Source organism: Parasteatoda tepidariorum, chromosome 5, assembly GCF_982258835.1.
Source record: "Parasteatoda tepidariorum strain Cologne lab strain chromosome 5, Ptep-v5.0, whole genome shotgun sequence".
In the NCBI taxonomy this organism is placed as follows: domain Eukaryota; kingdom Metazoa; phylum Arthropoda; class Arachnida; order Araneae; family Theridiidae; genus Parasteatoda; species Parasteatoda tepidariorum.
Window position 1 is genome coordinate 112,971,009 of NC_141759.1, and position 144,179 is coordinate 113,115,187.

Below are 144,179 nucleotides of genomic sequence, written 5' to 3' on the forward strand. Positions count from 1 at the left end.
AAAATGCTTTCCATCTCTTAATTTTGTCCACCAGAGTAGTTCATGTTATTAAGGCCAATTACATTCGATGGCTGGGACACCTAGGCAAAACCCCCTCAAAAAAGTACCTTTTTTCAAACCAGAAGGTACAAGAAAAAGCGGTCGTCCACCGACTAGGTGGCTGAACGAAGTTAAGAGGGATCTAAACATAAATACTGAATTCGATAGCCGTTTAGCAATGGCAAAAGAGTGCTACTTTGGTTTAAAAAGTAATGTCTTAAACAAAAGACAAAAATTAACATTTACAAAACACTCCTACGACCTGTGATCCTAAATGGTATTGAGTGATGAACTCTTTAATAAAAAAGAGGCGAACAAATTGCTGATTTTTGGGAGGGGGATGCTTAGAAGAATTTTTGGAGCAGTGAGAATTCTATGAGAATAGCAAATGGCGCATCTTTATCAATCATGGGTTATATGAAAAATATAAACAACCAGACATAATTCATATTATTAAGGTCAACCGCATTCCATGACAGGGACAACTTTGTCGATCTGAAGACCAAAACCCTGCAAGAAAGCAATTTTTTAAAGCCAGATGGTACAAGAAAAAGCGGTCGTCCACCGACTAGGTGACTGGATGCAGTTGAGATGGATCGAAAGGTAATAGAAATAACTAACTAGAAGACCATCGGCGCAGAATAGATCAAGATTTCAAAAACTTGTTGGGACGGCCTTGGCCGTTCATAGGCTGTCGTGCCCAAGAAGAAGAATTTATATTTTGTAATATCAATATTCTCTATTGTGGCGACATTTATTGAATTACAAATGAAGCAACATATCAAGAAAAAAATATTTATTATTTATATTTTGGAATATTAATATTTGCTATTGTGCCGACATCTATTGAATAACAAATGAAGCAAATTATCAAAAAAATATTTATTATTTATATTCTGGAATATTAATATTTTCTATTGTGGCGATATTTATTCAATAACAAATGAAGTAAAATAACAGGAAAATATATTTATTATTTATATTTTGTATATATTTTGTATAGTATTAAGACTTTCCATTTTTTTTATTGAGATTAAGGCAGCGTACGGCAGTATCAAGAGACATTAGTTGTATGAAGCAATGGAGAAATTTGGTATTCCCCTGAAGCTTATATATTAACTTGGCAAAGGCAACACTCTGAAGAGTCAAGTGCAGAGATACCGAGTAGGTGGCTGGACGCAGACGAGACGTACCTCAAGATAATAGGAATGACTAACTGAAATGCCACTGCACAGAGTAGAACAAGAAGGCAAAAACTTATTGGGATTTCATTGGCCCGTCAAAGGCTGTAGTGCCCAAGAAGAATTTATATTTTGTTATCTAAATATTTTCTATTGTGGCGACATCTATTGAATAACAAATGAAGCAAAATATCAAGAAAAAAATATAAAAAAAGCTAACTAAAAAGTAAATTTCTTAAACTAAAGACGGAAATTAACGCATACAAAACACTCCTACAGCCTATGATCTTATATGGTAGTGTGTGCTGGACTCATAAAAACAAAGAGGAGAACAAATTGCTGATTTTTGAGAGAGGGATACTTAGAAGAATTTTTTAAGCAGTGAGAAATCTATTAAAATAACAAATGGCGCACTTTTTTCAATCATGGGTTATATGAAAAATATAAAAAACCAGACATAATTCACGTTATTAAGGCCAATCGCATTCCATGACAGGGACAACTTTGTAGATCTGAAGATCAAAACCCCGCAAGAAAGCTACTTTTTTTAAACAAGAAGGTACAAGAAAAAGCGGTCGTCGACAGCAACTAGGTGGTTGGACGCAGTTGAGATGGATCTAAAGATAATAGAAATAACTAACTAGAAGGCCATAGCACAGAATAGATCAAGATTTCAAAAACTTGTTCGGACGGCCTCGGCCTGTCATAGGCTGTTGTGCCTAACAAGAAGCATTTACATTTTCTAATATCAATATTTTCTATTGTGGCGACATCTATTGAATTACAAGTTAAGCGAAATATCAACTGAAAAAATTTTTTTAATCATATTTTATAATATTAATATTTTCTATTGTGGCGGCATCTACTGAATAACAAATGAAGCAAAATATCAAGAAAAAATATTTATTATTTATATTTTGTATATATTTTGTTATATCTTGTATAGTATAAGACTTTCCATCTTTTTATTGAGATTGAGGCAGCATACGACAGTATCAAGAGAAATAAGTTGTATGAAGCAATGGTGGAATTTTGGTATTCCCCTGAAGCTTATTAACTAGATAAAGGCAACACTCAGAAGAGTCAAGTTCTTAGTTAAGTTGCATATCGGACTCTCCGAGCCCTTCTACACTGATAGAGGTCGGAGGCAGGGAGAAGCGCTTACCTGACTTTTATTTGATATCGCACTTGAAAAAGTAATCAGAGCACCTTGAATCAAAGTATGAGGCAGTATTTTCAAAGATCTTTTAGTGTTTGGTAGTGTTTAGAAGATACCAGAACTTTTTATAACTATAACTTTGTTTATTTCCTTCATAAACAACTAAAATTCTAAAAAGCGTTTTACAACATAAAGTCCATCATCAAAGTAAGTAGAAAGACATCAGTACTTCGGGACTCGGCGGCTTATGTCCAACACACATCTGCGAGTGAGAGCTGAAGTAGAAGTGGCATACTGATCGACGGTGAGCTGCTTTTTGTCCTCCTTGAGTGTAGGCGTGCAGTTCGGAAAAGCTGATTTGCATCTTGATAGATCGGCTTTTTCCAGCTGCGTTGCATTTGATTGAAGTTGACGTTCTGTGTGACGTTCTATGTGACGAGTCTTTGATTGCGCCTCAATCTTCTCAAATTCTTGCTTATGCAGACGATATTAATATTATAGGAAGATCTAGACAATCAGTAGTGGAGATCTTCAAAACTCTTGAAGTAGCAGCTAGTGTAATGGAACTAACCATTAAGAGTAGGAATCTGAGTAACTGTCTTACCTGACGTTATGGGGTGATTCATGCCATCTCAGATTTTCTCCAAAAAAATTACTAAATGTTGCGCATGTTGTCAAAAGACAAAATCTTAAATTTTTTGCTCCAAAGTTGAGTTGTTCATTTTTTATGGCCCCGGATGTTCAGAGAGTTGCAGGAAAATTTCAGCACTTTTGCACTACATGTGTGTGGAAATTACCATGACCCACAGCTCTTAGCTCAAACAAAGTGCCTTCAAGTAATTTAAAAAATCTGAAAAGTAAGGATGTTGAACTTTAGCAATGGAAAATGGGTGAAAAGTTTGTGGTAAGTTGTTGCCACAAGGTCACTGAGGGTCGTAAAATGAAGCGTTTTTGCTGTTTTTTTTGTTGTTGTTGCTATTTTCAGCGATAAGTATAGCTTGAGCCTTCCAATAATGTGTCATTTGAAAGATATTCAAAAACACTTTCAGAAATTATTTATATAATTAAGGCTTATTTAATGCACTCTTAGTTATATGAAGTTGATATTTTTAAACTTTTACTAATATTTTAACTGTCATAACTTTTTGCGGCATAAATATATTGAAATATTTTTTTTACCTTTATTTTACTCCATTATTAGTCTATCCAAAAAAGTAAAATTTATTGAGGCATGTAGCTTTAAAAAAAAAATTAAAACATTTTTTTAACATATCATGTTTCGGTATTTTCTTTCTCGAACTCTTTACTTTCTGTGTATATTTCACCATAAAAACTGATGTTTTTATCATCTTATTGCATATAATCTTGTTGGTTATCCATTAAAAATAATATTTTATTATCACTGACATTTACAATTTGTATAAAACAGAAATACATAAAGGTAATACTGTAAAATATTTGTTTTGTGGCTACAAAATGCGTGTGAATTATTTATTTTATAGTTTCTTGTATAACAGTTGAATGCTTTTAAAGCTTGGGACAGTAAGAGGATCCACGCCGGATAATTGTATATATATTCATGCCTTACTTATGTAGTTTCGTCAATTTCTCTTCTTAATTAAACAGAGCTGAATTACTATATATTTTTCATATATCTGTTAATAAAAATTTATATTTTTAATAAACTTTGATTAGTATGAATTATAAAAGTAATCACTATACTACAGTCCAGTATTTATCCCACACAAAAGATTGAAGTTTCAAACTTGAAAGACGCCAGCATTCTCACCATAGAGCCCGTCAGCTTGGATGATGCTGGAAATTATTCTTGCATTGCTTAAAACTCATTTGGAAATGATTCGGCTACATCAACTCTGGTTGTCGAAGGTATTGTATTATTTATAATATTTTTTTATATTGCCTATGAGCGTAAATTTGTAAAATGCTTCTCATTTTGTTTTAAAATTTTTCGTGGGAAAATACTTTAGAAAGGGTAGGAGCACTATATGATTCATCCTTTTAACGAACTTATAGATATAATTTTAAAAGTACCGCATGATGAAAATGAGTTCATAAAGTTTGAAGATTTAAATGAAGTTTTGTTGTTCAATTAAACTTTTTTTTAAGATTCATATTTTTAGGCAGCAAAATTATTGAGTTAGGTGGGTATTTTACCTACGTCACGCTAGAACTGCACAATGGGCTATTGGAACGAGTCTGGGAGACATCCTTAATCGAGACACGATTCGAGGACATGCCATCACAATTTTAATCCTTTGCAGACTCCTCCGCTTTGGTAGCTCGGTGACCTGCGAGCGAAGTCAAGTACTTTCAGTTTAACGAGGACCGATGCCGCACACCCTCGGTCCCTACGTAAGCTGTTAAAAGTAGTCCCTCTTACTAACCGCTGTCAGTTTTGCTTGACTTCGATGGGAACCGTGTCCTTAGGATCAGTCCACTGCAAGACCAATATTATTGCGAAATGAAATTTTATAAAATGAAAAGCAATAGATGGACATTAAAATTTGCATTCAGCAAGTTGTATAATTTAAACGTTATTACTTAGTTTAAAAATAGACATCATTTATGCCGTTTTTATAATTAAATCAAAATTGTAACTAAATCAATATTCCAAAACGTTTTTCAACGTGTATCTCCATTTTTAAAAACTGGGGCTACACATTTATAAAAAAAAATTACATAACTGCCGATTTTCAAGAGAAATGTTTGCAATGTTAGCAAAACAACAATTTAATTGACGACTATATACAGGAATACTATAAAATTAACTAACCTCTTAAAATATGCGCGTTTAAAATAATTCTATGTAATGTGATATAAAAATAGTGTAGAAAGAATATGGTCATATGATTATTAAATCTCGGACCAAAAATGAATTTTGCTATTATTTTAATAATAAAAATAGAACATTCCAGAAAATCCGAAACAGTTGGAATCTACGGAATAATGATTCTTTAATTTCTATTACATTACAATTATTTTTTTATAACAAAAATATTATTGTCTTGTTAGACAAACATGTCTCTATCATGTAATAACACTTAATTCCGATACAAATCAATATAGATATTTTTGTTTACGTAATTAAATTTTAAAATATTCTTTTCTTTATTGCTTGGTGTTCTTCTTTTTAAATCAAATCTCGTTTAGTTATATTGCATGTAAAGTTTTAGTCGCATTTTTACCTCCAAAATATAAGCAATGATACTTCAAATATACTTGACTATTAAATAATGAGTAGTAAAATATTTAAATTTTTGATTTTGTAAAAACGTTGCAGGCATTAATGAATGTATTTTTATCTAATCCAAGATAGTATGATTTTATGTATTTAATCACTTACTTATATTTACAGTTATATAAATAGAATTATGCTTTTCTTTACAATGCGTCAATCTATTATAATTCTGAACGAGAGTTTATATCGCACAAAACCCGATAAAGACTGTTTTCAAAGATAATGAAAATAAGCTTTCCAAAAGCATGCGATTTGAAATTTTTTCAAAATGATTATTTTTTTAAGAACGGTAAGCGTATTGACAAAACATACCGTAGATTGTAAACGTGGCGATTGCAGGTGGAATTGGCGACGGATTACACGTAAATGTGGTGGGAGAACGAAATTACATTAACCTAAGCAGTGTAATTCGATATTATTTTTCTCCTCCTGGACTAGCCATGATGAATAAAAATAACTCATTAATTCTTTTTAGAAGAGAATTAAAAAAGATAATGACCTTTTTACTGTCAGGATCACTTTACAAATACATTGTATTCATATTTTATTAAACGCTCTAATTTATATTTAATAAAACGATCGAGTTCTTTGATATAACAGATTCAATTTTTAAATTTTTTTTAGAAGAATTGTTTTGGCAATTCGCAAGAATTGTGTTTGCGAAGAAATAAAAATAATTTATTAATGAACTTATCACAAAAAATAACGTAACATTTTAATACTATGTTTTATTGAAACGCTATTTTGAAGAATTAATTCTATTTAGCTTTTATTGTATGAAAACATAACCTGTTTTATTTTAGTGATATTCTCTATTAAATCAATATTCTCTATAAAAGAAGCTTTTTATAAAGATTTTAAGAAAAAGATTTAAAAAAGTAAGCTTTTTTATAAAGATTATTTTTTTTAGAAATTAACAGAGACATATTATTTACTAGAAAAAAAAAAGAGTATTCAAAAATGTTATCACGCATTAAAGTAATAATTTCTTATAAACGAAATAATCAATATTTTTAAAATAAAGTTTGAAAGCGTTTGTTTCATTACTAGAAGTATTCATTATAAAAAAAATATATTAAACTACTTTGTTTGCATAATTTTATTAAATAACTTTTTTTTGCAATGCGATGAGATCTTAAACTTTGTGAAAAATTGATTCAATTCCTTAATATATATAAAAGTCGGTAAATACTTCATTCATTATGGAGGTCATAGATAACTTGATACTCTTTCAATATAAGAATAATAAATGCAAATAATAGAAAATGCACAATTTTAAAAATATATTTTATTTACATATATTGTGTACAGGTTATTCTGCAAAGATCATACGTAACATAAATTTATAGATTCCTAAATACTGTTATATGAGTTTGGTAATTAAAAATATAATTTAAAAATAACATAATTAAAAAATAACATAATTAAAAAAATAACATAATTAAAAAATAACATAATTAAAAAAATAACATAATTAAAAAAAATGTCAACATTCTATTAAAAATTTCCTGTTGTCAAATATTAATAATAATTATAATTTTTAACAACTCTTTGGGGCACAAATTTTTAATTCTCGAACTTAATACTACTATCCTTCATATGAAAATATCAGAAAATTTATAAAAGAAAAACTATATTTTAAAATTGAGACATTGGCGACAACAAAGGTTAGATGTATGTGCTGAGTTTAAATAAATTATATGTTATAAAACTCACATTTCACATGTTATAAAACTCACTTAGATCAATTTATTATCAGGTCATAAGAGTGTTTTTTAATAAATAAATGTAGTGATTGTTTGATTTACAATTGTAAGTCCTGGGTGTTTAATGTTAAGTTATACATTTCTTTAGAAATAATATTTGAAATATGAAAAGCAGGGCGGCATTCATTTCAACTTAAAAATCATCAACTTTAAATAAAAAACAAAAGTTTGATAAAAACTTTAAATGAAATACTTTTAGAAAAATTTTTTCTAAATAATATTTAAATAAAACACAATCTCTTCACCTGAGTGATTTTGTAAGGAATTCTAAATTTTATAATTTTACAAGTTAGGTGAAAAGTAAATATCTTACAATAGTAGTAGGGAATTAAGGAAATTCTAAATCTAAAGTTTGAGTCCTAGAACGTAAACATCTGATCATTAGATCAAAAGTTGGTTTTAGATTTTTCGTTTACTGCTCACTGTACAAAAAAACGTGATTTTTTTTTTCTTTTGAAATTTTGATTTTAATGCCCTCACTTCAACCTCCTTCGAGTAATGCTTACTTTATAAATTTAATCTCAACTTTATTTTTCTCTTCGCTTTCAAACTGTAAAAGACTTTTTCTCTATTTGTAAATTATGAAAAAAGTTATTAATCTGATTGTGTAAACAGTTAATTTATTAAAATTGGATATTCTCAATTATTTCCTTTTAATAGTCATTTATATTATTAATAATAATTATTTGCACAAAATTATAATAAAGGAAAGTTTGATTAGAAATTTAAAAGTTCTTGCTGCAATAATTAGGGAATTTGTATTGACAAATTCAAGTAATTTTTTTCCGGAGCAAAATGCATTTCTATTTAAAATGGAACAGTACTGACTGAATATTTATACGATAAAACACTCTCTAATCGCTAAAACCGATGACAGGAAAAAAATTTCTATTTTTTCTTTTCTTTTCCACAAAAAGTTTAAAACTTAAAATGTTGTTCTTTCATTATAAAGCAATCGCATAATATTCTCGTATCATGTAAAACTTTATGACGAAGTTACTTATCTACCGTTTTACAATTATAAAATGAAATAATTATTGAATTCTACTTGCATTTTAAAATGTAATACTCAATCGTTCAATGAATTTTACGCTTATTTTTATAAATCTGTGTATAATGAACATTTCAACTAAAATAATTAGTACAAAATAGCTGCTAAAAATTCTCTTAAACATTTATAAATATTATACATTTATAAATTTCAGCTTTTTGCATTATTGCTAAATAATCTCTACGTCGAAAAATATTTAAGGAATTCCATAATAACTCAAAATTAAATAAAATTTAAAAAAAAAATTGTAAATGGTTATCGAGCAGAACCATTAAGTTTAATTAATGAATATAGAATTAGTAACAAAGTCTCTGCTGAACAATAATTTTTTTTTAATCTTTTAAGTAAACAAACTTTATTGTAATAATCATTTCATTATTAAGGATTAGAGGTTATTGTGAAATTATTAAATTTAATTAGTGGATGAGTAGGTAAAGAAGTTCACTACTCGAAATATATTTAATGAAAGTTATGAAAATACAGAATTATGGAGGTAATAATATATAATTTTTTTATCTTAGGTTTATTACGACCTTCTAAAAAACGCTAATAAACACAATTATGTCAACAGATACAACCGATTATGTCGGAGCTATAACAAAAAAATACGCTTTATATTTCATTTAATGCAAAAGAATCTAATGAAGATCAGCTTATTTGAAACTCTGAAATGTCATACCCATATGTAACTTGGTGAATGATAGATACGTGATACCAAAAAACGAAGCAAAAACATAAGCACACAGCTGTTTGGCGATTTGCGAGAACGTTCGTTTAACGCCAATTGAAAGTTTCGCCAACCCGTTTACAATCTACGGTATGTTTTGTCAATACGCGAACGGTAAGTTTTGTTTAAAAATTTACATCTTACCTAACTATTTTTTTAATGAATTGTCAAAGAAATTTCCTTCGATAGAAAAAATGGATATTATTTATTAAAAAAATAAATTTAATTGCGATCATGTAAGCGCAGTGCAATGATCAAATTACAGTATATTTCCTTAAAGTGTTCTAAACTTTTGCTTAACCCTGTAATAAATGTGCAATTTGGAAAAATAAGAAAAATATTTTGAACTGCTTAATTGTGACTCTTTCACGTTTAAAATAATACAGACTTCTCTCAAAGTTAGGAAATCTTGCTCTCATACAATTAAAATCCTTTTATTCTTTATTTTGTTTCCAATGCCTACCTGTGTTAACCTTTTGTCAATTGAGGCATTTATGGGACAGATTTGTTGGCCACTCTTTCAAGGGCACCCTATTGGGTGGGTAAACGTTGCTCCCTCAGTAAAGAGAGATAGTACAAAGAATGAAACAACATCGCTGCCCTGCTCGGGATTCGAACAAAGAACCTTTGCCATGCAAGGCCAGTTCTCTGACCCCTACTTAGTTCGGTCGGTAGAATGTTGACCAACGTATTCTTTCATCATACCGTACTTTACTGCTTACTTAAATTTTAGTTAAGCTTCTTTTTTTTAAAAATTTAGATTAAGATTTTTATTATCTATTTTCAGCTCCCCTACAATGGTTAAAAGAACCATTCGATGTTGAAGTTATTGAGGGCTCTGAGGCACATTTAGTTTGTGTCGCGAGTGCATCGCCTCAACCTCACTACACATGGACAAAAATAGAAGGTATGTGCCACCTCTTATATAGCAGTAGTAGCAGTTTATTTACGTCGCACTAGAGCTGCACAATGGGCTATTGGCGACGGTCAGTGAAACATCCCTGAGGACGATCCGAAAACATACCATCAAAATTTTGATTTTCTGGAGAGGGGATGACACCCCCGCTTTGGTACCACAACGACCTACACGCGAAGTCGAGCACTTTACGGTAAAACAGTTTAACGAGGACCAATACAGCACACCCTCGGTCCCTTTTATATAGCATTACACAATTTATATTTTAATTTTATAACCATCGTTAAACTGCCGACCCACTTTTTTGGGATTACGACTCCTAATGTTTAACTCGAAAACACAAGGGAACTCCTGCATCAAGTAATGGGAGAAATTTGGCTTCATGGTGGACTTTTTGCTGAAACTAACCAGCATTTGCGTTACATGGAAAGGGAAAACACGAAAACCTCTCACGGTTTACCTGACGGCAAAAAGACTCTAACCCATGACCTGTCTACCACTGAGGATATTTCACGTCAGCACTGTGGTGGGTGCAAGCCGGATGCTGAATTCGTATAGGCCAGCCATCATTGAGATTCGAACCCGGTTCACAGCATTAAAAGGCGAACGCTCTATCCTCTGAACCATCGAGGCTCACATTTTTTAAAATAAAAAATTTAATTTAAATATCAAAGAAAATTCTCGAATTCTCATTCATCAAATTGATTCATTCGTGGTTCATCTTAAGATTTTTTGATAATTACCTTAAGTAGAACAAAAAAGCTCTTAGTGTATCTATACGTTCTTACTATTTACTAATTTTTAGAATATACTTTCTTTTTCCAGATAATAATCACGAGAAGAGGATTATAATCAACTCATTGGAGGGTCATCTCACTTTTAAAGAGACGAAAATAAGTGATGCCGGTACTTATACCTGCAGAGAACAGAACGGTGTCGGCGAACATCTCGAAAAATCGGCAAAAGTTGTTGTCCACGGTAAGATGAAGCAAAAGATACAATGTTCTTAAATCAGCGACGTTATTTACATTTTGTTTGCTGTAGATATTTATAATTTTTACGTAAACAACCATTCTTTTTATGATATGTAGCGCTATTTCATGATTTAAGAAAAATACTCACAACGCATTATTTTAAACAGTTGTACACTTATTTTCATAATTGATTTTGTATATATAAATATTGTATGAGAGCTTATTTTGTTTCATTGACATCGATGTATTACTTTATTCAGAGTATGAAACGTGGTAACAAAACAGATAAAATTCATTCTTTAAATGTTGTTCAATACAAATGAATACCTGTGTATAATTTTTTACACAAAACTTAATTATGCTGAACTTTAGCAACTTAAATTATTTTGTTTCACTCTCACGTATTGTTGATTAGTGAATTGTTATATTTAGTTTATTTATTATCCGTTATGTGGCGCTAGCTATCTGCTTTGCTGTCACATCAAGCAATTTTGATTTGCACGAAAGTGCATTAATAATATGTTTCGGGATTAAGATGTATTCATAGCAGCTATCTCAAAATTTCAGTTCTAGATGGATTTCAATGTATGAATGTGGTATGATTGAACCTTTATGATGAAGCAGAAATATTTGTGCTGTGTGTGTTTTTTCTTCATTCTCGCTTACACAGAAACAAATTGCAAAGGTAAGCCTACATTTTTCTTATGTATATGTGAGCGTGACTTCATTTTTAAATCAAAATAAATGTAAACCGCTTTAACAGTTTTTAAAGCAACCTTTTGAAAAAAGATGCTATGGAGGTTTGTTAACGTTAATCTTAATTTTTCGAAAGTTGCATTGTTTAATTTATGGATTGCAATTGAATCGGGTGTATTCTTAAAATAGCAATATAACTCTAATTATACTACATTATTTGAATTTTCATTATTTTACCAAATAATTCTCTAGATTTTATTTAATCTTATATCATTTATTAAATATTTTATGTATACAATATATGTATTTCTCCTAACATATATCTAATAGAAAAAAGAGCTTTATGACTAATATAAAAATACATTTTATTTCATAAGAATTTAAAAGCAATTGTGAAATATAATGAATTTGTATTAAAATTTACTCAAAGAATAAAAATTCCTGTTCATTAATTATTTTTTATAAATCATTTATTTTAGAACCACCAAGAATAATTCCAATGAATTTTGCCTCAAAGATATATGTTAGCGGCAAAGCATCTGTTGGCTGCGTAAGTGGCGGTACAACTCCCATAAAGTTTTCATGGTTTAAAAATCGCAAAAAAATTATTTCTGATTTTTCCAACTTTAAAGTTTCAAGCTTGAATGATGCCAGCATTCTCACCATAGAGCCAGTCAGCTTGGATGATGCTGGAAATTACTCTTGCATTGCTAAAAACGCATTTGGAAATGACACTGCATCAGCAACTCTTGTTGTTGAAGGTATTATATTCTTTTTACAACATTTTAATAGATAATTTTTTTCTTTGGCCTTTAGTTGATAGCTATTCGTTTCGGATGTTTATTTTTTAAACAGTTTTTCGCGTGAGAAAAACTTTATAATCAGTAAATAACACTATGTAATGTCCTTTTAGTAAACTCATAAAAACGTAAGAAAAAAATTTAATTTGAATCTAAATCAATGTTTAATGAGTCCTTCTATTTTCTCTGAAAAGGAACATATTATGAAAAGCAATATATCTCCCAACTATCAAGTAAAACGTTTGTGGAGTAAGTAACACAGATTATTTAATGATTATATAAATAAATGTTTTGAAATTCAATAACTTTTTAAGAGAATAATTAATAAATACCGGTACTTTCAAGTGTATAAAAATACTTATATACAATAGATTTAAATAACATTCTAACAAAAATTATTAAATGGATATTAGAAATTAAAGGAATTTCACTCTTAGTTGAATAATAAAAATTTTCAGAATTTCGGAAATGTTTGGAAGCTATGGATTTAGGAATATTCAAAGTATTTATTATTTTTTCACTTGATTTATTTTCTTAAACAAATATTTTTCAAAATCAAAATATTTTTGTTTTGTTTGACAAATAAATCTTCATCCTCAATTGCGATACAAATTATAGATATTTTGTTTCCATATCAGTAAAATTTAAAACCTTTCTTTCCTTTAATTTCTAGTTTTTTTTCCATTTAAAATAAATCATAGGACTCTTGAAATTTTATTTGAGGTTTTTAGAGAAAAATGCACCCAGTTATTACTTAACAATCAACTTATGAATGTTTGAATATTTGAAATTTCGATTTTGAAAAAGGGATGCAGATATAATGAATTTATTTCTTTATCTGTGGAAATATTATTTAAAGTCTTACTTACATTTAAAAATTGTTTTAAATGTGAGTATGCATCACTATTTTGCCACTATGAAAACAGTCTGTTTTCAATTTATAAAATCAGAAATACAATTCCAGCAGAAAACAACAAAACTTTTAAGATATAAGTAGTACAGCACTAAGTGGGAAAGCACTTCACTACCCCTGATGAAGTAGTGTCCTACTAACACACATATTTTAAAATTTCTGCTGTTTTCTGCTGGAATTGTATTTTTGATTTTATAAATTATAATAAAACAAATTTGGAATCAGCTGCTTTAAGCGCTTTTATATTCTGATTTATTATTTTCAATATTACTTACTTATTTTGTCTTTTATGAAATTGTAAATTAATTTCCTTTTTTGATTAAACAGTTTGTTTTCTTTACTTCACAAACGTTAAAAACACTGTTTAAAAAGATAATGATTATAAAGCTTTCAAAATTCATGCACTACAATTTCGTTCCAAATCATTTCAATTTAGTTCTTTTCTTTTTGGAAAGCAGTTTTTTTTATAGAAAAACTAACACCTTATTTAATTATCTTGTTAAAAAAAATTTAAAATTATTTTTTATAAATAGAGTGAAATTTTCCTCAATGGTAAAAATGAGTTTTGCTTTAAAAATTTTAGTCATGTAAATTTTTCTAGAATTTTCAAACTAGCTTATTTGAAAAATAAGGAATGTATTATGCTTTTACATCGCTTTGCTTAACATTCTTAACATAAAGTTTGTATAGTTTAAAGAATTATTTATTTTAATAAGCTTAATTGTGACTTTTCGTGTTTTTTAATTCCATTTTCAGCACCCCTGCGTTGGTTAAAAGAACCATTCGATGTTGAAGTTACTGAAGGCTCCGAAGTTCACGTAATTTGTGTTGCCAGTGGATCTCCTCAACCTCACTACACATGGACAAAGATTGTAGGTATGTGGCCACCCCTCACATAGCATTGTTTATTAATATACCTACATACCATTACTTATATACTGTAACTTTCTGGTCGATATAAATTTCGCAAATGGCTCGCACCGACCAGTGCTGACGAAAAACTCTCATGGTTAGAGTGACGTCTAGAGGACTCTATGATCCATCTACCACAGAAAATATTTTACGTCAGCGCTGCGGTTGGTGTAAGACGGGTGCGGCATTCGAGATAACCAGACATTGCCGGATTTTGACCCAGTTCAAATCATTGGGAGGTAAGCACTCCATTCCCTGAACCACCACGTCTCTGAAGAATATTCTTCAATCGGGGCTTTTAAATTACTCCCGACTTCACGTATGTTAATAAAATATTCTGAAAATGATTCCTGTTGATTTCTTTACGTCTATTTAATTGCCGATGAATTTCTGCCGAATTTATTTGGCGACTAAATTCACTTATTAAACATTCTTTAAAAGTAAACCGCGATCCCAAATTATGTGACTTAAGCTAAATGTTTCGTTTCTTTTTCTAATAATGATTTGCAAAGTGCCGCTAAGGGGATAGAGAGTTCGCCTTACAATGCAGCGAATTGGGTTCTAATCCCAGTCGATACAGATTCCGCATCTGGCTTGCACCGAACACTGACATGAAATATCCTCAGAGGTAGATGGATCATGGGTTCGAGTCCCCTTGCCATTAGGCTAACCGTGAGAGGTTTTTGTAGTTTTCCTCTCCATGTAACGCAAATACGGGCTAGTCCATCAGAAAGTCCTCAACGAAATCAAATTTCCCCTATAATACTTGATTCAGGAGCTCCTCTTGTCTTCTGGATTAGGTTCAAAATTACAAGGCTACAAGCCAAAACAATTGGGTCGGCTGTTCAGCGACGGTTGTAAAAATAAAATTAAATACCGTTACCTTTTCATGTCGAGCTTAACTAAAAGAACAATGGAAATCATGATTCAATTGTAGGAATAATTCGTGCAGAGAAATGTTCGTGCAGTTGATTTACGCGGTGAAGGAAGTCTTGTAAACAGATCACTGTTCTTAGTGTTGAGATTAAAACAGGACAGAAACGTAGTAGCAATAGCTTAGGAATTAAAGTTTTTTTTTGTTGCTCAACATTACAAAAAATGTAAGCGCCGCCGCTGTTTTGAGATTTCAACTTTACGTTACATTTTGCTTTGCTGCACTAAAACTATCAAACTTCGAAACTTGAATTCTGAAAGTGTGTAGAAAACTGTAAAGAGTGCGATGGAATGGATTATCAGTTCGAGAATTATCTATTGTTAAATTTGTGTTCGAAAATACTATGCATGTCGCAGAAATACCTTGACAGTCCAAAAAAAGTAGCCATAGTGTTAAAATTTGACAATATAAAAGAGTCAGTTTTGCTTATGAATTTATTTTGATATTTTTCTTTATTAAACTCTACTTTGGTTCAAAGTTATCACAAAAGTTATCAAATTTTTTTTTTCTCTTCTTGATGTTTTCTTTTCAAATTTTCGAATTTTTTTTCTATTTTCTTTCTCGTTATATTTCATTTTAAACACAAAAACTACAAAATTTAGAAACTTGAAATTGAGAGGGTGCGTAGAAAAATGAACAGACTGTATGAGAAATGTATGAAAAAAGGAAGAGTTCAGGAATTATCAAGCGTTAAACTTCTAAGAAGAGCCCGATTTACAGCCCGTTAAATGCAATTATGAAGTTGAATCTTCACGTTCTGAAAGAACCAATTTTACTTATGAAATTTAATCAATTGTTTTTTCTTCAAAATTTTACTTTGTTTGAAGGTTATTGCAGTTTGAAGTGGCTCTTCTGGTATTTTGTAGAGATTTTTTCTGCTTAAAAAATTATTATTTGAATTGGTGATAGGGTCTCATTATTTTGGACTGTAGAGTAGACGAAACCCCTTAATATTAATTTTACTTTCTTTTGTATTTCATCATAACTAGACAACTTTTTGAACTAATGGAAAATTTCTTGTACACAATTATAAATAATTCATTCACAAAAAGATAATTCCATTTAAGGAATGTTTTAATAATTATTTATTATTTTTAATGGTGAAAAAATTAAGTTGCAATATAAATTTCATAACGGAAAATATATAATTGGTTGAAATTGGTCAAATAGTTCCTGAAAAAAGGAATTTTAATGAAGTTGTACATTTATAATTCGATTTCTTTGGAGCTATTCGACCGATTTTGTTTACATTCTGTTTGTTACCTTATAAAATTACATTCATTAAAATGTTGTAAAAATTTATGTACCTAACAATTCGACTATTATTAAATAAAATCATAGAAAATTTTTGCAAGGAATTATCAGTGTATTGACGATTTATGTGATTTTTAACTTAAACGATCTCAAGCTAATACGAAATACATAAAAAGAAATCCAGCTTCCGAAATCTCTCTGAACAAACTATTGAGACCATATTTTCGGAGCTATATTTTGAGGTTCAACAAAGATAAATCCTTGAAAAAAAATCATCTTTATTAAAAGAGTTTCTGTGTCTGATTTTATAAAATCTTTCACATAATTGAGGTCACCCCCTTGAACCATTAGTCCTAGAACAAACAAATCTGATAAAAATTATTCGGAGTGTTTCGTTCTTTTTTGGAGCACTGTATATATCTTTACTATTTACACAGATGCACATTTTATAAATTTATTTTTAATTAAAATTATGATTGTAAAATAATATTTCAGTTATTCTAATATTTAATGCAACTTTGCAATGGCCTAAATAAAACTAATAATTTTATATTACACTTGAGAATATTTTAATTCTAAACATGATTACAAATTTAATTGTCCAAAAAAATACCTAATATCAGTTGTAAAAATGTCATTAAAAGACAAAATCCATCTTTGTTTTATTTGCATATTGTATTGTTCATACTTGACATGAAATGATAAAATAACGACAAATTTATTAGGAATTATGTAAAACTTAGAGCCTATTTATTAAGAAGTTAATTTCAATAAGTTCAGTTCAAACGCAAGTAAAGCGTTACATTTCGAAGTACATCAAATTGAATTCTCAAAAAAATTAAATGTTTAGCAGCTGAGCATTTATCACAGAAAGTGTCAATTTAATAGTCTAATTTACACATTTTAAAAAAAATTTATAGGAGAAAGATAATGGTGCATTTCAACTTAAAATTGGATGTTAATACAAGAAAACAACAGGGGTAAGGTGAAGAAAGTCATGTACCCCCTCCCTAGGGGGGTCACTTTTTAAGCTGTTACAGTTCTGATGCTTTGCGTTACGGATCTGATGTTGATACATCAGTATTCATTAGAAGTGATATTAAAACTTTTTTATATGTATAAAATGATTTTTATATGTAAAATATTTTTTAAAAAATCAAATTGAATTTTAAAAAATACATTTCTTAAAAAAAAGAAGAAAAAGATTGAGTCATAAAAAAAACATGATTGTAAAAACAAAGCAAAATAAACACATTTACTTTATTTCATGATCAATGACTTTTACATTATGAATTTAAAATGTTAATCAATATGTCATCATATTTTTTTTTATTTTGAATAATGAAATGGCGTCTAGAGATCGGTTGTGGTGCATCAGATATTATACACATAATTTCATTTTCAGGAACTGTAAATTTTTCCTCGGGTGATGGCCAATGAAATTTATCTCCAGAACAATGCATAAATGACAGCACAAAACCATCTTCTTGAATTTCTTCTACTGAACCTAGACAAAAGATTTACATATTCATTAATTTAATTAAAGAGCTTTGAATAATTTCACTTAGTTAAAACTTCAATTGAAACTTACCAGGATACCAAAAATTGTCATAAATAACAGCTAGCCAATCACCTACAGCTATATTTGTAGATTTCTTTTCAATTTTTTGGTGAAGAACATTTTCTTCAGGAAATGTAAATGTGGCAGGACTAGGTGCAAAATGCTTACAAATTTCATCTCCCATGCAGCTGAAGCAACTGAGTAATCTTAGGGATAAGTCTTTAGGTTTCGTGTGACTCCAAGTAACTTGATGTAATTTCATTGTGTTTGGAATTGGTTTCAATAAAATGTTGACAAAGCTATCTATTTTTTTAATATCTTCCTCTGTAATTTCGAAGATCTTAACTTTCAATTCTTTTTCTCTCAAGACCTTAAGCAGTTCACTGGAGTTTGGTATATCAGATCCACAAGCTACAACATGATCAGCAATATTTTTAATTGATCCACCAACACCATCTGCTGCACCCTTCCCATGCCCAGCTGCCGAGAAATTCCATGTGACCTCCTTAAAAGCAAATGCTGAGGCAAAATAAGTTGGAAGAAAAAAGTTGCATTTGTTTCTGTATTGTGGAGTTGGTCCATCACTTTGAAAGTGTATAGTATCCACACTAGGCAGATATTCATTTATTAACTTTAATACAGGTTGGAGGTGGGCCCAAATTGCACTTGGATCATGACGGAGGGAGGGTGAAACTGAACAGAAAGATATAACCTGCTCAAGCTTGGATGGATCATAATGACAGTGTTGTACATCATTGTGATACAAAACACCTGTGTGTAATGTAACCTGAGGCTTATTAGAACCAAAGTGCATGGTCTGAATCTCCGATTCAAATTTACAAGCATAATTTTGAGAAAAGTCAATTAAAACGATTACTTCATTTGCATTGAGAGAACCTTTTATTTTTTTGACAGCATTAAACTGATGTCTCATGATAAACACGTGCTTCAAAAAAGGTTCAATTTGAATATTTGCTTTACTGATTAACTCTCCAACTGTGCAGACAATTTTATCTTTAATTGTAATTGTAATTACTTTGTCCTTCCCATTCTTATCTTTTATCTTCTTTCTTTTTTTAACCCACTGGTAATAAAATGTCTCATCTTCCTTCTTTAATGAAGTTCCGATTAAGGTTACCGGGAGAGTCTTGTTTTTACACCTACTACAGTTTCTCTCCATACAGTCCTTGTTTTTTTCATCGCAGCAAACTTTGGTGCATAATTCTTCCGCTTGTCTTTCTTTTATAAGTTGGTGGTAATTTAGTTTCATCGAAAGAAATTCAAAATTTGCATGCTTTGTGCATAAACAAGTATCCCGACTGGTTACCTTTGGTTTGAGTATCCAAAAGGGTTTTAATCTGCAAAAAGTTGAATAGCTAATCTTTGTATTATTTCTTTCCAGAAACATTTTACGCAAATTCTGCATTGTGTTTCTTAGGTATCTCTTTTGGTGTTTTACTTTGTTTCTTGTAATGCAGTCTTTTGCACCAGGTGCCATGCAACTATTTATATCCTCCTCCAAAAACTTGTGCACTGATTGTTGCAGTTTAAGTCGTTCTTTTTGATTTCTGTTGGATCGTTTGAAGTAGACGTTTTTCATTTTTAAACCTTTTCTGAACTCTTGGTAAGATATAATATTTTTCAGATGGCCAATCATTCTATATTTCTTAATAATTTTAAGGGAAATTATATGATTGAACATTCGTCTCTCCTTCTCATTTTGACAGGTTTTTTTCTTTTTATCTGACAGGCCTGACATAAGAGCATAACTTAGAAGTAAATTTTTCCTAATAGCAGGTGAAACTTTCTTTCTACCTACAATCTTCTTCACTTGCTTACGAGGGGAAAGGTCCACATTTTTTTTGTTTTAGAGGCGATAAACTTGTTTCCTTAAAGTTTCAATCTTTTTATCTTTTTTGTTTACTTTAGTTTTCATTGATTGAATATCTCTTCTCATTTTCATATAAGTACGTTTGGCCACTTTTCTCCCAGCTGGTACCTTTGGGGATCCTTTTCTTCCAAGTGTTGTTGATTCTTTTACTATTTCTTCTTTCTTCATAATTTGTTTTCTTCTGTAGTTGCGAGAGTCTTTTTTCCACTGTCTCCGCTTCTGTCTATTTGATAATTCATTTATATTTTTGATAACTCCAGCCTCTTTCATTTTTTGTTTGTATTCTCGATCCTTTGCTTTTTTTTTCAGCTTTCTTTTCTTCTGTCATTTTTGCTCTGTGTTTTCTAACACGTTCACGACATTTTTTACGTTTTTCATCCATTTCTTTTTCACTAAGCTTCTTTTTTGAGATTTTCTTAGACATCTCCACGACAAAGAGTAAGTTTAAACTTCTCTTGACACTGTAAATAGGAAAATATGTATTTCACACAGCTGCTTAACTGTGACATTAAGTCACAGCCTAATTTCTAAATATCCCGTTTTGTTAATCAAAATACTTATTTTTTCGGCTTAATTTTTAATTTTATGATACAATTTTTATTGTCTTCATCCTTTTCTTCTCGCCCCTTAACGCGTTAGCGCAATGAGGACATTTTCCCCAGGAAGTTCCTTGCACATTCCTCAGACACTCCTTTTCTTGGAAAAAAAGCTGTCGGCGACCTTTGATGTCAACACATGTTTTTAGTTACTGTACGGTCGCCGTTAGTATTTAATTATGCTTAAATTTAAGGGGTTAGTCAACTCACTTCAGTTCGCTCCTTAAGCTAGATTCTTTTGGCTTTTTAGGAAGTTTAACTTCCACTTCTAGCTATTTCTTTAAATACCGCCCATTTCTGGGAGCGAGCAGCATTCGAAATTTTTGTGAACACAAACTTACGATCCCTTAACAGGGATTTTTAATTTTCACCCCCTCCTCTCTTTGGAGAGACGGAGTTTTTTTGTCTGTTTGAATACATGACGGAGATGTTACACATCCTTTTCTTACACCCCCCCATGGGTGCTTGTGAGCTGTCGAACTCGGCCGTCATGAAATCCTTTCTTCGCCATGCAGATGTTTTGAAATGATGACTCCAGCGGCATCCCACTCCCGCGTTCCATGAGTCTTGGTTACATCTCGAAAGTTTGGTATGAAAATGCCAAATGTGATTTGAAGAAGCGGTCCATAGTCCTCCACTGATGGCCTATCATTTTCAATCATGTGCCAGAAGTTAGTGTGCTGATGTTTATAGTTGTTTTTTTTGTGGCTGTCCCCCCTTCGATGTCATGCTCTACTATAATCCAATTTAACAAACCATCTGCTGATGTTAAAAAATAAAACGAACATTTGTTTGAAAAAAAACAACAACAAATCTTAATTGTTTACAAAAACAACAACAACAAAAACAATCTTAATTGTTTGCTAAAAACTTTTGCTAAAAAAAAACTTTTGACCTACCCGATAGTCAAAACAAAGTTCACTTGACATTAAAAAAATTATCTCCATAGACAATAAAATTACAGAGATAAAATGTGACTCAATGAGTATATAAATAATTCACTCAATAAATGTGAAAAAAAATGAGGTAATTCATTAACTCAAATGGTTCCTTATAAAAAGGAATGAAAAAAAATTGATTTTGTTTGCTGAATTATGCTTATTAAAAAAAATTTGAGAATTGCAAACAAATGAAAACAAATCAGGCTCACATTGTAGACTGATGGTATTCCGAGTTTAAACGAATGAAAAAAAATTTGTACAACAAAGTTTTGTACAATTCAATTATTGAAAAAAAAACATTTAGACCAATCAAATACGACTGATAATTTAGTATTCCGAGTTAAAACGACAAAAAAATTAGCATACAACCTATGAATTATGCATGGGTTCAGAAATCAAAGTCATTAGTGAGATCAATTAAGTGCACAAAAATTAACAAGTAAGATTTAGAGAGATTTAAAATAAAAAAGACTTAAATTAATAGAAACGCCTAGGCAAAAACATTGAACTTAACACCTGCAAACTAAGTTAGAAATTACACCTTAAAAAAAAAACAGACATTTTTCTCACTAAAAAATTGATCACATAAGTATGTTGAAACCATAGGCAACATAGTCTAACCACAACTATGTATAACAAACACACACCAAAAGCAAAATTTATCTATAGACAAAATTTATAAACAATGATCAAAAACGCTGCTTACCAATACTGGTAAGCAGAAATGGGCGGTATTTAAAGAAATAGCTAGAAGTGGAAGTTAAACTTCCTAAAAAGCCAAAAGAATCTAGCTTAAGGAGCGAACTGAAGTGAGTTGACTAACCCCTTAAATTTAAGCATAATTAAATACTAACGGCGACCGTACAGTAACTAAAAACATGTGTTGACATCAAAGGTCGCCGACAGCTTTTTTTCCAAGAAAAGGAGTGTCTGAGGAATGTGCAAGGAACTTCCTGGGGAAAATGTCCTCATTGCGCTAACGCGTTAAGGGGCGAGAAGAAAAGGATGAAGACAATAAAAATTGTATCATAAAATTATAAATTAAGCCGAAAAAATAAGTATTTTGATTAACAAAACGGGATATTTAGAAATTAGGCTGTGACTTAATGTCACATGAACTTTGAAAAAAAAATCAAAAATTTAAATTAAAAAAATATTTTAAGATTTTTTTTTTGACAATTACAAAATGTCACTTCAAACCAGTTAATAATGGCAGATTTTTCTTTTCATTGAAAAGGTTTTAAAGATTTTAATATCTGTTAAAATAAAAAAAAAGTTTTGAGGAGGGGGAATAATCAGCCAGGGAGCAGGACAAATTTAGATGATGGGTTTGAAATTTCTGAGCACAATGCAAATTTTTTTTAATAAATTGATCGGAAACGAAATAATAAAATACGATAGTATGTATGCATTGTCTAGTTTAAGAAAAAACATGATTTTAGAGAATAATTTAGACAATGAAATGGATGCAAACGGATTGGAAATTCCTGAATTAAATTTCCGGGAATCGGAAGAAATCGATCAAAAATCGGAGCTGCAGGATAAACCCCAAAATTGAATATGTTCGATCAAAAAAGGGTTGGAAACAATTCGTCATTCGTACGATTGCGACAAAGCGTAATTTTAGTTTCCTGATGCGTAGTGCATAGAAATCTCTATAACTACGTAATTTCTACGCCAAATGTGTAGCAGTTGGCGTTCGCGGCCCCGTTAATGCAACATCAATTTGTCTCAGTTTTTTATTACTTTCTTCCTTGCAAGGTATAAAATATACAAAAAATACAACCTAATAAGCTAATGTTATTAAAATTTATTGCTACGAACAAAAATATTCGTATAAAAAAGTATATCTTTAGAAATTAAAAAAATTTGAGATTTCGGTAACGCTGGCGTCATTTCGGTAACAAATTGGGCATTTTTAAATGTTACCGATCTGACGAATTTGTAAAGTATTCTTCATTTTACATCGGCAATCTGATTCATCCAAAAGTAAAAACACGTTGTTGTTGTTTTGTAGTCAAATACTGTGTATATGATATAAAATAACATTTGAAACGATAAAATTTTCGCATCTCAGGGTGCGTTACCGATCTGATCAACAAAAAAGTACGCATGTAATCAAATTACTTTAAAAAAATCTTACCTGTCATTTCAGGAACAGTAACGAAAAATGGCAAATATCTCGGCATCCATCTTGCGTACCTTGTTCCGATCACGTGGTATCTCTGCCGGAAGTAAAGTTTTGAGTCAGAAAATAGCTTTGATATGTTCGTGTTACCGATCTGACAGAGGAACTTGGGACGCACCTGTTTTGCGTCTGTTCGCCAATTACGAGAAGATATTTATAAAAATCGAATAAAATATAAACAGAGCGTTAAAAATGAAATACGTTTTAGTAACAGTGTTTCAAAACGATATTATAAAATGCACATGATTTGTTTGCATGTTTAAAATCCTTAGGTGGGACATGTTACCGATCTGATATTTGAAACTTTAAAATTTTTTTCTTGTGAGTGAAAAATGATTAAATTAAATGTTTTTTGATGAATTAAGTGCAAAATCATGACTATTTTTTGGAAAAAAATGTTAAGGGGTTTTATTTATCAAAAAAGTAGTGAAATTTAATTTTGGACATAAATTGACACTTTTCATGAGAAATGCTCAGCTGTTTGTATTGGGTAATTTCAGTTAGGTTTAAACAGTGTTCCTCGTAACACATTTTGCAATATATATAAACTCTCCTGCAAATTAAAATCCAGTGTTCATGTTCCATACTATGCTTATTTCCTGCATCTTTCATAATTTAATGATCCTTTATAAGAGTATGTTTGAGTTTATAAATTTATTTTTTAACTAACAGAGGCTACTTAATGAAAAAAAATCAGAACGTTTAGTTCTGCTACGTAATGTAAGACATTTCTTTTGAGAATAATATACACATACTTTTTAAGACTAAATCAGTGTGTCTATCTATATCAATATCAAAATGTAACTCACAAATCTCAAATAATTAAATAATTTTATTTTTATTTTTCCAGAAAACAACCACATGAAAACAATGATTATCAACTCAGTGGATGGTCGCCTCACTTTTAAAGAGACGAAAATAAGTGATGCCGGTACTTATACTTGCAGAGTACAGAACGGTGTCGGTGAACATCTCGAAAAATCAACAAAAGTTGTAGTTCACGGTAAGATGATGTGAGAAAGACAATATTCTTATGTCAACGAAGTTATTTATATTTTGTTTGCTGTAGATATTTATAAATTTTGAGTAAACAACCATTCTTTTTAATTATTTGTGTAGTTTCGTTTTTTGACGATAAGGGAAGCTTTTTATAAATCTATAATAAACCGAACGGTCCCTTTCGAACAGTTGTATACATGCTTGCGTCTTCTTTCATATGCATAAATATAGGTTTTGTTCCCTTTTATCGAATTATCTTTTAGAAAGTCGAACTGTAGTAAGAAGCAGCTGTTTTCAAAGAGTTTTATATAAATGAATATGTGTGTACATTTTTCAATATGCAAAGTTTACTTTAATGAACTCATTTTCCTCATAATTTCCTGTTATTATGTATGAAATATAATCCTTGTGGGGAATTAACACTTTAGTTTATTTATTATCCGTTATGTGGCGCTAGCTATCTGTTTCGCTAGTATCTCTAATTTTTACGAATGTGTACTAATTCGAATTGTTTTAGAATTAAGATGTAAATATAACAGCTATAGCATCACGGCAATTCTTGAAGTTCTTCAACATTTGAATGTGATAGGACAGATCTCTTATTATGAAGCAGAAATATTTATACAGTATTTGTTTTCTCTTGGTTTTCGATTGCAGAGCAGCAAACTGTAAAGGTAAGTTCCTAAGCCTACTTTATGTTGTATGCATAAAGAATTAATTTTATAAGCAAAATATAATGTCAACTGTTTTACAAATGTTTAAAAAAATATCTTCTTTTAAAAGTAGATGCTTTTGTGATTTTTATAATTAATTCAATAATTAGCATTTTGAAGTAAAAGGCACTGTTTATTTTATAGATTATAATATTGGATTGTAAATAACAGTATTATGATATAACTATGATAAAATTCCGGAATTTTATGTTCTTTTATTTAAAACTGTTTCTTAACTATTTTATGCTGAGTATGTTATGCATAGATTTTTAAAAAATCCAAGCATACATTTAAAGAAAAATATATCAGCAATGTGAATAGACTTTAGTTACATTAATAGATTTTTTAAATTCAAATCTAATGCATTTGTGAAATATAAAGAATTTGTGTTTAAATTTACTCAAAGAAAAAAAATACCTGTTCATTTTTTTATGATTTGTTTATTTTAGAATCACCAAAAATAACTCCAATGTATTTTGCTCCAATGATTTATATGGGAGGCAAAGCTTCTGTTGCCTGTTTAATGAGTGGAGGTGCAACTCCTATAAAGTTTTCGTGGTTTAAAAATCACAAAGAAGTTAGTCACGATTCTTCCAAGATTGAAGTTTCAAATCTGAAAGATGCCAGCATTCTCACTATAGAGCCAGTCAGTTTAGATGATGCCGGAAATTACTCGTGCTTTGCTAGAAACGCATTTGGAAATGATTCGGCTACAGCAACTCTGGTTGTCGAAGGTATTACATTATTTATAGCATGCAGTCTTGAGTTAAGTACATATAAAATATTTAATTCTTGATTTTTATGAGCAAAGAAACTGAAAAATTTTAAAATCCTTACATTGTGTTCTTTTAATGAAATTATGGAAACGATTATAAAAGATCTGTAAGGTGTATAAAGCTTACAAATTCATATGCCTAATTTGCTAAATCCGTTAGCTTTTTATTCTTCTAATCAGCGGTTGAAATCTAGAATTTATTATAATAAGAAGCATGATGCGGTTTCTAAAATTTATATTTAACTTTATTTTTCAGTTAAATTATTATTAACTTAAGTTTTATTTCCTACTTAAAAATAAACATTAATCTGTAGTTAATAAGTTTTATCGTGTTGTAAATGCAATAAAATAAGAGTTATTTAGTTTTATAAGATTTCAGCCAAACGATCTCAGAGGGTGATTTTTGTAGTGTGAGTAAATTAATAATTTAATTAGTAATTAAATACCAGTTTTGAATATCGCCAGCAAAGTCGTCGAAAGTATTGCATACTTTGAAATATCGTATTTTTTTTATAGATTATTGCTAACATGTTTATCCTGTAAACTTAATATAATGCGTGTTTTTAATAAATTTTAATGAAATGCTAATTATTAATTAAGAAGTTTCATTTGCAGTTTTTAGATAATGATGCACAGGGTTATTACTTGACGATTAAATAATGAATGTTTATATATTTGTAATTTCGATTTCGAAAAAGTGATGCAGATATAATGAATTTATTTGCAGAAATATTATTTAATGTCTTACTTTGATTTATAAATTGTCTTAAATGTAAGTGCGCATCACGTTTCGCTTCAATGAAAACAGGGTTTATTTCCTTTATTGCACAAGCATTACAAACACTGCTTAAAAAGATAATGCTTATAAAGCTTTCAAAATTCAGTGTACAGTCCACAAAAAAAAAGATATCACCCTGAATAACTTTCGTTCTAATGATCGGATTTCCACGAACTAAGTGTCAATCTTAATGGTTTCGGGGGGTGACCTCAAATATGCTAATTAATTAGTGCTAATTATTAATTAAGTTACGAAATCAGACACAAAAACGTACTTTCTCTGAATAAACATGCATTTTTTTTTACAAATTTGGAATCCAGACACTTGAATTAGGGGGGGTAGACAAAAGTTTGAAAAAATTGGGTCTTAAATTGGGTCACAATAAAGGTTTATATATTTGGCGATAGTTCAGAAAACCGTCAGAAAAAGTCGCCAAAGCAAATTAATATTTTAAGGTAACCCATTGACTAATTCAAAAGAAGACTTAATTTCACTAGGTTGCTAAGTAACCAATTTCTGACTGTAAAAAAAAAATTTAAATAATGCTCTGTGATTGCTCGGAGAGGTTTTATAGAAATATCTCAAAGTTAATAGAAAATATCTCAAAGTTTCTAGGATATAGACTATTTTTAAGCTAATTTCTGTCCAAAAAGCAAATTTTTTTTATTTTAATCTCCTTTGAAAAGAAAATTTGAATCGATTTATAAATTATTTATGATTTTCTAAGTTTTTAGAATTTAAATACCTGAACTTTTTATCTGATATTATTTGGATTATGTTGTTTTTGTTATAAAAATTCGAGGATTTCATACCAAAATCAAATTAACATAACTTATTATGGCTATATACAAAATTTTAGGGATAATCATTTTTACAGCTTTAATCGAGTGTTCTAGGCAAGAAAGTTTGAAGAAAAAAATGAGCTTGAAAAATAAAACGTATATTGTATAGTAATTCTAATGCGCATTCACAAGGTTTTCTATAATTTACGATATTTCTTTTTTCTATAACTCAAGGAATTGCTGAATGTTTAGTGGTATTTTAAAAACGCTGAAATATGTTATGTTTAAGAATAAGATATTGAAATAATATGCTGCATATTGTAAGATTCATTGTTTAAAAAATCGCTTCATTTTGCTAGATATTTAGGTTACAAGGCTTTCTTTGGATAAAGATGCTTACCAAATATCATCCTCATCTTTCGATGCATTCTGAAACTTACATTCGCAAATTCACCAAAATATGTCGCACAGTATATTCTTCAAATACGATTACAGTTACATTTGCCACCAAATACTGCTACTATAATTATTTTTGTTTTCTTATATATGTTACCGGCAAAGTATGAAACGCCGGTATTGAATAGAATGTCTCGGCATTCTATACAATGCCGGATGTTTTTAGGCAAAGTATGAAATATGAGAGGTATTACATACTTTGCCTAGGCATTCTATAGAATGACAAATGCTATTTAGGCAAAATATGAAAAAAACATGCTGATGAGGTCATTACGTTATATTAATGATGTGCATGCTACTATGAATGATCGAAATCGGTGGTTGTTGACAATCACATAGTCGCTTTGGTGAATGTCCGAAATATTTATTACATCCGATTTGATATTAATTTATTCGTGGATATAATTACATTTATTCGATATTTTAATACTAACAGACGATAGATTAGAAGAAACATCAGTGCTTGGAGTATCAGGCTAATATATATCGGGCAATGGCACTGAACCTTAACAAATTATCGGTGTAGGATATACCGGGCAAATGTATACCGGGCAGTGGCACTTGACCTTAAAAAAGCATCAGTGTCTGGTATACCAGGCAAATGTATACCGGGCATTGGCAATTAACTAGAACTAGTATGACTAGACCTTTGGTAAAATGTCCTAAATATATACTAGGTCTAGTTAAGTGCCACAGCCCGGTATACATTTGCCCGGTTTATCCTACAGTGATGTTTTTTTAAGGTCAAGTGCCACTCCCTGGTATGCATTTGCCCGGTATACCCTACAATGATATTTCTTTTAATCTATCGTCAGTAAGTATTAAAATATTGAATAAATGTAATTATATCAGCGAATAAATTAATATCAAATCGGTTGTAAAAAATATTTCAGACAATCACCAAAGCGACTATGTGATTGTTGACATTCACCGGTGAAAGTCGACATTCTCCAGATTTCGGTCATTCACAGTAACATTCACAGACAGGAAACATTCGGTCATTCACAGACAGGTGATTAAAAAATTACTTTTAAGATTAAGACGATATATAAGATGTTGAGAAATTTGCAATGATATGAGAGATGCTTAAAAATATTGACTACGTATTTTTATTAATATTTATAAAAGATATGTTCAAGAAATTTATAAATACTAGGAGGCTTCGCCCCCTGCTCGCTGGCGCTCACCAACCCCCGGAACTGCTTTCACAGCTCATTTCGGATTGCTTCGCAATCCAATGCTCGCTTTGCTCGCTCATTGGATACGTTCTTAACGTCTAGTTTTTGTATACTTTTTTGAATACTGAAGTTCCGAAAACTTTTCACTGTAGAAAATTCTAAGCCTGTACATTTCAATATTAATTTGAAATTGCAAACAGTTCACATACTTTTCTTAATCACACTATTCTAAATTTCAGTTGTTGAGAAAAGTAACTGTTGTAAGTTTTGTTTTAAAGTCTTTCCCACCAGAGAGCTAATGCCATGTGTTGTAAAAAAATATGAAATAGTAGTCTGCCGCTGAACGCCGGATGTAAAGCATCGGCTTTGATGAAGATAATTTTGTATTTTTAATTCTCTGAAGGGAGCCACCTTAATAATATGGAATTTATAAAATAAATGTATATATTTTTGATTGTTGATGAAGCCCATCATTTTGTGTTTTCATCAGTGTTCAAAAGCAGAACAACTATAATTTTTTTTATTTTATCACAAAAAAATAAAATGTGTAAAAAACAAAGAAAAGAGTAAGAAAATGAGTATAGTCATAGAAAAAGTTAAATTATAATATAGTATTTGTTAGTTAAAATAAAACTTTTCGTTTAAGTCATTGCTAACAATTCAAATTTCTCCGAGGCAATTCTACAGTTTAAATTAAGGTAGTATTGTTAAGTTGAAACACAATATTTTTAGTTTTGATGTCAACAATACAATTCAATTTTTCACAAAAACGATTGTTTCCACTGTTAAGTTCAATGTCAACAATTCAAATTTTTCTGAGGCATTTCTTAACCTCTAAATATTATTTTTTTTTATGTACACATTTCTAAATGTCAGTATTCAACCACAAAGCAACTTAAAGTCCTCAAATTTAGCTTGAAGTTGTAAAATGTAATGAAAGAGGGTCATAGCAATAATGAAAGTAGAAGTAAAGTTAGTACTGTAAAATTAAAACAATATTTTTAATCAATGAGCCAAGTTCTTCAAGAAGCAGTTGTAGAAGTAGGTTGTTTATTAAAATTTTTTTATAGAATTTCTTTAAGAACACAATTGTTAATTTGGTCATTTGGCGATACAACACTTTTAGAATTGAAGGATTTGTTACGTCAAGCGCTCAGGTATCATAATTTTGATCTAGTTGCGCTTCTATGTCATTTTGATTTATGTTGCTAAGTTAACTTTCAAAAAATTCTATGGCTGGCAACAGCATTTTTATTTTTTAAGTTGTTTATTTTTATTTCTTTTAGAATTCATTATTTTTTTAGCGAAATGTTTCTTAACCTAACAGAATTCTTTGCCGACTGTTTTCTCTATGAATGAAGAAAATAAAGTAAATATTTAACTGTTGTGAAAAGAATCTTATTTAGTTGAACAAAGTACTTCAGCCAAAATTTGGGAGCCACGTGAAAGAATTATATATATTAGATCAGAAACACATCATTAAAAGGCAGAATGCTTTGGTGTTTTCAAAACAAAGCAAACGTTGCCACCGGCGGAAAAGAAATACAGCCAAAATTTGGGAGCCACGTAAGAGAATTATATATAATAGATTTTATTCCAAATCTATTCATACGTATGTATATAATAGAAATTGTATCAGTTATTGAGAAAAAGAACTAAAAAATAATCACATTAAATAAGCAAAATCTGGTGTATAATCATATTCAATCACAAGCATGCTTTTATAAAACTCTACACTCGTTAATTAAAATGTTTTATTCAAATTTCTTTACTAAATTTCAAATAGAATTTTAGACGACTAAAAAAGAAACATCGTATTTTATAGTTTTAAAAAATAAAAATAAAAAGTTTAGCAAACGATTATTAGCGAAAAAAATATGAATGAAATTTTACGCCACTCGCGCTAAGTCAAGTTCCTCGTAAGTTTATCACATTTTAATATTAATCGCCCCATTAAATCATTTCTTCATTGTCGCCAAATTATTTCTTTTTAAACAATTAATTTTAATTTTTGTCATCTTCTAATAAATAAAAACAATAGAAACTTTAGATTTTTCAATTGAAAAATATGTAGATTAAAATGGTATAAAAAAATCCCTACCTTATAATTCAAAATTTTTTCATCCTCACTTTAATTAAATAATAAAAAATAATAAATAATTATTAAAAATTATTTTTTTCAGGAAATTATCTTTGGGTAAATCAGTTTTATGAGTGGGTGCAATTTTTTTTGAATTGCTTCATTAGTTTTTAAAATACGACTGAAAACGTAAAAAACGAAATTAGCATTAAGGGGTCCAAATTTTGAATCGCTCTCCTGACCAAACTATGGGGACCACATTTCCCAGATTGCGGCTACCCCGTATATTTTGAAGATAAGGAATCCAAATATGCAAAAGAAATTATATGTTTATTCAGAGAAAGTACGTTTTTGTGTCTGATTTCTTAACTTAATTAATAGTTAACACTAATTAATTAGCATACTTGAGGTCACCCCCCGGAACCATTAAGATTGACACTTAGTTCGTGAAAATCCGATCATTAGAACGAAAGTTATTCAGGGTGATATCTTTTTTTTTTTTTTGCGGACTGTACTAATATTTTGTTTCAAATAATGAAAATTTTTTTGGCGAGCAGTTTCTTTTATTTAAAAGGTAGCACCTTTATTATCTTTTAAACTTTTATTTATTTATATTTTTCTTTTATGTATTTATTTATTTATTTCTTTGTAAATTTCTTGAAAAATTTTCCTCGATAGTAAAAGTGAGTTTTGCTTTAAAATTTGTAGCAATTTCAATTATGTAAATTGACTAGAATTTTCTAGCTAGCTTATTTAAAAACTAAGGCATGTTTTTATGCTTTTACATCGCTTTGCTTAACATAATTAACATAAATTTTGTATTGGTTTTAATAAGCTTACTTGCGACTTTTCGTGTTCTTTTTTAATTCCATTTTCAGCACCCCTGCGTTGGTTAAAAGAGCCTTTCGATGTTGAAGTTACTGAGGGCTCTGAGGCTCACTTAGTTTGTGTTGCCAGTGGATCTCCTCAACCTCACTACACATGGACAAAAATAGAAGGTATGTGGCCACCTCTCACATAGCATTGTTTAATAATATACCTACATACCATTACTTATATACTGTAACTTTCTGGTAGATATAAATTCCGTATCAGGCTCGCACCGACCAGTGCTGACGTAAAATATCCTTATAGGTAGACGGATCATGGGTTCGAGTCCCCTTGCCTTCAGGCTAACCGTTTTCCTCTCCGTGTAACGCAAATGTTGGTTAGTTCCAACAAAAAGTCCTCCACGAAGGCAAACTGTCTCTCATTACTTGATCCAGAAGTTCCCTTGTCTTCTGGATTGGGTTAAAAACTACAAGGATACGGATTTGAACATTGGTAGTCGCAAACCTGAAAAATTGGGTCCGCTGTGCAGCGATGGTTATGAAAGGCTTATGAAAGGATGATAATCATAAAAATTAATTTAGACTTATAAAATAAAAATAAAATACTGTAACTTTCTCATTTTAAGCTTAACTCGAAAAACATTTGTATAGGATTAATTCGTGGGAATTTCTGTGGCAAAGAAATTTTTGTCCAAGATCATGTGCAAGAATTTGTGGCAAGATAATTGTGGCAATAAGTTGATTTACGTGGTGAAGAAAGCCTTGTAAGCATATCACTGGTAGGGATGAGATAAAAACAGAACAGAAACATAGTAGCAGAGGCGCGGACTCTTATCTTAGAAATTCAAGCTGTTGTTTTTTCGCTGTTTTGGGATTTCAACCTTATGTTATGTTTTTTTGTGCTAAAACTTCTAAACTTGAAATTATGCAGGAAAAATGTAGAGATGGAATCAAAGCATTTGATTATCAGAATAATTTATTGATATGATAAGACTTGAAAATCTTGACATAAAGGAAATCTCAAGAATTCGCGAAAATGGTGTGAAGCAAACATGCAGATTAGATCCGAGACAATTAACCACTGTTGAGATTAACATATAAAAGACTTTATTTTCGAGTTCCGGTAAGACTTTTTTTAAATAACACAGAACAGAAAATAACGGTTCCTTGGGGTATTCATCCATTTTTAGTTTAATAGAGGTTAATATCTTCTTTACTTGTACTATGCATGATTCTTTATCGCCTTACGAGATCATCGCCAACAAAACCAATTATTTTTATTTTTTGAAATGCTGGATGCTATTTAGGCAAAGTATGAAATAATCGTCCTGATGAGGTTATTATGTAAATGATGTGCATGTTACTGTGAATGACCGAAATCGGTGGTTGTTGACTTTTACCGGTGAATGTTGACAATCAAATTAGTCGTTTTGGTGAATGTCCGAAATATTTATGACATCCGATTTGATATTAATTTATTCGTGGATATAATTACATTTATTCAATATTTTAATACTTACTGACGATAGATTGGAACAAACATCAGTATTTGGAGTATCGGGCGAATATATACCGGGCAATGGCACTTGACTTTAAAATAAATCATCAGTGTAGGGTATACCGGGCAGTGGCACTTGAACTTAAAAAACATCAGTGTAGGATATACCGGGCAAATGCATAACGGGCGCGAATTTCCAAAACATACCGTAGATTATAAACTAGGCGATAGCAAGTGGAATTGGCGATGGATTACGCTTAAATGTGGTGGGTGAACGAAATTACATTAACCTAAACAGTGAAATTCGATATTTTTTTTCTCCTCCTCGACTAGCCATGATGAATAAAAATAACTCATTAATTCATTTTAGTAGAGAATTAAAAAAGAAAATAACCTTTTTATTCTTAGGATCACGTTACAAATAAACTGTATTTATATTTTATTAAGCGCAATAATTTATATTTTATAAAACGACGCTAATTTATATTTTATAAAACGACGCTAATTTATATTTTATAAAACGACGCTAATTTATATTTCATAAAACGATCCAGTTTTTTTTATATAACTGATTTAATTTTTTAAATTTTTTTACAAGAATTGTGTTTGTGAAGAAATAAAAATAATTTATTAATGAACCAATCACAAAAAATAACGTAACATTTTAATACCATGTTTTATTGGAACGCTATTTTGAAGAATTATTTCTATTTAACTTTTATTGTAAGAAAACATAACCTGTTTTAATTTAGTGATTTTCTCTGTTAAATCAATCTTGATAAAAAAATAATGTAAACTTTTTTATGAACATTTTTTTTAGAAATTAACAAAGACATATTATTTATAAGAAAAAAAAATTGGAGTATTCAAAATTGTTATCACGCTTTAAAGTAAAAATTTCTTGCAAATGAAAAAATCGATATTTTTAAAATTTTAAAGTAATCGGAAAATTGCTAGTGAAAAAAGAAATATGTGAAATAATTTCAAGAAGGGAAAAATGCACAAATGAAGGGATTTTTCTTCAATGACCTATATCGCGTTTGTTTTATTACTAGAAGCATTTATTGTAAAAAAATATTTATTAAATAACTTTTTTTTCAATGGGATGAGATCTTAAACTTCGTGAAAAATTGATTCAGTTCCTTAATATATATAAAAGTCCGTAAATACTTCATTTATTATGGAGGTCATAGATACCTTGATACTCTTTCCGTATAAGAATAATAAATGCAAATAATAGAAAATGCACAATTTTAAAAATATATTTTATTTACATATATTGTGTACAGGTTATTCTGCAACGATCATACCTAGCATAAATTTATAGATTCCTAAATACTGTTATATGAATTAGGTAATTAAAAACATAATAAAAAAAATAACATAATTAAAAAATAACATAATTAAAAAATTTTCAACCTTTAATTAAAAACTTCCTGTTGTCAAGTATTAATAATAATTATAATTTGTAACAACTTTTTTAAACAAAAATTTTTAATTCTTAAACTATCCTTCATATGAAAATATCCGAAAATTTGTAAAAGAAAAACTATATTTTAAAATTGAGCCATTGGCGACAACAGAGGTCAGATGTATATACTGAGTTTAAATAAATTATATATTATAGTACTCACATTTAGGACTTAGATCAATTTATTATCAGTTCATAAGAGTGTTTTTTAATAAATAATTGTAGTGATTGTTTGATTTATAATTGTAAGTCCTGAGTGTTTAATGTTAAGTTATGTTTCCTTTGAAATAATTTTTGGACTAATCAAAACAGGGCGACATTCATTTCAACTTAAAATATATCAACTTAACTTTCAATAACTATAGAAAAATAAGAAACAAAAATTAGATAAAAACTTTAAATGAAATACTTTTAGAAAAATACCTTCTAAATAAGATTTAAATAAAACGCAATCACTTCGCCTGAGTGATTTTGTAAAGAATTCTAAACTTTTAAGTTTTACAAGTTAGGTGAAAAGTAAATATCTTACAATAGTGGTAGGGAATTAAGGAAATTCTGAATTAAATGAACATTAAAACATTGAGTGCAAAAATTTTTCAATTCACTTAAAAGTTCACTGGAAAGTTCCCAAGATATGGTGAAATGCGCAAAAAGTAAAGTTAACACTAAGGGTCTTAACATTGCATTGCTTTCCTGGCCAAACTATTGGGATAATATTTTCAGATTGCGGCAACCCCTATATACTGGGGATCAAAAATCCGAATACGCAGGAAAAAAATTTCTCAAAGTAGGCTCGTTTTATTGTCTGATTTCCGAACTTAAAATATATTGTCTGCTATAATTAAGCGGCATATTTGAATTCACCCTCTCGATCCATTAAGATTGAGTCCTAGAACGTAAACATCTGATCATTAGATCAAAAGTTAGTTTTAGATTTTTCGTTTATTGCTCACTGTACACTAAAACGTGATTTTTTTTTTCTTTTGAAATTTCGATTTTAATGCCATTACTTCAATCTCCTTCGGGTTGTGCTTACTTCATAAATTTAATCTCAACTATATTTTTTCTCTTCACTTTTAAACTGTAAAAACTTTTTATCCATTTGTAAATTATGAAAAAAAGTATTAATCTGATTGCTTAAACAGTTAATTCATTAAAATTGGACATTCTCAATTAATTCCTTTCAATAGTCATTTATATTATTAATAATTATTATTTACACAAAATTATAATGAAGGAAAGTTTGATTAGAAATTTAAAAGTTTTTGCTGCTATAATTAGGGAATTTCTATCGACAAAATTCAAGTAATTTTTTTTCCCGGAGCAAAATGCATTTTTATTTAAAAGGGAACAATACTGACTTAATATTTATACGATAAAAGACTCTCTAATCGCTAACACCGATGACAGGAGAAATTTTCAATTCTTTCTTTTCAACAAAAAGTTTAAAACTTAAATTGTTGTTCTTTCATTATAAAGCAATCGTATAATATTCTCGTATCATGTAAAACTTTACAACGAAGTTACTTATCTACCGTTTTGCAGTTATAAAATGAAATAATTATTAAATTATACTTGCATTTTAAAATGTAATACTCAATTGTTCAATGAATTTTAAGATTATTATTATAAAACTGCGTATAAATGAACATTTCAATTAAAATAATTAGTACAAAATAGCTGCTAAAAATTCTCTTAAACATTTATAAATATTATACATTTATAAATTTCAGCTTTTCGCGTTATTGCTAAATAATCTCTACGTCGAAAAATATTTAAAGAATTTCATAATAACAGAAAATTAAATAATATTTAAAAAAAATTGTAAATGGTTATCGAACAGAACCATTAAGTTCAATTAATGAATATAGAATTGGAAACTAAGTCTCTGCTAAACAATAAAATTTTTTTTTTAATCTTTTAGTAAACAAACTTTATTATAATAATCATTTCATTAATAAGGATTAAAGGTCATTGTGAAATTATTAATTCTAATTGGTGGATGAGAAGGAAAAGAATTTCACTACTCGAAATACATTTAATGAAAGTTATGAAACTATAGAATATGTAATAATGTGTAATTTTTCTATCTTAGTTCTATTACGACCTTTTGAAAAACGCTATTAAACACAATTTAGTCAACAGATACAAACGATTATGTCGCCGCTATAACAAAAAAATACGCTTTATATTTTATTTGATGCAGAAGAATCAAATGAAGACCCGCTTAATTGAAATGTCGCACCCATATCTAACTTGTTGAATGTTATGCGATACCGAAAACAAAACAAAAACATAAGCACACAGCTGTTTGGCGATTTGCGAGAACGCTCCTTTAACGCCAATAGAAATTTTCGCTAACCCTTTGCAATCTACGGTATTTTTTGGCAATTCGCATACCGGGCAGTGGCACTTGACTTTAAAAAAACATCAGTGTAGGGTATACCGGGCAAATGTATACCGTTCAGTGGCACTTGACCTTAAAAAAACATGAGTGTAGGGTATACCGGGCAATGGCACTTGACCTTAAAAAACATCAGTGTAGGATATACCGGGCAATGGCGCTTAACCAGACCTAGTATGACTAGACCTTTGGTAAATGTCCGAAATATATACTAGATCTAGTGCTATAGCTTAATTATTAAGAATAAATTAAACAAAGCGTTTGAATCAATTTTAAACTGATAACGAAATTATTGCTTTAAAATTAAGAAAATAATAATAAAAACTGCGCCAGATAAGAGTAATTGAAGTAATTGCTTTATACAGCGTAAGTGCGGAAAAAAATTAAAAACAAAATTATCCAGGTGCATCTAAAAGTGGATGAATATCCCAAGGCACCGAAAATAACAGATACGAGGGGACCAAATTAATTCATTTATCTTAGAGAATTCAGTCCCACAGTGAGAAAAAAAAAGGTTCACAGTAGAAGCACCGAAGTCAAGCACCACTGGCTGTTGTCAGTAATGGATGGCCACTTTCATCAGGCTGCGTATGTACCAAGGGTGCGCGGTATATTTTCCTCGTTAAACTGTTGTTCCGCAAAGTGCTCGACTTCACGGGCTGGTCGCCGGACTACCAAAGCATGGAAGCCATACAGAGGATTAAAATTGCGATGGCATGTCTTCGGATCATTATTAGGGGTGTTGCCAATAGCCCATTATGCTGCTCTAGAGTGACGTAAATGAGAAAACCTACCTACTTACCTTAGAGAATTTAACAAAAAAAAGTTTATGTTTGACTCTATTTTTTTCTTCTAATTAATGATATTCATAATACACCATTTTTTTCCAGATTATAATCACGAGAAGAAGATGATTGTAGATGGTGATCTCGTTTTTAGAGAGACGAAAATAAGTGATGCCGGTACTTATACTTGCCGAGTACAAAACGGCGTCGGTGAACCTCTTGAAAAATCAGTAAAAGTTGTTGTCCACGGTAAGATGATGCGAGAAAGACCTTAAATCAATAAAGATGTTATTTATATTCTCTTACATTCATAAATAATATAATAAACATTCTTTTCTTTAAATAATTTGTATAGTTTTCGCGGAAATACTGAACACGAATATTTTCAACATTTCTTCTCCAAATGCTGTTGTATGCATTCTTCGTTCATTTTCATAAATAGGGTGCAAGAGCTGATCTATTTATCTCTTCTAATGCAATATTGAAATGTCAACACATGTTTTATATATGTATATAATAATCTCGGCATAAATGAATATTTGTGTATATTTAAATTTATAAAAATTTACTATAAAAAATACTATTAAAAATAACTTTTATGTACTTCAACTCCTCTCAATAACTTTTATGTACTTCAAAATATTGTATTTTCTCCGTCCTGTTGATCGATTGTGGAAGTTTTTAATTTATATTGCCGATATTTTGCGCTATTTGATGATAAAAATAAAAAAAACTCAGCGCACTATTTTGAACAGTTGTACACTTATTTTCATAACTGATTTTGCATGTATAAGTACTGTATGAGTGCTAATTTTGTTTCTTTACACCGTTTGATTACTTTATTTAGAGTATGAAATATGGTAACATATACGAAAAAGGCGCTCTTTAAAAATTCAATGCTAATGCATACCTGCGAACAGTTTTTAGCATGGAAAGTTCATTACGCTGAACATAAGCTACTCCAATTATCTTGTTTTATACTCACATATTTTGATAGGTATAATTTTATCCTTTAGTTTATTTATTATCCGTTATGTGGCGCTAGTTATCTGTTTTGCTGTCACATCTAGTCATTCTGATTTCAACAAAGGTGTATTAATTCAAAAGATTCTTGAATTAGGATATCTGTAGCAATTCTTGAAGTACTTCTACAGTTGAATGTGATAAGACAGATAATTTTTTACGATGAAGCAAAAATACTTGTGCAGTGTTTGTTTTTTCTTGGTTCTCGCTTGCAGAGCAGCAAATTGTAAAGGTAAGTACTTAAGCCTACATTTACTTTTTATGTTGTATGCATAACGAATTCATTTTATAAGTAAAATAGATGTCAACCACTTTGCCAATTTTAAAAGCAATATCTCCTTTAGAAAAGAGATTTTTGAGTTTTTTTGCTAGTTATTGTAAGTAGCATTGTTCATTTTATGGAATGTAATTTTATCGAGTGCTTTCTTAGAAAGAGAATGATAGTATAACTCTAATGATAGTACAACTGTAGCGATATGATATTACTATATTAGAATTTTTAGTATTTAAATAGATAATTTGCTAAACTAATTTATTAAATCTAACATGATTTATTAATTATTTTACGTATATGTTTAAGTCTAGAAAATTATAACAGGTCATACCATTTGAAAGAGTAGATCTATGAGTATCTTAATAAAATTACATTATAGTTATTTTAATGAATGTTTGAATATAATGAAATATATTTAATTTTATCAACAAAAAAAATTATTTCATTCTTTTATTTTAGAACCTCCAAAACTAATACCTATGAATTTTGCTCCGATGATTTATGTCGGAGGTAAGGCTTCTGTTGCCTGTTTATTGAGCGGTGGTGCAACTCCAATAAAGTTTTCATGGTTTAAAAATCACAAAGAAATTATTTCTGATTTTTCCAACTTTAAAATTTCAAGCTTGAATGATGCCAGCATTCTCACCATAGAGCCAGTCAGCTTGGATGATACTGGAAATTATTCGTGCATTGCTAAAAACTCATTTGGAAATGACACTGCTTTAGCAACTCTTGTTGTTGAAGGTATTGCATTATTTGTACAATATATTATCTTTATGTAACTTTTTGACTATTTCTTTTTATATTTGTTTCGTTTTAATGCATTCGGTTTGAAATGACCTTTAACGAATCTACTGACACTAGTCTCGCAGTGAGGACACTGTTCTCAGTAAAGCACCGAAGTCGAGCATCACTTGCCTCGGGGATGTTTCTCAAACCGTCGCCAATAGCTCATTGTGCAGCTCTAGTGTGACGTAAATAAAATACCTACCTACTCATATGTTTTGTTCGTAGATTTCTTATAAGACATAATGTGATCTTTTAATGAACGTACAGGTAGAGTGATAAAAGGATTTCATAAGATAAAAATTGCATCATGATGTTTGAAATACATTTGATTTTATGTTGTATTTGGTTCTTTTATTATTAAAAGGCAGAGTTACAGTTACAATATAGAACTTGCTATAATAATAAACTATCATTAAAATTCATATTTGACAAGCTGCATAATTTTAAATCTGCTTTGCTTCATTAAGAGACATTGTACTGCTTTTATTAAAACAGTTTTGGAACTGTATAAATATTTTTCAGAGAAAGTTTTTTCTGAGCTCCTTTATTTTTGAAGAAAAAAGTAGATATTTTGAAAAATGCCAAATTTTGAGATTTTTATGAAATAGAAGTTTTGTACTAGTTGTATAATTATAACTTAATTGACGATTAAATATGAGAATATTTAAAATTTAGCCAACAATTTAAAATATGAAATAATACTGCTACTTTTATACACATGTTTAAGGTAATTATAATATTGGACATTCAATAATATTTAATAAAATTTTTTAATCCGTGTATCAAGTATTACATTTCCTAAAATTTTAATAATAAAATGAAATCCTCCGAAAAACCCAAAACCAAACCTATAAAATAATAATTATTTAACTCTGGTCACTTTTTTTAGATCACAATTTTTAGAAATCAAAATATTCTAGTTTTGTAACACGTTATTTAAAATTTTACTCTTATATAAAAATTCATGCAATTATTACCTCTGGCATTAAATATTTAAAATTTTAATTCCTTAAAAATGTTTCAGACTTTGTCAATTTAATTTCTCTTTGCATGCGGGTGCGTTATTTATGTATTCAATGTGCAACATATAGTCAGATTTATATAATTTAAATACTCTTTGTGGTAGATGTTGGAGTATGTCATTATGTTCTCTTTCTGAGAGATGTTTTTCTTTTCTTTTGCGAAAACTTTGTAAAGGACTGTTTTTAAAGATGATTATGGAGTTTTCAAAAATGATACGAAAGATTTCCAAATAGTTTCAAATTCGTTTTCTTTACAGATAGCAGCAAATTCACAACCATTTCTCTTTATTTAAAAACTAACACCTCATTTAACTTTTTTTAATAAATTGACCCTGAAATTTTTCTCAATAGAGAAAATGAGCAATACTGATGGAAACAATAAGTGAAATTGTACTTACGCAATTTCTGCGAAACTCTCATATTTGAGTTTATTTCAACAAAAAAATAAATTAACTAAGCTTTTATGTCAAACGAAATATATATTAGTATGCAAATTTTCATGAGTAAAAAAACATAGTATGAAGTTTTTAATTATGACTTTTCATCATTCTGGATATATAGAAAGCAAACGAAAGAAAAAAACATTGTTCTCATAGAATTTAAAATGGTGATTTACGTATTCTTTCATCATACATACTTTACTCAAATTCTAATAAGATGAAGTTTTTTATTATTTATCTGCAGCTCCCCTGCGTTTCCTGAAAGAACCATTCGATGTTGAAGTTACTGAGGGCTCTGAGGTTCACTTAGTTTGTGTTGCCAGTGGATCTCCTCAACCTCACTACACATGGACAAAAATAGAAGGTATGTGGCCACCTCTCACATATCCTCATATTAAAAAAACCTCTTCATTTACACCATAACTTTCTTTAATAACTTTTTTTGATAATGGAAATCACACGTAAGGTTGATTTGCGAAGGATATTTTGGTGAGAAAATTTTGTGCAGTTGATTTACGCGAGAAAGAATAACCTGCAAAATTTACAAAAAGCCTCTATAAATGATGCCGCTAGAGTTGCTCTGAAATTGACACTGATGCGATACCTAATACTTAAGCATACAACTCAAACTGATCGTAAAGACACGGTTTTCCAGTCGAACATCGAAGTGAAGTATCACTGGATATGGTCAGTAAGCTGGTGGGTGACCACTTTGATCATCCTACGAAGGGACTAAGTGTGCGTGCGCGGTGTTGGTCCTCGTTGAACTGTTCTGCCGTAAAATGCTCGACTTCAAGCCGGTCGTTGGGCGACCACAGCAGGGGAGCTATCCCCTCTACAGAGGATCAAAATTGCGATGTCATGTCTTCGGATCACGCACACGGATGTTTCCCTGACCGTCGCCAATAGCCCATTATGCAGCTCTAGTGCGACATAAATAAAGTACTTGCATACAACTCAAACTGCTTTAAAACATAGTTAAAATGTTTTTGTTATTACCCTCCTTTGGCGACCAGCTTGGTCTCTTTTTAAAATCATCTTGTGCAATATATAAGCTTTAATGGCCGAATGAAAATCATAACTAATTTTAAATATTCTAATTCTTCAACTCCTCTTCTAACTATTAAATTAATTTTAAACTATATATCAGGAAAGTTGTTTTTACCGATTTTCACTTGAAAACCAAAATTTATCCAACTGTTGTTGTACGCTGCTTTTCCCACGCCTACTTTGTACGCTGTTTTGCCCCCCGTTTTACAAAGTACTTTGATTTCAATTATAACTGTTTTTAACATCGATATCGTCAAAGTTTTCTGCGTATTGAATTTTAGTAATAATTTAAAAACTATCTGGCAGCCATTAAATTACACAAACCTTCATAAGTAAGAGTTCGGGACTTTTCAGCATAATCTGCAGCAGAAGTGTTTTATTTTATAACCGTCGTTGAGTAGCCTACCCAATTTTTTGGGGTTTACGATTACCAGTGTTCAACTCCGTGTCCTTTAAATTTTAATCCCAATCCAGAAGACAAGGAACCTCCTGGATCAAGTATTGGGAGAAATTTGGCTTCCTGGAGGACTTTTTGATGGAACTAACCCTCATTTGCGTTACATCGGGAAGAAGCCACGAAAACCTCTCATGGTTAACTTGACGACAATGGGGACTCTAACCAACACCTCCTAGAAAAGAGCAGGCCTCAGCACGGGTTACCATAAATATCCTTTAGTAGTCCAAACGTAATGACATATTTCGTATTTTCAACCACTGCGCAGCTTAGTACCCCGAACGTAATGACATCTTTCTTATTTTTCATCTACTGCGCAGTTAGCTTCGTCACATCGGACTACTAAATTGATCCGCGCTGAGACCTTCCTACTTCTAGGAGGTGTTGCTCTAACCCATGATCCGTCTGCCACTGAGGATATTTTACGTCAGCATTTTGGTTGGCGCAAACCGGATGCGGAATTCGTATCTACCATCCATTGCTGGGATTCAAACCTGGTTCACCTCTTTGGAAAGCGAACGCCTTATCCCCTGAGCCACCACGACTCCAGCACAAGTGTTAAAATTATTTCCATACGTGTCGTGGGAAACCCATCTCCGTCATGTGATGTGCTGCTTTGTATTTATGTACCACAAAGTATCGTATTATCTATACAAAGTATCGTATATCTCTGTCGCCAATAATTGGTATGACATTATACGACACCTAAGCACCGTATTCCAGCCATTTCAGAAATTATAAAAAATTAAATCTAAATAATTACTTTGTAACTTCGAATTTTTGTGACTTTGTAACTATTTTATTTCTATAAAAATGCGTTACTTATTCTGAATAAATGCTTAGCGTATAACTAACTATTCAACAGTACTTAAACTATTACTTAAGATATTATTTAAAAAAGATACTTTAAGATACTTAAAATGTACTTAAGTATAGATTATTAAAAAAAAAGCATAAAGAGGAATTTATAATACCATGAAAAATTCAGGAATTGTGAATGAGAAAATCAAGTTTGGAATTAGGATTTTTTGTCAATGAAATCTTACGATTTACAAAATAAATTTTTATATTTGATTATATTTTGCTCTCATTGACGTAAAAATTGATATTTACAACTAATTAACTGAAAATAATGACTATATATTAGATTTGTGAAAAATTCGTATTTAAGTGCAAGCGAAACGTTTTAACTACCTTATTGTTTCTTAAGTAAAACTTTAACTTTTAGTCTGCATCTTTACTACACATCTGTGTCTACAGATGTGTCGTAAAGATGCATGCTGTGTCTACAGATAAGACACAGAGTAGTAAAGATACACATCCTTGTCTGCAGATATCCATATCTGTATATTTATAATTCAAACTGCTTTCATTGGAGTGATAAAAACAGAAATAAAAGAATATTCATGTTGCTTTGTCATTAGCACCATCTTCTAAAACTCAAATTAGACATTTTAATTCAAAGAATATAATTTTATCCCTAAAAGATTATTTCCTTACTTACAAGTAAGACTGAAAAAATAGTTTTTTAAATATGCATAAAAATTCGTACGTTGATGTAATATACTTAAAGAGAAAAGCTAAAAAGTGACAAGTTTTTAATAATTCACATTGTAACTTTAACATGACATATTTGTTTGAAAAATTTACTTCAATTATCTCGTATATTTAAAGAAACAAGGAGTGCTGACGTAAAACATCCTCAATTGTAGACGGATCACGAGTCCCTTTGCCATTAGGCTAACCGTGGGAGGTTTTCGTAGCTTTCCTCGCACTGTAACGCAAATGCGGGTTAGTTCCATCAAAAAAAGTCCTCCTCGAAGGCAAATTTCTCCCAATACTTGATATCGGAGTTCCCTTGTCTTCTGGATTGGGTTCAAATTTACAAGGCTATGAAGTTGAACATTAGCAGTCGTATACCCAAAAATTGGGTTAACTGTTCAGCAACGGTCATAAAGTTATAAAAAATAGTTTATATAGTTCGCTCATTTTCATATGTATATCAAAATTTAATGATATTCTATAATAGTACGTTTGTAATTGATCAATTTTGTGTTTGTACGAGTACATTTTGCACTTAAAGTTGCATTTTATTAATATGTAAATATAATGTATAAGAGCCATTAGTTAATATTTTGTGAAACAAGATAAAATTAGAGTGCTTTGCATATGAAACTATAAAAATCTGTTTCAACTTTCTCAAATGCACGAGTTTAGTTTTTTTCTCTGTTTCCAGATAATAATCACAAAAAGAAGATGATAATCAACTCAGTGGAGGGTCATCTCGTTTTTAAAGAGACGAAAATAAGTGATGCCGGTACTTATACTTGCCGAGTACAAAACGGTGTCGGTGAACCTATTGAAAAATCAGCAAAAGTTGTTGTCCACGGTAAGATGACAATGTCCGGGGACTTCTAGGTTATTTTTATTTCTCTGGTAGTATGCATCTGTAAATTGTATGCAAAAAAAAAACCAATCCTTTTTCTTATTACTTCTGTAGTTTAGTGTTTTGTCGATATGTGGCGCTAGTTGCTCGCTAATGTATGATACTAGTCACAACACTCCATTTTGAGCATTTATTTCCGAATATCAAGACCTCCATGTTATCGACAGAAATCCAAATTGTTAATGAATGAAACATTTAGGATGAAGATCATTTTCTGCTTTTTTTCCTTTCTACACATCGGATGCATAATTGCAGGTAAGTTCGAGATTCTGATTAAAGAGTTGTTGCTTTTTTTAACCTATGTTTGCAAATTTTATTTTCCTAACACGTAAATAGCTCTAATTTGTTCAGAAAATAGTATTCGTTTCCATTTATTTTTTTACAAGGAATTGAGAGGCAATAAATGCGAAAATTACAATACTAAGGATCTTACAAAGTTATCTTCGATATAAATTTTCCTTATTTACCTTTTTTATTGCATTATTTTAGTGAAGCATAAAATCCTTTTAAATTTTTGCTCATATTAGATACATAAATTTGCTTATAAAAGATATAATTTTGCTTATTTATAAGATATATGAATTTTGCTTTTTAAGAAATACGAATACGATTGTTAATGTTATTATATGCAATCACTATTTAAAGGATTAAAGTATGCATTAAAGTTTTAGTATTGTTTTATGTTCCTATTTATTTGTAAAAAGCCTCTTGTGCTTTAATACTAAAACATATATGTTTCAGGTGAACCACCCATCATACAGCCATTCAGTTTTCCTGAAAATTTATCAGAAGGTGATCAGGCTAGGCTAGGATGCATCATAAATAAAGGGGATTCACCTCTGAAGTTTCGATGGTTTCTGAATAATAAAGAAATACAAAACGGATCCCAATTCCACATCAGCACTCAAGCTAGCATCTCTGTTCTAGAAGTGAAACAACTGAGTGGATTTAGCAGAGGAAATTTCACCTGCCAAGTAAATAATGCGGCTGGCAGAGACACATACACTACATTATTGGCTGTAAACGGTAAGAAATATAGAACGTTTGTTATATTACCTTGCTTATCGTTCGTGCATCGATTGGTCTAATTAAGCGATATATAATATAAATTCGACAATTGGATAAATTAGACGATATGTTATATAAATATAGAATATATATTATTTTAGGTATTATATTATAAAAATTGGATCAAATGATTAGACGCACTGTAGTTTGTTAATAATTGCATGTTTTTGCACGAGTTTATATGGAATACTTTTGTATTTAAACATTCATAAATGCGTTTTTATTCAGTTTTTTCTACACTTCCTACTTGTATTTATTTTTAACGTATTGCGCTACAATGTTAACCAATTGATAGACAAACATAAACAAGTGTAAACCGGTTTTTGTCTTGTAAAAACAATAATGCTGTATAGAATCCCCTGATGATTAAGATTCTACATAAAATCTCATTTTGCGTCTTTAGACAGGTGCTGTGGATACTTTTCACTAGAAATTTTATTTTTCACAATTGTCAAAATTCATTTCCAAATGAGTTAGATAAATCATTTTAAAATAAAATCCCCCAGAATTTCGTTAACTGTTTTTGTTTTTTGATTAAAAAGTGATGCAAAAATTTACTCAGCCATGATTACTATCAAAAGTGCCTGAAGTAATGAAAATGTTAGAGATTATGAAACTTACGCGAAATTTAAACTTCACCTACAAAAGTTTCATTTCAAGGCATCTTGAATACAGTGCGTAGTATATAAAAATAACGAAACACTTCTCTTTCGAATTGGTAAAATGAAAAAAAAAAAAAAAAAGATTTAGAGCCAAAAACAGTCGATGAAAAATCATTGATTTCGTTTATTTTCAAACCTCTTTCGTTATCTCTTTTGTTCGTAAACCTCTTTTGATGCAATAAAGTCATTCCTATATGCATGCTTAATTGATATATAATTATTCGCGTTGGTGAGGCTAATAGATTGCTTTATAATTCTTATTGGCAAATTCATTCTTATTCAGGTTATCAACAATGACATTTTATTTCTTTTTTAAAAAACAAAGGTTTAAGTTACTGAAAGAAAATATTTAATGAAATGTTTCAGCTCCTCCAAAATGGATAAAAGAACCGCAGAGTGTTGAAATGGAGCTTGGATCAGCAGTAACGCTGGACTGTGCTGCATCTGGCTATCCAGAGCCCCGGATCACGTGGTCAAGGATGAAAGGTGCTTCATATAAATCTTTTGGAACTTTATTTTAGAATGAAGCTACTTTTATAGTGTCACTTAAAATTCATTTCAAATTCAATTCAAATCAATGTCGATTGTAATATTTGTCATTGATCCTTGTACTTAAAGTTTCCTTATGTTTAGCTTCTTCATTACCTTTGTCCACACATACGGACCTTTGCTTATTAGCTTCTGAAAATACGCTATAAGAAATTGTATAGTTTTACCCTCGCTGAAATTCTCGATTTTTGGGGATTCCAATAGATACAGAACATGCAAGTTATTTGCTTAGAACTCCACATCAACAGAAGTGGTTTTCTGAAAATGACGCTAAATCCATGCTCTCGAAAATTTAAATATCTTTAAATATTATGTAATTCTGTTATTCTGAAAATCATTGTTTTTCTTTTGAGTGCGCAATTCTGTCAAAATCTTAGAATATATATTACAAGCTTCTACATTTATATTTACTTAATACATAAAAAAATCAAGTGGAATCTTGTAGTATTTAATTTTATATCTATTTAGATAATATTTTCATGAGTATTTTAATTGTTTTATATTATGGTACACGCTCTCCTGCTTACATTTAATGACTTTACATTTTTGTGTTTCTTGCCATAAATTTGAGATTTTGCCTGCAAGAATTAAATACTTTTTTATAGTTAATATTAGATTATTTTCAATAATTTTTTTGTGCTTAGTTTACATAATTAAAACAGCTTTGAAGCTAAGATTTAATGCAGTATTGCATTGCACTTGGATCAAATTTCGTATTTTTTTTAATTCTAAATATTTAGTAAAACTAATCATTATTGTATTTAAATAGGCCACAATATAACAATATGCTTGTTCCTACTTATGCCTGTTTAACACTTGTTTAACAATATGCTTGTTCCTAAGAGAACATAAATTTTTAAATTTAGCATTTCAATAGACCATAAGATAACAATGTTTCATCCTATTTTCGATGTTTGATAATGTTTGATTCTTTTACTCAAGTAAAACCTGAGATCATCGTATGTTATTTGCCCTCTCCTGACATTATAATTAATATTTTGTTTACCTTATTATGATAAAAAAATGTTAAATAAAAATTCGGAACTGAAAAATATTTTTTGCTATAATCCTTTATACTTTAGAAGCGAAGAGCCCATCGAATTTCATAAATGACTAAAAATGTGGTTGATTTAATTGCATTAATAAGTAATTCAAATAAAACACATTAATAAATGTATTTTTTTAAAACTTTTATTGAATTACAAAAACATATTACTGCATATACCAGGTTAAACTCTTGGAACTTTCGATAAAGCGAAACTAATTATGCATACATATTTAGTGTAGGGGTCTCAGTGAGTTAAATAAAATAATCTTTTTAGAATGTCAATAACATCCTAAGCTACATAATCACATTTTTTTTCAAATTAAACATAACACTTGTTAAAAAAATTTGTTACAAAAATGTTAGGTAATTATTTTTAATTTAGTTATTAAAGGCTAGTACGGAACAACCTAGAGCATATTTTATCATAATTGTTAAAAAAGCTTAAATGTTTTAGTTAGTTTTACTTGAAGCGTGTGAGGAGATTTTTATTACTGAAGCAATAATTATTTCTAATGGATTAATTATTAAAATTGTTCATTATCAGTTAAGTATTGATTATTATTTTATTATCAAAATTATTAAAATAATTTATTTGTCTACTATTAAAATAATTTAATTACTATTAAAATATTTTATTTGTCTGTTTTTCTAGGCTCTTTGTCGGTAGATAGCCCACTAACAGTTCGGAATGGCTCTTTGCATTTCAATCCCCTTCTGAATGAGCACAGAGGAGATTATGTTTGCGAGGCCAGAAACAGCGTAGGTTTAAAACTAAGAAAAATTATAACACTCTCTGTTCTGGGTGAGTTTTAACAAATTATTTCATTCAATGAATCTCCTGAGATTTTATTGTCTCTTTGGTTTCTAACAAATGCAGATCACTGGTCTAGTGGTAACTGTACTGGACTAAGGGGCCAGTGGTCGTGGGTTCGAATCCAACCGTAGGCATGGATGTAATTTCTCTCTATCTGTGTTCTATATCCTTTATTCTGTGTGATAGTAACTCACCCTATAAACGGGTTTGTGATTGTATGACGCTGGCGACGTTATTCCACCACCGTGGCTTAGCTGCAGGTGCCCACTGGATAACAATAAGAGAGTAGCAACTCTGGTATTTCTGAGGCCCATGGGAAATAGATCCAAGTACCCGCCATTAAAAAAAAAGTTTCCAGCATATATGACACTGCTTTCATTGACCTATTGTATGTTGTCTGAGGAAATGTTTTATATGTGTGTTTTTTTGGTGCTTTCTTGTACAACGAATTTCTTAAATTTTCACAATGTAATTCATTTTCACTGACGAACGATAAAGATCACGTTTCAATTTCTGACTTAAAGGATTTCATCTTTTCTCTCTTTCATCCTGTGTTTAGTAATCAGTATAAACACTTCTCCATATAAACACTTCTCCATATTAAAAAAAGGTAAATTATATCTTTTAAGTGCTGAAAGAATTATGTTTCCGTATCATATATTAGAAAGTAGAATGTATATTCAGCCATAATTATTTACGTATTTTAGTATCGTTTCCTGACACTGTAGGGCGCCCGTTGTCTTTCTAAAGAACTATATGATGGAGGCGCTTCTTATTCCAGTTCAACGTTGAACGATTATACATATTAATGTGTTCATAACTCTTGGAATGAAGATGCTTAGAATGCTACATAAAGGCTACTTCAATTTATTCTGGTGGATAATATTCTTGCACATCAACTTTCTTGCGATTTCTGCAGCCCGAGAACATGGTGAGTTATAAACTATTTCGATTTTTTATTTCTTCATAATGTACATATTCCTTCTGTTAGTCATGATAAGATCACTTTTTCTGACACGAAAATTGCAAATCTGATATTATTAACATCTTATTATTACTTCTTTGATAATTTTATTTAAATTGTTATTATCAGCGAATCTACTTAGTAATAAAATTCAAACGGCATATTTACTTATTTACTGTAGGAGCCGAAAGATTTGAAATTCTTAGCTAAAAAGTTACACGCTATCGTCGCCTTCTCATAATGTATGTAATAATCTCAAACTAATGTATGTTTCACATTTTGTATTAACTAATATTTCAATTGAAATATATAGAATAATTAAACCTATATAATATATGCACTATGTTTATGGGTGTAACAAATGCAATATTAAATTATATGAGTGAAAATAAAGGACTTCAACTGTTACTATAAAAAATGGAACTTTTCTATTCGCCTAGCGTGTAGACATTTATGTTTCACTTTGAAAATAAAATTCGCTTTAACTAGCTTTTATTAAGAATCTCCCTAGAATCAATAATGATGATCACTCAAAGTTATCTTGTAAATACATTATTTCGTTTAATTTTACTTATTTTAAGAACGTTTTTAATTTAGTTTAAACTAACGTTAAACTAAATTAACGACGGTTAACGATATTTAGTGTAAACTAACGTTTTTAATGTTTGTTTAGTCTTGAAAATATCGATTGCAATGTTTGTTTCTATTGCTTTTCATTTCAAGTTACTATATTTAATTCCTTGAGTTTAATACATTAAATCTATGCTTTAAAAATTTATTCCAATTGTATTTTTCGTGTAAAAATTGGTTCGAGTTTTTTTACTGAAAGACAAATTTTTCAGGTGAACCACCAGTCATACAGCCTTTCAGTTTTTCTGAAATTTTATCTGAAGGGGATGATGTTAAAGTGGCATGTGTTGTCACTAAAGGTGATTCCCCTTTGAAATTTCGGTGGTTTTTGAACAACAAGGAAATACAGAATGAATCTAAATTCCACATCAGCACACAGGCTGATATTTCAATTCTAGTGGTGAAGCAACTGAGTGGATTTAGTAGTGGAAATTTTACCTGCCAAGTAAATAATGCAGCAGGCAAAGATGCACACTCAGCATTACTGGTGATTAATGGTAAGAAATATAAAACGCTGGTTGCTTGCAAAAATCTTTTTAATGTTTCAAGTGTTAGCAGTTTTTGATTAAAATCAAATTGTTTTAATTAATTTTCTCAAACATTGTAAAAGGTAAATGCTTGTGTATATCAGTGCTTCAAAAATAACGTTAGGCGTGGTGGCTCAGGGATAGAGGTTTCGCCTTCCATTGAGGTGTGAAAGGTTCGAATCCCAACTCGATACGAATTCCACACCCATCTCACACCGGCCACAGTATTGAAGCAAAATATCCTCCGTGATAGGCGGATCATGGGTTAGAGTCCTCTTGCCGTTAGGCAAACTATGGGAGGTTTTCGTGGTTTTTCTCTCCGTGTAACACAGATGCCAATTAGTTCAAAATTACAAGCCTACGTGGATCACTATTGATAGTTGTAAACCCAAAACGGCAATGATAAACCCCAATGACGGTTATAAAATGAAATTTAAAAAGTGTAACTTATGAAACATGTATAAATTAATAAAAAATGTCCAAAGCATTGGAAAAAAAATTTCCATTTCCAATCTGTTCAGTATTTGAGTTATCATAATGTTATCTACTGTATAATTTAAATCAAATGAAGTTTCACTTGAGCATATTAAAATTGTTTTTACGTCCATTAAATATACATTACGAACGGTTGCTAGAAGATTTCTGGACAGTTTATAATCCCAAATCGTTGAGTATTTAAAAATTTGCATTTCACTTCAATTTTTATTCACACAATAATCAAAGATGCATTTTTTTTAATTGAAAAAGACAAAATTATTGAAGGTTTAAAAAATTAACTCTTTCTCTAAACTTTTCATTTATATTAAACTTTTTTTTCACACTAAAAATACTTAGGTACGAAAAAAACAATAAAAGCAACTATATAAAATTATTTGGTCTGTTTTTAAATTCCAAAAACTGAGTTTACTAAAACTTACCCTTTTTCTCGCTTTTTTATTTACACTAAAAATACTTAGATATCCGATCTATGCATATGATATATATATATATTTGTAATTGAAAATATCAAACTTTAAAGTTCATTATTTACTGAACAAAAATATTTTTAAAAATTGTTTCAGCTCCACCGAAATGGACAAAAGAACCGCAGAGCGTTGAAATGGAGCTTGGATCAGTAGTAGCACTGGACTGTGCCGCATCCGGCTATCCGGCACCCCAGGTCACGTGGTCGAGGGTGGAAGGTACTTTAATTACTTGGAATTTCATATTAGAAATCTACTACTATTACAAATGAATTTTGGAGTGATACATTTTTACAATATTTGATATTATTTTTTTGTTTTATTTTAACAAACAGTTATTTTGTATAAATTTTCTTTGTTTAATTGATAAGTAACGTCTAAAATGCTTTTAGAAATTCACTTTTAATGTTTGGATTTATTTTAATTAATTAATAATATGTAAAAATAATATGCGTTTAAATTACATTTTTAAATTTTTTTTAAATCGAATCAAGTAAATGAATAAAACATAATTTACGGTTTCTATCAAATTAAACACTACTGCGGTTTCATGTAGTAAAACTAATCATAAATATTTGGTGTTGTAACCTCATCTAGGTTCAAAGAGTGAGTGAATTAAAAAAGATTAAGTTTTAAATCATGTCCTATTTCTTAGTGACTCACGATTTACAAAATGTCGATATTATTTTAAACACAGCATAGTTAAACACTAGTGAAAAAACTTTTTTTGCTTTTATTAAAAAAATTAATACTCTTTTATAGAACATGCTGCATATTTTATTCTCTCTCGTATTTGTTTATGAAGTTTTAAGCTAATTTTAAACGTACCTTTGTGTAGCTGGTTCTATTTTATTAATGTGATTTAGGAAATCAACTATTAAAAATATTTATTTCTCTATCTGTTTTTTTAGGCTCCTCGTCGGCTCCACTAACAGTTCGGAATGGTTCTTTGCATTTCAATCCCCTTCTGAATGAGCACAGAGGAGATTATGTCTGCGAGGCCAGAAACAGCGTAGGTTTAAAACTAAGAAAAATTATAACCCTCTCTGTTCTGGGTGAGTTTTTCAACTAATTTCATTCAATACTTCTCGTGTGATTTATTGTGTCTTTGATTTCCTGCAAATGCGGGTCACTGGTCTAGTGGTTACTGTAAGGGACTAATGGGCCCAGTGGTTGTGGGTTCGAATCCAACAGTAGGCAAGGATGTCACTTTCTGTGTCCTTTCTTCTGTGTGACTGTAACCCTCCCTATAAACGAGTTTGTGGTTGTATGACGGGGGTGACGCTACCTGATCACCGTGACTTAGCTACAGGTGTCCACTGGGTAACGGTAAGAGAGTAACAATTCTAGTGTTTCTGAGGCCGATGGAAAATAGACCCAAGCGTCCGCCATTAAAAGAAAAAGTTTTCAACAAATAAAACCTGACACTGCATTTAATGACCTAAGGTGTTGTGTATGCTTGTTGTCTGAGGAATTGTTTTATAAGTGTTTTTTTATGCGCTCTTGAACAGCCATTTGTTAAAACTTCACAATTAATGTAAATGAGTTCACTTTCAGTAACAAACGATAAAGAACTCGTTTCAATTTCTGACTAAAAGAATTTCATCTTTATATCTTTCATCCTGCAATTAGTAAACAGTACAACACACTTCTGTATATAAAAAATTGTATTTTTTGATTGCTGAACGAATTCCGTTTCCGTATCATATATTAGAATGTATATTCAGTTATAATTATTTACGTATTTTAGTATCGTTTCCTGACACTGTAGGGCGCCCGTTGTCTTTTGAAAGAATTATTTGAGAGAGGCGCTGCTTATTCCAGTTGAACGTTGAACGATTATACATATTCGCATGTTTAATAACTCTTGGTAAGAATATGTTTAGAACAATATCTGAATGCTACTTCCGTTCATTCTGGTGGATAATAATCCTGTCCATCAACCTCCAAATGAATTCTGCAATACGAGAACAAGGTGAGTAATCCATTAATTTGAATTTTTTTTTTCTTGTAATATGATGGCTTCTACTGTTATATATTTATGTTAGCAATTTTGTTTTACTTATTTGCCTTATTTAGTATTTAGACAAACCAAGTAATACATTTCATAAATCTAACGTTTCTTACGTTTTTGTATTTCACTGCGTTTTGATTTCTTAGCAAGTTTGAAACTATCTTAAATTTTGATCTTTAATTTCGTAAAATTGATCGTGATCAATGAAACAGTTGGTTTTCAAAACTGTCCAATAACCTTAGTATTGCTATAATAAATTTAAGAATATTTCAAAACTGCTAAGGAACTAATTTTTCATACATGTAGTGAATTTAAGTGAATATGTACCACACGCAAACTAAGATGTTCATATTATTTGCATTTTAAAAATGTTTCGTTGATCTTGTAATCTGGAAATCTGCCTAGTTACAAAATTCAAATGGAGTAGTTATTATCTGCCTTTGAAACTTAGAAATATTTCTAAATTTTTCTATTGCTCAAAGGGTTTTTTTGGTGCAATTTTTAAATACAAAAACGGTAAAGTAATAGAATTTTTCGAAAATAATTACTGTTTTAGATAGAATTCTATTTTTTACCTTTTTTAATATATTTGGGAATTACATTTGTATAATGAGAAAATAGCTTCGATTTAACTAGAGAAAGAAGTTTTCTGCCTATTTGTAAGTAATTATTATTAGTAAATTATAATAGAATAGTAACAATCGAAATATTAAAGGATTTATAATTATTAATAATAAAAGAATATTCCTGCAAAGCATTGAAATGTTAATAATAAAAATTCTTAAAAGTGTGTTTTATTTTATTTAGGTACTTATTATTGTTTTAATATAGCTTTGTTTTGGAAGTGGTGGATACTGATATTTAATTTTTACACAATTTTGAAAATAATGATTGCATTGTTCTTTTATCTTTCTCAATTTTTGTTTATGATAAAAAAATTAATATTTCAACCTCATACTTTAGAGTCTAATTCACCAACTTATACTTTAAAATAATTATTATTGTTTGTCTTATTTTTATTGTTCAACTGATTGTATTGTTTTTTTTTAACTATTGCTTGTATTTTTTGTAGTAACTATTGACTCGAGTGCTTTATTAAAGTATCGACATTTTAGGTGAACCACCAGTCATAGTACCTTTCAGTTTTTCTGAAAATTTGTCTGAAGGTGACAATGCTAAAGTGCCCTGTGTCGTCACTAAAGGCGACTCCCCTCTGAAGTTTCGATGGTTTTTGAATAATAAAGGAATTCAAAATGGATCACAATTTCACATCAGTACCCAACCTGATATTTCAGTTCTTGTGGTAAAACAACTGACAGGACTCAGCAGTGGAAATTTTACCTGTCAAGTAAATAATGCTGCAGGCAAAGACACGCACACCGCATCATTGGTGGTAAACGGTAAGAAACGGTAACGGCTTGCGAAAAATGTTACATTTATTTTACTTCTATTATTTTTTAGTTGAAACTAATTTTGCTTCTTTTAATAACTTTATTCAAGCATTCTTAGAGAAAAAGTGTTTCAACTCTTTTTTTATAATTCGGCTATTTGTTAGTTTATTAAAAATGTGATGGATAATTTTTCTTAACAATACTTAGTGAGCCTAAAATAAAGAAAAGATTACTAATAAATAAAGTTCACTTAAAATTCTAAATTCCATGTTGTATTTTTAATATGGTGTCTTCTATAGTTTTACTACGTGTAATATTAAAAATATCTAAAACAAAATAAAAATAACCTTGCAATATGTACTGTACAAAGCATAATGTATTAAATAAATTGATAAAACAGAAATTATCCGCCTAAAGTATTAAAAACAATTTTTGAATTTGAATATATTCAGTATTTGTGAGCTTAGCTAGAATGAAATGAACTAACATATTGTTAAATTGATATATTAGAAATTAGATTTAAAGCGAACATGATTGTAATTATAAACAAAATTCTTAAGTCAAATAGAGAAATAATTATATGACTGATTAATAACTGATAGATTTTTGTACTGTACACTAAATGTTGAGCATGTTTAAACTTGTATTCTCTTTAAAATTATAATCACATTAAATTAATTAGTAAGGCGTTTTCTGAACAAGAAGCATTATAATTCTTGTTCAAAAAGCGCCTTAAAATTTATTATTTGTAGAATAAAATATTTTTAAAAATGTTTCAGCTCCCCCGAAATGGTTAAAAGAACCACAGAGCGTTGAAATGGAGCTTGGATCAGCAGTAACACTGGACTGTGCTGCATCCGGCTATCCGGAGCCCCGGATCACGTGGTCGAGGATAAAAGGTACTTTATGCTGATCTTTTGGAACAAAATTTCTATTTCTGTCTCCGTAGAATATATAACATAACCAGCTAAACTGTTATTAAATATAGTGATGTTATTGCTTTTTTTCCTATTTACTTCAAAATTAGACATTTTCCCCCAAATTGTACTCTAATTTATACTATATGTAGTTTAAATTGCATTAGAATAGCCATTTTCCATAAATTTGGATAAATCTTCGGAAAATAAGGCACATTTCTTAATATTGCGTTAGATTTTTTAAGAAAATAGTCGTAAGAATATAACAGTAGTGGAAAAATTGGTAACTTTGCATTTGTATATATCGATGTTGTATCAAAGTATTTAATAGTGTTCATATACAATAATAGTTAATATCCAAGAAGCCAGGAAATAATTGTTTTAAATAATTCTTAACTTTGAAGCTGATGCTTCAAAATGTATCGAAAGAGGAAAATTGCTTTCTGAAGCTACCAATCACATTGACAGAAAAGATAATGTTCTTTTCATTTTTTTCGCAGTTTTTTGAGGAATTTTGATTTTCTAAAAAAAGCTGATTTTTTTAGTTGTTCAAATTAAATAAACAAATAAGTAAATAAAATCAATTCGATTTTTTTTCAGATTTGGCGAAAATCCAGTAACCCTGCTCTATTCGTTAACGAAATTGATTCCACGTACGCATAAAATCTTATCCCGATAGCCCGTTTTCCACAAATATTGTAGTGAAAATAAACAAAATTTGAATTGAACTCATCGAAAAAAAAATTCTTAGAATTATTCGTTTGTGAGAATAGTAAAAGCAAAAGAGACATTAAAGTACTATTTAACAAATTAATTTGAAGATGAAATTTTTGAGTTTCACCCTGAAACCTTTTGCGGTGTTTAATAGTGCATAGGTTTCGGACTTCAATTGAAAACATGAATTCCAAACAAATTTATGTTAGTGTTCATTCTTTTTCAACTTTTAAAATTTTAAATTCTATCCTTAGAGCCGTGATGACTCAGGGGATAGAGCGTTTGCCGTCCAATGAGGTGAGCCGGGTTCGAATCCCAGCGATGACTGGTCGATACGAATTCTAAATCCGCCTTGCACCGACCACAGTGCTGACGTAAAAATGTCATTAATGGTAGACGGATCATGTCCCTTTTAGCCGTGGGAGGTTTTCGTGGTTTTCCTCTCCATTTAACGCAAATGTGTGTTAGTTCCATCAAAACGTCCTCCACAAGGGCAAATTTCTCCCAATACTTTGTCCAAGAGTTTCCTTGTCTTCTGGATGGGGTTCAAAATAACAAGGCTGTGGAGTTGAACATTTGTAGTTGTAAACCCCAAAAATTGGATCTGCTGTTCAACGACGGTTATAAAAAAAAATGTTCGCTCCGTAGTTTGGTTCCATTTACTGCAAAATCAGTCCTTTTAAATTTTTGAAATGATAAATCTCTTATAACCGACTTCAAGAAGAAATGCGTAAAACTAAAACCCTTTTCGGGGTTTCCGGCTGTTAGTTTGCAGTTCTTTTTTATCAAATGAAAGTCCAAATGTGCTAAGTCATTGCTTTTTTGCCAGACATGATATTGATTGTAGTTTTAAAATTTGACGCACTTGGCTATTATTTACACTTTGCCCTGGGTTTCATTAAAGTTATATGATTATCATTATAGATCCTCTGTTCTGAAATTAAAACTCGAGGATAACGCAGTTCCGTAGCGTATTTATGCCAGAATATATAATAATCTATGGAAGGATATATCATTCACTAAATAACAGAAAAAAATTCCAATGATAAGGCAAATATTGTTTTATTTTAAGATTTGGGGGATTATAACTCAATTTTTGTGAGAGCGCTGATCTAACTTCGAAATATTTCGGGAAAAAAGCGAGAATTGCACAAAACCTAAGCTATATGGCGGAAATAAATTAGTTCACTTGTGTGCTTCCTGGAAAAATCTTTAAAAAAATTAAAAAATTTAATTTGACTGGAATGAAGAACAGATAGATGACTTCCTGATTTTGCTCAGAAACACAACTGCGTCAAAACCTTGTCGCTTAAATTTCTTTGTCCATGACTACGAACTATTATGTGGCATAGCAATTAGTCTTGTCATTCCGCTTTTTCATGTATTGAGAAAAATTTGAAAAGTCATGAATTCTATTGATTAAAGAAAGTAAAAGGAACATGTATAACCACATTTGAATGAGTATAGTACTAATAAAGATGGAAATCACTTTGAAAAGATAATTAGGCTAACCAATTTCAGGAAAATAACCTAAAAATACTTACCTAAATTTTGATCGACATACTGAAAAGGAAGATATCATCTCGTTACATAAAGTTAGTTGGATAGCAAGGGTAGTTTGCACCTTAAAACTTTTGTTGAGATCTTAACAATCTGTAGAACGCGATTAAGTTTTAAGGTAGTTAAATACTTTATTCATGTCACACATTTTTGCTGCATAGTGGACTATTTTAAACTGTCTAGGAAGCATCCCCGAGGATGACCTGAAAACATGCCATCTCAATTTTGTTCCTCTGCAGAGGGGATGGCTCCCCCGCTTTGGTAGCCCGAAGACCCGAGTGGCAAGTCGAGCACTTTATGGTAGAAGAGTTAAACGAGAACCGATACCGCTCACCCTCTGTCTCTACGGCAAGCTGATCCAAATGATCACCCATTCATATAATGCTCGCAGCCAGAGATGCTTGATTTTGTTGTTCTATCACGTCTTTACGATCTGTGAGACTAAGTTTTAAGTGGCATTTCATTGTTGCAACTTTGTAGTATAAACGATACTATGCATGCCAAAATTCAATGCAACTTTAAAAGCACCTTAACAGGATCTTCACTTTTTAAAATAGTATGAAAGAACAGGCGAAATGATTTCTGGTGCAGAATTAAAAAGATTTAAGCAGCATTAATAGTGTTTATCTGAGGAATTAACTGGTTTATTACTGAAGTCATTGATACTCATGAAAACTCAAAAATGTTGATTATTCTAGTTCGGAAATGTCTGCAGACGGAAGAGAGAAATTAATTGCCTAAAGTTTACTGTAATTTCTATTATTATTGTAAAGGGCTGCTATATTTGTAGTTATCCTTTTAGCCTCTTTATTCTTGTATTTCAGGAAAAACATTTTGGTTGATTTTGACTTACTTTATGTTACAGTAGAAACTTTTTCAATCGCTTACAAACGGAAACTTAATTTTGTTTTTCAAAAAAACTTTTCAACCTCACAAATTAATGTCTTAGAATTGAATGTGAAAAGATAAACTGTTATTATAAACTCAGTTAATGGCGGTATTGAAAGAGTTATTATATTATTTCAAGTCTGGGTGTTGGTGGTGAATAAAAATTTTTATTTTTCTTTAAGTGCGAGATCATCGCAAATTATACTCAAATTTCGAAACAAATAACATTAAGAAAATAACCTGACCATTTTTCAGTCATGCCGTGTGAACCATGCGGAAATAGGAATGCATACATTGAGGTAACTAAAGTTATGGGTTACCTATTAATATCGTGTCCTCTAGCTAGACCTCCACTAGCTATACGAAGTGCAGCAGCTCGGCGTTGCATAGACTCAATAAGTAGTTGCAAGTTTCTGGTAGGAATATTCAGTCAATAAGTTTCCGCAATCTGCACGATCCGCTAAATTCCGAAATCTGTTTCTTTGTAATTCATGTCCGGCAATCTTGGTGGCTAAATCATTGGTTGGAATTCTTCAAAATATTCTTCAAAACCAGTCTCGAACAATTAAGGCCCTGTGACATGACACTTTGTCACCCATAAAAGTTCCATCGTTGTTTGGGTACATGAAATCCATAAATCATTATGCAAGTGATCTTCATTTTGCTGTACATAACCATTTCCAGTTAATGATCGATGAAATTGGACCATAGAAAAATGCCATGGAAGAGCTTCCCACACCATTATGGAGCTGCCACCAAATTGCACAGTGTCTTGTTGACAACTTGGGTCCTTGACTTTGTGGGGTCTGCGCTACGCTCGAACTCTTCAATCAGCTCTGATCAGCTAAATTCGTAATTTATGTAACGAAGCTACAGTTTTTTAGTCGTCTGGGGTACAACCAATAAGATCACTAGCCTAGGAGAGGTACCGGACATATCATGCTGTTATTAAAGGCGCTTTGCTACCGTATCCCATTACAACCAAATTTCACCACACTGTCCTAACGGACATGTCAACTATACGACCCACATTGATTCTTGCTGTTTTTTCACTCAACGTTACGTGTCTATTAACTCTGACAATTCTATGCACACTTCGGTGATCTCTGTCATTGAATGCAAGTGGTCGACCACTACGTTGTTCATTGTGGGAGGTTATGTCTGAAATTAGGTATTCACGCCACACTCCTGACTCTTACATCTAGGAATGTTACATTCCCTCCCGATTTCCGAAATGGAATGTTCCATGAGCTTTGTTCCAACTACCATTCCCAGTCTGTTAATTCTCGTCTTGCACATCCGAAGCTTTTTAGATGAAATTAAAGTCCGGCCAGTGCACTTCTCAAGCACACATTTTGCAATCTGATTCTACAACCATCTTTCTTTTTGCATATTTCCATCCCACGATATTTGTCAACTCAGTGTATATGAGTTGGTGACACATTAAATGTAATGTTTAATTAATAATACTCTATACTTGTTTTGTTCCATATTACTACTAATAGAAATCGAAAATTCTGGTTGAAGTAGGCAAGGGTTAATTTTTTCCATTTCACCTTAAACTTTAAGTTAAAAAGTTAAAAATTTCAAAACGAACAATTTTAGGAGACGAGCATGCAAATTGTGGAATTTTTTTTTTTTTCAAACTTAAAGTAAGGTTCATCCTATTGCATATAAAGACAGTTCTGTGGTACTTATTCCATAAGCTGTGTTTTGTCGTGATTGTTTATGCAGTTGTAAGCTGATTTCGAGATTTTATTTATTTATCTTGTTCTGCATAAATCAGGAGGGTGGGCTTTTATTTATGTGATATAAGAGTTATGATTTGTTTTTAAATCTATTTTTTAGGCTCTTCGTCAGCCGACATCCCACTGACAGTTCGGAATGGCTCCTTATATTTCAATCCCCTTCTGAATGAGCACAGAGGAGATTATGTCTGCGAGGCCCGAAACAGCGTAGGTTTAAAACTAAGAAAAAACATAACCCTCTCTGTTCTGGGTGAGTCGACAAGGAAATACCATTTTTAACTTATTTCCTTGTATTTCGAGTAATTTTATTTTAGATTTCCACCAAATAAAACCTGTATTTAAAGATTTATGGTGTCGTTTATGTTTGTTATCCAAGGAAATGCTATATTACGTTATGTTATTTTATAAGTGCTTGTACAAAATTTTCTTGTTCGTACTGTAAATAAATTTCTTTGGTGCTCTAAATGGACTAATCAAAAGAGTTTATATACCAAATGAATATTTCTAAGAGGATCCCATACTTTCTTTATTATATGTTGAGTAAGCAGCATGGTTTCTTCTTAATAAAAATAATAAATTGCATTTTTAAAATACATCAAAATAGTTCTTTTTCAGTATTATACATTAAAAACTGGATTATATGTGCAGTAATAATTATATACAAATTTTAGTATCGTTTCCTGACACTGTAGGGCGCCCGTTGTCTTTAAAAAGAATTATTCGATGGAGGCGCTGTATATTCCATTTGAACGTTGAACGATAAATATTCATATGTATGTTCATATAAAGATGTTTAGAACACTATCTAAATACTACTTTCGAGCATTCTGGGAGATAATTATCCTGTATATCAACCTCCAAATGATTTTTGCTGTACAAAAACGAGGTAAGTTTTTCATTATTTTGAATTTTTACCTTATTTTAAATGTGATTGTTCCCACTGTTAATAACTGTATGATAGCATTTTTTTTCCTTGGACGTTTCAACAAATCATGCGTCGTAAACTTTTATAGGGTTTTGATTTTTTATTTCGTATATTAGTCGATATCAATGAAACAATTGGTTTTCCAAATTGACTAATTGAATTTCTATATTACTTGGTTTATGAGTGATTAAATTGCTGAGCTATAACGTTCTAAACGTTGCGCATTTAAATAATTGAGTACCGCACATAAATTATGTATATTTATTTATCATTCGATTTTTACAACTAACGTGTTCATCCTATTATTATCGGGAGATGTGACTTGTTACAACATTCAAATATAGTAGCATTTAATTGCTATTGATACTTTGAAATGTTTTTAAAATTTTTCCTTAACTAACATGTTTATCCCGTGATTATTGTTTCCAATATGAAAATACTTTTATCAAGTCTTACTAAAGTACAATTAAATAGTTTTAAATAAATATCTTTTACTTTCTGAACGAATTTGAACAATTTTCACTGAAAATCGGTACAATAATTTTACTCATGTTATTGACACAATATTTTTATAAGGTGCAATATAAGATGATATATGAAAAATAACTGAATTTAAAAAATATTCTAAAACATAAAAGTAAAGCTTTAAACGAATATTAAATTTTTACTTAATTTGGAAAATATCGATTGCATTTCCTTGCAATTTTTGCTTATTATAAAATGATATAATATTATATCCCTTCACTTTTGAGTTTAAAAAAATTATCTATTTATTTTTTGTGTAAATATTGACTATGTTTTACTTATTCATAGATTTTTCAAGGGAGTCGCCAGTCATAATGCCTTTTAGTTTTTCTGAAAATTTGTCTGAAGGAGATAATGCTAAAGTGGCCTGCGTCGTCACTAAAGGTGACTCCCCTTTGAAGTTTCGGTGGTTTTTGAATAATAAAGAAATACAAAATGGATCACAATTCCATATAAACACTCAACCTGATATTTCAATTCTTGTGGTGAAACAACTGAGTGGATTTAATAGGGGAAATTTTACCTGTCAAGTAAATAATGCAGCAGGCAAAGATACTTACACCGCATCATTGGTCTTAAAAGGTAAGACATACTGAATGCTCGTTAAATCAAATTTAATTTTTTAATAAGTTCACAAAAACACTTTAAAATAGAATTGTTTATGATTTTGTTAGATCTTTTACATCTTCTTTTATAAACTTGAATTTTACTGCTTGATTGAAAAGTGCTAGAAAAGTTTTCTCAGCAATGCACTTTTAATAAAAAGTGCCCAAAATATTGATAAAAGTGAAGTATAAATTTCAGTTATTGAATATGCCTTTAAAAACATCTTGAATACAATGTGGTATGAAAACAAACTTTAATTCTCTCTCTAATTGGTAAAATAAAGTATTTTGTGCCCATAAAGTATTTGTTCATTGATTGTAAAACTTGAAATAACCCGTATCATATCACATAGTTGAAATTCATTAGTAAGCAAAAATCAAAATTTAACAAATAAAATCTGATTTATTTTATTTAAAAAGGATTATTGTTATTTAAATAATTTTTTATTTGATTTGAATACTTTTGATTTCCTTTCGTTTATCAACCAAATCATCTCATAAATTATACCAGTAGTACTTAATATAATTTAAAAGCAATTAGTAGTCTTAAAAGGTAAGAAATACCGAATGCTTTCAATATGCTAAAAGTTTTTTTTTAGTTTTCATATTTAAATTGTTAAAACAATTTCACTTCGTTTAGTTATTTTACTACAAACATTTTAAAATAGAATTGCTGGTCATTTTGTGAAGGCTTTCACAGTGTATCTCCCAAACAACTGGTTAGTTGTATTTTTATTCAAAATACCTTCAAAAGTTTTCTTAATAATGGTTAGTATAAAAAGTACTTAAAATAATTCCAAGAATATTACAGATAGGAGAAAAACGCGTGTAGTCAGTACAATTTCAATTACGGAATAGGATTTTTACATTTTAATGAGACATCTTTAATAATTTTTTACTGCATGAAGATAACGCGAAAAAAAGCCTAGCAATAAGCAGTGTATAAAATGTTTAAACCTAAGTGTATAAGACTTAATATGTAAACTGCATAAAAATTGCTAAAAATGTAAATATTTTATTCCCGAAATAATAATAAAAAAAAATCACAGGTTTCGAATGTCTATTGCAGTTTTACTTATATCATGTGGACTAATATCATCTGTTGAATACACTAAAAATACTAAAGTAAGTTAAAACGCAATATTGAACTTGAATGTTTATTAAACATTAATTTTTTTAAGTCAATTAGGGAAATTTTATGTCGAATTTCTAATAGATATTGTTTGGACTGTTTTAAAACTTAAAATTATTGAGCATGCTTATAAATTTACTCTCTCTGTTATTTTTTATTTGCACTAAAAGCAAACAGTTTTATCATGGTGCTTTCCTTAAAAAATATCAAAGTTTATAGTTAATTATTAACTGAATTAAATTATTTTTTAAAAAAATTTCAGCTCCACCAAAATGGACAAAAGAACCACAGAGTGTTGAAATGGAGCTTGGATCAGCAGTAACACTGGACTGTGCTGCATCCGGCTATCCGGAGCCTCGCATCACTTGGTCTAGGGTTGAAGGTACTTCATATTCATCTTTTAAAACATCATCTCAGAATTTACCTATTTTAAAATTACTTGGTTTTTATTTTTCGAATTCCTTTTTTTTTTTTTTTTTTTTGTTCATTTAAATACTATTTTAGCTTAATTGCAACGTTGGCTACTTAAATATTTTGAAATATCTGAAATTTCGGTGAATTAAATTACATTAGTAAACTATTTAAATATATACAGTCAAACCCCGCTATAGTGAACCTTCAAGGGACCGAAATTTCGGTTCATTATAAACGGTTGTTCACTATATCCGTTACGCAGATAATTTACCTAGTGGTTCCCAAAATCCTCCCTTTTATTGCACATTATTCAAATAAATGACTGAAAAATATTATGTTGTAGCAAAAAATGTGTTATTTTTCATTACTCTTCGTCTTGCGTACAAAAAAAATTAGTAATCTTTAGCTGATGAGCAATCCTCAACATCAGTTATGGAAACACTTCCCGACTCTCAGATAATTTTTCCTGAATTTCTGTTATTCCGTTTCTTAAACCTGTCCAACCAGCCATTCGAGCACATGAAAGTAGTCTGATAAAAACATTTAGCAAATTCATCCACATTTGTCCAGATACAGGAAAATTGCGGCTTCTTCGAATAGTGAACCACTTCAGTAATGCTTCTTCATCATCCTTGTGATCTGCTTTTCTCAAATTATTCTGCCATCTAAATTTTTTTCATGAGCAGAAATTATTAATTGCCTATTTTTCCATATGTTACAAACTTCAGATTTGGATAGTTTATATTCCCTGAAAATATCAAAAAAATGAAGAAAAAAATCAGTCGAAGACAGAAAAAAGTTCATTATATCCAACTTCCTCACTTTTTTGGTTTACTATATCCACAAAAAATGACATTATGCGTGTATAGCAAGGCAAGGGACCGAACATTTGGTTCACTATATCTGGGAGTTCACTATAAACCATGTTCACTATAGCGGGGTTTGACTGTATATATATATTTATATATACTTAATTTGCCTTCAAATTCCGAAACGGATTTAGTGCCATGCAAAATAGATTTATTATAAGGAGAATCCGATATACCATTTATAGTATAATGAAATAAAGAATATTTTACTTTATAACCGTCGTTGAACAGCAGACCAAATTTTCAGTTTACGACTACCAATGTTCAACTCAGTATCCTTGTAATTTTGAATCCATTCCAGAAGACAAGGGAACTCCTAGATCCAAGTATAGGGAGAAATTTGTTTTCGTGGAGTATTTTTTGCTTTACGTAGAGAGGAAAAACATGAAACTCCCACGGTTAGCCTGAAAGCAAGAGAACTCTAACCGATGATCCATCTACCACTGACGATATTTTACGTCAGTCAGTTGCATGTTGTTGTTGAGAGGCGGGTGCAGAATTTGAGCCATCCAGCCACTGCCACATTTTTTACCCGGTTCAAATCATTGGGAGGCAAGGGCTCTATCCCCATAGCCACTACGGCTCAAATAAGGGATATTCCTCAATCGGGGCTTTTCGAATTACTAGCGAGTTCACGCATATTCATAAGATATTCTGAAAATTATTCCTGTTGATCTTTTTTTACGTCTTTTTACGATATATCTGATTTGCCGATGAATTTCTGCCGAATTTGATTGGCGACTGAATTCGCTTATTAAACATTCTTCAAAAGTAAACCGCGATCTCAAATTATGTGAGTTAAGGTAAATGCTTCGTTTTCTAATAATGATTTACAAATAGCCTGGTTGGTAGGATACAGGGCCCATGTTCAGAGATCATGTCCCAGAGATCGTGGGTTGGATCCTCGCTGGCCGAAGAAGTGTAGTAAATGGTGATAGATGCACGTTAAATCTGTCGAGTCTCAAAGTTCTCCATGTTTCTATGTTTACAAGTGTAGGCGTAAAAATCAGTCTGCAATAGTAATCCGGAAGTCATACGAGGAATTTTAACCCCTAGAGTAATCTACGCTTAACTTTGCACAGTCAACCATCCAGAACAGGCCGGGAGAGCCTGGTTGGTAAGGCACTGTGTCCATGACCAAGAGTTGGTGGGTTCGATCCCCGCCGATCAAAGACTCCCCGTGTAGTAAATGGTGACTGATTTACGTTAAATCTGACGAGTCACAAAGACATAACAAATCATACCTCAGGGCGGTACTGACCAAGGAGTTTCGTTGTTTTCTAGATTGGTTCAAAATTACGGAGTTCAACATTGCTAGTCGTAAACCCCAAATCGAGTCGGCTGCTCAACGACGGTTATAAAATAATAAAATGATTTACAAATTTGAATAATAATTTGCTAAGCTTAATGTGCCTAGATTTTGGATTGGAAAGGATTTTTGACATTTGTTATAGAGGTGGTAATACCCTACATAATCTGTTGTTTATCATTGTTTGTTGCTAGTTATTAGGCTATTACTTGTCTATCTGTTTTTTTAGGCTCATCGTCGACTCCACTAACAGTTCGGAATGGCTCTTTACATTTCAATCCCCTTCTGAATGAGCACAGAGGAGATTATGTCTGCGAGGCTAGAAACAGTGTAGGTTTAAAACTAAGAAAAACCATAACCCTCTCTGTTCTGGGTGAGTTGACAAAGAAATGCCTTTTATCAACTTATTTCGCAAGTGAATTATTTTGCCTTCGGTATCATTCAAATAAAATATGTGTTTTATTGTAGTTATTGTTTATGCTTGTTGTCTGAGGAAATGCTATGTTGCATCAAACAGCAATTTTTTTTATATTGTCTCTTTCATTCAAAAGAATTTACCGATAAATAAATATATTTCTATCGTTTACTAAACGAGTTAATCAGGATAGTTCATGTACCCGATAAACACTCCCGATCAAATGGATTACATTTTTTCTCTTTCATTTCATATTAAGTACGGTTTCTTTTTAATAAAACCGTTAAATTGCATCTTTTAAGCGCCTAAAGAATTCAGTATCATACATTAAAACTGAAGTGTATGTGCAGTCACAATTATATACATATTTTAGTATCATTTCCTGACACTGTAGGGCGCCCGTTGTCTTTAGAAAGAATTATTTGATGGAGGCGCTTCTTGTTCCATCAGTTGAACAATTATATATATCCGCATGTTCAGAACACATTAGAATGAAGATGTTTAAAACACTCTCCGAATCATTCTGGTGGATCTTGTTCCTGCAAACGACGATTTCAGCAATAAGAGAACAAGGTGAGTTATTTTGAATTTTTGTTTCCTTGTATTGTGTATACTCATTCTGTTATTAAATACGTGATATATTTTTTTCTGAGATGCTGTAGATGTGTGTACAAATCACTTATTATCTTTTTTGTAAATATTGAATATTTGATCTTTCTTCTTTGTATTGATTGTGATTTCAGAAACAATATGATTTCGAAAGTGCTACTCTATCATTATAATTCGAGAAAAGTTTTGAAATGGCATTTATTGTTAGACAATTACAAGTGTCGACCCAGATATTGGATTTCGCAAATTTAAAATACATTTTTAATCTCTTACATGCATTATTCAATAACTGAAGCTAATTGTTTCCAAAATTCATAAGCGTATTCCATAGTTTGAAACATAATTTTATATATAGCTGTTGATTTAATATATAGCTGTTATAGTATGAAACCTAACATATTTTGAAGTCATTTTTCAAAGCTATTATCCTCAAAAACGTTACAGATCTAAAGGAATAAATCCACCTTGGAATTACAAATATGATATCTTTATCAAAATCTTACAAACCAATGCATTATTTTTGTATTAAAATTGTCGTTATCAGGTAATCTGTTTTGTTATTAAATGCAAACTGTGTAGCCAATTTTTCCGGACGAAATTTTTTTGAAGTATTTTTAAACCATTCAACAAATATAAAATTTTACAAATCCTAATTTTTGTAAAGTCTACGCGTTATTTATCAGCTAATTGCTTATTATTGCTATATTTCTATATTTATAACTATTTTTTGCTTCATTATAAATTGATACAATGATTTTGCGCAATTATTGTGAAAACTATTTTAATAAGGAGATATTAAGTATAAAATAATGTTCATGAAAGTAATCAAATTTAAAATCTTTTTAATAAAAATCAATTTCTTTCAGATTTACATGTGATTCAACCTTTTATTTTCTCTCCTCGTTTAAGCGAAGCAATCGCATTTTTAAATGTGTTTTGTTATTTCTTTTCTGTATTCATCGAGATATCCTGAAGATATTTGTTTTCAAAATTGCTGAATTATAAAAATTAAAAATATTTCAAAACTATTTTCCAAAATTCCATTCTCATTGTTATATCTTTCTTTTTATTCAACTGAAAAAATACGAAAAATTATATATATAATCTTGTTATTTAAATCATATTTACATTACGTTGATTATCATTATCAGTATTAAACTCAAATGAAGTAATCGCTGTCTATGGTAGAAAATTTGAAGTATTTTCTTTAGCATTGATTTTTAAATTATTTATTATATAAGTACCTTACTACTCTATTAACATGATGTCGTTAGTATCAAATATTTTTCAATGTTCACTAAATATTTTTAAATCAATTAAACATTCATATTCTGTGGGAATGGAAGTGTTTAACGTAGAATTAATATTGATACAATATTTTGATTTAAATATTAGTGACACAATATTTTTTGTATAGTATTAATGTAATATAATGCACGTATTCATTATTTATCTCATTTATTTCATATTGCATATTTGTATAATAATATAGTTTTTTTTTTATAATATTAATGTTTTTTCCAGATGTGCCTGCAATTCAACCTTTTAATTTTCCTCCTCGCTTGAGCGAAGGACAGAGCGCTAAAGTGCTGTGCAACATATTGCAGGGAAAACGTCCCATTTCTTTCGAATGGCTTCGAAACGGAGAGAAAATAAGCGAAAAGAATAAAATCTCAAATCAAGGTGACTTTTCGGTGCTCATCGTTAATAACATTGGGAGCGATGATGGAGGAAATTACACTTGCATCGCATCCAACGAGGAAGGAGCTGCTCGACACTCTGCGCAACTCACAGTCGAAGGTAAATAACTACTTTTACAAAATTCTAAAACCACTTATTTTAGTATAATAATATGTTTGTCTATTACTTTACCATGTTTTTATTGCATATATGTAAAAAGTAGCATTTTGCTTACCTTTCTGTTAGTCTCATGTATAATTTATTGTTTCAAAGCCATTTTTTTACTCATTTATTATAAATAGTTATTTATTGTACTGTTATAACACTTTACTATTGTGACACAGCACTGTTATTATACTATTTATTACATATATATGTTACTCATCACTCATCACAAAAGGTTAAAATATGTTAATGGCATGGTTGAAAGTTGCTTATGTTTTTCTAGACTAAATCTCCTCAATGATTTCCAGAAACTACGTCAACCAAATTTCCACATCATACATTTTTGTTTATAATTTGCATTGCTTACTTATCACTAAAAACTGAAAACAGTATTTTTATTTCTTGTATGATTAATAATTTTTTTATTAAATTGCGCATACTCCGCAGAGGAAAAAAAAGATATTTATATGAACAGAGAATACAGTAGAGTATCAGAAAATACAGAGAGTACAGTAGAGTACTGATTATCCGAAGCCCGATTACCCCAGTAACCGCTTTAACCGAGCATCAAATATTTCAAGGATATTTTTTCTAATTTTTTTTTAAACTACCACCAAAAATATATCAGAATTTTTATTTTCCATACACTTAGGAAAATGAAATCCAACAACTTGTTGGAATTAGAAGAAAAGGCGGCAGCGGCTTTCCAGTTATCCCTGAAAAATGGCGAAACATTGCTGCAGAAAAGCTCCAAAGTAATGTAAAACGAAAAACGACTACGCACTTTCTTAAGAAAAAATTCTCATTCTCTTAAAGTATTCTCTTTAAGTAAGCTTTTTAATTTTAATATGAATTGTATGTGGTATAAATTTTGCATTACATTATACTTGCAGAATATCATATATTACATTTATATACATTTATACCTACTCTTTTTCTTTCCTTTTTTATACCCTTCGCTTTAACCGAGTTTTTTCGGTTAGAGTTTAGTGTGGACCACGACTAACTCGGATAATCGGGACCCTACAGTACTTTAAAGTATCTTAATTCATTGATACAAACGATTATTAAGAGTAATCATTGAAAATTATCTTTCTAGAAAATAATTCCTCCCCTAAAATGCATTTAAGAAATGAAGTAGTTGTAAGCATAACTGGACGTTATGCAAAAAATTAAATTTCGAAGATGCAAGCAACGGAAATTGAAAAAAATGTGCAACTGAATGTTGAAAAATATTACCCTCATGTCCTTGATTTTTACTACCCATAGAAAAGTGTGAACAATACTTTTAACTCAATATAGACATAAAAGATAAAATTTTATTTACCGCACGTGAGCTGCAATTATATAGAACTCATAAATAGTACATGTAAGTTCACTTGAATTCGCTATTCTCTTTACAGATTTCGTTTCGTGTTTTGTTCTGTTTGTTTCTTTAAATTTTCTTCTGTTTCTTTTTTTTAATACTTTGATACAATATTAGGAAGTACTCCTGTTTGCGGATATAATCGTGTGAGCTGATGATGAGATTGCATCTATTCATTTCGTTTTCCGGCTTTTTAATAGTTTTTTTAAAAAAGAAATTTAGTATTTTATTTTAATTATTTTTCTTCTCTTTTCATTAATCTTTATTATTTTCTATGTTTTCATGTTTTCTCAAGGTCTTATAAAATTTACTGTGCATAAGCTGCAAGTACATAGAACCCATTAAATAAGTTATCACAAAGAAAACAAGAAAAATAACATATTTTTAAAGATAATAAGTGAATTTATTAATATATTAAATATTTGTAAAAATATTTAAAAAAAATTCAAAAATTCAACAGCAAAAAAATTACAAAACACATTATCTCATCGTCAGTTCACGTGATTATAACGGGTAAAAAGAGTGTTTTCTAATATTGTATTAATGTAGCCAAGGTAAAATATATCAATACAATAGTGTGAGGAGTACTAAAAAAATTGAAACGAAAACAAAACATATTAAGCAAAAATTACAACAATAAACAATATGTTTTATTTTGTATTTTTTGTTTTATAATTTTAGATTTTTAATGTTTTATTTTTTGAATTTTTTTGGTTTACCTTACACTATCGTATTGATTTATTTTACTTCGCCAAATTAATACAATATTAGAAAGCACTCTTTTTGTGGATTTAATCATATGAACAGAGAGCTATAATGTAAATATAAATAGCAACCAGAAATATAAATAGCAACCCTCGTATATATAGCTAGCACAATAAAGACAAAAAAAGACTTCGTATTTTGTAATCTGTCAATCTTATTACGAAAATATTTTAAATCATTCTTTAAAATTTCCTGTACATGTAAGTTTATTTGAATTCGCTACTTGCTTCATAGATTTTGTTTTGTGTTTTGTTCTGTTTCTTACATGATATATATTTTACTTAATGTGCTTTGTTTCACTTTTTTTCAGTGCTCCTCACACTATTGAATTGATATATTTTGCTTTGGCTACATTTATACAATATTAGAAAGCACTCTTTTTTGCGAATATAATCGTGTGAGCTAATAAAGAGAGCATAGCATTTAATTTTTTATTTTGTTTTCTGGCTTTTTGATATATATATATATATATGCATAGATAAAATATTTCATTGTAATAGTTTTTCCTATGCTTATATTGTTTTGTATGAGATATTGTTTTTGTCTATTATTTCTAATCATTCTTGATACAGAGTTAGTAACGTGTATATTTGAACCACTTTTTTTCGAAATTAAAAAAAAAAAAACCTCGCCTTTTTCATCCTTCCCATGTTAATAAACTTTGATTTTTAAAATAGCATAATAAATGTTTGCTTTTTTTTTATTTTTATCTAGCATCCCCTCAGTGGCTTGAAGCGCCCGATGATACAACCGGCACTCACGGTTCCTACTTGCACCTTCACTGCCTGGCAAGCGGTTTGCCTCCTCCTCGCGTCACGTGGTTCAAGGGAGATGAGGTCATCGGTTCAGCGGGAGGAAGGATGGTTGCCCCTGGCAACGGCTCACTCATAATAAGTATCCTGAATGAGGAGGATGAGGCTCTGTACAGATGCCTCGCCCACAATGGAGTGGGAGAGGCCCTCGCCAAACAATTCAAAATATCTGTCAACGGTAAAACTGTCTGGTGCTCTCGAATTTTGCGTCTCTTTATCCATTAACATATTTCGTAATGCGCAATCAACTGGAGGAAAAAGGGAGAACACAATCGAAAAATAATAATTCACACATTACTACTAGTCTCGAAGTACTCCATCATTTCTGACTGTATACTTTGTGATAGAGAGAACGTTACAATTTTTTTCTTTCTTACTTACTTTAAATTTTTAATATTTTTGATGCGTACATTTCAGCATTTCTAGAATCACAATCTCGCTCCGACATTAATTCGTTCTTTAGTAAGCTTAAATGCTTAAGTGATAATATATATCTCACAAAAAAGAGAAGAGAAAAAACTATGAAAATTAAAAAGTATTATTTTCTGCGCAAAAGCTGCAATTATATAGAACTCACAAAATAAGTCAAAAATAAAGAGAAAGCATGAGAAATATTAAAGAAAAAAAGGAGAAAATCATTAAAATAAAACATTTAAAAATATATATTTGAATTTTGATTTTTCATAATCTTTATAATATCTTCTATTATCATTGGCTAGACATAAAAAAATTACAATTTATTACACAGATGGTATATTTCAAGTAGTTGATTCATTTCTTCTTTGTTTTCGTTAATAAGTAAACTTTCAATGAAAGAGTGTAAAAGAGATATATACAATGTAAAATGTATTTATCTTCATGCTCTCTGAATAGATTTTTACCCTCACACATTTTGCTAACTAACATTTGCTACAAATGTGTTTGCGTGCTTTGGAATTTTAAATCACGGACTGCCCGCATTTCTTTTTCAATTTTCTTGATTGAAAATGTATAATCAAACATTTTAATATTATTTTACTGGTGTTGAAATGTATATTTTTCTATTTGCTTCCTCCCCATATGGGCTCATGAAATGTGTGTTTATTATGATTTTAAGACGCGTTTCATCTTTATAACTAATAAATTCGTTATAAATCCAATTCGTACCGTTCTGATTTGTTAAATGCTCTGTTACTATCATTTCATAAATGTGACATTTTTTCATTTCCAATCTGGTGTTTTTAAATACTTATGAAATAAAAGAAACTAAATGATAAGGGCATTTACATTAAATTTGAAACGGGAAATAACTTTAAAATATATCATTTTTAATATTAAAGAGGAGATCAGTTACTATGGCTTTGACCATATATTTTCGACTCTATTCTGTGTGAATTAAAACTTATTAAAAAATACTATGAAATATGTAGTATGAGACACTTAATTTCCTAAATGAGACACAATTTATTTTAAGCTTTCATGTGATACATTTGATACTTTTAATTTATAAATACACACTTAAAATAATTACAAATATTTTATTTTTTACAAGATTCAAGATCAAACAAAGCATTGACAGTTAATATTTCTATCTCAAACTAGGCTCGGTTATTCTAAATAAAGAGTTAGATAAAGGCATGCAAAATAAATAAATAAAAGTTAACTTTCCTTGAAATCCAATTTCAAATAGAAAACTTTTTATACGTATATTATTTTCATGACTGAAAATATATAACAACTATCTACTTTTTTTCACGAATTTAAGTTTGTCTCTGTTCAAACCATTGAAATTTCAGCCCTTCCATACTTTATAAAAATATGGTTTTAAAATAAATATTTTTTTCTAATTTTGTAAGCCATAAATATTCATTTTATGAAATAAAGAATGGGCTTATGAGAATGAGCTATGGTGAATATTCTATCCCATCCAGGAAAGTTTAAAAAAGCAAGGCAAAATGACATGAAATATAAAATTTTTATTCATGAATCTAAAAGTATTTTTATGAAAAATTAAACTACTGCTATAAAATAATTAAAAATTTCTAGAGATCTGTTTTTCTTTTTTCTTCAATTCCATTTTATCTTCCACAGAGTTTTGATGAAATTTTTGTTATAGTTTCAATATTTTTGCTTAAAAATGACACACAGTTCCATCTGTTGGTGATTTCTAGTTATCAAGAAGCAAAATTATGCTCTGTTTTACTTTTACGTACACTGTAAAAAATTCTGGATCAAATTACGCTACCGGCACTCAGAGAGACATTTAATAGTAAAATCCATTTTTTCCGGAACATGTTACAGAACAAAAAATCTGATTAAACTGAAATTTTTACAGTAATAATTACCGCAAAATCATTGAATTACTCTAGTTAAATAAACATAACTGTAAAAATTAGTTAAATATTTTTAAGGTCAAAATTAATTTTTGGGGTCATGCATCCAAAATGCTTTATACCGTAATTTGATCCGGAATTTTTTAAAGTTTACCCCCTTTCTTTTTTATTACCTCCAATCAAAGTTTTTATGAATAAGCGTAAAAGTTAGAGATAACTAAAATGTTATTACACTATTAAAAATCTTCATTGTGCGTAATATGCGTTTTAAACTTTTCTTGTGTGTTTACTTGTCTGTCTTTGTTGCGGAAAGTCTCTTATAATTCCAAAATCATTAGTGCTGGGATTTTGAAATTTAGACATTTACTACGAGGAGTAATTTTTCACCCTCGATCTTAAAAATCACATTAAAATTTTAATTTGTCTCTTCGGGAGTGATGTATGAGAAAATAATTTTTTTCGCATTGTTATAAGTGTAGATGATTCCGCTTAAGATTTTATTACACTTTCTTTAATGTGTGAATATTTTTTCACAGCTCAGTCATGGACGTGAAGTTGATACGTCATTAAATCAGTATTTCGAACATTATTTGGAACCAAGTGTTTTATGGTTGCAATTTTAAAACTTGTTTCCACAGATTTATGATCAACGGTAATTGAAATAAAGAAGAGTTATGCTATAAAAATAAAAATCCATACCGAAAACGCACTGAGGTAACAACTCGCCATCTATTATTGACACAAATAATACTTAATAGATTGTGGTAATTTCTATTGATATTATGATAATTGGTGTTGTTTATAATCGGTACTAAACATAAAAATATAGTGAACTGTTGTTGTTGTCGTAGGCTATGAAGGCAAGGGGTGCGACTTCTCTTGTTTTCCAGTGGCCAAGAATTTGACTTATGACACATCCACACGTCACACCCGTTTATAGGGCTTATACACATTCATACATCCGTTCATTCATCCACAGATCGTGGTTTTGACCTGAAACAGAGAATGATCGATCTCCAATTCAGTGCCAACAGAGGCATTATTTGTTATGGGAACATGGAGGACTTTGTGACCCAGTAGATTTAACGTGCACCAGTCACCATTTACTACACGGCCGGTTAGAATCAAACACCCGTTCGCACGAGCATAAGTCTAGCGCCCTGCAGTATAGTGAACTAAATATACCAATATAAGTAGTTATATTTACTAATATATAACTATTTAGTTTTTCGGCAGGTTTAGACTGTTAGTTAGGCTTTTCATGGTCCATCGAAAGGGATGAGTACCGTTAAAAATTGCGTAGTTGTGATGATCATGAGGTGAGCTTGAGTAACAGCATGTCATTATGCTGGTAACACCTAATTTTTATTTTTAAGAGATGAATTTAATCTAATAATAAAAAGCCATCGAAGAGATTAATAAAAAAATTTTTTTATATTTTTCTATTGTGTCGGTACACGTCTTCTAGTTTTATGTATTATGTAGATTAGTTTTTGAATGTTTGAATTTCCAGAGATCTCGACTCCTGTTCCGATTCAATTTCACCAAATCTCAGGAAAATGTTAATCGTTACAATGTTATCCTCTTTGACATGTATCTTAATTTATGCTATTAATTAATAATTTGATAGCTATTCTAATACTCATATACTAATAAAAAAATCTCTGTAATCTAAAAAATCTGATAAAAATCTATAATCTAAAAAAGGTTATAAAGAGTTCTTGGATCATATTTTAAGATGAGATTCATGTAAAATTAACCTAATTTTTGGGGAAACAATGAGATTATATCAACTCAACAGCCAATATTTAATTTCTTTCTTTTTCGAGCAAAATTTAAAAAAAAATTTCAAACTATTATATTTGAATATTGTCAAATCTTGTGGTCTATTCGTAACTCTTTTCTGCTTTGAAAACGCGATGATGCATTTCGTTCTGTAGGATTTGTTTCAATTTGAGTCCTTCATCTTCTTGGCGTCTATTTTACTGAAAATGAAGAAGCCAGAAAGTTAAATAAACCAAGCGACGTTCAACACAATCATATTACATTTATTGGATATCGAAGGATTCTCGCATTGAAAAAATAAGCGTTGCAACTCTTTCAGGGTGGTGAGACAATTATTTTAGGCAATAATTCATAAATTTACGCTGTTTAAAAGATAAAAATTATTACAATTAATGTAATAGAGCAGCCATGGCTCAGAGGATAGAGCGTTCACCTTCCAATGAGATGGGATTCGAATCCAGGTCACCTCATAGAGAAACGAGCGCTCTAATCCCTAAGACACCACGGCTCTTTAACTTAAAATAATATGAGCAAAGCATTACCGCAATATGCAATCAACGATAGAATGTTTGCCATCGGCCGAGACTCATCGATTTAAAGCGAAGTGTGCTTCGAGCCGCCACACAGTGCCTTAACCAATGGCGCATGAAATAGTTATTTCATGCGCTATAGAGGCGTCTTTATTTTACTTCTTCAAAAATGTTTAAGATAATTTTTAAACATTTATAATGATGACATGTAAATATTTTTTTAGCCATGTGCAGTTATATATATGTGCAAATTCTAAATATGAAATTTTGTAAATTGTAAAATATGAATGCATTTAAGTTGTAATTTGTAAAATGTAGAATTTTGTATAATATGAATCTGTTGCACATTCTAATCTGCTGTGTTTTGTAAGCGTAAAAACCAACCATTTATGTTTATAAACATATCATAAATAGAATGAACTGCAATTTGCCTAAAGTAAGAACTCTCCAGCCATTTGTCTGGATCCGTGGCGGTGACTATGGTAATGATGTATAACTATTTCAAGTAGGAGTGTAGGGTCACTATTTAGGACAAGTTTTGGCTCGGATCGGTGAGAGAAAGATAATCTCTTTCCTCTGTCTATTGTGTCAAGTCTAGTGTGATGTCCTACCTGAAATACTCTATTCTTGTTTCCATAGCAGCAGACGGCCTCTGACTTTGTGGCGGGGGGAGTTCTTACGGTACACAAATATAAACATAGTTGAGAAATGTGGCATGCTAAAGTGAGCCTTTTCCTTCCTCTAGTTCCTGCTCGTTTTGAAGATAAGTTTACTGTGATCACAGTTAAGAAGGGTGACAGTGCCAACGTGAGGTGTGAAGCTGTCGGTGATCAGCCACTATCAGTCATTTGGAAACGAGAAGGAAAAGAGTTAAGAAAGATCAATGGAGGAAGGTGAGTCTTTTTTCATTCCTCATTTCCGACATCTAAAAAAGGAAGAGAACTTACAGCGAGAGAAACGCTTCATGCAAAATTCTCTTTCTCCGTTATTACTAATTTAAAATTTATAGTGTAGTTCAGGCGAACCCAGAGTAAGCCACGTAGTTTCAAATAATGAAAAGAAAATTTTAAAATATACAAACGAAAATAAATGATGAGGCGATATTTCGGAATAACGCTACGGAGAAGTTCTTTTCTAATAATTTGTTGGCATTTTAATATTTGGAAGTATTTTTTTTTTTCAGCAATCGAAATTTCATGACTTACTCTAGGTTTGCCTGAACTTGCTTTTCCTTTCTTTTAAATTTTAAACTAAGAATGAAGGAGAAAAAGAATTTGAGATGAAAATTTTTTTCGGGGTATGACGTTCTCTTCTTTTTCACCTTATTAATAATTTAAATTTCAAGGATTGAATTCCGGTAAACCTAGCATTAATCCAAAAGAGAACCTAGAATTAATCCTGCGAATTAGAGGCTTTCCTTGCGATTTTCATTATTGTTTTTTAATGATTAAAGGAATGATTTCACCAACATTAAAAATGACGCAAACTATTTTTATCAACTCAGGTTTAGTTTCCTATTCAGCTGGTAAAAATTTTAAACATAAATTGTATATTTTCTGTTACTAGTGCAATGCTATCTTCAATTTTTTTTTAAAATTACTGTTACTGTTTATATAATTGTTTGGTTAGAATAAAAACAAGTTACTTATTTTCGGCCAAAAAGATTATTTCGTAAAAAAAGGAAAAGCTAATTCTTAGTAATTTTGCATGGATTATTTTTATTGCATTTGTTCACTGTACATAAAGCCTATTATACAAAAGTAAATTTGTACTTTTTCTCTGTTCATAACTGTTGAGCTGTTTATCATCTAGGTATCGATTCACATATCTTAAAATAGTTTAAATTTAACATCATAAGATTAATTTATAAAAAGAAAAGAATTTAGTTTTATTCCTTTCATTGAGAATAATGGAATGATAATCAAAATCAAGAACATAATAGCAGAGATTATTATTAATGAGGATTGATAATTAATTATTATAGGTCAATACTTTTAACTAAGGGACAAAGAAGCTTACCTTAATTTCGTGCTGATGGAGAATTAAAAAAATCTTTTTTAATTGAGGAACCATACCACATATTTCTTGACAATAAGAATGAGACAACAACGATGAGAAACTTTTTTAGAACTTTATATTACTGTATGAATATGGACCATCACCCCATTCTTCCACTTCTAATGAAATGAGAAAATTTAGAGCTGTTATTTATGAAATAGAACATTTTTATATTTTGCAGTTATCGGGGTAATTAAACTAGTTGACAGTTAAGCTAAATAACACGTTTTTACCAAGATGTCTGAATTTTAGACCGTGTGTTTTTTATGAGACAAATAAAAAAATGAAGTTTCATTTCGATATTTTTTAATCATCTTAGTAATTGCCGGCAACTATCCTAATTGATAGTAATGCTAAATAACTCCTTTTAACTGAGATAGAAATTCAGACCATGTAATATTTATCTAATACAGTAGAGTCCCGATTATCGGAATTAAAGTGAACCACGATTAACTCGGATAACCGAAAAACTTGGTTACAACGAAGAGTTTTAAAAAGGAATGAAAGAGTAGGTATAAAAGTAAAGAGTACGTACGAAAGTTTTGTATTTGCAAATATTTAACAAATACAAATATACGAGTACACCACATACAATTCATATTAAGTTAAAATGCGTACTTAACAAGAGCATACTGTACGAGAATTAAATAGTTTTTACTTAAAGTACTTAATCGCTTTTTGCTTTACATTACTTTGGCTCTTTTCTGCAGCAATGTTTCGCCATTTTTTGGGGGGATAACAGGAAGGATTGTGTCGCCTCTTCTTGTTGTTCTATGCATTCACTAACACTTTCGATAACTTTTAGTCCATCTGTATGAGATATTTTTATACGTTGATTTTCATCGTCACTGTCTTCATCATCTTCCCTCGATTCATTTTCATTATTGACGATATTAATGAACATTTCATTGATCTCGGTTGTCCGTCAATTTGTATTCCTGAGTGTTTAGAGGATAACATTCAGATCCTTTTTTTTTTTTGGTTGTTGATTTTTAAAATATAAAATAAATTAGAACAAAAAAATCCTTGAAGTATTTTTAGGCTGGGTAAAACGGAAACTCGGATAATCGGGACTCTACTGTAGTAAGAAAAACTGAAAAGTTTCATTTCTCCATCGGGCTAATTATGGCTGAGTTCGCCAATGTGGACCAGCAAAGTGGTGAGTTCGACTAAGCTGTGATTGGCTAGTATTGTATCGATATAAGGACTGTGATCGATTCTTCCAGGTATGAGATATTTGAGACACTCACCCCCAAAGGTTTAAAGTCTGAACTTGTTCTCCGAGAAGCAAATCGAGCAGACGGTCAACTCTACACTTGTGTGACAGAAAACCCGTACGGTAAAGATGAAAGGAATATCAAACTTTTGGTTATGGGTAAGTTACTTTTTTTTTTTATTTTTGCCTTTCAAAGTGTTTATTTTTTTAAATTATATCGTGTGGTATATTTTATGGCATTTATGTACACCAAATGTTCGTCGTAGATCATGAAGGTAAGGGGTGTGATTATAATTGTTTTCTAAAGGCGCTATCTTTGGCCAAGAATTCGACTTCTGCCAAACCCATACGTCACAGCCGTTCGAAGGGCGAAGCCATTCATTCATCCGCCGATCGTAATTTTGACCTGAACCAGAGAACGATCCATCTTCACTTCAGTATTCCCAGAGGTATTGATTTGTCATGGGAACATGGAGGACTTTGTAACCCAAAAGATTTGACTAGCACCAGTCACCACTTACTGCATGGGGAGTCTTTGACCTATTTGGATTCTAACTCCCATTCTCGCGGACGTGATTTCTTTGAGAAAAAAAAATAATTAAACGCCTCAGGTCAAACAGGCCTTGAGGGGTCAAACCACTCAAAGTGAATTCTTTTTCATCCACATAATTATAAAATATGGAGCCTTGAAAAAATCATGAAGTCCTAAATTATGAAATAAAACTTAAAAATGCAAACTCGGGATTAGGCATTGCGGGAAGTAATTGTACAATAATTGACTGCATTTTGAAAACATTTACTCAGTATTTAAACCTGTGTGTTTTACTCTAAATTGATCTGAACTCATTTGACTCTAATCTTTGAGTGGAGTTGAAAGAGACTATGCAGGGTTTCTTCCGCGGTATACAACCATCATGTTAAGTACCAACGGAAGATAAAAATATTCAGAAAGTGTAGTTTTAAAGCAGTATTAATTATTTAGGTGATGCACTATCCAGCCCAAGGTATCCGGACACCCAGTGGTATGAATTTGGGATGCCCTGAGGCTCATATTAGTAGGATAGTGGTTCCCATTTTGCATCAATGACAGCCTGCACACGTCTGGGAAGACTTTCCAACAGTTTATAATAGAACATCTGAAGTAAGTGCTTGCAGTGACTGGCTATGTAATCCGCGTTCTAATTCGTCCCTTATGGGATCGGGGCTCCGAGAAGTCCTTTTTGAACACCCGTTTCGTCAAACCACGTCTGTGCAAGCCTCTATGGGCGAATGCTGGAAGAGAAATTAGCCGAAATGTTGCCATAGAGTTCAGCATTGTCCACATACATCTCAGAGTTCATGTTTCCAACCACAGGAACTAATGTCCTCATTCTAAACCACAAGGAACAACCCCAGACCATTAAACTTCCACCTCTCCGGGTACTTTTGACCAAATAGTGTATACGCAGCTATTAGTTTTTTTTTTAATATTATTTTTCTTTTTGTAAACAATAATGTGTTTCTTTTTGTACAGAAGTGCCGGCGACTCCGTTAGACCTGAAAGTGCAAGAAATCTGGAGTCGGAGTGTGAGTGTTTCTTGGTCTCCTCCTTACACGGGGAACAGCCCAATCACGAAGTACGTGATTCAGTACTGGAAAGATGCAGGTATTGGAAGTGCTATCTATTTTTAGCTATTTTGAAAGAGTGGTGTTTATAAACACTAACAGATCTTTAATAATATATTTTTCTGGTTTTGGTTAGTCCCCCAGTGGACTACTCGTAAGGACACGGTTCCAAGTAGAACACCGAAGCTTCACTGGCTGCTGTCAATAGGCGAGTGTTTGACCACTTTTATCAGCCTGCGTAGGAACCGAGGGTGCGTGACATCGGTCCTCGTTAAACTGTTCCATCGTTAAGTGTTCTATTTCACGCACAGGTCGTCTGGCTACCAAAGCAGGGGAGCCATCTTCTCTGCAAGTGATCAAAATTGCGATGTCATGCCTTCGGATCAATTCCCAGACAGTAGCCAATAGCCCATTGCCCAGCTCTAGTACGGCGTAAATACCTACCTACCACGGTGGAACAAATTTTTCGTTGCATCTCTACAGATACTTGGTCTTACCTGATTTGGGTGTGTTGAAATTAGTTTACAAATATGAAATTCGGAAATCGGTTTTTCTATTTTCTTAAATGACATTTAGAGTCTTTTTTTCTCCTTCTTTTTTTTCTGTCTAAGCAGTGAGTCACGCAAATGCTGCGACAAACTTCTTTCGGAGTTAAGTCATATCACCTGGAATAAAATTACGTAGGAAACTGCGCCCGGAAATATCGTCATATGCGGCTAAGGACACTTCCCTATTTTAAACTGTTCAGAATCAGATGAAATAATTTACAATAGGGCTGCTCTCCAAGCAGCGTTTGATGACGTTTCCATTCATGGGCTTGTGTGTAGTTTTCATACAGATGATGAGATCCGGGTTCGAATTCTAGCGATGTCTGGTCGATACGAATTCCGCACACGACTCGCACCGATTACAGTCCTGACGTAAAATATCATGGGTTTGTCCTCTTGCCGTCGGGCTAAACGTGGCAGATTTTCGTTTTTTTTTTCACTCAATGTTCCGTAAATGTGGATAAGTTCTTTTAAAAGTCCTCCGAGAAAGCAAATTTCTCCCAATACTTGATCCAAGAGTTCCCTCGTCTTCTGTGTAGGGTTCAAAATGAGAAGGCTATGAAATCAAAACTCTCGTAGTCGTAAAACCAAAATTAGATCGGCTGTTCAACAACGGTAATAAAATAAAACAAAACTAGATTGGATGATTATCCACCCTCTATAACTGCCCTTCTCAGCTCCTAACAATCTTTCAACCGAAAAAAATCTACCCAAAATTATAAAAGAAAAAAATATTGCTTTTAGTTTTTTTTTCTTAATCATAACAGCATATGTCCATAGAGCAATGTAATTTAAAAATAAAATTATGTTGGTTTTTTCCTTCTTAAATAATTTGTGATTTTTTTTTTTATCATCATGAAAGAAAGGAAAACAATAGGCATTAACATTATTGGAAACTTTGACACTATAGATTGTTTTGACAACTTTTTTTTATTACCTTATTGAAATACAATGCTTGACAAATGCTAATACGTAAGGTGACTAAATAAACATCGCATTTTACTTACTGATATCGACCTTTATTAAGGCATATATTTCTGTCTTCTTTTAGAAGCTTTGCCGATTTCAAAAATGTCAATCACCTTTGATGGCTGTAAAAAATGCATTGTTCTCGTAAAGCAATAAAAAAAAAATTGGTGCCCATGTTTACGCCAACAAATATTAAAAATAAAATTTAAAAAATTATTTCTTGCGTTTGATTTCAGTATTTTAATTATTCCTGTAAACCTCATTTGCATTCAAAGGGCTAGTTTATCTAACCTAGTAAGTCAATGTAAAGTAACTGTCTATAATACGAATTGAAAATGTCCCCATATCGGAGTAGCCAGAGTGTGTACACGTAAATTGTGCATTTTTGAAAATAGAATTGCAATTACTTTTTATTGTCTTGAATAGTTTTTATCTCTTTCAATGTAGTGTCCGGTGGCGGTCATCGCTTAGAAGAGAAAGGGGTGACAAGTGCCCAGACCTCTGCCCTCATTAAAGATCTTCATTCGGGAACTAATTACGGACTAGCCATAGTAGCTGAGAATACCGTGGGACGGGGTGAGCCTTCGGATACTTTATCTTTCACGACGGGTGACGAAGGTATAACAACATTCTCTATTCATTATTCGAATGTAATTCATGTGTTTAATCGATGCACTTAAATCGATTAAAACTGAAATTTGGGCAATATTATGTGCATTGAAAAAATTTTAATTCAATGATTTTTTTACCGCTTCCCTGATTATCCCGAGTTAACTCGGGTATGTATATATTGCAAATAGTTATTATCCCGAGTTAACTCGTGTATGTATATATTGCAAATATTTATTATCCCGAGTAAACTCGGGTATGTATATATTGCAAATATTTATTATCCCGAGTTAACTCGGGTATGTATATATTGCAAATATTTATTATCCCGAGTAAACTCGGGTATGTATATATTGCAAATATTTATTATCCCGAGTTAACTCGGGTATGTATATATTGCAAATATTTATTATCCCGAGTTAACTCGGGTATGTATATATTGCAAATATTTAATATCCCGAGTTAACTCGGGTATGTATATATTGCAAATATTTATTATCCCGAGTTAACTCGGGTATGTATATATTGCAAATATTTATTATCCCGAGTTAACTCGGGTATGTATATATTGCAAATATTTATTATCCCGAGTTAACTCGGGTATGTATATATTGCAAATATTTATTATCCCGAGTTAACTCGTGTATGTATATATTGCAAATATTTATTATCTCGAGTTAACTCGGGTATGTATATATTGCAAATATTTATTATCTCGAGTTAACTCGTGTATGTATATATTGCAAATATTTATTATCCCGAGTTAACTCGGGTATGTATATATTGCAAATATTTATTATCCCGAGTAAACTCGGGTATGGCAGAATTCAATACGTCAATACGTTTTGTTTTATCACGTTTTTATTCGGCTGGAAGTAAAACAAAAAATGTTAATAATCTGCTGTGATTGAAAGTTTACCCATTTTTGTTTGGGAGTTTTGCTGCAAGTGGAATTGCAGGCGTGTTTTGTACAATTGTATATACAATGGTTGATCAATTTACATAGAAAAAAAAGTAAAAATAATAGCATTCGCGAGCGAAGTGAAAGTAATGCAGATGATTTTTCAGATTATGAACATGTGAGCATATACAGAGGCTAATATTTAACTTTTTTTCATTTGCCAGAGATAATGTGGGATAGTAAACTGATGGTAAATTAAATATTTTTCACACATAAAAAAATTAAAATTTCCATTTAGAACTTGTGTAGTTTTAGTTCCTTGTATTTATTAATGATATAAAAAAATATGTTGATTATTTGCATTTTTTTTTAATTTGTAAGGGAAGCTGTTAAGCATGCAAGGAGGCTCCACTCACTAATTCCCGAGATTGATTTGCATTTATCATTGTTTTTTCCCTCTAAAAAACCAAAATGTTTCGAAAATAATGGATCATTTTGCTCATAATATATACAGTTATTATAATTTTGTGTATGACAGTTTTGTTAATCATAAAGAAATGAATGATTACCTATAATGGAAACTGTGCTTAGGCTTAAGAATACAGAATACTCGACACAATAAAAATAAAGAGAGGAAGTTTTGATTGATGACAAAATTATAACATATACTAGTTGGAAACGGTTTTGTCTTTTAAAAATTTAGATATAAAATCTTAAGATTTATATCTAGAAGCATCAAGTGAATTATGAAATTTGATATAAAAAAAATATTCATTATGAGAAATAAAATTTTGAAAATCCGATTTTCAATTGTCTTTCTATTGATTGTTAGGTGTTTAAAAATCCTTTTTTGAACTTTTTTTTTATCAGTCGAATACGTAAATCATTGACTTTAAGATGAAAGATTTTTACTTCTCATTGATCCCTAAAGGAGGAAAAAATTTCGACTCACAATTATTTTATGAGTAAAAAGCATCAATTCTTGTAATTTGTATATGCAATTATTCTTGATACAATTATATATACAATTATTCTTGATTGTAATAAATCATTGCTTGAATGATTTGAGAGCTACATCTTCTTTGCTTTTTCAGAGCCTTCCTCTGCACCGATGGATGTGAATGTAGATGTCAAAGGAACTGCATCATTACTCGTCGCATGGAAAGTAAGGACATTCACACTAGTTAAAGGGAAAGGTAGTTCATTTTCATATAAATTATTCAAGAGAAAAGATAAATACAGAAAAAGTCCGTTAATAACTACATTTGATAGCAAATGGAATTTTTGTTACAACAAACTTATCGCTATAAGTTTATACGCTTATTTAACATAATAAATTAAAACTAAATAATGAACTGAAGTGCAGTAGCTTCATGCTATTAACCCCTTAATTCTCGCTCCCCTGAAAATGACGGGGTGATATTTCGCCCGATATTTCTCGCTCCCTTGATATTTACGGCCTGGAGTGTTCAGTAGTAACGCGCCAATAAAAATAATTCGTTTCTTTTGCCCGGAAAACATTTTATTTCTCATTTTACACACCTGATGGCAGTACCAGGATATTTTAAAGGCAATTGTAGATAGTTAGTTTATTTTAAACTAGTTGCAGCACTAATAAAATACGTAGTACAAAAGCCAAAAATTAGGCACTTTAATGACCGTTTTCTTGAAAATTAACCGATCGTTAAGGGGTTAATGATACTTGAGCCGTGGTGGATCAGGTGATAGAGCACTAACCTCCGAGTGAGGTGTCGATTCCAGCGACAGCTAAGGGATTCGAATTCCTCAACCGGCTCACACCGACCACAGTGCTGACGCAAAATATACTCAGTCGTAGACGGATCATGGGTTAGAGTCCCTTTGCCATCGGGTTAACCTTTGGAGTTTTTTGTTTTCTCCCTGGCCATCTATCGAAAATGCGGGCAAATTCCATAAAAAGGACAGCCACGAAGGGAAGATTTCTCCCATTACTTGATCCAGGAGCTCCCTTTTGTCTTCTGGATTGGGTTCAAAATGGCAAGACTACAGAGTTGAACATTAGTAATCGTAAACTCAAAAATTGAATCAGCTTTTGGTATCTTTAACAAGCCTTCCAACAAATACGCTTTTTTCGAACTATTTTATAAAGTGGTAGGCATTTCAGAACCGCAACTTTCTGAATCTTTGGTCATTTTTCCAACATTTTAAAAGCCTTACCACGTAAGATCTGGAACAAAGTTTGGCGTTGCATATGAACTTTTAAATCATTTATATGCAGTGGTATGGAAAACAAATTGAAATGAATAAAAAAATAATTAAAACATAAACATAGCTACCACTAGAATAAATGTTTACAAAAGGCGTAGAAAGTTGGCAGCCCTGCTTTAATATTAGCATTTTAACTGTGACTACGAAAAATTGTCGAATTGGTGAGCTTCTCGTATTATACCGCAATTGTTTATATCGAGCTTTTACGGACTTAGAAGGGTTTATTGTTTAAGAAGGGGTTAACACTGATCTGACACAATTTATTAATAATAACACACTTTATTGTAAATTCTTTTCATTTGTGGTCTCTTTGAATTTTTTTTCTTCTGTTCACTTCCGTTGTAAGTGGGGTTTTTTTCTTCTCAACATTGTATAGTTGTGAAAAATGGACTTTTAGTTGCAAGAAATTTTTCTTTACTTTTATTTAATAGCCACCTACCACTTTATGAATTAAATGTTTAATTTTTAATCATTTAATCATTTTTGTTTTTTTCGTCCCTTAAAGTGGAAAAAACGATAATTTTCGTTGTAAAAAAATTTAACATAAATTTGTTATAGCATTTAGTTAATGTGTTAGTTGAAACGAAATGAACCTAGATTTGAAAAATAATGATCAACTGTACTTGGAAAAAAAAAGGAACACTAAGAAGTGATAAAGGAAAAATAATTTTACTTGTTAATAATTTATAACGATAACGTAATAACATGTCATAGTTCAATTTGGAAACTGTTTTTATATCTCTTGAGCATTTTATGCTGTTAAAAATAATATATTCAACTGTCAAGAAATAGATTAGATGTTTATATTTATCAACATCTAATCTATTTCTCCTTTTTATTATATTTATTTTTTCGTTCCTTTTGACATTTTAAGTCAAGCACGAGCTTATAACATGATGATCCGCGAGAGACATTTTTTTTTTAAATAATGGATAAATATTTAATAAGATAGAAACATTTGAAAATTTAAAAACAAATAAAGCAAACAAACCGCTGTGAAATGCAATAATGTGCATTAAATACACAAAAAAATTAATAAATTCAATTTCGAAAAGAAAAAAAAATGATTTCAAATCATAAGTAAAAATGGTATTTTCAACGTGTTAAATTCCAGTTCTGTAATTGAAATTTGCGGATTTAACAGCTAAGTTTTTTTATTCCATTGTACTCCCTTTACATTTTTCTACTCGCCTTCCTATAAGGTGAGCGGGCTCGAATCCCAACGATGAATGGTCGATACGAATTCCGCATCCAGCTAGCGCCGACCACAGTGCTGACATAAAATATTCTCATTGGTAGACGGGTCATGCGTTTGAGTCTTCTTGTCATCAGGCTAACCATCGGAGGTTTTCGTGGTTTTCCTCTCCATGTAACACAACTGCAAGTTAATTTCCTCAAAAAGTCCTCCACGACGGCAAATTTCTCCCAACACTTGATCCAGGAGTTCTCTTGTCTTCTGGATGGGTTTCAAAATTAGGCTATGGAGTTGAGCATTAGTAGTTGTAAACCCAAAATTGGGTTGGCTGTTCAACGACGGTTATAAAATAAAATACGAGTATGCTATGTAAGAGCAATATAAATAACTTGTGACACCATCTTATAAGTGTCAAATGGATCACACGAAAATTGAGCACCTTTCCAAAGTGGGAGGAACACATAGTGTCAGTAATTTTGATTCAAAGAAAGGGAAAGATATGTCCGAAATCAGGATATTAAATGAAATTCTAATCATATCTTAGGGTTTTCTTTTACTAAAATCATTCAACATTGCTCTTCATACGTCAACCTGGATTTTTGGGAAACATTTTATGTTTTGAAAAATTCTAGTAATTTAGTGAATGATCTTCCTAGTATCCCATCCCCTGTCCCAATTTATAATAAAATATAAAATCCGCAATAAAATAAAATGCAAAATCCGCACTATTTATATGCGGGGTAATATATAAACAGAACAAAATTGCCAAAATATACGATACCCTTTATTTGTATTAATCAGGATATTTAATAATTTTGTCTCTTTAAAGCCTCCCCTGAAGAGTGAATGGAACGGAAAGCTGAAGGGTTACTACGTGGGTTACAAGATGCTCCAGGATTCCAGTCACCCTTACTCCTTCAAGACTGTGGAGTATGTGCCGGGAGGGATACAGGAACATATGATAAGCAGTCTCAGAAAGGACACAGAGTACAGTGTCATTGTGAAAGCATTCAATTCGGCGGGCAGTGGTCCACCTTCGCAGGAGGTCATCATCAGAACATTAGGAGGAGGTATATTTTTATGTCACCATCATCATTGGAGTTCGCAATCAATCAATTGCCTACTAAATCACAATTTTATTATTTTTTTTAACGTGATGGGTACAACATATCTGTAAGGCCTCCTGCATTTTACAATTATTTATTTATTACCCATATATTTTTCAAATTCAAATTATAAGAAATTAAAAAACGAACTTTTTTTTGGCAATAAAATTTACGGTAATGGAAAAATATTTCTCTCAATTGGGCACCAGAAAATGGATTGTATTTTTATAAAAATCATTTATAAAAATTACTGCAGATACTGGCATTGCGAGGCAAAAGAAATATTCTCTAAAGTAAAAAGAAGAGCCGTGATGCGTTCGCCTTCCAATGAGGCGAACCAGGTTCGAATCCCAGCGACGGTGGGTTTATACGAATCTGCATCCGGCTTAAACCAGCCACAGTGCTGAAGAGAAATATCCTCAGTGGTTGATGGATCATGGGTTAGTCTCTTTGCCGTCAGTCTAGCCATCGGAGGTTCTCGTGGTCTTCCTCTCCATGTAACGCAAATGTGATTTAGTTCCGTCTAAAAGTCCTCCACGAAGGCAAATTTCTCCTAATACTTTATCCAGGAGTTCCCTTGTCTTCTGGATTGGGTTCAAAACGACAAGGCTACGGAGTTAAACATTAGTAGTCGTAAACACAAAAAATTGGGTCGGCTGTTCAACGACGGTTATTTAAAAAAAAGTAAAAAAGAAAAAAATTCACTTTATTTCGCTTTATGATGAAAAGTAATTTTTCTTGTAACTTTTATGAACTGAATTCTGGCAAAAATTTCCTATACAAGACCATGGCAACGACATTTGTTCGTTGAATATGTAGATTCTGAGAAATAAAATTTATCACTAAGAATTATAGAAATGACCTAAATGTTGAGGGTTTACTTTATATAAGTATGATAATTGCTTTAAAAAGTTTCTTTAAGACTTATATACGTGTTTTTTTTCTATGTTAAAAGCAAATGCTTATAGTATTTTCTATTTTGCATTTTTCTTTCTGATTTTTCCGTTTTTTGCATGGCGTATAAAAACTTACGCCTAGCCCAAAAATGTCACTGGTAAAAATCTCAGTTATTTTTCTCTCCAAGGTTGGCAGGTATGGCTACTGGGGAAGCACTTGAGAGGACACTATACCATGGGAAAAATCCTTCATGATTAATTCTGTTTCACCTCCACCGGCATTTTAAAATTTCAAGTTCAAAGAGAGTGAGTTCAGATAGAAGGAAATGAAGTGATAGAGAAAACAATGAAATTTCAAATACTGTAATTTGGTTTAAAAAATATAGTTAAATGTGAACATATGATTACAGGATTACTTCCCCAATGCGTAATCTTAAATATCCCTTTCATCATTTGTTTGCATTTTAAAAAGAATTTTTCAGCGTTTGAAACTTGATAGTTTATTTGAACTCACTCTTCCATAAGCTTTAAAATTTTTAAATGGGTGGCAGAGAATTTGCCGTGAGTGGTTTCTCCCAAGGTACAGCGTCTTCTTGATAGAAAGAATGAGTCGTTGTTTACGAATTTTGTCACGTGAAACTTATTTCGATATTCTGATATGATTCATTTTTAAATGCCTGCGCTTTTGTAAACACGAACAATTGTTATATTCCAGAAAATGAATTTTGCAATTAAGAGCTTTATTCAAAATTGATGACTAGAAAATAAATAAAAAAGCAGTCAGGCACTGTTACCTTGCATGATGGGAAAACGAAAATATCGAATATATATACAGTGTTTTTCCTTTAATTTTATTTTCTGTTCTTACGTGATAGTTTAACTTAATGTGTTCTGTTTATTTGTTGTAAATTTTTTGTAAAATTTTTTTGAGTGTTTCTCACACTATTGTATTGATGTACATTGCTTTGGCTGTATAGATACAGAGTATTAGAAAGCATTCCTTTTTGCGAATATAATCATGTGAGCTGATAAAAAGATTATCTTTTACTTTCCGGATTTTATTTATTTTTATCCTTTTTTTTAAATTTTCTTCCGGACTTTCATTATTTTTATTATTATTTTTATTTTTGCCCCTTTTTTCATTTTTCTGTAATTTTTTCCATGTTTTCTCAACATTTTAAACTTTATATATATATATATATATATATATATATATATATATATATATATATATATATATAAAGTTTAAAATGTAGAGAAAACATGGAAAATAACGAAGATTAATGAAGAGAGAAGTAATGAAATTATTAAAATAAAATATTTTTAAAAAATATTAGTTTTCAAATTTTTTCAAAAAAATATTAAAAAGCAGGAAAATAAAATGATAAGATATAATCTCTTCCTTAGCTTCCATGACAATATAGCCAAAGTGAAATATAAATGAAAATAAAACAATAAGTCAATAGTAAATAAAACAATAAAACAATAGTGTGAGGAGCACTCAGAAAAAAATTGAAACGAAAATAAATTTAATAAATGGAAAAAAGTATATATGAAATGAAACATATCAAGCAAAAAACAGAAAATAAAATGCAAAGAAAGAACACGCAAAAAAGTAAGCGAATTCAAATAAACTTACATTACCATTTCTTGTAAACATTCTTTAATGTTTTATATTTATTTTTAGATTTGCCAGCGCCACCTGTTGTTTTCGTTGTCTCAACTACTGAAAACACAATAAAAATTCAATGGAGATCTGTTGACACCAAAAGTAAAGTATCTGGTATGTTTCACTCTTTCTTTTCATAAACTATCCTTCCCACCACCTAAAAATAAGTATTAAAAGAATAAAAATTTCAAAAAAATAATAAAATGTGATGAATATGATACTGTATTGTTACCCGATAACACAGACCCATTAACGCAGGAGTCGCCAAACATTTTTGATCATCGACCCCTATAGAATTTTTCGAAATCTTCATCGACCCCCATAAAAGTAATTTTCTGTTAATTTAAATAAAACTATTAGATACCGTGTTTGTACATTTATTTTGCGATTTTAAACATTTATTAAAGTAATAGTACATTGTGTAACAATAGTTTTATGAAAAATATATTAATGTTGAAATTTAAATACCTTAATATTTATTAAATAATATGTAATTATGAATAAGTAGAAATAATAAGTAAAGTAACTACAGATTTCTTACTTCTTAATCAATGAGATGGGTGTGCCTGGTGTTTTTTTTGCAAGTTTCGCTGTATTGGGTTCAAAATTGGTCAATTTTAATTTTCGTCAAAATTGGTCAATTGTGTAAAAAAATACAAAGTGTGCTATAGTTTTGCTGCGGGCTGTACTAATCCATATTATTAATGCTTGTCTTATTTTTTTTACATGCATTGATAATAAAAATTGATATCTATACTAAACGAGTGGTTTTATCAAAACAATAACTGATTATCCAAAACTATGAAAGTTTTAATAATGACACTACAAATATTCAACACAATTTGCAAAGATAGCTGAACCTGAGTATGATATTTGCGTTTGTAACGTCAATGCTCGTCACACGTGACATTTGGACAAGCGCGCATATGCGTTTGACTTATAAACTGTGCTTAGTTCGTGCCATTGCACGCTGGTACGTAAATACTTGTTTCACCCGAATAAGTTTATTAATTTACGCTTTATAGAGAAACTGATATTAAGTCAATTATAAAAATATTCGCAAATTTTACATACTCAATCAGGTATGTGTGATTTGCATATTAAGAACTGTTTTTTCTTCGACCCTTCCAACTCGGATCGACCCCCATTCGACCCCCTGGCTCAGATCGACCCCCGCTTTTGTTAAATAGACCCCTGGGGGTCTATATAGACCACTTTGGCGACCTCTGCATTAACGTAATAAATTCATATGTTCAGATATTCAGTGTAATTTTATTATATACAGTCTAATCCCGTTTCAGGGAATTCCGAGGGACCGAAGCAATCGCTACGCGATATCGAAAATTCGTTGTACCGATATGACGAATTTCAACATTAACCAAAATTATTCCGTTACGTTGACATTTTTGCGCATAAAATAATAATACATATTGTATTTAATTAGAGTTTTGATCTATTTGTACTCTACTTGCTGAAAATATCAAATCAATATTTTAAAGGCTTACAAAAGCAACTAAATTAAAAGGAATAATGCATTTATTACTTAAAAGAAATTATGTAATTTTTTTCTGTACAAATGATTTAGAAGAAGTAGAAATTACAAACTTCACCTAATGATGCCCATTTTCAAACAACTGGACTGGAAATCACTCTTTTGAAAAGTCACATGTATTTTGACTTCTTCAAACATGAATGGGTTGGAGTTTAGTCTTTTCAGGGTGGTCCCTTCCCAGTGATTCGTCTTTTTTGACGTGCCCCTTTCATATCTGAAACTTTTTATTTTGAAGATGCAAAAATATTTGAACTCTGAGATCATTGTCTACTTTTGAAGAGTGGAAAAGTGTTTTAATCATCTGAGAGAAAAAAAGTATTGTTGCTTAGTTTCACTTTCGTTAAATTGGATTTCCAATTTCGTAATATGGGTAAGTTTAATTGTTTCTATGGGGATTCATTTCGGTATTCAAAAAATATTCGCTGCATTGAAATTTTCCCTATTTCGGATTTCGCTAAAACGGAATTTAACTTCAGTAGTATGTATGTTATCTTTATTGTATGAAAAGCCTGCATACTAAATAAATGAATATTCATTGCAAATAATGCCTTGTGAGGTGTGAAATATGAAAATTATTTTGCCTTGTCATTGTATAATATGCCTGAGTAGGTTTCTCATTATTCATCTAACAGAACACCGAGAATAAATGCATAAAATATAATTTATTTCATACTTCACTTTTCAATCTTTGATCAATCAAATTTAACATATTTACAGTAACGTGCATATTGAATTAGAAAATAATAAACGTTATTATTAATAATTATATATTATAAACAAGATAATAATTTATTTAATGCTACGCAATTATGCGAGATTTGCATTATTGTTCAAAAGTTTTCCTTTATCATTGTTTTGTGAATTTTAGCCACTTATGCGAGGAATGAATCTACAAAATGTTTTACCATAGAAAACTTATTAGAAAGTATATTCATTGCTTATTATTTAAAAAAGAAGGAAACAAATAATTATTTTTGAAAGACAGAAACTCTTGACAAAAATGACAAGAGTTTATTTATTTATTTTACTTGTTTCGTGTAATAAGTTGTAAGCGAGCATTATTAAATTGTTTTTTCTAATCCATAATCCTAATCCTTAATATTGATCCATAATATTTAAACAGGGTTACGTATTATATTACATGGCATAATACTAGTGTACCCTACCGGAAAAAATTATTATAATTCAATTAGAGGTTCCACAATGTGGTCCTATAGCTTATATATATATATATATATATATATATATATATATATATATATATATATATATATATATATATATATATATATATATATATATATATATATATATATATATATATATATATATATATATATATATATATATATATATATATATATATATATATATATATATATATATAATAGTGTGTTTGAATAGCGTTAAAATGAGGAAATTCGAGCTTAACAGTAGTTTGCCGAAGGAAGTCATTCTGACTGTTTTTTCATTTCAATTCGAAAAACAATGATTTATGTAATGACACAATTTCTTAGAATTTTGTGACTTTTTGTACAACATAAATTTTTTTTTATTGTTATAAACTATATACTGTATTACTATATGGCCCTATATCACTCGTTAATATTCAAACTGGGCCACGTATTATATTATGGGGTACTAGTGTACCTTACGAAAGTAAGTTATTATTCTAGGTCAATTAGTTGGCCGTATATGTTACTCTGTATGTATATATAGTGTGTTGTTAAATAGCATTAAAATAAGGAAATGAAAAAAAAAAAGAATAAAATGTTTCTCTCTCTTAATGCAGGTCACGCTGTCCATTACCGACGAAAGGGTGAGAGTTGGCAGCGTGTGGCGGTGACGTCACCCACAGAGAACTCGTACACACTGACGGGACTTCACAGCGGTTCTTTCTACCAGCTGTACGTCACAGCCAATGGGGAATACGGGGAGGGAGATCCAAGTGATGTCGTCACAGTCAAAACATATGGTAACAGCAACAAAAAAAAATCAATAAAAGTCTACCTTTTGAAAGTGGAATCGATACAACATTTAGTAGATATGCAACAAAGATCATTTTTCTGAGTTTTTTTTATTCGATATTTCTTTTCTGATGAAATCATAAGTAAATTATTTATTTTGAACGAATTTAAATAATTTTTAGATCGTTTCCAGATAGTCTTTTTTTTAATTTTTTTTTTTGTAGGTATAAATAAGAAAATGTAAAAAAGAAGAAAAAAAAATTAAAATTTGAGTAGGTTTTTATAGAAAAAAAGTGTAACTTGTTTACTAAATTTATTCATTTCATCTGTATTTTTTGTAAGTCTGATGAAATAATAGATAAATAATTTATTTTTGAAAGTATTTAAATAATGTTATAGTTTTCAAAGAATTTTTTTTTTTTTTTAAAGTATAAATAAGAAAATCTTGAAAAAGAATTTTTTAAAAATGTGACTATTTCCTTATAGGAAAATTGCAACTAGTTTAGTCCATATTGACATGATTATAAATTATGTCCATGCATAAACGTTCTGAGTAGCTTCCTTTCTATCGTTTGCAGAGAACAAAGTTTTTTTCATGTAAAAAAGAAAATGAAAAAAAAATGGTTTTTAGAAAATGTATTTTTTAAATATGAGTAGGTTTTGAAAAAGAATTAATATAAAATAAAGAAAGGAAAAATACAAATGAAAAATACAAATATTTTTTTAATTAAGATAATCAAGATATTATTACATTAGTATGAATTTTAGCATGATATTATTTAAAACTAAGCATAAGTTGTTTCTTCTTAATCAAAAAAAATTTTTTTTTAAGAAAACAAGAAGGGTTACATTCTTTTTACTACATAAGTTCCGAATATTCATATGGAAACGAACGAAGAATAACTCTAAACATTGTTTAATTTTATTTGAATTAACTATTAAATGCATTAATTTTCTTACTAACTTAGTACGTATAGGCTATTGCTGTTGTCCAAGCACTGTAGAAATATCATGCAGTTTTGGCATCGGTGCTAGGAAATTGCTTAACTTTTTATAGAGAGATTGTTTTTATTTGATTTTTGCAATCGAGATTGATTTATAATAAGAAACTCATTTGATTTGAATCTCATTTGATTTTTTAAGTGGGAAGGTTGGTGGAATGGGTGGATATTTTACCTTTTGTAAAGAATTGAACATAAACTTGAATTTATAACTATAAACAAATTCGATTGAAAAATGATGAAGAGAAAATTGCTCCCCAATGTTGGCGTCTCTTGACTTAACACCAACCTTTACTGTTGCCCACATTTATGCATACAAAGCTCTTCATTGGTATTAATATTTTGTACCTTCTAAAGCTATCAGCAGATGGCCACACCAGTCACAGGTGGGAAAATAACTTACCATCAACATATAAAATTAATGAAGCGAGATTAACCTTTTCAAGGATTCCCACGGCTATTGTGTCCCGAAACTTTTCCGAGGACTAATCGGAAGTAAGGGAGTTAAATCTTTAGTATATATTTTTTTTTATCTTATTATTTTTTTCATCTTCAATTAATAAGTTAATAACGAGTAATATAATAATAAAGCTCAAATTTTTGTTTACATTCCATTTCTTTGTTTGTGTAACATAAATAAAGTTTTCCATAATACTCGTTGAAACTCACTAGGTTTCTTAATTGTATCAGATTTAACTTTTCGATATTTAAAATTGCAGCCATACTCTAGTATTGGCAAAGTAAACTTTTGTTCAAGTGATTCTCAACCATTGTGCCGCCAACTTTTAGAGGTGATATAGTAAAAATTATAATGCATTTTTCAATTATGAATAAAATTTAGATTAAAGAAGAGTGTATATATATATATCTGCGTGAGCGTCTCTGACAGTCTTAAAATGAGTGGAAAATTTATTGACTGTTAAAATTTCTAATTAAAAAAAAGAAAGCTAAATATTAACTTACTAAAGGAAATAAAAGCTAACGGTTATAATAAGCTCTACAATTAAAAGTTATCAAAAAGAATTAAGAAATAATAAGTAACAAAAAAATCAAGCTAACAATTAATAATTAGCAAAAAAACAAGTTAACAAAGAAAATAACAATGTAAAAAAAAAAACTAACAATTAATAACTAGCAAAAAAAAGAGAACTGTTAATAACAATTCCCACTGTGTATTATAGATAAATAAACAATTTTTAAACTTATTTTTTAATGTGTGTGCCGTCAAATTTCGAAATCGTTAAAAGTGTGCTGTGATAAAATAAAAAAAAAGATGAGAATGACCGTTTTATTCTAATCTTTCAACTAGTAGCTATTCTAGTTTGCTTCATTTGATGACGTATAAGAGACACCCAATTTCTTTTCTTATTAGCAGAAAACAACAAGATTTTTTCGTCCCGTGAAGATAATGATGATGATCAGCCGATGATGCTGGACATGTCACTGATGATCCCCGTGGCAGCCTCTCTCCTGGCGGTGACAGTTGTCATCATTGCTGTCTGCATTTGGATCTTGAAAGCAAAATCCAGAAGAGACCTGGAAAGAGGTCAGAACATGTTTCATTCCTTCTTCACTTAAAAGAAGAATGAATTATTTTTCATTTAATAGTTATAGCTGTTTGTAATAGCTATATTCATTTTAAATCACCCTGTATATTAAAATGTAACCTTTTATTATTTTTGTCACAGCCATTCAAGAGGATAAGCGGTTCATCTATGCAGCTGCAGCCACCCAGCGGTACGTGGACATCGACAAGACTCGTTCCCTGCCGGCCTATCACGATCCCGCTCTCTTGCACTATCCCACCCCCTATGCCACAGTGCCCATGGGAGAGGAACTTCTCATAGAGGAACCCAATCAAGAAATGAAAGCTTTCCTCGCGACGCAGGTAATTGCTTCTCAAACATGCTTAAAATATCCGAATGATCGTTTCGTGTTTTCTCAAAGAAATCACGTGGTGTTATCCTCAGTAAACAAAACAGTCATGTTAATCAGCCATTAACAACAACAAAGCTGATAAAACTTAATTATAAAGATATAATCGTTATTTATTTTTTCAAATAGATGAATTTGTACTTAACGTAATATTTTCTGTAATATTTAAACTTTTAATTGATGAACAATGAAAGTGACTACTTATTATTTTTTAATCGTGTTATGATCTGGTCCTGCTTAAGGTAAGATTATAATGACATTTAAATGATGATTAAATCAATGTGGTAACGGAAACTTTCTATCGAGGTCAAATTTTCTAATTATGCAACAGAAAATAATTTTATTTTATGTATCATCTTACTTGTTTTTATATTTCCTGTTATTTTACACTTTATGTTACGAGCATCGCTTTCTTTTCCGTCTCGAGAAGCTGGAAAATGAATAAGAGAATAGTGGCATTTTATGGAAACACAATTTCATGTTCAAATTTGCTAAATTTATTGTGCCCACACAGCAGCATTTTCTTCTTCTTCTTTTTTGTTGTTGAATATCCAGAAAAAGAACTGAATGGATTCTTACAGATAAATATTTGAGAAAGAGAGAGTTAAATTAACTTTCCATTATTTACTGTAGTTGTTGTCAGGGTGTGTGATTGTTCTTGTTTTCTGATTCCGCCTTCAATAGCCAAGAATTCGACTTCTGCCACACCCATACGTCACACCCGTTTATAGGGCCGACCCATTCATTCATCCACGGATTTTAGTTTTGATCTGAACCAGGGAACAATCCATCTCCAATTCAGTATCCCCCAGAGATATTGATTTGTTATGGGAACATGGAGGACTTAGTGACCCGATAGATTTAACTTGCATCAGTCACCAGCTACTACACGGGGAGTCTCCTGCTAGATTCGAACTTCCGTTCTTACGAACGTGAGTCCTGCGCCCTGCCAACCAGGTTATCCCGGCCTCCATTACCTACTAGCACATACATTCAAGCGAATAATCGAATAATTTCGACATTTGAAAAGATAGGGATGGTTTCAAGGCAGGCATTCGGTTTACGAGGGCAAGTTCTTGTTTCTAAATTAAACTTACCAACTAGGTAATTGAGATTGTAAAGCTATACCGAGTATTTTATGGCCGCTTTTATTGTGAAAACGTCCTGGCAATATGCATTGAGCTTCTCTTTAGATTAAATTATAGTATTATAGAATAAATTCTCCTGAATTATAGTTATTAAAGGATTGCTGCTGGTTTGTGTTGCATTGCGATGATTGTTTTGTGTATGCATAGATTTACATAGACAACTATTTCATGCACAAAGTCATGTAAGCTGTATTCAAATTAGTAAGCCTGTTTGGCTATCACAATTATCAAATATAAGTTCTGAGCTCTCCTAATATGTTATGAAGAATATGCACTCAGCAGGGTCTTTACATCTGAGTAGGTTTGAGCAGTGATAGCGTTCGCCTTCCAATGAGGTGTCCCGGGTTCAAATCCCAGCAATGGCTGGTTGTAATAAATTCCGCATCTTGCTCGCACCTATCACAGTATTGACATAAAATATTCTCAGTGGTAGACGGATCATGGGTTAGAATACCCTTACAATCTGGCTAACCATGTGAGGTTCTCGTGGTTTTCCCCTCTATGTAATGCAAATGCGGGTTAGTTCCTCCAATAAGTCCACCAAGAAGGCAAATCTGTCTTATTGTTGTATTCCGGAGTTCCCGTGTCATCTGGATCGGGTTCAAAATTGCATGGCTGTAGAATTGAACATTAGTAGTAAAACCTCTATATTGGGTCGGCTGTTCAACGACGGTCATAAAATAAAAAAAATCTTAATAGGTTTATCCCAATAAAACAATAACAACAATATCCAATTAATTCCTAACAATACTTGACAAAACAAGTTCTTAACAATACCCAATTAAGGAAAATATAACGCACTTTTAGTTTCTTTTTGAGCTCGGGGGCAAATTTAATCGTTCCAAAATGTATATATTCAACTAGAAAACGATAACTATTTAAACTATTTATTCTTTTCAATTCAAAAACGATAACTATTTAAAGTTAGGAGGCATCATTCATTTCAACTTCCTACTAGTGTAAATTCTTTTGCACCGCTTTACAGATTCCGTCAGAATCCTAGCACGCTTCATTCCAAAGTCAAAATTTTTGATGGTTTTCCATTGATGGACTTACGTAATCCTGATGGTAACCGTCAATAATTCCATCATGAACCATTTTATTTTTTAATAGTAACCATCATATGTAACCATCACGCCAATGTAGCAATTCGGAGTGATTTGATATGGTCTAACATAAGAGTAGCAACTTGTTGTGATGGTTTGTTCAGATTGAACCGTCAGAAATTTTCTTTATAGTTTCTTAGAAATCAAATGTTCTAACGATTATGAACAATTTCTGACTGATTTATTATGATCCAACATTAAAAAAATTGTCTTCATGGTATATTCCTGAGAACTAATAAGTATTCCTACTAAATCATCATGGGACTGTATCGTAGAAACCAACCATCACGGACCATGGTTTCTTGGTTCATGAGAATCAAACTTCTCTTGATGGTTAACCATCATATTTTTAAAGTAGCATTTTCCATCATGGAATGATGGAAGTTTCTTGGCTTTTAAAAAACCATGAACTCGTAATGGAAAATGCTGGACAATGGTGACCATCATGAATCTCACTGAAATCAAAATAAACCATCGAAATTTTTTGATGGGACAATCAAGAATTTTGAATTGGGTATGTTATTCTTGATATATAAGAATGGTAGTACTCCGTTTAAAATAAAGTTCTAAAAATGTGTATCATATGACTGCTGAGAAACTTTTAATTTAAAAACATTTCACACAAAATTGAATTTTGATTTATACATATTTCATTTACTTATGTGACATTCGTGTACATTTAGTTTATATTAGTTTATACATTTCAGCACAACTTGGAAATTACCTATGAAACAAATCATTCCCAAAATGAATAACGTTTCATGAATTCTAAATTTCAGTGTCTGGGGAGACTCCTTTAATCTATCATCAACTGTTTTTCCCTTAAATTAAGTATGTAAAAATAAAAGTAGTAATAATTAAGACATAGATGTAGGTTTGACCGATGAGCAATTTCTTTCAATATAAGAATGTGGGCTGACCTAAAAACGTATCAATACTGGGAAGTTAAGACACAACGAGAGACAGTTTCGTCTTTCTTTAACCTAAATTATGAAACCTCATTAAAATTAAATTACAGCTCAGCATTTGTCATGAGTTAATAAATCAGCATCCCTGAAACTAAAATAATTCGAAATTTACTTATTTATACGAATAATTTGATTTTAACTTCTCATTTCTGCTCAGGTTATGTCCTTACTTTGTTACCAATGCAAGAATAGAAATAGGTATTTTAGGTAATATGTAGTTTGTCAACGGAAAGAACTTCCCTCACCACACTATCTAAAACCGCCTGCTGTTATGGAAACTAGAAATAGTGCATTTAAAAAAGGGGAGCTTCATCCTCCCCTGACTCTCTTTTTCTCGCCAAAACGAGCCAAACCCTGTCTTAAATAATGACAAATACTTGAAATGGTTAAGCTTCGCAGCCATAGTCACTGCCACTACTCCAGACGAACGGTGGGAGTTTTTTAAATAGACAAACTATAGATGATGGTGCGTACGCTATTTATATTAAACAGCTAGGAAGAAACTTTTTCAACATTGCGATAATCTTATTTCCTTCTTTCTTTTGTAGAATATGATGGATCGACCTCTACCTAATCCAGGAGGGACGAAGCAAAGAGACTCTCACATCTACGACAGTCCACACTGAGGTTCGTTCACTACAACATTGAAACAAGAATGTCCCTTTTCAGTGCCTCAATGAGTTATGCAAAAACAAAAATCCGTCTGTTTGCTTCCTGTTTTATGAATTATGAAGTCATTGCTCCTTGACACGCGATGGCACATAGTGGTTTCTACAGTCTAAACGACACTTGCCGGATAAATTATCTCGGGATCTTCCCAAGTCAGTAGCAAAGGTGTTAAAGAACTATTCGTGTTCAAGATGTCAGACGCATGACTAGTACACTATCCGGCCAAAAGAATCCTGATACCCAGTGGTATAGACTTAAAGCGCCCTGTTGTTGTTGTAGTTCATTAACGTCGTACTAGAGCTGCACAATGGGCTATTAGCGAATGTCTGGGAAACATCCCTGAGGATGATCCGAAAACATACCATCGCAATTTTTGATCCTCTGCAGAGGAGATATTTCCCCCAATTCAGTAGCCCGATGACTTGCACGCGAAGTCGAGCCCTTTACGGTAGAACAGTTTTACGAGGACCCATACCGCACACCTCAGCCCCTAAGCTGACTAATCCAAGTGGTTACCCACACTAACCGCAACCAGTGATGCTTGACTTCAGTGATCTGCTGGGAACCGTGTCTTAACGATCAATCCACTGCGGGACCTTAGAGCGCCCTGAGTCACAGGATGTTGGTGACCCCCATTTGCATCGATGACTGCCTTCTGGGAAGACTCTACAACAGTGTTTGATAGGACTTTCATCACAGCTGTGTATGCAGTGAGGATTTGTGCTCTAATTCCTCCCAAAGGTGTTATATGTAATAGGGGCTCTGAGAAGGACAGTTTTTGAACACCCATTTCATCAAAGCACGTCTGTGCAACCCTTTATGTGTGAATGATGGAAGAGAAATGTGCCGATATATTGCCATAGAGCAGCACTCTCCACATACATCTTAGAGTTCATGTGTTCAACCACAAGGAACTAACTAACTTAAACCAAACCACGAGAAACACCCCCTCCCAACACCATTATACTTCCACCACCATAACCGAGTGTCCGGATACTTTTGGCCAAATAATATGCAATAATTTTATTTACACGTGTGGTGTAATGTTATGGACCATTGAAATACCACGAAAACGAATTAAAAACATCCTAAATTGCACTCAGCATGATGGCTTCTCGAAAATGCCAGATGATTCTTATCGTCATGAGCGGAGCAGTCTTATTGTTCATTAAAATGGCATGAAAATAAGTTGAAAGATAGTGAAAAGTGCCTCTTACATTCTAATTGGACGTAAATCTATTAATCCTTATCCGCTTTTACGAATCTCTCTCGGCCATGTGATGTATCCCCTCGAATCACGCCGTTTAGAATGTAGGAAGGCAGAAACACGGTTTGTGCTTAAGATAGTGTGTAAGAGAGTCACAAAAATGGTGCGTGGAAAAATGTCTTCTGGTATTTGAGTTCTACCTTCCTTATTTGTCAGTCCTTTTCTCCCTGTCCATTGTAGAAGGATATCCCAAAGCCATGTGTGTTTTAAGTCAGGCTCGAGTCGTTTTGAATGTAGAAACCATACTGAGTATAGGGTAAAGAACCTGTGACTTCAACCTGTAAAATTGTTGTGATAAAGCCTTAAAGTTTGTGTGCTCGATTATCATCACAAGATGTGCTTTAAATAACTTAGAACTGCCATTGAGAACGCGCTGCATTGTGGGACACATTCATTCCGGAAACGGAATGACATTGAAGTGTAGTGATATTCGTTTATTGCTGTTGTAAATTAAAAATCATTTAAAATTTAGCTGAGATAATATTAACTTATAATCCAAATCAAAATTTTTGATGGTTTTCCGTTGATGTACCAACATAATCTGGATTGAATGGCAACCATCCATCATGAACCATTATATTTTTTGATGGGAACCAACATAAGTAACCATCTCCTCAATGTAGAAATTCGGACTGCTTCATGATTTTCCAACATAAAAAAACACTACTTGTTTTGATGGTATATTTTTGAGAACCAAAACCATCATGATTATGTCTAGTTGGAATCATCACGGATTGTTGGTTCATGAAAGTCAAACTTCTCTTGATGGTTAACCATCATATTATTAAAGTAGCATTTTCTATCATGGAATGATGGAGGTTTGTTGTCATATCAAAAACCATGAACACGCAATGGAAAATGCTGAATGATGGTGACCATCAAATGATGTTGGATCATCAGAAATGGCACTGAAACCTACATAAACTATTAAAATTAATTTTTCGATGGGACCATCAAGAATTTTGGCTTGAATTTTATGTTTTAGCCATTTTTATATCATATCATAAAAGACTGCAAATCATCCCACTTACCATAGGGAGAAATACACTAAAAACGGCTAAAAATAAAAGAACTTTTATTATAGCAACTTTTAATATTTCTATAGGTAATTTCTGTTTGTTTTTGAATACTTGTATTAAGAATGTATGTATATAGTTCTTCATATTACGATCCGACCTTATAAGACTTTTTTTTTGTTACTCTACAGAGAGATAGGATTTACTTTTGTTAAATAGAAAGGTAATTAAAACTAAATGACTTGCAATATTACATTCATGCAAATCATTTTTATTATAATATTACAAAATATTACGTTATAATATTATATTTTATGATATTCTTTATACAATACTGCAAGTCATTATATTACATGTTACATGTACGCAATATTGAGATAATGAAATTGATAAAATTCATACTAACGTTTAATTTGTTTTGTACCCTAAGCAGTTAAATAACTTTTTAAAGGGGTCACTGTCAATTGTTATTGCTGCATTGTTTAAAAAATATTTTTGAAATGAGGCTCACCATTATAATCTTTAGGTGTTTTACTGGACAAAGCATCCTTAAAATTATTTTAATGTATTTCTTTTTTTTAATAAGCCACGAAAAATGAATTCTAATTTTACACCAGTATGGTAAATGACTGTGCATAGTTACTGCTCTGTTGCATTGAATGGTTCGAGATCCTTAATAAAGTTTAATACGGATACTTTGTATTATTTCGCAGAAAAAAATAGCTCAGTTTTTTTTCCAATGTTTTGCTTCTTAAGTTTTTAAACGTTGTTATTTTTTTGATAACAGGCGAAATAACAAAAAGAAACTAAAAAAAATCAAAGCATGTTAACAGAATATGTTCCATATTAGGAGATAGCTTGTCTTGATGAAAATAATTAAAAGTTTCTTTTGCTCGCTTTTATTATAATCTGTATAAATTTCCAATCAAATGCCTTTGATAGATGGAATTTTCCTCAAATATGTTATTCAGGAAGTTATTACTAAAACCGCGTGTAAATGCTAATTTTTGGGAATGAATGCCGTCTAGAATTCCCCACACAGCAAAATATACAGTTCGCTGTTGTCAAAAATAATTTTCTATTTTTGAATGATTTTGTTTCTCCTTAATCCTATGAAATCAAGCCAAAATCTAATAATTTTGATACTACGAGAGTTTTATTTTAAAAACAGCAAAAATGTAAACATTCTTTGCTATCTAGACAAATAACTAACCGTTTCCGTCTAATTTTGTTTCCGGTGAATCAAACCGAAATGAGCAAGAATAGTATTTTAGAAGTTTAGCGGGTTTTTATGTATAAATTAAAATTTCTTTTACCTTTACCCAATTATTTGCCTGAAATGTTATCCAAGCAAACTATACATTGTTTCTTATTTATTTATACTCTGAATTAAATAAAGTTATACTGAAGCTAAAAGAACCATTTATTTAGAAACAATGAGGACTTTATGAATCATATTTTTTATTTGTCTTTTTACTTATAAAACTCTCATAATTTCGGAGCTATTGCTCCTATAAGCTTAATTTCAATTTCATTTAAATCTGCGCGATGCTAAAATTACACAACATTTCCCAGATAGCAATTCCCCAGACAACTAAGCATGTATCAATTGAAAATTGTTCTTTTTATATTTAAAGTCTTTATTACTTATTATCTATCAGACCAATTAACTGTTTTTCATAGTATTCTTACAGTATCAAAATAATACATTTAAAATCCTTCTCACTTATCCAATCTCTTATTTGAACCCCTTCAATAAATTCAAGATGACGACTGAAGCTTATGTCACGAGTGGAGATATTCATGAATTTAAAGTCTAAGCCGCCACTTTAAAAGCAATTTTAAGCTTTTTTCGTTCAACTATTGGCAGACCACCTTGCTATCATGAAGAATAAATATTGTTGAACAATCAAATCTAGATTTTTCCCCTGCATTTTTAATACTTTCTAACAATATTTTATTTCAAGATCTTTTCAGAAGAAGTGGACGCAAATGCTGGTTAGTTCCATCGAAAAGTCCTCCCCGAAATTAAATTTCTCCCAATCCTTGATCCAGGAGTTCCCTTGTCTTCTGCATCTGGTTTAAAATTACAGGACTTCGAAGTTGAACATGATTTGTCGTGAACCCAAAATTGGTTCGACTGTTCAACGATGGTTATAAATATAAATATTAAACTACTGGCATAGCATATGATGAAAAACAGATATTAATGAGAAATCGAATCTAAATTTTTCCCCTGCATTTTTGATGCTTTCTAATAAATTTTTATTTCACGATCTTTTCAGTAAAAGTGAACATCGCAGACGCTTCATTTCTGGCTGTTTTACTTGCCTTTGTCATTTACATTAACAGGTCTTGTTTTCGTTAACTGGTAAGAAAACAATACCAGTAATATAACTGGAATTGTTATATTACTGGTATTGTTTTCTCTTCCACTAACTCCATTATTGTTACTACTGTGTGAATGGCATCTTAAAAACCAAATCCTAAATTCGATCTCAAAAGTTTGTTTAAAAGCTTTGTTCATCTTGATTGGATTTTTATTTTAGCACAAAAATAGACCATTGGAAAATTCAATTGAAGAATAAAGTGTCTATTAACGAACAGTTTCGCATGTTTAAATATCAAGAATTATAAAAACTTTTGAACCTAAGATAAACAAGTAAGTACACTAGGTGTGTTTGTACATATACCCTGTATAAAGTTGTTACAAATCGGCATATTCTGTGCACGCGTACTATGTTAGCTGATTTGCAATGTTTGTAAAGATTCTTGATAATAAAATGTTCTTCATAAAATAATAGTCTTCAGTTACAAATTACATTACTCAAAATAGTAGTTTTCACATTCACCCGAATTCTGAATTTTTCAGTTTTTCAGAACCTTAAAAATGTTGACGCAATGTGCTATTCATGATTTAATTATTTTTTTATAATGAATGCAGAAATATACATAAGCATTGTTCTACGATTCATTTTATGCTATTTTTTGGAAAGTGTGAAAGTTTTTATTAACTTTTTATAAATATGTTACTTCTAATATTAGATAAATCTTGAAAAGATTAGAACCCAGAAATCATGTAACCTCACAGCAACCTTGTGTCAGAAGTTTCTTTTTACAGTGTCGCGAAAATGTTTACACTAAAACCGTTATTTCAATAGAGCAAAAATGTTGAAATTTCAAACCCTTCATCCAAAAAGAATTAAAGATTATTTTTAAAGCCTTTTTAAAAAGTATTGAGTCCCGCAGTGGACTGATCGTTAAGACACGGCTCCCAGCAGATCACTGAAGTCAAGCATCACTGGCTACGGTCAGTGTGCGGGTGGGTGACCACTTGGATCAGTCTACGAAGGGCCGAGGGTGTGCGGTATTGGTCCTCGTTAAACTGTGCTACCGTAAAGTGCTCGACTTCGCGCAGGTTGTCGGGCTACCGAAGTGGGAGTGCCATCCCCTCCGCAGAGGATCAAAATTGTGATGGCATGTCTTCGGATCATCCTCAGGGATGTTTCCCAGACCGTCGCCAATAGCCCATTGTGCAGCTCTAGTGCGACGTAAATTAACAACAACAATTAAAAAGTATTGTCACTTAGGCGAAAAAAAGGCAAATGGTAAAACTTTTTACTATAGTTGAGATGATGAGGTAAACAGAAATACAAAGTGAAAAGATTTTTCAAGGGGACGAAATAATGCAAATAAAAACATTTTGTGAAAAAATATGAAAAAAATCGTATGCAAAAAACTTCATTCAAGGAAAAGCAAATAATGTAACAATATACTTTTTTTATTGTTTTCTAACGTCCTGCAAAACTATATTATGCGAAAAAATTCTTTTAAGGTTTTCACGTAATCACCAATTGGATTTAAAAAATAAGCAAAAAAAAAAAATTTCTTGTCTATGGAATTTTTATACTGGACACAGTTCAGATTGCATGTTTAAGGGAATGGACACAGCTAAAAATGCATATTCATGAGAATGGACACATAAATGGGATGTAAAAGAGAGATAATTTTTTACAGAATTAATTGCTATAAAGAGTTATAAATGAGAGCTATAAAACTAATAATGACAGAGGCGTACAGAATCATGGAAAAGTGACGTCACACTAGCGAGAGGATCAATTTACATTGTCGATTAAAATTTCATGATAAGGTGGATTTTAGCATAATTAAAGCGTATAAAACGTCGAAGCTATAAAATTTCATTGAACTGAATAACACATCAGTCAATCAATTAGCAAAAATTATTTTTTTTTACATAAATTTGAAATCATCGAAATATAAATTGAAAAACAAAAAGTTTGATCAAAAACATTTTTGTGACTGTCAAACGTGTGAAAATATTCGCAATATAAAGAAATATTTGACTATTTATGCTTTATGATGTAATTACAGTTCTTAGTAACTGAATTAGATTTAATACCTGTAAACTTAAAATAGGATATTATGAAATTAGATGCAGAAAAGAAACATTTTAAAAATAGGATATGAAAGCTTGTCCTTGAATAATGGTCAGATTATATTTTATGTCAGTATGAAGAGTGATGATATATTGACATAAAATATATCCTGGTGGAGTGATTATATGAGTTTTGTTGTAAAAGGTTCAGAACTCATTGAAGAGAACTCTATACCGAGGACGAAACTTTTCATTTCAAAATCACTTAAACTGGCATTTAAAAGTTTTGGGGAAAAGTACCCGAGTCAAATTTTTTATGGTTTTTCATTGATGGACTTACATAATCTTGATGATAACCTTCAATAATTCCATTATTAACCATTATATTTTCAGATGGTAACTAACATAGTAACCATCATCTCAATGTAGGAATTCGGACTGATTTATAACGGTCCAACATAAAAAAAAACCGGTGTTACTGAGAATCAACAAGAATTCTCATTAAACCACCATGGAAATGTATAGTTGGAACCATCATGGATCATCATGAATTGTTTGTTCATAAGAGTCAAACTTCTCTTTGATGGTTAACCATCATAGTATTAAAGTAACATTTTCCATCATGGAATGATAGAAGTTTGTTTGCATATAAAAAAATCATGAACACATAATGGAAAATATTGGATGATGGTGACCACCAAATGATGTTGGACCATCATGAATCACTCTGAAACCAGCATAAACCATCAAAATATTTTGATGTTATCATCAAGAATTTTGAGTTGGCTTACCCAACTCAAAATTCTTGCAGCAAAATTCCAGCAATCAAACTTAGTGAGAACGATGAAGTTTCATATGCAGAAAAAAAGGTTGTTTAAATATCAAAATTCAAATGAATTACGGTAGGATTACTTCTTCACTCCGTAATCCTTTTTCATCCTGTAGTAATTTATTTCCATTTTCAAAAAAAAATAATAAAAAAAAAATAAATAAAAAAACTTAAAAAAAAACTTTTATTTTGGAAAGAAAAACTTTTGCCGTATTTGAAATTTTATGGTTTGCTTTGAGTTTGCTTGAACTCACTTTGTCTACATTTCTAATTACTTATGTAGGTGAAAGAGAATTTGTGATAAAGGATTTTTCCCGCGGTATAGCGTCCACTGATGATGTAGCTCCCGCTGATGAAAAAACAAGGTACTCTGATAACTTTTCTCTGTTTTGAATAGCAGAAATACGTACTTCTGTAGGCTAATGATATAGCTCAGGGGGATAGATAATGAGATGAAAAGAGTTCGAATCTCAGCGATGACTGCTTGATACAAATTCCACACCTGGCTTGCACTGACTACAGTGCTGACATAAAATATCCTCAGTGGTAGATAAATCACGGGTCCCCTTTCCGTCAGGTTGGGAGGATTTCGTGGTTTTCCTCTCCATGTAACGCAAATGCCAGTTGGTTCCATCAAAACGTCCCCTACGAAGGTAAAATTTCTCCCAATGTTTGATACACGAGTTCCGCAATTTTCAAAATTACAAAGCTATGGAGTTGTACGTTAGTAGTCGTCGTAAAATAAAATAAAATAATGTGGAGTGACTGGAAACAAGTTCATTAGTTCAGTCTGGAAAACGACTCCTTCGGAAAGAAGAGATGTTGCTCTTCCTCTGACAATTTTCTGAATGAGGACCACTGTTCGAGGAGCCGCTATAAAGGAATGAATACTATAGATGAACAATGAGAAAACATAAAATATTTGTGTGAAACTCTGTGCTCTGAAAAATCCCTGTAAAAACTCTGACAAAAAGAGTAAATATTTTTAGCTTTGGAAAAACAGAATTTTAGCATGTTTAAAGAAAGATTTTGCTACTTTTGAATTATGTTTATAATTTGAAAACATTTTTGATCGTCACACTAGAGCTGTACAATGGGCTATTGGCGACGGTCTGCAAAACATCCCTGAGGATGATCCGAAGACATACCATCGCTATTTTTGATCCTCTGCTGAGGGGTTGACGGTTTTAATTTAAGTAGTTGTACTTTATTTTACATTGCACTAGAACTGCATATCTCTATTGGCGACTTTCTGAGGAACATCCCTGAGAACAATCTGCACACTTTCCATTACAATTTTTATCCTCGGCAGAGAAAATGGTAGCCCATCAACCTCTGCACGAAGTCGATCACTTCATGGTACTAAGGCTGTTTTTTAAGTAAGGATCGTTTAAAAAAAAAAACCGAAGGAAATTTTCATGAAGAAAAATTATTCAACATACGTTTCTCGTTTTTTTTTCTGTTTTTTTTTAAAAATCGTTGCTAAGTTTGCTTAAACACTTATCATACCTTACAACTAGATTTAGAACACCCTCTTCATATTAACTAACGCCTGCTCCGACTGTCACGACTTTTTTCACTTCTTCGTCTTCGTTGCCACCAGAATGATCTTTGAAACATCGGAAAATATAAAAAAAAATCACTTAGCTCAAGGTCTGGGTTATATTGAGGAGTGCTCCAAAACTTCCCATCCAAAAACTCGGGACTGCGCTGTGAAGAGAGTCATTGTCATAGAGTTGCAAAATTTCCCGTCACAACGAGAAGGAGTTTTGTTGCTGTCAGTGAATGTATGCAGCAGACAGGTGTTTTGCAGACTAAGAATGCATCAATAACCGTACCTCATATGATTTGTTAAACTTGAACATGTTAAAGACACAGAACTGACCATATAGGTTGCCTACACAGCTGTAACTAAGCACAGTTGTTCTCAAGGAATGCCAGGACGCTACGCAAGCATTCATTGCGACGAAAGCGTCACATATTAGTGTACACAACAAAACTGTCCTTACTTTAAAAACAGACCACCTAGAATAGTTTAAGGAAGACCTACACCGCCATCCCTTTGCAGGTTGATCAAAGTGGTCACCCACCTGCTCACTCACCTGTCATCGGTGATCTACCAGAAACCGTATCTTGCGGACTTACAATTCTTATTACCTTTATGTTCCTTTTTTTTTCTTGTTTAGCTGCATCAACTCATTTTTAATGACCAATAATCTTTATTAAGGCCTACAAAATTGTTTAGGGATAAAGGAACTGGCCTTGTTTGAGAAAGGTTCTGGGTTCGAATCCCGAGCAAGGCACGGATGTCCTTTCATTCTCTGTACTTTCTGTTCCTACCGTGGGAGCAACGTTGACCCACCTCATAGGGTAGCCCTGAAAGAGTGACCAAAAAATCTGCCCTGTAAATGCCTGAATTGACGAAATGCTAACACAAGTAGGCATTGGAAATATAAAAAAAAATCTTTATCAAGTAGAAAAAATAATGAAACTTAAACTTAATTATTTTGAAATCATTTTTTTTTATCATTTAGAAAAAGAAATGACGAGTAATGAATAGTAGCAATTCTGACATCGAAATATTTAAATTATACACTCTAATATTTTCAATTGAAACGCAACGTACAAAGAGAAAAAACAAAAGAAGAAAAACACGGATTACTTTTGATCTAATGATCGGATCTTCACGTACTAAAACTCAATATTAATGGTTTGAGAGGGTGATCTCAAATATGTTAATGAATCAATGCAGACGGTATTTTGAATTAACTCAGACAAATAAAGAAAGGCTCTTGGTCGAAAAAAACAAACCTTTTTTCGACCAAGAAAAAATTCTGAATTTCGGACCTTCAAACTATAGTGAGTGGCCAGAATTCGTGAAATCCCGATAAAGTTTTTACATCATATTTAAGTATCTAATTTTACATGGGAAAGTACGAAATTTATACGAAATCGGTTGAATAGTTTCTGAGAAATCGAATTCTACGCTAGTCGTATACTTAAAACTTGATTTCTCAGGAACTCTTCAACCGATTTTGATCGAATTTTGTATTTTGCCACGCAAAATATCATAATTTAAAGTTATATAAAAAATGTGCATCCCACAATCTAAATTTTTTTTTCGGCTATTACGAAGTAAAATAGTAAATATTTACTGAAATTTATTTTTTGCATGGAATTATCTTTGGACATGCAAATTTCATAATTTTAAGCAGAAGTTTTTTAATTTGTCTAAAAAAGTGTTCGCGATACGGCGAGAGATGCAAAAAGTAAAATTAACATTAAAGAGTTCAAACTTGGGATCGCTCTCCTCAACAAACTATGGTGACCCTATTTCCCACATAGCGGCTTATATTCTAAGGGTCAGAAATTCGAATCCGTTGCAAAAACAAACAAAAAAAATTTATTCAGAGAAAGTATGTTTTTGTGTCTGATTTCGTTACTTAAAATATCTTCTGCGCTTATTAATTAGCATATTTGAAGTGATCGCCTCAAACCATTCAGATTAATGAGTCATATCATTAAATTAAAAGTTATTCACAGTGGTCCTTTTTTGCGCACTTAACATTTTAATCTAAGACAAAACGCGCCCATTGACAAGTAAGTTGTTTTTTTAATTGAGGAGAGGGAATCAGTAAAGCAGACTTAGACCTGTTTTCGAAAACAAATACCGTCCTAATGAAAGACAGTGTAGATATTTGTTTTCGGCAGCAGTGCAGGACTCACAACATCCTACGATAAAATATGATTCCAAAAGGATTTCTACATTTGTGGATTATGCTCCTTGGAATATGCTTTGCAAAGAAAACTGGTAAACATTTGTTTTTTCTTCGAAAAATTATAGATTTGAATAACTGAAACGAAATGATATACACTCGATAACGCGAAATCGGCGGAACTCTGATATTTATTTCATGTTAACCGAATTTTGTTTTATCCGATACATTATGAAAACAATTTATTACGTACTATTAACGTATGTTATGTACTACATTAATGTATGCAAACAATTCTATTATGAATTAAACAAAGTAAAGTGCACGTTAAATCTGTCGAGTCACAAAGACCTCCATGTTCCCACAGCAAATCATACCTCTGGGGTACTGATCAAAGAGTTTCCTTGTCTTCTGGATGGGTTCAAAATTACGAAGCTACGGAGTTGAACATTAGTAGTGTTTGGGTCGGCTGTTCAACGACGGATATAAAAATTTTAAAAGAAAAAACTCGGTTATGTGTTATATTTTAACATGCTATAATATCATACCTAATTATTTGTTATCTCATCTGTGTCCACTTTCCTTTTCATGTTAGTCCCGCAGTGTTAAGACACGGTTCCCAGAAGATCACTGGCTACGGTCCGTGTGCGGGTGGGTGACCACTTGGATCAGTCTGCGTAGGGACCGAGGGTGTGCGGTATGGGTCCTCGTTAAATTGTGCCTACCGTATAGAGCTCGACTTCGCGCGCAGGTCGTCGGGCTACCGAAGCGGGGGTGCCATCCCCTCCGCAGAGGTTCAAAATTGTGATGGCACGTCTTCGGATCATCCTCCGGGATGTTTCCCAGACCGTCGCCAATAGCCCATTGTGCAGCTCTAGTGCGACGTAAATTAACAACAACAAAAAATCATTTCATGTTAAGTAATAATCAGCTTCAAAATTTCAAGTTAAACATTTTATTTATTTTATTTTATAACCGTCGTTGACCCAATTTTGGGTTTACGACAACTAATGTTCAACTCCGTAGACCAGTAATTTTGAAGCAATCCAGAAGACAAGGAAACTCCTCGATCAGTACCCCCAGAGGTATGATTTGTTACGGGAACATGGAAGACTTTGTGACTCTACAGATTTAACGCGCATGAGTCTCCATTTACTACACGGGCCAGATGGGATCGAACCCACTACCTCTTTTAAATGGGGCCCAGTGCCCTACCCACCAGGCCCATGTTAAACATTGTAAAATACAACAATAATTTATTCCTGACTCGCGGGACCAAAGATGCGTTTCATGTATTTCACCTTAGACGGTTTTGCTTTAATGAAGTTCAAGTGTATTAGAAATTGATGAATTATTGATAAAGAATTTACAAATAAATGATAAAGATTAATTATTGATAAAAGAATTTTATTAACTTATAACTATTTAAGGAATAACTGAGCTAAAACATAAATATTTGAAGAAAAAAATGATCGTGGTCAAAAAATATGAAAAATTTGATGATAAACTTAAATTCACAATAGTTATTCAACAGAGACGATTTTTCTTAAAATTATAGTAATTCTCGAAATTCGGTTTTAAATTTTTTAAAAATAATAAATTTAAAGCTATTCAATTTCAAACACAATTTTATTTGATACACAAATATTGTTTGTTGTTACGGTGTTGAACTTCATTATATTGCAATCCAAATTTATAAACGCACCCACAAGTCTTTGGCTGATCGTTTGATGCCTTGAATTTCGCGTTACATTTCAGTTGCAGTAGTAAATGGGCACTTTACCCTTGCATAGGCATAACTTTCATAAATCTACCTGTAACTGTACCTGTAAACGAAAGCGTGTTAAATATTCTATCAAATTAGTTAGAAAGTATATCCATGCATTTCTGTAGTATGCCTTAAATTGTTTAGAGTATTCGTGAATGTAAAGGTGGAAGAATCTAAGTTGTTCGAAATCCTATCGTTGGAAAACAATTTTAAACACGAACCTTCGAATTCACTAAGTAGAATTTTTTTATTTAAATAATAATGTTTCCTTCAGAAAAGAAAGCAAAAATTAGTTAAAATGAATTCCGTGACGTGCCGCTGTACATCAGTTTTTATTTTTCTAAATTCACTCGCGGCGTTATATGTTTAGAGTAGAATGTTTCTGCATTTTTAAAATAGCAAATATTCCAGAATCTTTTAACAAAGAGCAGATAAAAATCATACTTAATTGTATAAGAGTTATGCACACTAAAAAGTTGAAAATTGAACATCGAGTGTTGGTTTGGAAAATAATTGCAGTTTCGCTTTTTTTACTTACGTACTGTTATGCATCAGCCACAAGCAGCCATAAAGGTAACGATACACTCCAATTTTAAACTCTTTTAAAGAAACTGACTTAAAGTAATCATTGTTATAACAATTATTAAGAAGCAATTATTTATTTATTTCTCTTATGTTAGTGGATATTGTTAATAGGATTATGATAGAAATCTTTAAAAAAATGATAACAATAAATCACATTTTTAATTTGATCAGAAATATGAGCCATTATTAATCCATTAAGGATAATCTTGTACACTATTAGAAAATGTGTCTTTATATTTATATATTAATCAAATTTGTTTTATTTTCTAAATTATATATTTTTTAAATACTATATACCTTCATGTAGTGCCTAACCTCTTTGTTGACATCGCAATAGTAGTGTCTTCATTAAAATACAAATATTTGTAATTATTTATGATATACATACTATTTTACAAACGAAAAAAAAATGTTTTAAAGTAAATATTCCATCTAAAAATCCACATTCATTATTGTAAACTGCAAACAAATCTAATACCTCAGAATAACTAGAAAAAATTTTGATTGCAAATTGTTGTTTTTTTCGATGCATGATCTCAATTATCAAACAAGATATTAAAAAATGAAAAAAAATGTTAATTTAAATACTGAGAGGTTTTAATGAAACAAAATATTTGTATAGTGTTCCTCTAAAGTTCTCAAACTAATTTAGATTATAACTGATTAGGTGAAATTCGAATTGGAAGTCGCACATGATTATTATTCAATGATTTAAATTATTGTATTCAAATGATTTTCATTTTATACCCGTCTCTGGCGATCAACTTGTTCACCTTTTTCAATAAGATTAATTTCAAGAGTCTCGAAATTTAAAATCGTAATTAAAAAAATAAAAACAAAGTTTATAATCCTTTCGTAGAAAAGACAAAAAATTCTAATTTTTCACTTTTTACACGGTCACACTTTTAGATTCTAAAATTGAAGTAGTGAGAATTTTGAAACTGATTTGTTGCTAAGAGCAACATTATTTTAAACATAGTCTTGATTGGCTCAATGATACTTTTGAAGAAAACCTGTTAAGATAAAACTTGTTTTACTTGCGATTAGAGTTGTGATATTATTTTCCAGCCGAAGACATTTTAAAATTATAAATATTATAATAATTTCAGTTTAATGCGGCTGTTGAAGGCAACAGTATTAAAAGAAAGTCAAATTCCCATTTAAAAGTTAAATCAAAAATTACATTTATATGGCATGCTTAATGGGTTATAAAAGCGGACTTTTAATTATTATCAACTAGTTTTATTCACTGTTTTTTCTAAGCATAAACGGATGTTTTTCATTAAAATTTTTTATTTTTTTTTATAACCGTCGGTGAACAGCGGACCCAATCTTTAAGTTTATGGCTACCAATGTTCAACGTCGTAACCTTGTTATTTTTGGACCCAGTCCAGAAGACAAGGTAACTTCAGGTATTTGAAGAACCATAAACACCTCATCCGAATACTCCGACAGAATTGAACTTTAACCCATGATCTGCCCACCACTTAGAATATTTTACATCAGCACTGCGGTAGGAGTAAAAATTACGACTTAAAATCTAAGCAGTGACCCTATTCTTATTCGAGCGCACAATTTCAGAGTTATTTATTGACCAACCATCACTGAGTTTCGAACCTGGTTCACTTCAGTGAGAGGCGAATGCTCTATTTCTCAATATTGATCCCTAGAAGGTAAGTGATACACGACTTAAATAAGTACGCTAACATATAATTTATGCACTTTAGTGCATCTTGCCAACCTCCCACCTTTTTTTAAGAAAGTTTGTGATATTTTTATTTCAACAATAATAATATTGAAGTTTGAGGATTATTAATCAATCTTCAAACTTCAATATTACTGTTTAAATAAATATGATTCGAAGATAGGATTGAAAATTGAATTTTGTCTTTTAAAAAATTTTGTGTTTGGGGGAAAAAATGGCAGAAGATTTTAATAAATTTAAAAGTCTTTAAACGGAATTGCTGTTTAGACTAATAAGAATAAACATTTTCATGTTTCAAAATATCTGCTATCACTAATGTGACATTGCGTCACTCATTTTTTTTAGATCTAAAATTATATAGTCCCTTTAATTAATTTGACAGTTATTACACTTTCCCTTATGGAAGTGGACTGGAATGTCGCTCCCCTCAAGTTCATAGAATAACAGGTGCTTCGGCTTTATTTGATGTTTCCTGTGAAAACTTTTACTTTTCCGCGTTTTCTTATTTATTAACCGTAACTATCTCAAATATTTAAACACTTTAACTTTTATTTTACCTTCCTACGCCTGTCTTAACCGTAACTTCTAATTTTTTCCTAACTGCAACTCGTTTTCCTATTCAAGCTGCTGACGTCACTTAACGCGCGCATTCGATTTTTGTCTTTTTCTGGATTCATTCTCCGTTAAATGAAGCGCGTTTTTTTCACCTTCCCCGTAAAACGGTTAGGAAGGATGGCGCGAATGAACATTCATCTGCTGTCTTCTTCAAAATAATTGTAATTAATCCAATCAACGTATCTTCCGTCGGAGCAATGTGTCCAACAGATCACCACCTTCTTTCCTGAGACCTATTCTACATTCGCAATTCTTCAGCAGTATGCTGCTGTCAGAACTGATGTAGATATTCGACTCGTTCTTTTTCAGCACTGGACTGAGAAGGTATTCCTTTTTCTTAAGTTTTCCTCTTCAAAATGTTTTTTTGTTGTTTTTTTTGTAAAGACTGCCACAATTTTGGTTTTCTGAGTTGTTGTGATACAACCATTCTACTTCACCATTCTTTAAGCATTTCCCAAGTTAACATTATAAATTCATTTTATAACCCAACGCTATACGACAGTTTATAGACAATACTTTACAATACAGGCAATAGTTTTTGATAATTTATGTTATACGTGGTTTTTCTTCAGTGCTAGAGCTAGTGAGCTATATTCGTCATTAATCCAGCTGTAGTTTATATTATATACTTGAATATCATTTTCATCATTATTCCAGAAATAGTTTATATTTTATACTTAAATTGAATAATTGCATTTCAATTTAATTATGACAAGTTATCTTCATTAGTCCAGCTATAGTTTATAACATAAAATTTCATATACCGACTTATATTATATACTTGTATTTCAATTGAATTATGACAAGTTATATTCATCATAAGTCCAGCTATATTTTACATTATATACATGTATATACTACATACTTGCATTTAATTTAATATGACCCGCTATAGTTTATTTTTAATTCTTGTATATACTTGCATTTCAATTTTATCATTAGTCCAGCTATAGTTTATATTATATACTTGCACATACTTGCTTATATTATACTTGCATTTCAATTTAATTATGACAAGTTAGATTCATCATTAGTACAGCTATAGTTTATATTATATACTACCTTATATTTGCATTTAATTTAATTATGACAGGTCATATTCATGATTAGTACAATTATAGGGTACATTCTATACTAGCATATATTACATATTTGCATTTAATTTAATTATGACAAGTAATATTCAGCATTAGTCCAGCTATAGTTTATATTATATACTTGCATTTCAATTTCCTACTTAGTTCAGCTGTAGTTAATAATATATGCTTGCATATAAGTGCTTATATTGTATACTTGCATTTCAATTTAATTATGACAAGTTATATTCATCATGTTTCCAGCCATAGTTTATATTATATATTTGCTTATATTATAGATTTGCATTTAAATTTAATTACAAGTAATATTCATTAGTCCAGCTATAGTTCAAATTATATACTTGCCTAAACTTCCTTATTTTATACACTTGCATTTCTGTTAAATTATGACAAGTTATGTTCGTTATTAGTCCAGCAATAGTTTTTATTATATGCTTGCATATACTTGCATTTCAATTTTATCATTAGTCCAGCTTTTGTTAATATTATATACTTTCTAATATTTGCTTTAATTTAATTATTTCAAGTTATGCTCATCATTAGACCAGCTATAGATTATATTATATACCTGCATATATTATATGCTTGCATATATTTTATACTTGCATATATTATATACTTGCATAGATTTAATATTTGCATATACTTGCTTGTGTTATATACTTGTATTTCAAATCAATTATGACAAGCTATATTCATGAGTCCAGCTATAGTTTCATTATATACTTGCTTATAATATAGACTTGCATTTCAATTTCATTAGGAAAAGTTATTTTCATCAGGAGTCCAGCTATAGTTTACATTTTACACTTGCATATACTTGCTTATATTTCAAACTTGCATATTAATAAAATTATAGAAAGTTCTATTCATTAGCCCAGCTATAGCTTATATTATACGAAAAGTTATACATAATTTGTCCTGTTATAGTTTATATTATACACTTGCATATACTGGATTTTAGATTTCATCATTAGTCTAGGTATAATTTGTATTATATACTTGCTTATATTATATCCTTGCATTTTATTTAATTGTGACAAGTTATATTCATATATTCATGATTAGTCCAGTTATAGTTTATATATATTTGCTTATATTATACACACGCATTCCAATTTCATTATGGCAAGGTATATTCGTCATGAATCCAACTATAGTTTATAATATATACTTGCATATACTAGCTTATATTACACACTCGTGATTCAATTTAATTATGACAAGTTATATTCGTCACAGGTCCAGCTAGAGTTTATTTTAAATACTTGCATATACTTGCTTATATTACTTACTTGCATTTCAATTTAATTATGATGAACTTAATTCATAGTGGATTCTGCTGCAGTTTATATTATGTACTTGATTATACTTGCTTATATTATACACTTGCATTCCAATTTATTTATCAAGATGAAAAAACTTATTAGGAGGATCTTGTCCTGTTCTAGACTGTAGTGCCCAAGTCGATTTCAATTTAATTATAATGAGATATATTCATCATGAGTCCTGCTTTAATTTATATTATGTACTTAATTATATTAAACACTTGCATTTCAATTTAGTTATGATGAGTTATATTCATCGTATGTCCAGCTATACTTTATATTATATACTTGCATATACTAGCTTATATTATGCATCTTCATTTCAATTTAATTAGGACGAGCTATATTCGTCATGAGTTCAACTATGGTTCCAATAATATACTTGCATATAGTTGCTTTTATTATACACTTGCATTTCAATTTAATAAAGACAAGTTTGATTCATCATTTGCGAGTTATAGTTTATATTATATTCTTGCATTTAAATTTTATTACTAGTTCTGCTATAGTTTATATTATTTACATGCATATACTTGCTTGTATTATACACTTGCATTTTAATTTAATCATGAAAAGCTAGGTTCATCATTAGTTCAGCTATAGTTCATATTATATACTTGCATTTGAATTTTATCATTAGTCCAGATTTTGTTAACATTATATACTTTCTTATATTTGAGTTAATTTAATTATTTCCAGCTATGTTCATCATTGTTCCAGCTATAGATTGTCATATACTTGCATATACTCGCTTATAATATATACTTGTATATACTTGCTTATAATATATACTTGCATATACTTGCTTATAATATATACTTGCTTATAATATATACTTGCATATACTTGCTTATAATATATACTTGCTTATAATATATACTTGCTTATAATATATACTTCCATATACTTGCTTATAATATATACTTCCATATACTTGCTTATAATATATACTTGCTTATATTATATACTTGCATTTAATTGCTTATAATATACACTTGCATATAATTGCTTATAATATATACTTGCATATACTTGCTTATAATATATACTTGCATATAATATATACTTGCATATAATATATACTTGCATATTCTTTCTTATAATATATACTTGCATATACTTGCTTATAATATATACTTGCATATTCTTTCTTATAATATATACTTGCATATAATTGCTTATAATATATATACTTGCTTATAACATATACTTGCATATACTTGCTCATAATGGTGGTGGTACGTATTCCTCTTGGGCCGGAACAAGGCTAGACCACGTCCAGCAGCCCGTTCACCGACAGAAAATTAAACACCATCTGCGGATCCTCCAAAATAATCTATGGGCTTATAATATATACTGGCTTATAATGTATACTTGCAAATACTCGCTGATATTATATACTTGCATATATTCGCTGATATTAGATACTTGCTTATAATATATACTAGAATATACTTGCTTATAATATATACTTGCATATACTTGCTTATAATATATACTTGCATATACTTCCTTTTAATATATACTTGCATATACTTATAATATATACTGGCATATACTTGCTTATATATGATGGTGGAGGTGGTGGTGGAGGTGGTACGTATTCCTCTTGGGCCGGAACAAGGCTAGACCACGTTCAGAAGCCCGTTCTCCGACATAAAAATCAAACACCATCTGCGGATCCTCCAAAATAATCTATGGGCTTATAATGTATACTGGCATATAATATATACTTTCATATACTCGCTGATATTATATACTTGCATATATTCGCTGATATTAGATACTTGCTTATAATATATACTTCCCTATAATATATACTTGCTTATAATATATACTAGAATATACTTGCTTATAATATATACAGGAATATACTTGCTTATAATATATACATGCTTATAATATATACTTGCATATACTTGCTTATAATATATACTTGCTTATAATATATACTTCCTTATAATATATACTTGCATATACTTGCTTATAATATATACTTGCATATACTTGTTTATATTATATACTTGCATATACTCGCTTATATTATGAACTTGCATATACTCGCTTATATTATAAATTAGCATATACTCGCTTATATTATATACTTGCAAAAACTCGCTTATATTATATACTTAATATACTTTCTTATAATATATACTTGCATATAATATATACTTGCATATACTTGCTTATAATAGATGCATATACTGGCTTATAATATATACTTGCTTATAATATATACTTGCATATACTTGCTTATAATATATACTTGCTTATAATATATACTTGCATATACTTGCTTATAATATATACTTGCTTATAATATATACTTCCATATACTTGCTTATAATATATACTTGCTTATATTATATACTTGCATTTAATTGCTTATAATATACACTTGCATATAATTGCTTATAATATATACTTGCATATACTTGCTTATAATATATACTTGCATATAATATATACTTGCATATTCTTTCTTATAATATATACTTGCATATACTTGCTTATAATATATACTTGCATATTCTTTCTTATAATATATACTTGCATATAATTGCTTATAATATATATACTTGCTTATAACATATACTTGCATATACTTGCTCATAATGGTGGTGGTACATATTCCTCTTGGGCCGGAACAAGGCTAGACCACGTCCAGCAGCCCGTTCACCGACAGAAAATTAAACACCATCTGCGGATCCTCCAAAATAATCTATGGGCTTATAATATATACTGGCTTATAATGTATACTTGCAAATACTCGCTGATATTATATACTTGCATATATTCGCTGATATTAGATACTTGCTTATAATATATACTTGCTTATAATATATACTAGAATATACTTGCTTATAATATATACTTGCATATACTTGCTTATAATATATACTTGCATATACTTCCTTTTAATATATACTTGCTTATAATATATACTTGCATATACTTGCTTATATATGATGGTGGAGGTGGTACGTATTCCTCTTGGGCCGGAACAAGGCTAGACCACGTCCAGAAGCCCGTTCTCCGACATAAAAATCAAACACCATCTGCGGATCCTCCAAAATAATCTATGGGCTTATAATGTATACTGGCATATAATATATACTTGCATATACTCGCTGGTATTATATACTTGCATATATTCGCTGATATTAGATACTTGCTTATAATATATACTTCCCTATAATTTATACTTGCTTATAATATATACTAGAATATACTTGCTTATAATATATACTTGTATATATTTGCTTATAATATATACTTGCATATACTTATAATATATACTTGCATATACTTGCTTATATATGATGGTGGAGGTGGTACGTATTCCTCTTGGGCCGGAACAAGGCTAGACCACGTTCAGAAGCCCGTTCTCCGACATAAAAATCAAACACCATCTGCGGATCCTCCAAAATAATCTATGGGCTTATAATGTATACTGGCATATAATATATACTTTCATATACTCGCTGATATTATATACTTGCATATATTCGCTGATATTAGATACTTGCTTATAATATATACTTCCCTATAATATATACTTGCTTATAATATATACTAGAATATACTTGCTTATAATATATACAGGAATATACTTGCTTATAATATATACATGCTTATAATATATACTTGCATATACTTGCTTATAATATATACTTGCATATACTTGCTTATAATATATACTTGCTTATAATATATACTTGCTTATAATATATACTTGCATATACTTGCTTATAATATATACTTGCATATACTTGTTTATATTATATACTTGCATATACTCGCTTATATTATGAACTTGCATATACTCGCTTATATTATAAATTAGCATATACTCGCTTATATTATATACTTGCAAAAACTCGCTTATATTATATACTTGCATATACTTTCTTATAATATATACTTGCATATAATATATACTTGCATATACTTGCTTATAATAGATGCATATACTGGCTTATAATATATACTTGCTTATAATATATACTTGCATATACTTGCTTATAATATATACTTGCATATACTTGCTTATAATATATACTTGCATATACTTGCTTATAATATATACTTGCTTATAATATATACTTGCTTATAATATATACTTCCATATACTTGCTTATAATATATACTTGCTTATATTATATACTTGCATTTAATTGCTTATAATATACACTTGCATATAATTGCTTATAATATATACTTGCATATACTTGCTTATAATATATACTTGCATATAATATATACTTGCATATTCTTTCTTATAATATATACTTGCATATACTTGCTTATAATATATACTTGCATATTCTTTCTTATAATATATACTTGCATATAATTGCTTATAATATATATACTTGCTTATAACATATACTTGCATATACTTGCTCATAATGGTGGTGGTACGTATTCCTCTTGGGCCGGAACAAGGCTAGACCACGTCCAGCAGCCCGTTCACCGACAGAAAATTAAACACCATCTGCGGATCCTCCAAAATAATCTATGGGCTTATAATATATACTGGCTTATAATGTATACTTGCAAATACTCGCTGATATTATATACTTGCATATATTCGCTGATATTAGATACTTGCTTATAATATATACTTGCTTATAATATATACTAGAATATACTTGCTTATAATATATACTTGCATATACTTGCTTATAATATATACTTGCATATACTTCCTTTTAATATATACTTGCTTATAATATATACTTGCATATACTTGCTTATATATGATGGTGGAGGTGGTACGTATTCCTCTTGGGCCGGAACAAGGCCAGACCACGTCCAGAAGCCCGTTCTCCGACATAAAAATCAAACACCATCTGCGGATCCTCCAAAATAATCTATGGGCTTATAATGTATACTGGCATATAATATATACTTGCATATACTCGCTGATATTATATACTTGCATATATTCGCTGATATTAGATACTTGCTTATAATATATACTTCCCTATAATTTATACTTGCTTATAATATATACTAGAATATACTTGCTTATAATATATACTTGTATATATTTGCTTATAATATATACTTGCATATACTTATAATATATACTTGCATATACTTGCTTATATATGATGGTGGAGGTGGTGGTGGAGGTGGTACGTATTCCTCTTGGGCCGGAACAAGGCTAGACCACGTTCAGAAGCCCGTTCTCCGACATAAAAATCAAACACCATCTGCGGATCCTCCAAAATAATCTATGGGCTTATAATGTATACTGGCATATAATATATACTTTCATATACTCGCTGATATTATATACTTGCATATATTCGCTGATATTAGATACTTGCTTATAATATATACTAGAATATACTTGCTTATAATATATACAGGAATATACTTGCTTATAATATATACATGCTTATAATATATACTTGCATATACTTGCTTATAATATATACTTGCATATACTTGCTTATAATATATACTTGCATATACTTGCTTATAATATATACTTGCTTATAATATATACTTGCATATACTTGCTTATAATATATACTTGCATATACTTGTTTATATTATATACTTGCATATACTCGCTTATATTATGAACTTGCATATACTCGCTTATATTTTAAATTAGCATATACTCGCTTATATTATATACTTGCAAAAACTCGCTTATATTATATACTTGCATATACTTTCTTATAATATATACTTGCATATAATATATACTTGCATATACTTGCTTATAATAGATGCATATACTGGCTTATAATATATACTTGCTTATAATATATACTTGCATATACTTGCTTATACTTGCATATACTTGCTTATAATATATACTTGCATATACTTGCTTATAATATATACTTGCATATACTTGCTTATAATATATACTTGCATATACTTGCTTATAATATATACTTGCATATACTTGCTTATAATATATACTTGCATATACTTGCTTATAATATATACTTGCATATACTTGCTTATAATATATACTTGCATATACTTGCTTATAATATATACTTGCATATACTTGCTTATAATATATACTTGCATAACCTTGCTTATATTATATACTTGCTAATAATATATATATTGCAGAAATCTGCTTATTATATACTTGCATATGCTTGCTTATATTATATGCTTGCATATACTCGCTGATATTAGATACTTGCTAATAATATATACTTCCTTATAATATATACTAGAATATACTTGCTTATAATATATACAAGAAGATACTTGCTTATAATATATACAAGAATATACTTGCTTATAATATATAAATGCTCATAATATAAACTTGCATATACTTGCTTATAATATATACTTGCATATACTTGCTTATAATATATACTTGCATATACTTGCTTATAATATATACTTGCATATACTTGTTTATATTATATACTTGCATATACTCGCATATATTATATGCTTGCATATATTATATGCTTGCATATACTCGCTTATATTATATACTTGCATATACTCGCTTATAATATATACTTGCATATACTCGCTTATAATATATACTTGCATATACTTGCTTATAATATATACTTGCATATTCTTTCTTATAATATATACTTGCATATACTTGCTTATAACATATACTTGCATATACTTGCTTATAATGGTGGTGGTACGTATTCCTCTTGGGCCGGAACAAGGCTAGACCACGTCCAGCAGCCCGTTCACCGACAGAAAATTAAACACCATCTGCGGATCCTCCAAAATAATCTATGGGCTTATAATGTATACTGGCATATAATATATACTTGCATATACTCGCTGATATTATATACTTGCATATATTCGCTGATATTAGATACTTGCTTATAATATATACTTCCCTATAATATATACTTGCTTATAATATATACTAGAATATACTTGCTTATAATATATACTAGAATATACTTGCTTATAATATATACTTGCATATACTTGCTTATAATATATACTTGCATATACTTGCTTTTAATATATACTTGCATATAATATATACTTGCATATACTTGCTTATATATGATGGTGGAGGTGGTGGTGGAGGTGGTACGTATTCCTCTTGGGCCGGAACAAGGCTAGACCACGTCCAGAAGCCCGTTCTCCGACATAAAAATCAAACACCATCTGCGGATCCTCCAAAATAATCTATGGGCTTATAATGTATACTGGCATATAATATATACTTGCATATACTCGCTGATATTATATACTTGCATATATTCGCGAATATTAGATACTTGCTTATAATATATACTTCCCTATAATATATACTTGCTTATAATATATACTAGAATATACTTGCTTATAATATATACTTGTATATATTTGCTTATAATATATACTTGCATATACTTATAATATATACTTGCATATACTTATAATATATACTTGCATATACTTGCTTATATATGGTGGTGGAGGTGGTGGTGGTGGTGGAGGTACGTATTCCTCTTGGGATGGAACAAGACTAGACGACGACCAGGAGCCCGTTCACCGACAGAAAAATCAAACACCATCTGCGGATCCTCCAAAATAATCTATGGGCTTATAATGTATACTGGCTTATAATATATACTTGCATATACTCGCTGATATTATATACTTGCATATATTCGCTGATATTAGATACTTGCTAATAATATATACTTCCTTATAATATATACTAGAATATACTTGCTTATAATATATACAAGAACATACTTGCTTATAATATATACAAGAATATACTTGCTTATAATATATAAATGCTTATAATATAAACTTGCATATACTTGCTTATAATATATACTTGCTTATAATATATACTTGCATATACTTGCTTATAATATATACTTGCTTATAATATATACTTGCATATACTTGTTTATATTATATACTTGCATATACTCGCTTATATTATATACTTGCATATACTCGCTTATATTATGAACTTGCATATACTCGCTTATATTATAAATTAGCATATACTCGCTCATATTATATACTTGCAAAAACTCGCTTATATTATATACTTGCATATACTTTCTTATAATATATACTTGCATATAATATATACTTGCATATACTTGCTTATAATATATACTTGCATATACTTACATATAATATATACTTGCATATACTTGCTTATAATATATACTTGCATATACTTGCTTATAATATATACTTGCATATACTTGCTTATAATATATACTTGCATATACTTGCTTATAATATATACTTGCATATACTTGCTTATAATATATACTTGCATATACTTGCATATACTTGCTTATAATATATACTTGCATATACTTGCTTATAATATATACTTGCATATACTTGCTTATAATATATACTTGCATATACTTGCTTATAATATATACTTGCATAACCTTGCTTATATTATATACTTGCTAATAATATAAATATTGCAGAAATCTGCTTATTATATACTTGCATATGCTCGCTTATATTATATACTTGCATATACTCGCTTATATTATATACTTGCATATACTCGCTTATATTATATACTTGCATATACTCGCTTATATTATATACTTGCATATACTCGCTTATATTATATACTTGCATATACTCGCTTATATTATATGCATGCATATACTCGCTTATATTATATACTTGCATATACTCGCTTATATTATAAACTTGCATATACTCGCTTATAATATATACTTGCATATACTTGCTTATAATATATACTTGCATATACTTGCTTATAATATATACTTGCATATTCTTTCTTATAATATATACTTGCATATAATTGCTTATAATATATATACTTGCTTATAACATATACTTGCATATACTTGCTTATAATGGTGGTGGTACGTATTCCTCTTGGGCCGGAACAAGGCTAGACCACGTCCAGCAGCCCGTTCACCGACTGAAAATTAAACACCATCTGCGGATCCTCCAAAATAATCTATGGGCTTATATTATATACTGGCTTATAATATATACTTGCATATATTCGCTGATATTAGATACTTGCTTATAATATATACTTGCTTATAATATATACTAGAATATACTTGCTTATAATATATACTTGCATATACTTGCTTATAATATATACTTGCATATACTTGCTTTTAATATATACTTGCTTATAATATATACTTGCATATATATGATGGTGGAGGTGGTGGTGGAGGTGGTACGTATTCCTCTTGGGCCGGAACAAGGCTAGACCACGTCCAGAAGCCCGTTCTCCGACATAAAAATCAAACACCATCTGCGGATCCTCCAAAATAATCTATGGGCTTATAATGTATACTGGCATATAATATATACTTGCATATACTCGCTGATATTATATACTTGCATATATTCGCTGATATTAGATACTTGCTTATAATATATACTTCCCTATAATATATACTTGCTTATAATATATACTAGAATATACTTGCTTATAATATATACTTGTATATATTTGCTTATAATATATACTTGCATATACTTATAATATATACTTGCATATACTTGCTTATATATGATGGTGGAGGTGGTGGTGGAGGTGGTACGTATTCCTCTTGGGCCGGAACAAGGCTAGACCACGTCCAGAAGCCCGTTCTTCGACATAAAAATCAAACACCATCTGCGGATCCTCCAAAATAATCTATGGGCTTATAATGTATACTGGCATATAATATATACTTGCATATACTCGCTGATATTATATACTTGCATATATTCGCTGATATTAGATACTTGCTTATAATATATACTTGCTTATAATATATACTAGAATATACTTGCTTATAATATATACTTGCATATACTTGCTTATAATATATACTTGCATATACTTGCTTTTAATATATACTTGCTTATAATATATACTTGCATATACTTGCTTATATATGATGGTGGAGGTGGTACGTATTCCTCTTGGGCCGGAACAAGGCTAGACCACGTCCAGAAGCCCGTTCTCCGACATAAAAATCAAACACCATCTGCGGATCCTCCAAAATAATCTATGGGCTTATAATGTATACTGGCATATAATATATACTTGCATATACTCGCTGATATTATATACTTGCATATATTCGCTGATATTAGATACTTGCTTATAATATATACTTCCCTATAATATATACTTGCTTATAATATATACTAGAATATACTTGCTTATAATATATACTTGTATATATTTGCTTATAATATATACTTGCATATACTTATAATATATACTTGCATATACTTGATTATATATGATGGTGGGGGTGGTGGTGGAGGTGGTACGTATTCCTCTTGGGCCGGAACAAGGCTAGACCACGTTCAGAAGCCCGCTCTCCGACATAAAAATCAAACACCATCTGCGGATCCTCCAAAATAATCTATGGGCTTATAATGTATACTGGCATATAATATATACTTTCATATACTCGCTGATATTATATACTTGCATATATTCGCTGATATTAGATACTTGCTTATAATATATACTTCCCTATAATATATACTTGCTTATAATATATACTAGAATATACTTGCTTATAATATATACAGGAATATACTTGCTTATAATATATACATGCTTATAATATATACTTGCATATACTTGCTTATAATATATACTTGCATATACTTGCTTATAATATATACTTGCTTATAATATATACTTGCATATACTTGTTTATATTATATACTTGCATATACTCGCTTATATTATGAACTTGCATATACTCGCTTATATTATAAATTAGCATATACTCGCTTATATTATATACTTGCAAAAACTCGCTTATATTATATACTTGCATATACTTTCTTATAATATATACTTGCATATAATATATACTTGCATATACTTGCTTATAATAGATGCATATACTTGCTTATAATATATACTTGCATATACTTGCTTATAATATACACTTGCATATACTTGCATATACTTGCTTATAATATATACTTGCATATACTTGCTTATAATATATACTTGCATAACCTTGCTTATATTATATACTTGCTAATAATATATATATTGCAGAAATCTGCTTATTATATACTTGCATATGCTCGCTTATATTATATACTTGTATATACTCGCTTATATTATATACTTGCATATACTCGCTTATATTATATGCATGCATATACTCGCTTATATTATATACTTGCATATACTCGCTTATATTATATACTTGCATATACTCGCTTATAATATATCCTTGCATATACTTGCTTATAATATATACTTGCATATACTTGCTTATAATATATACTTTTATATTCTTTCTTATAATATATACTTGCATATAATTGCTTGTAATATATATACTTGCTTATAACATATACTTGCATATACTTGCTTATAATGGTGGTGGTACGTATTCCTCTTGGGCCGGAACAAGGCTAGACCACGTCCAGCAGCCCGTTCACCGACAGAAAATTAAACACCATCTGCGGATCCTCCAAAATAATCTATGGGCTTATAATGTATACTGGCTTATAATATATACTTGCATATACTCGCTGATATTATATACTTGCATATATTCGCTGATATTAGATACTTGCTAATAATATATACTTCCTTATAATATATACTAGAATATACTTGCTTATAATATATACAAGAAGATACTTGCTTATAATATATACAAGAATATACTTGCTTATAATATATAAATGCTCATAATATAAACTTGCATATACTTGCTTATAATATATACTTGCTTATAATATATACTTGCATGTACTTGCTTATAATATATACTTGCATATACTTGCTTATAATATATACTTGCATATACTTGTTTATATTATATACTTGCATATACTCGCATATATTATATGCTTGCATATACTCGCTTATATTACATGCTTGCATATACTCGCTTATATTATATACTTGCATATACTCGCTTATGATATATACTTGCATATACTTGCTTATAATATATACTTGCATATACTTGCTTATAATATATACTTGCATATTCTTTCTTATAATATATACTTGCATATAATTGCTTATAATATATATACTTGCTTATAACATATACTTGCATATACTTGCTTATAATATATACTTGCATATACTTGCTTTTAATATATACTTGCATATAATATATACTTGCATATACTTGCTTATATATGATGGTGGAGGTGGTGGTGGAGGTGGTACGTATTCCTCTTGGGCCGGAACAAGGCTAGACCACGTCCAGAAGCCCGTTCTCCGACATAAAAATCAAACACCATCTGCGGATCCTCCAAAATAATCTATGGGCTTATAATGTATACTGGCATATAATATATACTTGCATATACTCGCTGATATTATATACTTGCATATATTCGCTGATATTAGATACTTGCTTATAATATATACTTCCCTATAATATATACTTGCTTATAATATATACTAGAATATACTTGCTTATAATATATACTTGTATATATTTGCTTATAATATATACTTGCATATACTTATAATATATACTTGCATATACTTGCTTATATATGGTGGTGGAGGTGGTGGTGGTGGTGGAGGTACGTATTCCTCTTGGGATGGAACAAGGCTAGACGACGACCAGGAGCCCGTTCACCGACAGAAAATCAAACACCATCTGCGGATCCTCCAAAATAATCTATGGGCTTATAATATATACTTGCTTATAATTTATACTTGCTTATAATATATACTTGCTTATAATATATACTAGAATATACTTGCATATAATATATACTAGAATATACTTGCTTATAATATATACATGCTTATAATATATACTTGCATATACTTAATTATATATGGTGGTGGAGGCGGTGGTGGAGGTGGTACGTATTCCTCTTGGGCCGGAACAAGGCTAGACCTCGTCCAGGAGCCCGTTCACCGACAGAAAAATCAAACACCATCTGCGGATCCTCCAAAATAATCTATGGGCTTATAATGTATACTGGCTTATAATATATACTTGCATATACTCGCTGATATTATATACTTGCATATATTCGCTGATATTAGATACTTGCTAATAATATATACTTCCTTATAATATATACTAGAATATACTTGCTTATAATATATACAAGAACATACTTGCTTATAATATATACAAGAATATACTTGCTTATAATATATAAATGCTTATAATATAAACTTGCATATACTTGCTTATAATATATACTTGCTTATAATATATACTTGCATATACTTGCTTATAATATATACTTGCTTATAATATATACTTGCATATACTTGTTTATATTATAAACTTGCATATACTCGCTTATATTATATACTTGCATATACTCGCTTATAATATATACTTGCATATACTCGCTTATATTATAAATTAGCATATACTCGCTTATATTATATACTTGCAAAAACTCGCTTATATTATATACTTGCATATACTTTCTTATAATATATACTTGCATATACTTACATATAATATATACTTGCATATACTTGCTTATAATAGATGCATATACTTGCTTATAATATATACTTGCATATACTTGCTTATAATATATACTTGCATATACTTGCTTATAATATATACTTGGATATACTTGCTTATAATATATACTTGCATATACTTTCTTATAATATATACTTGCATATACTTGCTAATAATATATACTTGCATATACTTGCTTATAATATATACTTGCATAACCTTGCTTATATTATATACTTGCTAATAATATATATATTGCAGAAATCTGCTTATTATATACTTGCATATGCTCGCTTATATTATATACTTGCATATACTCGCTTATATTATATGCTTGCATATACTCGCTTATATTATATGCTTGCATATACTCGCTTATATTATATGCATGCATATACTCGCTTATATTATATACTTGCATATACTCGCTTATAATATATACTTGCATATACTTGCTTATAATATATACTTGCATATACTTGCTTATAATATATACTTGCATATTCTTTCTTATAATATATACTTGCATATAATTGCTTATAATATATATACTTGCTTATAACATATACTTGCATATACTTGCTTATAATGGTGGTGGTACGTATTCCTCTTGGGCCGGAACAAGGCTAGACCACGTCCAGCAGCCCGTTCACCGACAGAAAATTAAACACCATCTGCGGATCCTCCAAAATAATCTATGGGCTTATAATATATACTGGCTTATAATATATACTTGCAAATACTCGCTGATATTATATACTTGCATATATTCGCTGGTATTAGATACTTGCTTATAATATATACTTGCTTATAATATATACTAGAAAATACTTGCTTATAATATATACTTGCATATACTTGCTTATAATATATACTTGCATATACTTGCTTTTAATATATACTTGCATATACTTGCTTTTAATATATACTTGCTTATAATATATACTTGCATATACTTGCTTATATATGATGGTGGAGGTGGTGGTGGAGGTGGTACGTATTCCTCTTGGGCCGGAACAAGGCTAGACCACGTCCAGAAGCCCGTTCTCCGACATAAATATCAAACACCATCTGCGGATCCTCCAGAATAATCTATGGGCTTATAATGTATACTGGCATATAATATATACTTGCATATACTCGCTGATATTATATACTTGCATATATTCGCTGATATTAGATACTTGCTTATAATATATACTTCCCTATAATATATACTTGCTTATAATATATACTAGAATATACTTGCTTATAATATATACTTGTATATATTTGCTTATAATATATACTTGCATATACTTATAATATATACTTGCTTATATATGATGGTGGAGGTGGTGGTGGAGGTGGTACGTATTCCTCTTGGGCCGGAACAAGGCTAGACCACGTCCAGAAGCCCGTTCTCCGACATAAAAATCAAACACCATCTGCGGATCCTCCAAAATAATCTATGGGCTTATAATGTATACTGGCATATAATATATACTTGCATATACTCGCTGATATTATATACTTGCATATATTCGCTGATATTAGATACTTGCTTATAATATATACTAGAATATACTTGCTTATAATATATACTTGTATATATTTGCTTATAATATATACTTGCATATACTTATAATATATACTTGCATATACTTGCTTATATATGATGGTGGAGGTGGTGGTGGAGGTGGTACGTATTCCTCTTGGGCCGGAACAAGGCTAGACCACGTTCAGAAGCCCGTTCTCCGACATAAAAATCAAACACCATCTGCGGATCCTCCAAAATAATCTATGGGCTTATAATGTATACTGGCATATAATATATACTTTCATATACTCGCTGATATTATATACTTGCATATATTCGCTGATATTAGATACTTGCTTATAATATATACTTCCCTATAATATATACTTGCTTATAATATATACTAGAATATACTTGCTTATAATATATACAGGAATATACTTGCTTATAATATATACATGCTTATAATATATACTTGCATATACTTGCTTATAATATATACTTGCTTATAATATATACTTGCTTATAATATATACTTGCTTATAATATATACTTGCTTATAATATATACTTGCATATACTTGTTTATATTATATACTTGCATATACTCGCTTATATTATGAACTTGCATATACTCGCTTATATTATAAATTAGCATATACTCGCTTATATTATATACTTGCAAAAACTCGCTTATATTATATACTTGCATATACTTTCTTATAATATATACTTGCATATAATATATACTTGCATATACTTGCTTATAATAGATGCATATACTTGCTTATAATATATACTTGCATATACTTGCTTATAATATATACTTGCATATACTTGCATATACTTGCTTATAATATATACTTGACTTGCATATACTTGCTTATATATACTTGCATATACTTGCTTATAATATATACTTGCATATACTTGCTTACAATATATACTTGCATAACCTTGCTTATATTATATACTTGCTAATAATATATATATTGCAGAAATCTGCTTATTATATACTTGCATATGCTCGCTTATATTATATACTTGTATATACTCGCTTATATTATATGCTTGCATATACTCGCTTATATTATATGCATGCATATACTCGCTTATATTATATACTTGCATATACTCGCTTATATTATATACTTGCATATACTCGCTTATAATATATACTTGCATATACTTGCTTATAATATATACTTGCATATACTTGCTTATAATATATACTTGCATATTCTTTCTTATAATATATACTTGCATATAATTGCTTATAATATATATACTTGCTTATAACATATACTTGCATATACTTGCTTATAATGGTGGTGGTACGTATTCCTCTTGGGCCGGAACAAGGCTAGACCACGTCCAGCAGCCCGTTCACCGACAGAAAATTAAACACCATCTGCGGATCCTCCAAAATAATCTATGGGCTTATAATATATACTGGCTTATAATATATACTTGCAAATACTCGCTGATATTATATACTTGCATATATTCGCTGATATTAGATACTTGCTTATAATATATACTTGCTTATAATATATACTTGCATATACTTGCTTATAATATATACTTGCATATACTTGCTTTTAATATATACTTGCATATACTTGCTTTTAATATATACTTGCTTATAATATATACTTGCAAATACTTGCTTATATATGATGGTGGAGGTGGTGGTGGAGGTGGTACGTATTCCTCTTGGGCCGGAACAAGGCTAGACCACGTCCAGAAGCCCGTTCTCCGACATAAAAATGAAACACCATCTGCGGATCCTCCAAAATAATGTATGGGCTTATAATGTATACTGGCATATAATATATACTTGCATATACTCGCTGATATTATATACTTGCATATATTCGCTGATATTAGATACTTGCTTATAATATATACTTCCCTATAATATATACTTGCTTATAATATATACTAGAATATACTTGCTTATAATATATACTTGTATATATTATCTTATAATATATACATGCTTATAATATATACTTGCATATACTTAATTTTATATGGTGGTGGAGGTGGTACGTATTCCTCTTGGGCCGGAACAAGGCTAGACCTCGTCCAGGAGAACGTTCACCGACAGAAAAATCAAACACCATCTGCGGATCCTCCAAAATAATCTATGGGCTTATAATGTATACTGGCTTATAATATATACTTGCATATACTCGCTGATATTATATACTTGCATATATTCGCTGATATTAGATACTTGCTAATAATATATACTTCCTTATAATATATACTAGAATATACTTGCTTATAATATATACAAGAACATACTTGCTTATAATATATACAAGAATATACTTGCTTATAATATATAAATGCTTATAATATAAACTTGCATATACTTGCTTATAATATATACTTGCATATACTTGCTTATAATATATACTTGCATATACTTGTTTATATTATATACTTGCATATACTCGCATATATTACATACTTGCAAATACTCGCTTATATTATATACTTGCAAATACTCGCTTATATTATATACTTGCATATACTTTCTTATAATATATACTTCCATACACTTGCATATACTTGCTTATAATATATACTTGCATATACTCGCATATATTATATACTTGCAAATACTCACTTATATTATATACTTGCATATACTTACATATAATATATACTTGCTTATAATATATACTTGCATATACTTGCTTATAATATATACTTGCATATACTTGCTTATAATATATACTTGCATATACTTGCTTATAATATATACTTGCATATACTTGCTTATAATATATACTTGCATATACTTGCTTATAATATATACTTGCATATACTTGCTTATATTATATACTTGCTAATAATATATATAGTGCAGAAATCTGCTTATTATATACTTGCATATGCTCGCTTATATTATATACTTGCATATGCTCGCTTATATTATATACTTGCATATACTCGCTTATATTATATACTTGCATATACTCGCTTATATTATATAATTGCATATACTCGCTTCTATTATATACTTGCATATACTCGCTTATATTATATGCTTGCATATACTCGCTTATAATATATACTTGCATATACTTGCTTATAATATATACTTGCATATTCTTTCTTATAATATATACTTGCATATAATTGCTTATGATATATATACTTGCTTATTACACATAATTGCATATACTTGCTTATAATGGTGGTGGTACGTATTCCTCTTGGGCCGGAACAAGGCTAGACCATGTCCAGGAACCCGTTCTCCGACATAAAAATGAAACACCATCTGCGGATCCTCCAAAATAATGTATGGGCTTATAATGTATACTGGCATATAATATATACTTGCATATACTCGTTGATATTATGTACTTGCATATATTCGCTGATATTAGATACTTGCTTATAATATATACTTGCTTATAATATATACTAGAATATACTTGTTTATAATATATACTAGTAAATACTTACTTGTAATATAAACAAGAATATACTTGCTTATAATATATACTTGCATATACTTGCTCATAATATATACTTGTATATACTTGCTTATAATATATACTTGCATATACTTATAATATATACTAGCATATACTTATTTATATATGGTGGTGGAGGTGGTGGTGGAGGTGGTACGTATTCCTCTTGGGCCGGAACAAGGCTAGACCTCGTCCAGGAGCCCGTTCACCGAAAAAATTAAACACCATCTGCGGATCCTCCAAAATAATCTATGGGCTTATAATATATACTTGCATATACTCGCTGATATTATATACTTGCATATATTCGCTGATATTAGATACTTGCTTATAATATATACTTGCTTATAATATATACTTGCTTATAATATATACTAGAATATACCTGCTTATAATATATACTAGAATATACTTGCTTATAATATATACAGGAATATACTTGCTTATAATATATACAAGAATATACTTGCTTATAATATATACTTGCATATACTTGCTTTTAATATATACTTGCATATAATATATACTTGTATATACTTGCTTATAATATATACTTGCATATACTTATAATATATACTTGCATATACTTGCTTATATATGGTGGTGGAGGTGGTGGTGGAGGTGGTACGTATTCCTCTTGGGCCGGAACAAGGCTAGACCACGTCCAGAAGCCCGTTCACCGACAAAAAATTAACAACCATCTGCGGATCCTGAAAAATAATATATGGGCTTATAATTTATACTGGCTTATAATATATACTTGCATATACTCGCTGATATTATATACTTGCATATATTCGCTGATATTAGATACTTGCTTATAATATATACTTGCTTATAATATATACTTGCTTATAATATATACTAGAATATACTTGCTTATAATATATACAAGAATATACTTGCTTATAATATATACAAGAATATACTTGCTTATAATATATACAAGAATATACTTGCTTATAATATATACTTGCATATACTTGCTTTTAATACATACTTGCATATAATATATACTTGCATATACTTGCTGATATATGATGGTGGAGGTGGTGGTGGAGGTGGTACGTATTCCTCTTGGGCCGGAACAAGGCTAGACCACGTCCAGAAGCCCGTTCTCCGACAGAAAAATCAAACACCATCTGCGGATCCTCCAAAATAATCTATGGGCTTATAATGTATACTGGCATATAATATATACTTGCATATACTCGCTGATATTATATACTTGCATATATTCGCTGATATTAGATACTTGCTTATAATATATACTTCCCTATAATATATACTTGCTTATAATATATACTGGAATATACTTGCCTATAATATATACTTGTATATATTTGCTTATAATATATACTTGCATATACTTATAATATATACTTGCATATACTTTCTTATATATGGTGGTGGAGGTACGTATTCCTCTTGTTATGGAACAAGGCTAGACGACGACCAGGAGCCCGTTCACCGACAGAAAATCAAACACCATCTGCGGATCCTCCAAAATAATCTATGGGCTTATAATATATACTTGCTTATAATTTATACTTGCTTATAATTTGTACTTGCTTATAATATATACTTGCTTATAATATATACTTGCTTATAATATATACTAGAATATACTTGCATATAATATATACTAGAATATACTTGCTTATAATATATACATGCTTATAATATATACTTGCATATACTTAATTATATATGGTGGTGGAGGCGGTGGTGGAGGTGGTACGTATTCCTCTTGGGCCGGAACAAGGCTCGACCTCGTCCAGGAGCCCGTTCACCGACAGAAAAATCAAACACCATCTGCGGATCCTCCAAAATAATCTATGGGCTTATAATGTATACTGGCTTATAATATATACTTGCATATACTCGCTGATATTATATACTTGCATATATTCGCTGATATTAGATACTTGCTAATAATATATACTTGCTTATAATATATACTAGAAGATACTTGCTTATAATATATACAAGAATATACTTGCTTATAATATATAAATGCTTATAATATAAACTTGCATATACTTGCTTATAATATATACTTGCTTATAATATATACTTGCTTATAATATATACTTGCTTATAATATATACTTGCATATACTTGCTTATAATATATACTTGCATATACTTGTTTATATTATATACTTGCATATACTCGCATATATTATATACTTGCATATACTCGCTTATATTATATGCTTGCATATACTCGCTTATATTATATGCTTGCATATACTCGCTTATATTATATGCTTGCATATACTCGCTTATATTATATACTTGCATATACTCGCTTATAATATATACTTGCATATACTTGCTTATAATATATACTTGCATATACTTGCTTATAATATATACTTGCATATTCTTTCTTATAATATATACTTGCATATAATTGCTTATAATATATATACTTGCTTATAACATATACTTGCATATACTTGCTTATAATGGTGGTGGTACGTATTCCTCTTGGGCCGGAACAAGGCTGGACCACGTCCAGCAGCCCGTTCACCGACAGAAAATTAAACACCATCTGCGGATCCTCCAAAATAATCTATGGGCTTATAATATATACTATCTTATAATATATACTTGCATATATTCGCTGATATTAGATACTTGCATATATTCGCTGATATTAGATACTTGCTTATAATATATACTTGCTTATAATATGTACTAGAATATACTTGCTTATAATATATACTAGAATATACTTGCTTATAATATATACAAGAATATACTTGCTTATAATATATACAAGAATATACTTGCTTATAATATATACAAGAATATACTTGCTTTTAATATATACTTGCTTTTAATATATACTTGCATATAATATATACTAGCATATAATATATACTTGCATATACTTATAATATATACTTGCATATACTTGCTTATATATGATGGTGGAGGTGGTGGTGGAGGTGGTACGTATTCCTCTTGGGCCGGAACAAGGCTAGACCACGTCCAGAATCCTGTTCTCCGACAGAAAAATTAAACACCATCTGCGGATCCTCCAAAATAATCTATGGGCTTATAATGTATACTGGCATATGATATATACTTGCATATACTCGCTGATATTATATACTTGCATATATTCGCTGATATTAGATACTTGCTTATAATATATACTTCCCTATAATATATACTTGCTTATAATATATACTAGAATATACTTGCTTATAATATATACTTGTATATATTTGCTTATAATATATACTTGCATATACTTATAATATATACTTGCATATACTTGCTAATATATGGTGGTGGAGGTGGTGGTGGTGGTGGAGGTACGTATTCCTC

The 144,179-nt window shown here is 30.5% G+C and overlaps 4 protein-coding genes across 11 annotated transcripts; 3 read left to right on the forward strand and 1 right to left on the reverse strand.

Moving 5' to 3' along the window:
- Nucleotides 1-11,550: 11,550 nt before the first annotated feature.
- Nucleotides 11,551-25,175, forward strand: LOC107449578 (cell adhesion molecule Dscam1-like). The gene is made up of 4 exons (XM_087164847.1): nt 11,551-11,757; nt 12,248-12,529; nt 14,238-14,357; nt 24,609-25,175. Exons 1-4 carry the CDS (start codon nt 11,685-11,687, stop codon nt 24,773-24,775), a joined length of 642 nt encoding a protein of 213 aa, XP_087020973.1. The 5' UTR covers nt 11,551-11,684; the 3' UTR covers nt 24,776-25,175.
- Nucleotides 18,019-20,022, reverse strand: LOC147810014 (uncharacterized). The gene has a single exon (XM_087164845.1). The coding sequence runs from the start codon at nt 19,899-19,901 to the stop codon at nt 18,150-18,152; it is 1,752 nt and encodes a 583-aa protein (XP_087020971.1). The 5' UTR covers nt 19,902-20,022; the 3' UTR covers nt 18,019-18,149.
- Nucleotides 25,176-25,220: 45 nt separating the features above from the next.
- LOC107444681 (cell adhesion molecule Dscam1) lies at nt 25,221-105,582 on the forward strand. Of its 8 annotated transcripts, none has more exons than XM_087164844.1 (15): nt 25,221-25,431; nt 25,920-26,204; nt 32,398-32,517; nt 38,613-38,756; nt 79,425-79,572; nt 81,964-82,112; nt 83,467-83,598; nt 85,523-85,693; nt 87,680-87,750; nt 90,857-91,097; nt 93,717-93,812; nt 97,043-97,225; nt 99,594-99,764; nt 99,907-100,106; nt 103,924-105,582. In XM_087164844.1, the coding sequence occupies exons 1-15, from the start codon at nt 25,362-25,364 to the stop codon at nt 103,999-104,001; spliced, it is 2,259 nt and encodes a 752-aa protein (XP_087020970.1). In that variant the 5' UTR covers nt 25,221-25,361; the 3' UTR covers nt 104,002-105,582. The 8 variants fall into 8 exon arrangements, with proteins under 8 accessions (XP_087020970.1, XP_087020969.1, XP_087020968.1 ...); XM_087164843.1 differs by having other exon boundaries at nt 25,234-25,431; nt 99,591-99,764; XM_087164842.1 differs by lacking the exons at nt 25,221-25,431; nt 25,920-26,204; nt 32,398-32,517; nt 38,613-38,756 and adding exons at nt 39,564-39,762; nt 40,264-40,548; nt 42,300-42,419; nt 45,796-45,948.
- LOC147810015 (cell adhesion molecule Dscam1-like) lies at nt 54,995-62,834 on the forward strand. Its single transcript, XM_087164846.1, has 4 exons — nt 54,995-55,204; nt 56,359-56,643; nt 57,414-57,533; nt 62,562-62,834. Exons 1-4 carry the CDS (start codon nt 55,108-55,110, stop codon nt 62,738-62,740), a joined length of 681 nt encoding a protein of 226 aa, XP_087020972.1. The 5' UTR covers nt 54,995-55,107; the 3' UTR covers nt 62,741-62,834.
- Nucleotides 105,583-144,179: the final 38,597 nt, after the last annotated feature.

Excerpts from the sequence above, each read along its gene's own strand:
- LOC147810015 (XM_087164846.1), top strand. The coding sequence starts at position 55,108 with ATGTTTAGAACAATATCTGAATGCTACTTCCGTTCATTCTGGTGGATA. Across the intron at positions 56,644-57,413 it reads CGCATCATTGGTGGTAAACG|CTCCCCCGAAATGGTTAAAA; the intron begins GTAAGAAACGGT and ends AAAATGTTTCAG. Across the intron at positions 57,534-62,561 it reads CACGTGGTCGAGGATAAAAG|GCTCTTCGTCAGCCGACATC; the intron begins GTACTTTATGCT and ends TCTATTTTTTAG.
- LOC147810014 (XM_087164845.1), bottom strand. The coding sequence starts at position 19,901 with ATGTCAGGCCTGTCAGATAAAAAGAAAAAAACCTGTCAAAATGAGAAG.
- LOC107444681 (XM_071185244.2), top strand. The coding sequence starts at position 69,081 with ATGGAGGCGCTTCTTGTTCCATCAGTTGAACAATTATATATATCCGCA. Across the intron at positions 71,065-73,954 it reads TGCGCAACTCACAGTCGAAG|CATCCCCTCAGTGGCTTGAA; the intron begins GTAAATAACTAC and ends ATTTTTATCTAG. Across the intron at positions 100,107-103,923 it reads AAGCTTTCCTCGCGACGCAG|AATATGATGGATCGACCTCT; the intron begins GTAATTGCTTCT and ends TTTCTTTTGTAG.
- LOC107449578 (XM_087164847.1), top strand. The coding sequence starts at position 11,685 with ATGATGAAGCAGAAATATTTGTGCTGTGTGTGTTTTTTCTTCATTCTC. Across the intron at positions 11,758-12,247 it reads CACAGAAACAAATTGCAAAG|AACCACCAAGAATAATTCCA; the intron begins GTAAGCCTACAT and ends CATTTATTTTAG. Across the intron at positions 14,358-24,608 it reads CACATGGACAAAGATTGTAG|AAAACAACCACATGAAAACA; the intron begins GTATGTGGCCAC and ends TTATTTTTCCAG.